The sequence below is a fragment of the Oryzias melastigma genome, linkage group LG1 (assembly GCF_002922805.2).
Source record: "Oryzias melastigma strain HK-1 linkage group LG1, ASM292280v2, whole genome shotgun sequence".
Lineage (NCBI taxonomy): Eukaryota > Metazoa > Chordata > Actinopteri > Beloniformes > Adrianichthyidae > Oryzias > Oryzias melastigma.
Window position 1 is genome coordinate 28,431,395 of NC_050512.1, and position 116,655 is coordinate 28,548,049.

General features: G+C 38.5%; 7 protein-coding genes across 10 annotated transcripts; 3 read left to right on the forward strand and 4 right to left on the reverse strand.

The window, feature by feature from the left end:
• Positions 1 to 28,160: 28,160 nt before the first annotated feature.
• On the forward strand, positions 28,161 to 34,307 carry LOC112157484 (E3 SUMO-protein ligase CBX4). Its single transcript, XM_024290240.2, has 5 exons — positions 28,161 to 28,502; positions 28,581 to 28,624; positions 28,923 to 28,988; positions 29,780 to 29,846; positions 32,621 to 34,307. Exons 1-5 carry the CDS (start codon positions 28,434 to 28,436, stop codon positions 33,920 to 33,922), a joined length of 1,548 nt encoding a protein of 515 aa, XP_024146008.1. The 5' UTR covers positions 28,161 to 28,433; the 3' UTR covers positions 33,923 to 34,307.
• Positions 34,308 to 39,991: 5,684 nt separating this feature from the next.
• cbx8b (chromobox homolog 8b) lies at positions 39,992 to 42,133 on the forward strand. Its single transcript, XM_024290238.2, has 5 exons — positions 39,992 to 40,181; positions 40,293 to 40,336; positions 40,510 to 40,575; positions 40,661 to 40,727; positions 40,893 to 42,133. The coding sequence occupies exons 1-5, from the start codon at positions 40,113 to 40,115 to the stop codon at positions 41,592 to 41,594; spliced, it is 948 nt and encodes a 315-aa protein (XP_024146006.1). The 5' UTR covers positions 39,992 to 40,112; the 3' UTR covers positions 41,595 to 42,133.
• Positions 42,134 to 42,735: 602 nt separating this feature from the next.
• On the reverse strand, positions 42,736 to 55,407 carry lg1h17orf67 (linkage group 1 C17orf67 homolog). Its single transcript, XM_024290040.2, has 5 exons — positions 55,297 to 55,407; positions 47,466 to 47,635; positions 45,424 to 45,524; positions 43,297 to 43,430; positions 42,736 to 42,917 (listed from the first exon to the last, which is right to left on the reverse strand). Exons 2-4 carry the CDS (start codon positions 47,620 to 47,622, stop codon positions 43,314 to 43,316), a joined length of 375 nt encoding a protein of 124 aa, XP_024145808.1. The 5' UTR covers positions 47,623 to 47,635; positions 55,297 to 55,407; the 3' UTR covers positions 42,736 to 42,917; positions 43,297 to 43,313.
• On the forward strand, positions 49,945 to 59,165 carry dgke (diacylglycerol kinase, epsilon). Its single transcript, XM_024290034.2, has 11 exons — positions 49,945 to 50,705; positions 52,518 to 52,677; positions 52,749 to 52,868; positions 52,937 to 53,080; positions 53,153 to 53,310; positions 53,615 to 53,663; positions 53,730 to 53,843; positions 53,936 to 54,007; positions 54,966 to 55,093; positions 55,340 to 55,451; positions 58,141 to 59,165. Exons 1-11 carry the CDS (start codon positions 50,254 to 50,256, stop codon positions 58,360 to 58,362), a joined length of 1,731 nt encoding a protein of 576 aa, XP_024145802.1. The 5' UTR covers positions 49,945 to 50,253; the 3' UTR covers positions 58,363 to 59,165.
• A 2,909-nt stretch (positions 59,166 to 62,074) lies between these two features.
• LOC112157159 (E3 ubiquitin/ISG15 ligase TRIM25) lies at positions 62,075 to 71,496 on the reverse strand. The gene is made up of 8 exons (XM_024289744.2): positions 70,821 to 71,496; positions 68,474 to 68,569; positions 68,172 to 68,405; positions 67,923 to 68,091; positions 67,754 to 67,813; positions 66,391 to 66,576; positions 64,072 to 64,197; positions 62,075 to 62,361 (listed from the first exon to the last, which is right to left on the reverse strand). The coding sequence occupies exons 1-8, from the start codon at positions 71,421 to 71,423 to the stop codon at positions 62,216 to 62,218; spliced, it is 1,620 nt and encodes a 539-aa protein (XP_024145512.1). The 5' UTR covers positions 71,424 to 71,496; the 3' UTR covers positions 62,075 to 62,215.
• A 6,766-nt stretch (positions 71,497 to 78,262) lies between these two features.
• Positions 78,263 to 89,408, reverse strand: LOC112157158 (E3 ubiquitin/ISG15 ligase TRIM25). Of its 2 annotated transcripts, XM_024289742.2 has the most exons (11): positions 89,290 to 89,408; positions 88,403 to 89,030; positions 88,211 to 88,306; positions 85,897 to 86,130; positions 84,128 to 84,296; positions 84,023 to 84,046; positions 83,308 to 83,361; positions 83,175 to 83,234; positions 82,367 to 82,477; positions 80,956 to 81,006; positions 78,263 to 79,096 (listed from the first exon to the last, which is right to left on the reverse strand). In XM_024289742.2, the coding sequence occupies exons 2-11, from the start codon at positions 88,997 to 88,999 to the stop codon at positions 78,567 to 78,569; spliced, it is 1,926 nt and encodes a 641-aa protein (XP_024145510.1). In that variant the 5' UTR covers positions 89,000 to 89,030; positions 89,290 to 89,408; the 3' UTR covers positions 78,263 to 78,566. The 2 variants fall into 2 exon arrangements, with proteins under 2 accessions (XP_024145510.1, XP_024145511.1); XM_024289743.2 differs by lacking the exon at positions 84,023 to 84,046.
• Positions 89,409 to 90,667: 1,259 nt separating this feature from the next.
• rasal3 (RAS protein activator like 3) lies at positions 90,668 to 110,163 on the reverse strand. 3 transcript variants are annotated; one of them, XM_024289537.2, is made up of 19 exons: positions 109,265 to 110,163; positions 104,786 to 104,931; positions 104,635 to 104,713; positions 100,639 to 100,706; positions 100,479 to 100,558; positions 100,019 to 100,145; positions 98,887 to 98,985; positions 98,129 to 98,803; positions 97,915 to 98,059; positions 97,700 to 97,844; positions 97,390 to 97,626; positions 96,761 to 96,962; positions 96,538 to 96,629; positions 96,354 to 96,467; positions 94,901 to 95,090; positions 93,839 to 93,949; positions 93,569 to 93,759; positions 91,908 to 91,992; positions 90,668 to 91,594 (listed from the first exon to the last, which is right to left on the reverse strand). In XM_024289537.2, exons 1-19 carry the CDS (start codon positions 109,875 to 109,877, stop codon positions 91,484 to 91,486), a joined length of 3,510 nt encoding a protein of 1,169 aa, XP_024145305.1. In that variant the 5' UTR covers positions 109,878 to 110,163; the 3' UTR covers positions 90,668 to 91,483. The 3 variants fall into 3 exon arrangements, with proteins under 3 accessions (XP_024145305.1, XP_024145306.1, XP_024145308.1); XM_024289538.2 differs by having other exon boundaries at positions 90,671 to 91,594; positions 104,786 to 104,928; positions 109,265 to 110,162; XM_024289540.2 differs by lacking the exons at positions 104,635 to 104,713; positions 104,786 to 104,931; positions 109,265 to 110,163 and adding an exon at positions 104,246 to 104,580 and having other exon boundaries at positions 90,688 to 91,594.
• Positions 110,164 to 116,655: the final 6,492 nt, after the last annotated feature.

Genomic DNA, 116,655 nt, shown 5'->3' on the forward strand with positions numbered 1-116,655 from the left:
ATCGTATCATCAGAAGCTGCTTTTCTCCGCCTCATAATCCGCTGGAATGACATGATTCGCCCAAACAACAGAGAAGTTCTGTAGCTCAAAAGAATGTAAACACTGAAGCTAAAACTTCTGTTTGGTTGCAGTCGTTTAAAATCCGCAGAATGTCTCTTGATGTTTCCAGGTTCTGGATCTTGCCTTCAAATCTTCCTCTGTTGATCAGGAGCGACTAGAAGTTTGTTTTTTCCCTCTTAAATCTGTCCTTCTTATCAATTTAGGCCTCAAACAGGCAAAGGTTGCAAGTGAAGCTTGGCAGGCATAGCAACAGTAACCAGGGAGGAGGGCCTGGTGAGGAGGAGATACAATTCTTCCTCCTCCGGTTGGGTGAAGGGCAGAGAGAGGGTGCAGCAGCAAAGTGGCTCAATCGACCGGCTCACCGTGGCAACCTGCAGAATTCCTCCGCCTCCCTCCGTTCGCCATTCCTCCTCTCCTCCGTCTATCTCTCCCATCCCCCACTCCGGCAGCTCCAGGGAAGCAGGGGGGGGGGATGCTGCCGCACGGCACCGAGAGTCGAGGAGCGGGAAAGAAACGAGATAAAGATCCTCCCTCTCCCTGCACTCGTTGACAATGACAATGGGAGATTCATTTCAGCGCAATGAGCCAGAAAACGCCGAGCCAACGCCGCCATTTATTCAGGACGACACTCAGTCACCAACAAACCACACTCACATCCATCACCGGGGGAGGCTCAGCCCAGGACCAGAAAAATCACCACGTTTCTACTCCACAAAGAGCATTCCGGCTAATTCTTGTGTTTATGTTTCCTGTAGGACTCCACTTCCTGCTTTTTTTACATTTTTATTTATGGACTTAGAAGGTTTATGCACAATCCAGGTTTTTAACCTGACTTAAATTAGAGGAAAATAAAAGTCAACTTACATAAATGAATATGATTTGAATACAATTTTGTACTTCACTTTAAATGGGGATGATTCAGCAAAAAACACATTTTCATTTTTGCAGAAAAAGTCATGTTTGTGCAATTATTCTCTATTTGTTTGCTTGTTTGAGTTGTCCATTTGAAATTTTATAGTTAGACTGTATGCAAACAAGTGTTTAAAGATCAGAGATGTCACTATTGACATGAATATTAATACCCTCTCCTTCCGTATTCCAAATAAAAAGCACCCACGGGTTGGAACAAGGCCAAAGTCCCATTGACTTCCATTGAGAAATACACACTTATTTCTCAGTCTTTTTTTTTTCATAATAATCTTTCTTGCTCTGAAGCTTTCCTGTTTTTAATCATATTTTTTTTTAATATATTTTGTCTTTATTGCCAGTTATTCAAGGTATAAACTGACCAATCAGATGCTTCAGTGAAAGCATGTGGCTCCCGCTGGCCCCGCCTCCAACGTTTGATTGACAGATTCCTTCGAACAAGCCGGAACAAACTCACTCATGATTGGTTGACAGTACTTCCTGTAAAAAGGTGACTCAAGACCAACTCTGACTAATCGCTGTCAAAGGGTCCCAGGTGGTTCCAATATGGCGGTAGTCGTACCAGGAAGTGACGGTGAAGGCTCTGGACTGATTTCATGAGGGCCGAAGGTAATGCATTCCCTATGGGGGATCTCAATGGTTGCTATGTCCAGTTCTCATTAAACGGTATGAGTTTACCTAATATTTTAGCAACATGCTAATGTTTTTAGCTAATTTGTTATTTACTGGGGTTTTTTAAGGCTAATTTAGAGTTTAGCTTCTATTTTAGCAACAAGCTAACGTTTTCGACTAATTTGTTATCTACTGAGGTTTTTTAGACTAATTTGGAAGTTAGCTAATATTTTAGCAACATGCTAACGGCGTTGGCAAATTTGTTATCTACTAGGGTTTTTTTAAGGCTAAGTTAGAGTTTAGCTAATATTTTAGCAACAGGCTAACGTTTTTGACTAATTTGTTATCTACTGAGGTTTTTTTAGACTAATTTGGAGTTTAGCTAATATTTTAGCAACATGCTATCAACTTGGGCTAATTTGTTATCTACTGAATCCACCAGAATTGCACTAATTTCTTAAACATTTGAAGAGTTACAGTTAGAAGAATATAGAAAAGCATGTAAAATATCGACCATTTATGTCACAGTTTCACTCCCCCCATGCAGAAAGTATGGACTCTTTTGAAAAGTCCATTTGCTAAATGCTTATTTTATGTTTTTCATAATCATTTGTTGTGATAGAATGTCATAAATGACATTATTGCTTGGAGAATCGTGCCCCGGCACATTAGTGTTCACACCAAATCTGTTTTGGGCTAGAGTCCACTAAACTTGAGGCCATATATATATATTTATATATATTTAATTATCACAAACCATACTTTTCTACACAAAAATGGACAGTTCCTCTTGTAATCCAGTGTTGTATATGAAAATGCTTTGTATGAATTCTGGTTGTGCTCACTCGCCTCTTGGCTTTGGTACATGGTGCTCTAAAGTGTGTCAAAGGCCACACCACTCAATGCATTTTTAGAGCATTATGGGTAACGTAGGCAGGAACTTGACTAAGTGGCATGTGCTGTTCCTCAATATGACAAACTGAAAAAGTATTGTTTTGTATTTTATGTGTTATAACTAAACAACAATGAGACTGCGTGTGGCATAAATTTTGCTGAGAAAACTTCCCATTAACCCCTCTGCCTCTAACCCCTCTAGGAATTCTGGGTAGTGTAGTCATGATACGTCATATTTCGTTTCACTCGATGCGCCCATTTTCGAGTGGTCAAAACAATACAGTAACTATGAAACATTATTCAGTTTGATCCAAACATTTTGTGGACTGCTTGCTTTGATTTTTAGCCCACTCTGTCAGATCTGTGGTTGGATGTTCACAACTGACCTAAAAAGTCAACGTCTTTTCAAGAGGTTTAAATATATCCCCAAAAAAGTTTGCCACAAAAATAACAGGAAGTTTCTATTTTGTTTTGTGCAAATTTTATATTTATAACAAGTAAAACAGAAAAATTGGTCAGTCATTTGTTTGGAAACCTTTATTTTTCTTCTTTTTGTACTTTTTGCATGTTAAAGTGAAACACACCTTTTAAAACAATTTGGTGCTCTTATATCTCTAGATTGGATAAAAACCTTATTTTTTTTGTTGGATAGATATTTTATTTTATTTTGTGAAAAAAAAAACATTACAGCAGTGTGAAGATAAAAAGATGCAGGTTTTATCCATCCATCTTCATTAAAATGGATAAAAGTTTTCACATATTAAATATTCACACACATCAAACAACACGATGATGCATTGTGATGCGTTTTTAAAAGACCAGCATCTCCGTTCCAACACAAAACAAATATATTTTGTCAGCACAGTTCAGTGAAATTTAAAAACTCACACAGTGCAATACTGATGTGGGCAACCCGTCACCATGGCAACAGTCTAGGCCTCAAAGCCTTTCAGTCAGCCCTTGAAAATTACAATGTTGCTGGCAGTAAGTGTCACATTACTTATCCTTCTCCAAGTAGGAGATCTTGTAATTGCCTGCATTTGATATTCATATCCCGGCTCCCAGACCTTCTCCACAAATAATCAAAAACACCATTTCATTTCCTCCAATCAGCCCCAGGTCATGTGCTGACGACGAGATGGAAAACACAGCATGTCGTTAAGCTACCACCTAATCAGCATTAGCCAGTAATCCCCCCCCTTGGTCTTCCCACAGCCCCCCTATCGCCGCGCAGCATCGCTGCCGCCCCAGAGATGGATGGTACAGTCCTAATCACCCCCTGCAGTGCTCTGTCAGAGCGTCTGCAGGCCGCTCTTAACATTTACGCCACACCAGTGTGCACGCACAATAAACACGGGGCAATAAGTGAGAAAATCTGCCGCTATCTGCCCCTGCCCACCACCACTCCTCTCGCTGTCACCTCGGATGGAGTCAGTGACTGTATCCTGAGGCTCCAGCTCGATGGCGCTCCTCACACCCTGCTGCTATCTCTTCTGCTTCCAGCAGAGGAGGAGGCTGCCAGAGGAGGACCGCTGTGATATCAGCATCCTCTTATAAGGCCAGATCCCTCTCAGGCGACTCAAATCTGCACAGAAGCTGCGGATGGTTTCTCCTGCAACACATTTTTAGGCGTTCCAGTAAGTGTGGAGCGATCATTCCTCAGATCAGAACTAAATGATTTGGGATCAATAATTCAGCGCGATGCAGAAAAGCTCCTCCTCAGGAGAGACGAAGCACGGCCTTCTCTGAACCAGTCAGAAGTGTTAATTCTCTCCATAAGCTCTGCAAACCGATTCCAGATGTGGCTTGTTAGAACATGTTCCAACTTATTTTCTACCAAATTAAAAAGCATTTACAGCAGATTTATTTCAGTTCTCATTTGTGTCCTGTGATCTGTAAGTTCACTTCAGCGCACGTCGTCACTGTAGTGCACACGTGTCAAAGTCGAGGCCCGGGGGCCGGATCCGGCCCTCCAGATCATTTTATTTTTATTGTTATTAGTGACCCGATGTTATCTTGCGCTTATTTCTAACTGGTATCATTTTGACAAAATATATTTTTATGGAGAGTAAAATATTGAAAGTTATTTAAGGTTTAAGTTGATTTATTCTGGAATAATATTCCTACCTTTTTATTATTCATAATTATGTTAAAAAGTTAAGGTTTTAAGGTTTAAAAATTGACATTCTGCTAGCTTTTTAGGACTATTTTGGCATTCACTAAGATTTTTTAGGCTATTTGGGAGTTTAGCTAATATTTCAGCTACATGATGACAGTTTTTTTTTTGCTAATATAGGCTTTTCTTCAGTTTTTCAGGCTATTTGAGGTATAGCTATTTTTTCAGCTACATGTTAGCTGTATTAACTAGCGTATTTTTTTTAGCTTTTAAGGCTAATTTTGCATTTAGCTAACATTTTAGCTGACTATCAGCTTAAGTGATTTCAGCTTTCAACTTCACCGTTTTTAAATATCAGCTTCAGCTTTTTTAGCTATTAATTTAAGCATCTTCAGCTATCAGCTTCAGCTTTTTCAGCTGTCAGCTTTTGCATTTTCAGCTATCAACTTTCACGTTTTCAGCTATCAATTTCAGCATTTTTCAGATTTTAATTTGAGCATCTTCAGCTATCAGCTTCAGCTTTTTCAGCCATCAGCTTTCGTGTTTTTAGCTATTAATTTCAGCATTTTTCAGCTATTAATTTAAGCATTTTCAGCTATCTGCTTTCACATTTTCAGCTATCAATTTCAGCATTTTTCAGCTATTATTTAAGCATCTTCAGCTATCAGCTTCAGCGTTTTCAGCTGTCAGCTTTCGTGTTTTCAGCTATCAGCTTTCACGTTTTCACCTTCCAATTTCAGCATTTTTCAGCTATTAATTTGAGCATCTTCAGCTATCAGCTTTAGCTATTTCAGCTGTCAGCTTTCACGTTTTCAGCTATCAGCTTTCACGTTTTCAGATATTAATTTCAGCATTTTTCAGCTATTAATTTGAGCATCTTCAGCTATCAGCTTCAGCGTTTTCAGCCGTCAGCTTCCGTGTTTTTAGCTATCAGCTTTCACGTTTTCAGCTATCAATTTCAGCATTTTTCAGCTATTATTTAAGCATCTTCAGCTATCAGCTTCACGTTTTCAGTTGTCAGCTTTTGCGTTTTCAGCTATCAGCTTCCAATTGTAGCCTCTTTAGCTATCAGCACTAGCATCTTCAGCGGCCAAATTCAGCTTTCAGCATTCACACTAGCATTATCGCAGGTAATGCTATATATCTAGTTCATAGTTATGTTAAAAAGTTACGTTCGGCCCACGACCTAAGGTGTGCGGTTAAGTTTGACACCCCTGATTTAAATATCTTGAGGAACGAGTTCATGATCCAAAACAGTTTAGTTTTTCCGTCTTTAAAGACTGCAGTATCTTCTCAGTTGTGAAATGGCTGCTTTAGGCTTCAACTGGACACTTTCTGCTGTTTCACAGTAAACATGAAGCTCAACCCACAAACCAGAAATGTTTAAATTGTGTACTGCGATCAGATATCCCGCCGGCGGGGACGGCTTCTCACGACTGTTGATAATTGTTGCTGCTTTTGGCCAAAAAACATTCAGAGTTTGAAGCGTTTGATCTACAGCCGTTTGAGAAGAACTGCTCCATCGTTCTTACATAACTTCCTGTCCTGCTGCTTTTTCAACATTTTTTCTCCAATAACTATGTGCTCTAAGCAAAAAAAAATTAAAAAAATTCCTAAGATGTCATTTCTCTCTTATCTTTGTTAAAATTGTTGTGATGAAGTGAACTCTGTGACTGTTCCTCATTCTAACTATTTAATGTATTCAGAAAATGATGAATATCTTGATGAGCTGGTCTGCTCCAGTATCTTCACTTCCAGAATGATGGGCTCTGATGGCTTCAAGGTTTAGACATTTTTTTCAGTTGCAGATTTTCAATGCTTTTAGAATGCTACAGAAGGAGCGTGACGGTCTTCAGACTTTTCTTTAATTTGTCAGGTTTTACTAAAAAAGGCGAAAGAAACAAAAAAAATGTAACAATTGAACAAAACAGTCAGTAAACTAAACTTAAATAAATATTCTCAAAATTATCATTTTTGTCCCACTCTTTTTGCCTTTCTTCTCTTTTTCTGTCGCTTTTCTCATTTTGGACTTTATTTATTGTATGACTGCTTAGTAAACATGTTTTCATCTTAATAGTAATTTTCAAAAAAATTTGGAGTTTACCTAATATTTTTTACCTTTTTATACCTCGTGTTTTTGGCTCATTTTTATCTACAGATTTTTTTAATGCTAATTTGGAGTTTACTTAACATTTTAGCTACATGCTAACATTTTTGGCTAATTTGCTATCTGCTAAGGTTTTTATAGACTAGTTTATTTTCTACTTTAGCAACAGGCTAATATTCTTTGACTAAATAAGTTTACTGAGGAATTTTAGGCTATTTTGAAGTTTAGCTAGTATTTAAGCAACGAGCTAGCTTTTTTAGCTAAATTGGCATCTACTAAGGTTTTTTGAGCTAATTTGGAGTTTAGTTCATATTTGAGCAACACAAAAATTATTTTTGCAAAATTGGCATCTATTAGGGATTTTTAAGCAATTTTAGTACAAAATATTAAGAAATTTATGTTAACTTTAGCGCTCTTTCATAGTTCTATAATGAAATTTCTAATGTTTTAGCAAATAACATTTTGTAAATAGCTTTAGCATTTTCAGCAAATCCCTTCAGTATTTAAAGTAAATTGAGTCACTATTTTCAGCAAAAAGCTTTAGCAACTGCTTTCAGGAACAAAACCATTCACACTTTCTAGTTATTCCTTATTAATCTTCCGTACTTTTTTTTTTTAAATTATTTTTCTTTAAAGCTCAATTACACTTTCAGCAATTTCTGCAATCTTGGTATCAAAACTTTCAGCTTGTTAAGGACATTCCTGCTTGTACTTTTGTATTTCGTGCATTTTACATTTTTTAGGATTTTACACAATTTATGCGATTTTTCAGCCCCATTGAAAATAAATGGGAATGTTTATAAATTTCTGCAAATTCTGAAATTTCTGCAATCAAAACATTCAACATGTTCAGGACATTCATGCTTGTATTACTTATGCATTTTTGGAAATTTGACGCACATTTTGCGTTTTTTTTTTCTCTCACATAATACTTTAAATATAAAATAATTTCTGCAAATAATGCAAGTTTAATATCAAAATGTTCAGCATGTTCAGGACATTCAGTCTTATGCATTTAGTATTTATACCTTTAATACATTTTAAATTTGATTGCAATTTTCCGACTTTTTCACTGATTTTTTCCAACCTTTGTGTACTTTGAAACATATGCAGTATTTGTATCAAAATGTTCAGAACCTTCAGGACATCCCTGCTATTACTTTTGGTGTTCATAATTTTTCGCAATTTTTGAAATTATTCGCAACTTTTCACGTTATTCTTCAAATATTTGTCGCTTTCTGGAAATTATGCAAGTTTGGCATCAAAACGTTCAGCACGTTCAGGACATTTTACAGGAACTAAAGTTAGCTGTTTCAGCATTTTCAGGAAACAGCTTGAGCATCCTCAGTGACCACATTCAGCAGAAAACCTTCACATTAGCATTATCACAGGTAATCCAGCTTTTCTAGTCTGCTAATTGAGTTCTTTTGATTCTTCATTTTTGTTTTGTCTTTCAGCACAGGAGTTTTGTTGTTGCTTGTTTAGATTTATTATGTTCGAAGATGTTTTTCATTATTTTCTTTTCTTGCATCAACAATATCACGATGAAAATCATTTTCCCTGATTTTTTTTTTTTTTTAAATGGGCGTAAAAATGATTTTAGATTTTTTTTTGAGTGGCGATCGCCCACATTTACCTAATGGTAAATCCGCCCCGTGGTTATTGGGTCTTTTATTTCTTACGTTGTTCGAAATGTTTCTGCTAAATCCACAATCTAAAGTCTTTTTCCCTCTTATTTCTTTGATTTTTCAGCTAATTTTTTACCATTTTTACAATCTGAGTGTTTGGCTTCCACTGGGTCTACTCTTGCCTCTTTTTTTTTCTTCTCTTAGTGGCCCCTGCAGACGTATAATTTCTTTCTTGTGTTGTTCGGTAATAATTTCTTGACCTTTTCCTTTTCCGTTCCATTTCCAGATGGACTTTTCCGTCTTTGTTTTTGCCGTTTGCTTGTTAGACCACTCAACACTGACCTTTGCAGGTTTAACTGTAGACGACTGAATTAGGGAACACTCCAGGGTTGCACCTGAGCAACACTGTTAACTTAGGAAAATCATTCTAAAAAGAAGCATTTTTTTAAATTATTTTTTTCTTTCATTTTGTTTTTGTTTTTTTTCAATTAGAATGTACTGTACATACAACCTACATAAAGAACAGAATGAAGATTAAGTCTTTTTGTCCCTAACCTATTTTTATTATTTGAAATAATACAAATTGTTTGAAATGTTTACTATTTCAATTTAATTTATTATTTTTTTAAATTATTTTTTATTATTTTAAATGATAAAAAATGATTTGAAAATTTTATTATTTCTTTTTTTTATTTAAAATTTTTATTATTTCAAATAATAAAAATAAATGATTAAATTAGGTGGGCTTCATCAATAAAAACCCAAAATGGCAACAATAATACAACCTGGAACACTATATTTACATCATGATGCACATAAATCATTTTCTGTTTACATTTAAACTTTTTTTCCAGATCATTGTCCAAAAAATACATTTTTTGACCCCATCAGAAGAGATATTCATTTTATTCAGTGTAGTTTTTGTTTTAGGTACTTTAAAGTCGTAATTTCTTCTGCTATTTCCTTCATTTATAACCTAAAAATGTGTTAAGCCAAATGGCAGCATAACATTTGTGGTGTTATACATTACCAGCAGTGTCTCCAAGTACATAAATGTTTGAATTTCAAGTGTCTTGACTTCAGAAATCGTTCCAAGGATTTTTTTTATTTTTTTTTGCAAAACTATTAAAGGTTTGAATCATAAGAATTACCCCAGACTACCAGAGAATATGAAAAATACTGTAACAGTAATAGAAAACATGCCTTTCTTGGTAATTTAACAAATATTTCACTTTGTTGAAAATTTTAAGATTTTTACTTACAATAATCCCCCAAATCTAAACTCTTTCTATATTAACACCCTTCTACATTCATTTAATATTTGAAAAAGATGTTTTTATTACTGAACAACATAAACTTTGGTTTGTTTAAATTGAGAATTTGTTTCTATTCAACCATTTATAAAGTAAATAAATTCTTATTTGACTGTAGAAACGAATACACTCGAGTTTTTCCAGTACAAAAATAACGGTGTTGTCTCCAAACAGAGCAAATTCCAACATTTTTGACATGTCACAAAGATAATTAATAAAAATAAAAAAAATGGGTCCCAGTATGGAGCCTTGTGGAACACCATAATGTATTTTTTTGGCGTTTTTGATAAATGTCCTGAATATTCCACATGCTGCTGATGATAATCTCAGTAAATAATCATCCATCATAATGCAACACCTCCAATACCACAAGATTGGAACTTGTCCAACAAAATATTTTAAAAAATGCTACAGGAACATGTTAAAAACATGATTTTCATTGGAGGAAATTAACCTGACGGTTCAGTATTTATGTTCTTTAATTTACTGTAACTTTTTAACTATTAATACGATCATTCCAGTAGATTCTGAAGGAGAAAAGCGGCTCGACGAGCCGCTTTTCTCCTTCAGAATCTACTGGAATGATCGTATTAATGGTTGAAAGTCACAGTATGATAAAGATTTTGTGGTTAAGCGTCACCAGCTGTTGAAGGGTTAAACATATTTGTAGCTAGAAGAAATATATTTTTAGGCATTTTATCAGAAAAGCCAAATTTATTGACCGAATGTGATGATGAAAACGGACTTCAGAGCAGCTCCGTCTGTCCTACAGCCGCGTTTTAACGAAAATGTGAGAAGGCATCGGTTTGGAAAAAGTGGCCAGGACACGCTGCCAGGCTTTTTCTGTCATGACCCCCCCTCACCCCAACATAGGGCAGTGTCATTTCCGATTAGCCAGATAGCCGAGTATATATCCCAGCATCTGCTTATGTCACCACGTGTATCATATTCAGACGCTGGACATTCTCCTTGCAGCCTCTTAGTGTTTGTCCGTATCCGTTCTTTGTATTATTATTATTATTATTTTTTTAATGCAAACGTGCTCACACCTTCGTGACCTGTTGACCGGGTCACTCAAAGAGCCCACCCCTCCCGTCTTCGACTCTCCTCCAGCCTCCCTACCACCCGCTGAAACCCCCACATGCTGTCAGATCTGACACTTGCAGCTCCGCAGACAAAGACACGGCGCTCCATCAAACCCGACCACGAGGGAGGCCAAATCCAAGTTCACCGGCCTCCCTCCTGCTGAAATTTACAACCCCCCTCCCATGAAAATCCTGTTTTTTTGAGTTTTTAACATGTCTGTGTGGCGTTTTTATTATGAACGAGAACTAATGTACTAAGGAATCATTTGGTTTTTGTATTTCCGAGTATTTCTTCTTAGTTGAGTTTACTCGAACAGAGAACAGAAACAGATTACCTTAATCTATTTTTACATAGATATAAAACTAGACAAGTTTAGTTCAATCAACTTAAAACAGTGAGTTAATAAATGTGTTAATAGGAAATGATGCAAGTAAAGTTTACTTAATGAAATATGTAGTCATAATTTATACTTTGTTTTCCAAAAAGTGTTGATAAAAGTCAGATTTCTCAACTGGATTCTGGAGTCCTGCATGCCAAACCTGTACTAAGTTATCCAGCTCAGAAAGTTAAAGCCGCAAAACATGCAAAAATCCTTAATTTTGATCATTTGATCAACGATCTACTTCTCAACGTTTAGTGGCAACGTCCTTATGAGCTCTGACTGTTATAATACCTTAAAAAACATTTTTTAAAACAGGAAAATAAAGTCCTATGAAAGCGGAAATGATTTCCGAACAACTACTGTGATGATGGACAATATTTAGACACGGTTTGGTCAAAATTTGCCTAAAATCCCAAAGGAGAAAATATATTTACACTATGTTTACACAAGTAATGCTTAGTTAGTTATTGGCCATTTTTGGCCAACAACCAGCACTTCCAAACTGGGAAAAAATAGGATTTAAAATCAACTTTTATAAGTAATGACTTTGATGCAAATGCAAAAAAATTGTAAGGAGAAGCACCAAAACGTTGCTATTTAACAAAGAATTAGAGCAGAAAAAAAAATGTATAATGTAATTCTTAACTTCTTAAGGTACGTAGCTGACTCTCGGGGGGAAAATCCTCCTTGTTTTTCTTTTTTTTCGACATTCAGAAAATGGCAAACCAGTTTCCACACAGAGACACAGATCTATCATAATCAGACGAGGGATCAGGGGCGGAGCTACTCAGCTCAGCTCCAAAAGCCACACCCCCTCAGAGGAGATTTTGGAAACGAGGCTTCAGATCAGCATGAAAAAGGACTTTTTAAAACATTTAGGTTGTGGAATTTTGGTTAAAAACTTCATAATCCTAATTAAAACACTACTGGGAACGTTTTTTTAAATAAACAAATTGTCATAAAAACATTTTTGATAAAATCCTGACTTTGGTGTTAATATGTTCTTGTTGCATTTTTGTCATAATAGAGGACATATATAAAAAGAAAATTAGATTAAAGCTTCCTTTCTCAGTATTTCTTCATGCAAATTCTAGTAAGTCTTCTAGTTGTTACGTAAAATCTACAGTATAATCGTTGCGCTTTAAGCTCCCTGCTCTGCTTCATTCTGATGCATCCAAATATTTGATTTGAATTAGGACATTGCATATCAATTAATGTCTTATCTAGAAGATAAATATGCAAGAATTAGCTCAGTAGCTAAATGACATCTGTTGACCTAAGGCAGGTAAAGACAAAATCAACATACAGACATAGCAAACAAACAGTGCAAACAAAGAGGTATGGAGCTTATGCAACATATAACAGCACAGTGTAGACAACTACAAGACGTGAACATTTACATTAAAAAAGGTTTCTAACAAAAAAGGCAAGTGGACCGAGCCACTGGACTATCTGGGGGAGGGATTTGTCAGGAGCACAAACGAGGACCTCCGTTTTAGCTTCATCCAACTCTTATCCGAATCCAGACACCTGTGTAAAATCTGTATTTTAAAAACATCCTGAGGTTTACAGACACATAAAGCTGAACATCATCAGCATAAAAATGGTAAGAAACGTCATTAAAATAGCTTAAAATAGGCTGCAAAGGCAGCAGATATAAAATGAACAATAGAGGTCCCAAAATAGAGCCTTGTGGAACGCCAGAAGAGAGAGAGGCAGACGAGGACTTCAACTTAGAAATACTAGAATACAAACTCTCATTCTGCCAGGATTTAGAATTACATTCACAACAACTCATTTTCTGTGTGACTCGTCTTCATACAATCGGTAAACACAGACTTGTATTGATACTTTTGCTCTTCTAGAGGCTTCTGACTGTGTTACACGTATTGTTTCACAAGTAGGAGAGTCCGGAGTTGGTTGTCACATTGATGTAATGTTTACAGGATGGTGAAATCAGCGAAAACAGCGGAAAATAGGAAAATACCGGATGCACTTCTGCACAATAAATACTAAAATAAAATGATTTTTCACCCAAAAAATTATATTTTGTATGAAGACTAAATAAAAAATAATAAAAACTTCAAAATGTTCACTTTTTGTGTTGTTACAATTGAACATAAGCATGACTATAATGTGTTTTTTGTGTGTGAAAAACAAGCAGGTTGTGATCATATAATTGTTCAAACATTACAGTTGCTCTGGCACAAACATTTAAAGAAACATATTTTTAAAAATCACTCTCTGGAAAGAATGTTTTAGTTTTTTTGGTGAGGTCATTTAAAATTGCATATTTATAAAGTTATGAATAAAGGGGAAAACAACCACTTGAGCAAATTTTCAACAAATTTAGTTGAAAATTATTATTGAAAACCATCACAACTTTATTACAACATTTAGTAAAAACAGACGCAACTTTCAGCTTTTTATGAAAAATTGTCACAAGATTGTGGAGGGACTGAACCTCAATACAGACTCCTCATAATTCTCAGAATTTTTGTCAAGGAAAAAGTGTTCCTGGGCTCAAAAAAGGTTGAAAAACAGGTTTTTTGATTTTTCCTAAAAACTAAAGTCCATTGGGAACGCTTCTACAACAGAACAAAAGATGATCGGAGTGGGACTTTAAGCCGACCAGACGGTCGTGCTATCAGTTAGTCATGGAGGAAAGACTGCCTACATGTTGACTGTGTGACATTCAAGGGTTCACTAAAGGCCGGGGCTTTCCTGCGTGCCGTTCAAACCCAGGCTCGGTCCGTGTCATTTTCCGTTCGGAATCAATTAAGTAGACTTTTGAGGAATGAGTCACCGGGCGCTGTGGTCAGTTGTTGTCGCAGCTACCTGCCTTTGACGCACACACCCAAAGAGACACCCGTCCTCATGAATTACACGTCTGGATGAGAGTGTGAGTCACTGCGATGCCGGGGCACATCTTTCCTGTTCTCCCTCTCGTGATGAAGGCAGCCTGCATCATTGACGTCAGCAGGAGGAAGCCTCCGTGGAGCCTCCAGAGGGACTCATTCCACCCATGAGTCACCTATTAACCACCACGTCATCACAAGGCCGATTAAAAAACGTCAATATTAGGACGGGAAGTCTCTTTTTCTGGAGACTCACCTCACGCTCTGCTGCATCCTTCTGAGCGGCGCTCAAAGGAGGAAGACATTCAGGACCTCATGACTCCCTGGAGCTGACTGTCACTCTGGCAGGGTAAAGACATTTGTTCCCCGCCAACACGCTTTGGGAAATCAGCAGCTCTGAAGATTAAATTTGGCTTTCGTGACCTCTGCAAAGACAAATTTGTCGAGACGTGAGTTCATTACACCACCGCCGTTTCATCAGTGGAATGTGGAAGAGTGAGACGTCCCTGCAGATGATTAAAAACTGTTTTGTGGCGCTTCTAAGGGCGTTCTCCGAGATACCTCACTGCATTTTAGAACTGACAGAAATTAGTATTCTAACCTAATCATGGCTTCAGTCCATGTTCTCCACCTCTGAGTCATAAAAACAGATTCCATGCAGGGTGTGACCTGACGTGCTCCCTCTATGAAAATCTGCACTTTAGCTCCAATAAAAGAACTTTAACTCTTTAGCACCTGAGATCACAGACCTACAGTAACTTCTCTACTGTTTACACAAATAATGAGATTGTTACGAATTCTGAAGCAGAAAAAATAAAGCAACACTTCACTGTAGTGCTGTCAGAAACGATTATTTTAATAGTCGACTAAAAACCAATTATTTTATCCTGGTCATCCACAAACTGGATATAAAGCACTCATCTTAACCATCTTTAAACTAACTAAAAACTATATATATATAGGATTACCTGCGATAATGCTAGTGTAAAGGCTGTTAGCTGATTCTGGCTGCCAAAGATGCTAGTGACGACGGCTGAAGATGCTGAAATTGATAACTAGAAACGCTGAAGTTGATAGCTGAAAATGCTGATGCTGATAGCCAGCTAAAATATTAGTTAAATGCCAAAATAGCCTAAAAACAAAAAAAAAAGTTAGCCAAAATAGTTAGCATGTAGCTGAAATATTAGCTAAATCCCAAAACAGCCGAAAAACTTTAAAAAAGGGCTTAAGTTAGCCAAAATAGCTACTGTGCAGATGAAATGTTAGCTAGACTCCAAATTAGTCTAAAGAAACTGAAAAAAATCTTAAATTAGCCAAACAGCTAGCATGTAGCTGAAATATTAGCTAAATTCCAAAATAGCCTTAAAAACTTAATAAATGCCAACAGTCCAAAAAGCTATCAGAATGCAATTATAACTTTCAACTTTACTACATTCTGACTCCATTTAAAATAAAGTAACGACTAATCGACTATTTATTAATCATCGACAATTTTAATAGTCGATTAGTCGTTGATTAGTTGGCTAATCATGGCAGCCCTTCTTTACTGCTTTTCTAAGCTTCAAATGTATCGACTGTATAAGCAAACTGGACTGAGTGACCCCTCCCCCCTCAGGTTCCAGACAGGAAGTACCTTCTGGCTTCAAAAAGCCAAAATCCCACAGACTTCTATAGAGAAAAAAACAGCTGTTACGCATTTATTAGAATAAAAGTTCTTGTTATGATAACTTTTTGAACATGTTTTTGCTAATCCTATTTTTTTTTTTCATATTTCTTTCTTTATCGAAAGTTAATAAAGCTATTAAATGGCCAATCAGATGCCTCAATAAAAGTAGGTGGAGTCTCCTGGCTCCCACCTCCAACGTGTGATTGACAGATTCTCCTGATCCACTTTTAAGTGAACTTCCAACAAGTTTATTCCTGATTGGCGGCGGTCGTTGCCATGGAAACATGACTCAGACCGAGTCGGACCAATCATTTGGCTCCAACATGGCAACCCCTGTATTGCAAGAAAATGTCGACTGACTCGGCTTTATTTCATTGGAGCCGAGAGTAAGGTATTTTCTATGGGTGACATCACACCTCCTTGTTCCAGTTCTATATATACAGTCAATAGTCAAAATCCATTGGATTTAATATGTAAACTGTTGAAGAGATATGTTAATTCAAAGAATATTAACACAAGCGCTAAAGCTTCAGTGTTAGAGGGTGTACATGGAAGCAACATGGAGTTTGGAAAAATAACTTTGGTGAGTACCAAATTTCAGTTCCTCTAGTGACCACTAGGGCACCAAAAGTGAGTCAGTTTCCATTCCTGTAATTGGAACCAAAGACAGTTGAAAAACTGGTGTTAACCTTTAACACCAGAGCTATTAATAGCAACAGGAAACAACACACGCTCTTTGAACGACAATAACTATTGAAGCGTTAAAGCTCTTTGACACACTGAATCTTTGAGCGTTCATGCGGTCAACGTGGATCAGCTGATTCTGACATGGAAAAAGGGTTTTTTTGTATTGACTTGGCAACACATGAAGGTAAAGTTTAGCACGTTGGCAAAAAGCTGCTTTTCTCTGTGACAGAATCAGCTGATTTACATCATTTGAGTAAACACTTCACTGCTAGACAGTGTTGCATGTTAGTGAGAGGCTGCTTTTCTCCACTTCTGAATCCACTGGAACTCCATTAACGGTTGAAGAATTTGGGTCGTCAAAAAAAGGGTTAATCATTTACACAGCCAACTATCGGTAATTGTGTCAATTCTTAGTAAATATTCACACGATAGTGATTCTTTCAGCAATTTCAGCAATCTTGGTATCAAAACATTCAACTTGTTCAGGACATTACTGCTTGTATTTTTGGTTTTTGAAAAATTGAGCAAAATGTGACTCATAAAAAACGAATGAGAAAGTCTTCAAATTTCAAAATTTTAAGTAGATTGGCAACAAACCTTTAAATATAGCTATTCACGGGCTGTGTTTTAATCTTTAAAGTAAATTTTAAAAAAATTGGAGTTTAGCTAATATTTTAGCAACATGAAAACATCCATCCATCCATCTTCCAGACCGCTTCTTCCCTTACGGGGTCGCGGGGGTGCCGGAGCCTATCCCGGCTGCTGATGGGCGAAGGCGGGGTACACCCTGGACAGGTCGCCAGTCTGTCGCAGGGCCTCAATCACACACACATTCACTCTCACATTCACACCTAGGGACAATTTAGAGTCACCAATGAACCTATGAAGCATGTTTTTGGACGGTGGGAGGAAGCTGGAGTCCCCGGTGAAAACCCACGCATGCACGGGGAGAACATGCAAACTCCACACAGAAAGGTCCCAGCCGGGATTCGAACCGGGGCCTTCTCACTGTGAGGCAAGAGCGCTAACCACTGCGCCACCGTGCAGCCCACATGAAAACATTTTTAACTAATTTAGTTTACTGAGGAATTTTAGGCTATTTTGGAGTTTGGCTAGTATTTAAGCAACAAGCTAGCTTTGTTATCTGAGGTTTTTTTGGCTAATTTGTAGTTTAGCTCATATTTAAGCCACATGCTAATGTTTTTGGCTAACTTGTTATCTACTAAGGTTTTTTATAGGCTAATTTAGAGTTTAGCTTCTATTTTAGCAACATGCTAACATTTTTGACTAATTTAGTTTACTGATGAATTTTAGGCTATTTTGGAGTTTAGCTCATATTTAAGCAACACACTAAATGTTGTTATGCTTTTAGGCCAATTTGGTGTCAACTGAGGTTTTTTTATGCTAATTTTGAGTTTAGCTAACATTTTAACAACATGCGTTTAGGCTAGTTTTTTTATCTACTATTTTTTTCCTTTAGGCCAATTTAGTGTTTAGCTTCTATTTTAGCAACAAGCTAACGTTTTTACTAATTTAGTTTATTGAGAATTCAAGGCTATTTAGGAGTTTAGCTAGAATTTAAGAAATGTGCTAACTTGTTGGCTAATTTGGTATCTACTGAGGTTTTTTTATGCTAATTTTGAGCGTAACAACGTGCTAACGCTTGTGGCTGATTTGTTATCAACCAGTTTTCTTTTTGGCTAATTTAGTGTTTAGCATCTACTTTAGCAACAGGCTAACGTTTTTGACTAATTTAGTTTACTGAGGAATTTGAGGCTATTTTGGAGTTTAGCTAGTATTTAAGCAACGTGCTAGCTTTTTCGGCTAATTTGACATCTGCTGAGGTCTTTTGCTCTAATTTGGAGTTTAGTTCATATTTGATCAACACACTAATTACTTTTGCAAGATTTACATCTATTAGGGATTTTTTAAGCAATTTTAGTAGAAAATGTAAAAAAAAAATTGAGGTCAACTTTAGCGCTTTTTCATAGTTTAGCTAATATTTAAGCAACGAGCTAGCTTTGTTGTCTGGGATTTTTTTGGGCTAATTTGTAGTTTAGCTCATATTTAAGCAACACACAAAATATTTTTGCAACATTTTCATGTATTAGTGATTTTTAAGCAATTTTACTATATTTTTTCAGAAATTTACAAGAGAATCTGGCTACAGAGAAAAAATATGGCGCCCGAAAATTAATACCCGGAAGTCCCTCCCCCTGCCGGAGCCGGCCGCAACAAATATATCGTTTTAAGCTTTCTGCCTTTTTTTCTTTTATCAAGCCTTTTTGACGTTTTTCATCTCTGTGACACTCCATCACAAAAACAGCTGATTCACGGAGAAAAAAAAACGACCTTTCGCCGCTCCGATCAGCTGATTTAGGGAGAAAAAAAACAGTTACAGTTTATTCACATTCAACGGCGTAAAAGCTGATAGTTCTGAAAAGGATTTAAAATATAATTTTGAAAGGGTTTTCTAAAGTTTAGGTAATTTCCCCTTATAAAATTACGATTTCCGCTTCCGGCTACAGATTTATCCTGACGCTGTCTTGCGTGTGACCAGAAGCCCCTCGAAATTTAGGTCAACCAGCGCTCTTTCATAGTTCTTTAATTCAATTCGTTTAGCAAATTTAACATTTTGCAAATAGCTTTAGCATTTTCAGCAAATCCCTTTAGTATTTAAAGTACTCGTCACATTTTCAGATTAAAGCACTCACACTAGCATTATCGCAGGTAATGGAACTTTTCTAGTTCCAATAGATTCAGAATCTGTTGGACTTTCGTTTATTGTGGAAACAGTCAAAGATGTTTAAAGAACGTGGAGCACAAAAGCTGAAGTTCTGGAGTTTACGGGTTTACAGACAAAAACATTTTCAGAGCCTTAAAAAACTGATGCTACATTCTCGGCTCATATTTGTCCGGTTTGAACCTTCCATCCGTCCCAGTCATACACTCGCGTATCATGCTGTAAATTACATTTTAAAAGGTTAATAAAAGGAACTTACAGGCAATATTTAATAGAGAGTGAGTAAGGTTACACCCATCTGTCCGTCTTCCAACATTTACGAAATATTCATACGTGTTTAGTCATTTTCCTCCATAAAAACATTTGCAAACTTTCCAGGTTTTATTATATCTTAGATATCATTAGCCTAACAGGCACAGGAACACACACAACTGTTAAATTTCATATAAACCTACTGATTTCCTCATTTGTGCAGAGAGATTACCTGTTTGACTTCTTAAAGGAGGAAACTCAATTCCGTTCAATATTAGACAGGATGACATCAGTGATTGTATCACCAGGAAGTCAGAGTTTGTTTAATTTTTGTTTAACTGTTTAACTTTGACTTGTCTGCAAAGTTTACATGCAGAAGTGTGTTGTTTGTGGAGTAAAGTCATATTTATCAGCTTCGTTTGTTTAATTTCTTGCCGAAAGCTTCACCTCCTTCACAGGGAAGTCCGTCCGTCTCCAGACATGAAGAGAGCTTCAGGTGTCAGGCGGGAGGCGGGGCTACACACCTGTTCAAGTAAGAACTTTGATTCCTGACTGAGAAATTAATGAAAGAAAGACAAATGTTTCATGTCTTCTAAAAAAATCAGGCCCCACTGATCTGAAACTGTCCTTGTGATCATATTTTAGAGGAAATACAACAAAATATTTTACATTTGTATCTGAGGAATGGAATAGATTTAGAAAATGAATTTTTTAGTGATATGAACCAGTAACATCAGTAAGCTGTGATTAGTCAGTCGGAATCTACGTTTCTATGGCAACCAATCTCACCAATCAGGAGGGAGTTTGTTGGAAGTCTACTCCACTTGAAAGCGGACTACACAACATCTGTCAAGCGTTTTGATTGTTGGACGCGAGGGAAAAAACAGGCTCCACCTACTTTTATAGTGGCATCTGATTGGCCAGTTTAAACCTTGGATATTTGAATATTGTGAAAAAAAAGGTTATTCTGACAAATAGAACTTTTTCTCGATAGAAGTCATTGGGATTTTAGCTTCTTGGAGCCAGCAAGTACTTCCTGTTTGGAACGTGAGGGGGAGGGGTCACTCACTCCAGTTCTTATTTGCAGTCAATGCTTCTGACTGATCCATTTGTAAACAGAAGTCATGATTAGAATCAGGTGCCTTCTTTTCTAAGAAAGATTTTTACTTTTTTCATTTGTCAGAAGATATAAATACACATTTTACTGAGTTCCTTACAGTAAACTAAAGCAGACTTTAACGGTTCTTCCTAAATGAACAGCTGATCCACAGATGTACTGAGAAGAACAAATATTATTTTTAGAGACTCACTCCATTAAAAATGCTGTTTTTGGGTGTTTTTATTATGATTTTGCAGCAAGTTTCTGATGATGGAGGATATTTATAAAGAAAATTAAGATTTCTAAGTATTTCTTTATTCATGTTATTGTAAATCTGAAGCAGACAAAAACATACAATGCAGTATAAAATCTACAATTTGCGGGTCACAAGCTCCCTGCTCAGCTCCATTCCAATGCAGATCCATGAACGTCTTTGCACCAATATTGCTCGCTATTTTTGTTGCACCAAAAATGTGAGGTTGGGGTTGTGAGGGGCCGTAAGCTAGTGTGAGAGATTGTAAGTAAGGGGATGATGGGAAATGAAGGAAGGCTCTGTTCCGACAATCCCGCTCTGTAGAAACTTTGTCCTAGAAAACGACGCAGGTTCTTTTATTTTGGCTAAAAATGCATAATCATAATTTTCAAAAAACCCTTGAAAATTGAGTCTCAATCATCTTTTAAGGTCACATGTCAGACCATTTGGGTCTGTTTGAACATCAGTAAATAATCAAAAAATTCCCCTGAGAGTTGTTGTAAACTTATCCAACTTTGTAGGACTTGATGGAAATGTAACAATCATACTTAGTTCTCTGTGCTTCTGTTTGGTGCAGTGTGATTCACGTGTTGTTTCTCTTACCGACTCCTCTCTGGGGGAACGGGAGAGATTTCAGATTCCAGCTGGATCGTCTGTGCTCCTGTTCTTGGTCGTGGACCACGTCTCTGGCTCGTCTTGGATGTAGACCCCGCCCCCACCTGTCCCCCAGCCCTATATGGGTGAACTCTATTCAAATCTGTAGAACCACCACCCAGAACTCAAAGGTTTTAGTCTCAAAATGAAATAGAACCGTTTTTTTTCTTTATTTTTTTAAAGAATGAGAGTGAGAACGAATAGAGGGAGGAAACTGTTAGAACGACTTATCGGGTTAATGGGAAACAAAAATAAAAAAATATTACTGTAGGAATAAATGGAACGAATCTGGGAGGAGTCGAGTTGCAAAACTAGTTTATATAATTAGATGTTTGCTCTGCTGATTTATGGGGCTCATTGAAAGATGTCCGCCTGTTTATTGCTACGGCTGCACAAAGTTAACAGACGGACTCCTGACTGAGGGAAAATAACTGAAAACAGATCCTCCATCATCAAGTTAGATGAAAAATTCTTACATTTTTCTTCGAAATTCAAAAAAGTCATCTTATTGTATATTATTTAATGTGTAAAAAAGTCACTTCAACAAAGAAAAAGAAAGAATCCGATTGACCTTTGAGGTGTTTGACCTCAGGAGTCTAAAAATCAAATGATGTGAAATAAAGGAAACTGGTGTAAAACAAATCAGAGCCATTATTTAAAAAAATGTTTTATGTACAAACATATTAAAATGATTGCAGTGAATGATCTGTAAAACTGTGTTGTGTCCTTGCGTTAAATGTGAAGTGTCCTTTCACATTAAAAGCTTCTGAATGTGTCTTTTCAGCTTCAGTCAGAAAACACGACTTTTATTAACCTTTTTTAATATCCAAACACTTCTGCTCCAAAAGATTAATTGAAAGCAAAGACATACATGTTTTCTTTCATGTCTGGAAATATTTAAACCCGTCTTATAGTGGAGTCTAAAGGTTTTTACTAATTCAACTCCATCTCAAGACGTTTAAAGAGAAAGTTTGATCAAAAAGAGGGTTTAATTTTTACAATTTCTTGCCCTAAAGGACAGGATTTGTAAATATCCTTAAACAGCAGACAAAACTGCGCATGTCTGGAAATGTTCCCCTCCAACTATTAAGAAATAAATGGATTTCAGGCTGATTTACTGTCATCCATCCCTCCTGGATTGGCCTCATTTGACCTGCAACATTTGAATCCACAAACTCCCGCAGTTTTTGCTCATAAATGTGTTCTAAGGACTGAAAGGCTGCTCGTTTTACCTCTAACCTGGGTTCATTTGATCACAGATGAGAAGCTTCGACAAACTCTTGTCTCGTCCGACAAGTTTCCACGCTCCGATGAGATGCTTGTGAAAGGAGGAGGCGCGCGCGTTTCAGGGTGGCTGAACAAGAGTAACAAGTGGAGAATTCGTGAGAAAAATATTTACTCACTTGAGCGACTTTGGGGGAGATAAAGTTTTTGATTGGTGCGCTTTTGGGCGTGAGCGCGCGCGAGTTTCAGGAGAATTTAGAAAATTAATTAGAAGCTGAGAAACCGGACCAGTTGGTCGGGCTCTTTATGAATATTTATTTATGATTTTCGACGGAAAGAATTTTCCTGGAGGCGAACCGGCCGCTGCGCACTCCGCTGACTGCGCGCGTTTAAAGCGGACCGTGCGCGCGCGCGGGGGTTCGTCCCCCTCCCTCCCAGCTCAGGTAAATAACCTGTGCACGTGCGGCGTCACATTCCACACGTGCCTGCTTTCCCTCGTCGTGTGAGCGCGTGTCACGCCAGATCACATGCGCGTGCATCGAGCCATCATCCTGACCTCCTCATCCTCCCGAATTTCTGCGTGACGCAGATGAATTTGAAGCTGCGCACGCGCCAGAACAGCTGTGCGCGAGCGGTTTTCTGCTCGCTCCTAGAACAAATAAGAATGATGGATGCCGTGCGTGAGGATTTCAGCTTGTCTGTGGAGCAGGGGGGCCGCGGAGGTCCGCGCGCGGTCACTTCATGTGACATTTCCCGCTGATTTGCGCTCTTTACCTTATAAGGAAAGACAGTCGTGCCTCTCTGCAATAGGCCGAGCCGCGGGAGCTCTGCGTTAACCCTTTCTCTGCTGTATTTTATTTGGTCCGCTCTGGAGAACCGCGCAAACGACCATTTTCAACAAACACGCACACGTTTGCGCGTGAACTGAAGCTGTAAAAATAAACTCCAAAACTGTTTAAGCATCCGGGTAAAGATATGATGCATATTTGGTTCTCCGACTGTTTTGGACCGGGTTGGTTCTGGTTTAGGAGGAGTGCGCATTTTGGCCTTCCCATCGGTACCAGCTGCTTGGCGCGCGTCATGGAACCGAACCAGCTTCCTTGGATTCGGTTTGACGCGCCGCTGGAGTCTTGGAGCGGCGTGGATGCAGTCGCTTTGTGTGACCTTGACTCGGACGTGGAGGTCAGCGTGCTGCGCGCGCGGCAGAGAAGGCCTCTGCGGGGGCGGTGATCCATCAATGTCACTCCGGCCCTGGCCTTGGGTGGCGGCCGGGCCCGCTCCTCGCCCTCATGCAGGGGGAGGGGGCCGTGTTGTTACCCTCAGCTGAACAGTGAACTCATATTTAGAGCGTCTGCCTCCTAAAATAGCCCACATTCGATGGGTCTGCGCGTGCTGAGCGGATTAAACCGAACCGCAGTCTGTGGATGTGACGCAACGGCGCGCGGGATTAACCTGCAGGCCTGCCAAGCCGCTAAACACGGGCTAGTGGGGGCTCATTCGTGCTGACACGGTCTGAAATCAAACAAATCAGCATTATAAGCAGCGGTTGTCCGGCTTCACGTCCATCCACGCGAGCGAGGGATGCTGCGTTCAGGGACTCCGTTAAACTCGGATTTCGCAGTTCTTCGTTGACAGGATTGAGAAGTGATATAAAAACGGCGCTGCTTTGCGCATGAGCAGTTTTATGGTATAGAGAGCTCCTAATAATATGGATAGATCGGTTAAGTCCTGCAGAGTTAAAAATGGTTTCACCGCCTCAGATGGAAGAATTTCTGCTTCACCACAGAAGAGATGTGGCGGTCAATCTTAAAATCACTAAAACCCAAATTTGTGACAGAGTAGAGGGGTCACATCGGTTGCTAGTGACTTACCTCAGTTTTCTTCTCATTAAAACTCAAGATTTCATGTAGGCATGACATTACCTGTTTAAGGGAGGAGCCATTCTTGTTAATTGGGAGGTAAATCTGGCTATTGTCAGCATAAAAATGAAAGGACACTCTGTAGACCCCAGGGGAAGAAGATAAAGGGAAAACAGAAGGGGTCCTAAAGTTGAGCCCTGTGGGACCCCAAAGGACAGTAGAGCAGTGTCTGAGGTAAATTTAGAAAGACTCACGCTCACGGTTCGGTCTGCCAGGTATTTAAACCAGGCCACCAACCACCACCACATTTTGGAGCCTTGACAGCAGGATTTCATGATCTTCTGTGCCAAAAGCAGCAGATAAATCAAGTAAAACAAGGATCAAGTTTTACCGTTTGGTTTTTAGTTGTTTTATGCTTATATTTTATCTATTAATGTACAGCGCTTTGTAGCAGTTTGGCTGTGTTAAAGCGCTTTATAAATAAAGTTGATTTGTTTTTATTTTAAAATTGACATTTAAAATATAGAAGATTATCGGAACTGACAGCAGCAAAAACTAACAAAACTATTTAAGTATCAAACAATCAGATCAGGGAGGAGCTACATTTATTTAATCCCACTGTGTTTTATTTAACTATTTTTTGCATAGATATTATAATTCGGTTATCAATTTAGAGTTATTTTATACTATAATTTAATTTGCATTAGTTTCACAGTGATCCAATTACAATTTTCAATAATCACCAAAGCAAAGCTGTTGTTATAATGTTTGCAGATGATATGATGATCTCTTTAAAGTCGTTGTTTGACTGAAATGAATGGTGAGAAAGTCATGTTCCTATAGCCGTGTGCATAGATAAGAACAAGAAGTTTAAAAATACTTGAACTCCTAAAGTTATTTTGTATACTCTGAAGTAGGTTAGACGATATTTACTATACATTTGAATAGGCGATCACTACAAGATTATCGTAATATATCCAAAGATTGTATTGGAACAAATTTTCACTTTTTTAAGAGTATGACTCAGAAAAAAAAACTCCACCTGAATATTAATATGTCTCTTGTTGTAATAAAATGGTAAAATTCACATTATTTAATTAATTATCATATTATTAAGCACTGCAACTGTATACTGATACTGGCAGCAATATGACCCAAAGTTTTGATTCAGTTCCCAAAACTAAGTAGTCCATGTCTCATAACAACTAAAACCGTGAGGCCGACAGAGAGATGAGGGATATTTTCCATCACATTCATTTTGACAAGATGATGTAACAGTTTTATATCAGTTTTAAATATAGGGTCAAAGGTCACCTGTCAAAATGAGTGTGATGGAGAGTATATTCCTTATCTCTCTGCTGAGGTAACATTAAAATACAAGCTGGTTCTCGCAAGATTTTGTTGTTTTTGTTGCAGTGTGGAGGTTCTCAAAGAGCTCAGTGTAAGTCGCTCATAAATAATTAAATCAATATCGTCTTGTCAGCATTTTAAAGGCTTAAAAGGCTGATAGTTCTGAAGAGTTTTTCAAATAACATTTTTTAAAAATGGTTTCCTAAAGTTTGGGAAATTTCCACAACCGACTAGAGATTTTTTCTGCCGCCATCTTGCATGTGACCAGAGGCCCCTCAACTCAACAAAGATAGTGCCAGATGAAGACATGATGCCTGTAGCTTCTCAGTGATGGAAACTCGTAAAGATCTCCACACTGTTCTTGAGCTGTTTGGTTTGGAGGACTCTAAAAGTCTGTTCGTTTATTTAGTCTATGACTTCCTCCACTTTGTCATAAATGGTAAATGGTGTATATTTGTAGGTTCTCTGAAGATCCAAAACAGACTCCTCATACAGTCACAGACCCATTCATCCATCCACACACATTCACACACTGATGGCGGCTCAGTGAACCAGGATTCAATGGGATTCAGTGTCTTGCCCAAGGACACATCAACACACGGGCCTGTTCTACCTTTGCACCCCGGCCTCCCTCTAAACCTCAGAGTCTAAAGCCATTGTTGATTGATGGCGGAAAACTGAGGAAATTTCTCGTTTGTTCTTGAGGCGATCGCAGAACCCTGCTGAAAAACGTTGAGCTTCTGACAGAAGTTCGTTCTTTCTCAAATGTTTACACAAGGCGGGTGCTTGTTTACGCAATCACTTTATGCACATGTGAACATAGAAGCTGCTTGGGGGAATGAACACCTTTGCCAAGACGCCATGTTCATATATCTACCTGTAACATTTCATAGATATAGGAGTTTATTCTTGTATTAGAACTAGGGCTACCACGATTAGTCGACTAATCGACGACTTAACTATTAAAATAGTCGACGACTAATTTAATAGTCGATTAATCGTTACTTTATATTAAATGGAGTCAAAGTAAAGTTGAAAGTTATAATGGCATTCTGCTAGCTTTTTGGACTATTTTAGCATTTATTAAGGTTTTTTGGGGTATTTTTGGGGGTTTAATTAATATTTCAGCGACATGCTATTTTTTGGCAAATTTAGGATTTTTTCAGTTTTTTTAGGCTAAATTCAGTTACGTGCTAGCTATTTTGGTGAGAAGCTGAAGGGATAGAATACGTATTTGGCCTTGATGTCATATAATTCCAACTGGGTACAAACCAGAAATATTAATTTTCAAACGATTGAGACTCCCGGGAGGCCATCACACGTCATTACCACATCTGAGTCCCTGATTGGTCAAAGTTCCACCTGGTTTAACTTTCAAAGGCTGCATGTTTTGTACTTAGAGCCCAAAAATGGTTGTAGAATATTGCATAGCAACACCTAAATATGAGAGTTTGAACGGGAATAGCCTAAAACGCAAATATAGACATGTTTACATGTATTTACATAGACTTTTCATTGGAAGTGGCTGCTTAAACTCATGTTACCAAGGCCAGTGTAACTTCATAGAGATTATTACGTGCAAATATTTAAGTAGATTAAGTTGCAAACTGACTGGTTTTGTTGTCCATAAGCGTATAATGGGTTTGAAAATTCTGAGTTTTAAAGTCCCGCTCCAATCATCTCCTGATCTCTTTTTAAAGCATTCCCATGGTCTTTTAACTATGATCATTCAGTTTTTCTTTATCAAAAGAAAAAAAACTTGACATTTTTAAAGACATAGTTCCTGTAGAGCGGCAAAGTTGATCAGAAATTCACCTGAGTTGGCACAGAGTAAGCCTGCTCTCATTTCCCATCATCCCTTTGTTTACAGTCTCCCACAAGCTCACTGCCCCTCACAACCCCAAGCTAATGAAGACATACATGGATCTATTTGTCTGCAAGTGGATGCATTGAAATGAGGCGGAGCCGAGAACATGTGGTCCAAACTGAAACGTCCTCCAGGAGAAGCAGAACAATGTTTACAATGTTAATAATCTGAACATTTTTGTTAGAACTTCTCCTTTTGAGAAACCATGTAACACTGTATGCAATTTAGTAAATTATTGTATTTCTAAACAAACATGTCCAAATGTGTAAACTGTGTAAATTCAAAATTGAATTGAATTAAAGGATTTTGAGAATCAAATCGTTTTTGGAAATGATAATCGATACTCAGCCCACTAATTTGAGCTTAAATGTCTTTATATGTCCTTCATTATTGGAAAAGTGGTACAAGAACGTGTTAAAAATACAGTTTTCATCGGAGTGGGTCTATACGTCTAAGTGCAGCAACTGGAATTCCCTTTGAAAGTCGTGATTCCGTTTTCTCTGACAGCCTTGAAAGCAGCACGAGAGCCAGCCCCGCCCCCGAGACCTCCCCCTTCGTACGACGTCACACCGACGGTTATTTGCATGAAGTGTTTTCTGGCTGCAGCTCCAACTCGCTTTGCTGAGCGACTCCGTCAAAAGGGGAGCAGCGAGAGGAGCAGCGGGGACGTCGCGAGGTGGAGGGCTCGAGTTTCTGCAGCGGAGGAGGAGGAGGAGGCAGAACGGAGGACACGACGGGAGCCGAGCTGGAGTAACAGATAAATACAAATAAATAAATACACACAGGGGAGGAAAAAATGGAGCTACCCGCCGCGGGAGAGCACGTCTTTGCGGTGGAGAGCATCGAGAAGAAGCGCAGCAGGAAGGTCGGTCACACTCACTGACATCTCCTGCCCGCGTGCGCCCCAGCACGCGCCTTCCAGTAACGCGTTTGTCTTCCGCAGGGGAGGGTCGAGTACCTGGTCAAGTGGAGAGGATGGTCCCCGAGGTGAGTCCTGGTGACACTCGCAACACGCGTGCGCGAGGGAATGTCAGCATTGTTGTGGGCGCGCGCGCGCTCTCGCTCGCTCGCTCTGTGTGGCGCGTGCTCGCTCTCGGTGTGATGGATGCGGTTTTACGATGTTTGCGATTCTGCCGAGCTGCCAATTCAAGGAGGACACGTCTATAATTGGAGGTTGTGTGTCGGGGGGGTGGAAGCTGCCCCCCACTCCCTCCTTAATGCGCCACATGAAAGTTTCATTTTGGGGGGGTAAACCATGTCATCATTGCTTCTTCTCTGTGCACAGATACAACACATGGGAACCAGAGGAAAACATCCTGGATCCAAGGCTGCTGGATGCTTTCCAGGACCGGTAAGATCAACATCCCTGCATTTAAAAAAAAAAAAACATTTTAAGTTTTTAGCCACCACGTTTGCAAAGGAGACTTCCTTTCCAGCAGAAACTTTCTGCAGATCATGTGACGGGGCAGATTGGTGTCAGATTCTGCTCCCGAGCTCAGTCGTGACGTAATGGAAGCGCCAGAGGACAACAAACAGGCGAAATGACCGGTGACGAAGTCTGGAAACAAAAACAGGGCTTTGGTTACCTGGTGACAGCTGGGACGGCCCCCCCCAGCCCCTCATCCAGGTTATAGAAGCTGAACCGCTGCGAGTTCTGGGGTAATTGCTGCAGGGCGGCGTAATTGAATTTCTCAAATGTGTTTAAACTGTCACTGGTTTTTCTCGAGACCCCCACCGGCACCACCTTTAAGCTGCAGGTCGCTGCAAAAACACCAGCAAACTCTCTGTTTCTGTTTTCGCAATTATCTCTGTCCCTCTCTGAGGGGAGGGGGGGGGTTTATTGAAACTAATTGCGAGTCTCCCCGGGGGGAGCCGAATCGTCTGAACGCCGAGCTATGAAAATACACCGAGTCGTCACTGTAATTAGATGTGAGGGGAGGCGGGCAGGTGGGGGGAGGAGTCTGACATCAGTGCTGTCTGTCCGCGGTGTTGAGTTACCGCCTCAGAGGAAACTCGGGGAGGGTGGCAGCCTCCGACTCATTTTCAGCTGCTGTGAAGGATTGGGGGGGTGTGGAGAGGATGCAACAGGAAGTGTGTTGCCATAGTGCCACTCTGATTCGCTGCTGTCTTCCTCTCCTGCAGGGAACGTCAGGAGCAGCTGATGGGATACCGCAAGAGGGGCCCCAAACCCAAACACCTCCTGCTGCAGGTGAGGGATTGGCGAAAACTCCGGGATAATCCAGGGGAGACGGTCGGGGTTGTGTAACTTTCAGATAAATTGTTGCATCAATCAAGGGCTTAAAAGGCAGAGCCCCCCATCCCCCCACCTGTGACATCACCCACAGAAAATGTCTTACCTGCGGTTTCAATGAAATGAACTCAATTCAGGGGCCATTTTTCCGCCATGTTGGAACCAGATGATATTAATTGGCTTTAAGCTTAATTTTGACCAATAAATGGTATTTTGGCTTTCTGGGACCAGCAGGTACTTCCTGTTTGGATCCTGAAGGGGGGGGGGTTACTGTGTCCAGTTATCATAGACAGTCAATGGTCTCAAGTTTTTAAGTCCATTCTCTACGTACAGTCATTGAACACACACTAGAAGCTCAACCAGCTGGACTTTTGACTGATTGACTTGAAGCTTAATTTTGACCAATCAGAGACTCAGATTTGGTAGTGATGTAGCATTCTTCTGTTTCAAAAGAACTGAATAATTCCAAGTTTTTGCCCATCTGGAATTATAGGAATAGAGCTGTGAAAGACAAAACCTGGAGCAAGATTTGCACCACTTTGACATTTCACACTTCAGTTGTAGGTGGTGGACAAGTGCTAGTAAACAGTAGAAAAGCAAAGTCTCGTTATGAGGCGAAGGTTCAAATCCCACTTCTGACACCAAGTATGTTGTGAGTTCCTCCAGGAATGTCAGGAATGTCAGATTTCTTCTTTTATTAAAGGAGAAAGAGCACATCAATTGCTCGCCCAGGCCACATCATCAGAAAACAGCTCCAACAAAGATGTCCTGCATCACTTCCTTTTGTACACAGAATGACCCTCCTAGTGGGCGGTCCAATCAATCATCACTTCCTGTTGCAACAGTTTTTCAATGACTTTCACAAATAATACTTAAACAAAAACATTTCCTCAGACCAATTCAATAACATCATCTGTTGGATATAGGAATTACACGTTCCACCTTAAAAATAAAACACAAAGATAGTGTCCGGTGGGTCATGTGACCGGCAGGATTGGACGCCAACTTCCTGTAAACGAATAAAACAGAAGACACTAATGATGATCGACTATATGTAAATGTATGGATTAAGTGTTGGCATCCTGCAGAGAAACAGGGATAGAGAGGAACGCAGGTACATTAATAGAATGGTGTGTTTACGTTTGTGTGAGTGCAGCGATCAGCTGACGATGCTGCACCGTCACAAAGCCCCTCCTTGCTTGTCTGGTGTGAACTTGGGCTGCCAAAAATGATTATTTTAATAGTCAACTAATTATTGATTACTTTTATGATTAGTCAACTAATCGGGTCGTGTGCAACAGTGGATGTGAAACACACGTCTTAACCATCATTAATGTTAAACTAATTAAAAATAAAGACAATGAAGATGATAGTTTATTACACTAGAAAGTACTCGCTGAAGATGCTGAATCTTTTTTTCGAAGATGGACTTTAATTGCTGAAGAGATGTACTGAAAATGCTAAAGCTATTTGCAAAAATGTTAAATTTGCTAAAAGGCTGTAAATGACAATAAGGAACTATGAAAAAGCGCTGAATTTGACCTAAATTTCTTAACATTTTGTAGTAAAATTGCTTAAAAATCCCTAATACATGCCAATTTTGCAAAAATATTTTGTGTGTTGTTTAAATATGAGCTGAACTCCTAATTAGCCCAAAAAATCTTAGTTTATTAAATGTCAAATTACCCAAAAAAGCTAGCACATTTCTTAAATACAAGCTAAACTCCAAAATTCCTCAGTAAGCAAAATGCTAGCCTGTTGCTAAAATCGAAGCCAAACATTAAATCAGTCAAAAGAAAAAAAATAGTAGATAACAAATTTGCCAAAAACATTGGCATGTTGCTTAAATATTAGCTTAACTCCAAATTAGCATTAAAAAAACCTCAGTAGATAACAAATTAGCCAAAAAAACTAGCACATCACTTTAATTCTAGCTAACTCCAAAATAGCCTCAAACTCCTCGGTAAACTAAATTAGTAAAAACGTTAGCTTGTTGCTAAAATATAAGCTAGACCCTAAATTAGCCAAAAAAACAGTAAACAACAAATTAGCCAAAAATGTTAACATGTTACTAAAATATTAACTAAACTCAAAATTAGCATAAACAAACCTCAGTAGAGGCCAAATTAGCCAAAAATCTAGCACATTGCTTAAATAGTAGCTAAACTCCAAAATAGCCTCAAATTCATCAGTAAACTAAATTAGTAAAAACGTTAGCTTGTTGCTAAGATAGAAGCTAAACTCTAAATTATCCTATAAAACCTCAGTAGATAACAATTTAGCCAAAAACGTTAGCATGTTGCTAAAATGTTAGCTAACTTCCATTTTTTTTTAATTACTATAAAAGATGAAAACAAAACCCGTGAATATAACTAACCTACTTACATTTTTGAAATTTGACTTTTCATTCATTTCCTAAGGGGCATATTTTGCTTAATATTTTAAAAACTATAGAATTTATGAATACTAAAAATACAAGCAGTAATATCCTTAACAAGCTGAACGTTTTGATACCAAGACAGTTGAAATAACTGAAAGTGTGATTAAGTTTTTACGTGCCAAAAAAGAAGCAGGAGAATCACTATAGTATTAAAGCATGCTTGACCAATCGTGGCAGCCCTAGAGTGAACACCAATCGCCTTCACGAAACGGCGTATAGCGTGTTCTCTTCTTATACCTGGAGAGCATCCATCGTCCAAATGTCTGATCTCTCCCTGTTCTCCTCTTCGCAGGTCCCGTCTTTTGCCAGGAGGTCCAACGTCCTGGCGGACCTTCATGAGGCGTCCCTGGAGGACGACGGTCGTCAGAAGTCCGGCCCCATCCAGACGCTCCTCCCCCCGGCGCAGCAGCAGTACCAGCTCAACAGCAAGAAGCACCACCACCAGTACCAGCCGCTGTGCCGGGAGGCAGAGCAGCAGACCAACGGCAAGAAGTTCTACTACCAGCTCAACAGCAAGAAGCACCACCACTACCAGCCGGACCTGAAGATCCACGAGCCGGTGTTCGCCAAGCCGCTGGAGGTCAAAGCTCCAGAGCTGACCAGCAAGGGGTACAACCTGCCCCCCGTGCTGCAGCAGAAGTGGGTCCGGGACAAAGACTCTGGCTGTCTGACCAAAGTGAAGGATATAACCATGGAGCTGAAGAAACTTCCCGCCGACCTCAACGGACACAAGGAGTCGGAAAAGGTGAAGTCGAAGGACGAGTCTTCGCCAAACGGCGGCGGCAAGCTGAAGATCGTCAAGAACAAAAACAAGAACGGCCGCATCGTCATCGTCATGAGCAAGTACATGGAGAACGGCATGCAGACGGCGAAGATCAAAAACGGGGACTGTGAGGGGGCCGGGAAGCCGGCGGAGGGGCTGGAGGGGGGGATGGAGAAGCACCTGGAGAAGATGAAGCTCGTCAAGAAGCTGGGCCTCATGAACGGGTTCCCAAAACAGCCCAAAGACAAACCCGTGGTCCTCTGCTCGGGATTCAAACCACAGAGCCCCAAAGAAAAGGAGCCGTCTGCTCAAATCCAGCTCGCCCTGACGGAGCAGGATAAGCCTGATGGGGTCAGAGGTCAGGAGGAGCTTCCACGGGATCATCCTTTACAACTGACAGGCAAGCCTAATCTGCTCGCCCTGCCTGTGGAAGGGACAGCCCCCTCCTCGCCGCTGGACACGAGGGGAAGCTGTCACCTAAAGCGACACCTCTCCGACGCCGATAAGGACGACCACAGCTCCGCCAAGCGCTTCCTCACCTGCCGGAGCATCAGCACTCCCTGCGCCGCCTCTTCCCCGGACCGGACCTACGCAGACCAGGAGGAACCCATCGACTTGAGGATCGTCAAGTCCAGGCCTTCGGCCGACGGCCGGACAGAAACTCCGACTCAACCCGACTCCACTCCGGAGAAGGCCGAGTCGGAGCCTGAGCACGAACCCAAAAAGGAGGACGCGTTCCCGTCGTTCCAGCCGTTCCTGGGGAATATAATCATCACGGACATCACGGCCAACTGCCTGACCGTCACGTTCAAGGAATACGTCACGACATAGCAGAGAATATCTCTATATTTGTATTCTTCAATGCTTGAATGTACAAATAAACTCTTGATGTTTTCAGTTTTGTACAGTTCAGATTTTCATATTTCTACCTAAAAGTTCCTCCTGTACTTCATCTTTAAACTTTAAAGAAAGTTGCACTTAACTTTTTGTAAATAAAAGGAGGAAGCTTCCTGTGAGTGAGCATGTTTAGGAGGATGTTGGATAAGCAGTAAAATGTTTTCACGAAAGATTTGTTGATTGCTGCTGTCCTCCTCTCTGTGGTTCAGGAAAGTGTAAAGTTCACCACGTCGGCTGCAATAGATGCTTAATGTCCTAAAGGCTTCGCGTCTGTTACGAAAGCGAACCCTTTTGCAACATTAAAACGCTTGGCAAATGACTTGTCGACGTGCTTCTTACCTCTGAGAAAGGAGATCTGGCAGAAATGCTGAGCATCTAAAAAGGAAGAGGCCAGCTCCCATAATAATCTGTTGAAAGGTTGTCATGACGGCGCCGGCTAATTCTGTCCTTTGCTCTATTTGTGGTTCAAGAAAGGAGCCGGTGACTCTTGAATGCTAAATCATTAGCTTACTGTAACTTTTCAACCGTTAACACAAATATTCCAGCAGATTTTGAAGGAGAAAAGCGGAATATCTGCTGGAATATTCGTGTTACACAGAATCTACTACGGCAAGCCACAAGCTCCATTCTGATGCATCCACTTTCCTCAAAACTGACGCACCAGTAAGGTTAGGTTGGGGTACTTCCACTAAAGCATTTTACGGCTGTAAAGGAGGCAGAACTGTCAGGAATGTTACTCGTTTTTTATTGTATTTCTTTGGCAGTGAACAAGTACGGAGTAGTTTTTGTGCCCAAAGTCTCAGTTTGAGATCAACATTTTTTAAATTGCAAACAGAGTAAAATATTATCATAAAATGTTGTAATATCCACATGAAAATATGCAATATTTGCTTTCAAAGCTTTATTTTTGCTTTCAAAAACTATTTTTGCGTTTGAAAAAAAATTCCAAAAATTTCCAAAAATTATTTGGTTTCAAAAATATTTTTGTGTTTGCAAACTGTTCTTTTGCTTTAAATAATGTTTGTGTTTGCAAATTTTTATTTTGCTTTTAAGTATATTTTTGCGTTTGCAAACTTTTATTTGCATTAAAAAAATATTTTTGCTTTAACAAACTTATTTTGCTTTAAATAATGTTTGTGTTTGCAAACTTTTTTTGCTTTCAAAAAATATTTTTGCGTTTGCAATTTTTTTTGCTCTCAAAAATATTTTGGCGTTTGCAAACTTTTATTAGCGTTAAAAAAATATTTTTGCGTTTGCAAACTTTTATTAACGTTAAAAAAATATTTTTGGGTTTGCAAACTTTTTGCTTTCAAAAATATTTTTGCAATTGCATTTTTTTTTGCTTTCAAAAATATTTTTGCGTTTGCAAACTTTTATTTGAGTTGAAAAAAATATTTTTGCATTTGCAAACTTCTTTTGCTTTAAATACTGTCAGTGTTTGAAAACTGTTTTTGCTTTCAAAAAATATTTTTGCGTTTGCAAACTTTTTGCTTTAAAAAATGTTGCATTTGCAGCTAAAATGTTTTTATGAGTTGTGCCTCATCTTGCTATTATTTTTGAAAGCAAAAAAATATTAAATATTTACATTTGCAAATCATGAGGTTTTATTCTTAACAATTTTACATTTTAGTTGCAATTTAAATTTTTGATATCAAAACTGTCCCTTTTGCTTGGTGGCACAAAAATGACTCCATAAACTAGAAGGTTTACAATAGGAGGGGTCAGTTGGTTGGGTGTACGGACTGACACGCAGGAAACCTGAGTATGATTCTCATTCTGCACATGGAGCTTCATCCAGCGTGGGTCAGCAAGACCCTTCACGGCACGGCCCAACGGTGGGGATGTACCAATAAATCTGGGTCTCCCTGTGCCTGAAAATATAGGGTTACTGCCAAACAATCTGTCTGAATTAGTGAAAGCTACTTTGCTGTGGCGACCCTTGACGGGAGCAACAACAATCTCCAAAAAACGGTAATTACTGGAGCAAATAAAAGTAAAATTGCTTAACTGTTGCCAAGTTGGCCACAAAAAGGAAGTGATGTAGCGTTCCCGTATGCAGGGATTGATCAGGAAGGTGTTACAGATCGAGTAAGAGCATTTGCTAAGTCCGAATTCCCTTCCTAATCTCTAACTACTAAAAAATTGGATTTTAAAGTTCCCTTTTGAGAATTTTTTTTATTTAAAAAAAACGTTTTAGTAGTGTTTTAATTATAAGTATGAAGTTTTTAGCCAAAATTCCCCAACCTAAATGTCTCAAAAATCAATTTTTCATGTTGATCTGGAGCCTCGTTTCTAAAATCTCCTCTGAGGGGGCGTGGCTTTTGGAGCTGAGCTGAGTAGCTCCGCCCCTGATTCTCCCTGTCTGATTATGATAGCTCTGTGTGTCACTAGCTTAAATCTTCACCGCTGCTACATAAAAATGTCCATCAATATGTGTAATGTCCAGCTGTATGGTTCTGATCCGGATGTCAGCTGGGACGAGGAAAAAAATCCTGATTCTTTCTCCTTCCAGTTCACCAAAGACTCTTTTAGCTAATTCTCCAATGTTTATTGACTGTGATCAATACATTCAATCATTGGTTTCTCAGAGTTCTTGATAAAATAATCAAAGCTAACATCAAAATGCTCTTTCATTGATTTACAATCCTTTCCAACTGCGGTCAAATGAGCCGCCGTTCACATTTCCGTGGTCACATCAAGAAGCTCCGTGGAGTCTGGTGGAGATTTTCCAGCGTTCTCAGTCCTGCTACCGTAAGTATTGGATGAAACTCACACCAAAAATCCAGTGATGCTGATTTGACCACAGAAATGTGTACGGCGGCTCATTTGACTGCAGTCAATGTGAAGATACCATCTTCTCTTCTCTAGAACCTTTAGACACACTAGGAACAGATGAGGGTTTAGTGCATGTGCAGCAGAGCTGTTGATGGAAACAGGATCATTCACTCAAACAGAGTCTGTTGGATGCACACTTTTCACAAGGACTTCTGGGAATTTTATAGTGCACTTGATTTTAGAATTGTAGATTCGGACAGTATAAAAAATGGTGAACGCTCTATATAGTGAGTAAGAAGTATTGGATACAGCCATGGACTGTCGTGGGAGATGGATGATGGGAATGGCGGCTCACCAGTTCCGCCCACAACTTAGAGGTGAATTTCTAATGAACTCCCACTAACCTGTGGAAACTATATCCTTGAAAACAACTGTTTTTTTGGGCTAACCTAATCATAATTAAAAGACCAGTTCGAACGCTTTTACAAATGATAATCAGAGTGGTTCTTTAGTTTTGGTTCTTGAAGGTTCCGTGGAGAGGCTGGGCCTCGCAGCTGGTCCTGTCAGGTGTTTGAGATCCTTTTGACCTGCTTGTTCTGCTTCATTGACCTGGCGCTGCTGAATGCTTTCCCGCTTCCACCGACCATGCTTTCTGCGCAATAAAATGGAGGCGCGCGCGCGCTCTCCCGACAGCTTTCAGGCCTGATTGTAGCCTGCATGCGCGAGGATTTTTGCGCAGCGCTACTTGGTTATTAAATAAAGATGTAGAACTCCACGTTTTCTTGACTGTTGGTCACAGATTTTGTCACATTAGAGGTGAAATTGGTAAATATGTGGAGTCTGTGGGGAGCAAAAATGTCAAAATTTCCAACAAAATAAAATCTGGATTTCAAGCAGGTTTCAGTGATAAAGCTGTGGTGGTATTTTTTTTTTATTTAAGGTGTGGAAAACATGACACAAAATAGCTTTTATGTGAGTGTTTTTATGAGGCCTTCACGGAAATGTTCACATGGAGAGCGCGCGCACCCACTAGGCCTCATGAGGCGCGAGCATCAATTCTGGAAGTTTTGCATTAAAGGTCTGCGAGGTCGGTTGCTGGCACGCGGATACGCGTGTTTTCCAATCACCTCTGGGTGGATTGTTGCAGCCAAACGAGAAGAGCTCGACCGTGACGCTCTGCAGCCACGTCTGTTGAGAGATCATTTGCTGAATGCGCGCGTGCCGGATGACTCATCAGACGCATGATGCCATGACTGCGAAAACTGGTTTATTAGAAAATCATGTTTGACCAGATTTGGAACAAGGAGGGAATCCAAAAACCGCAGGTTTATGTGGATCGTGAACGCCACATCTGGAGAGTAAAAATGGATCGGACGCAAATCCATCCATCCAACCATCCATCCATCCTTCCACTCGCTTTCCATTTGTTTCCGATGTCGCTGTGTTTTCCGTAGAACCGAGTCGGTGCTTTGAACCGGCTCTACCGTTTGCGCCGCCGTGTCTTGCCCGGATACAAGCCGACCAATGGCGGCGGAACGCGGCGGCGGTGCTGCACTGCAGACGCGCCGAGACCAATCGCATCCAGCGGCGGAGCTGCGCTCGTGCAGCTCCTGTTTCTGATCCAAATTATGCTCACGCGCGCAAAACCGCCCAAATACAAAAATAAAACCACAAACGCCAAACATTTCCTTATGGAATCACTATATGAGACCGCAGGATTCGTGCGTAAAATTGAAGCGCCGGATGAGAGAAATCTGCTCTTTGTGTTTGAAATAATGGATCAATGTCAACTGAATTTGCCACTTATCGAGGTGTTGTGTAATTATAACCTGAGAAAACATTTTTTTCTAAATTAATCCACTCAAACTAGGGAAGAAAAGCAGAAAAAATGCGCTTCCTGTGAAATTTTCTGTTTAATAAAAGATCTTCAAGAGAACTCTGCTGCAAATTCACTGCATGAAATCAGTTGATTTATAATTGATATAAAAACGCATTTTGGTGTCAATTTAAACATTTCCCCTGGAGATTAAATATTTTGTTTTTACTTTTAAATCTATAAACTCATTTTTCATAAATCGAGGACATCAGAGATGTTTTATATAATGAGGGGAAAAGCGGATTTAATTTGATTTAAAAGTGGGGGATTTTTGTGGGTAAATTAAAATGCTTTTATTATTTGTGTTGCGCATTATTTTTGTGCAAAAGTCTGATTCCTGTTTCTGCGAAATAATAATTAAAACATTTTTCTTGATCCTGCACGCGAGGTAGCTTTTGGAAAACTATTTATTTTATTTTTTGTAAATTAATAATAATAAAAGCGAACGAAAATAAATGAATCTATTTGTTGTTATTTTTTGTAAATATTATTTTCCAAAATATTATTTTTTTCTCGTTTCATTTATTTGTCTGGATTGTGCGCCACGCACGTGACAATGAATGAAGCACAAAACAAAATATTCTAATAATGTTATTATTATTACGATAAAAAGATTTTAAGATTTTATTTTCGAGAAAATTATTACATTTTAAAAGCTAAATATTTAGACATTTGCTTGCATGAAACTATTTTAAATTTTTGCTTTATTTAGCTGTGTCATTTATTTTATGACTGTTATGAAGCTTCGCCGCCGTTTTCTTTTTAAATCTTGTTTTTTGTTGCTTTTGTTTTGAAAATTCTGCGTCGTTGAGTTCCGCTTGAATAAAAGAAAATTAGTGTTTCGTCTAAATGTGGATCATTAATGTATTTTTTTAACGATTTCCCTTTGAAAGCGGCTTTTTGGGGGCGCAACTTAAAAAAGACGTGTTTAGCCATTGATAATTTTATTTTTATTTAAAGTATTAAAAATATCTAAATTCCCCAGAAATATTACAATTGTATTTTTGAATTTAAGTATTTATTTTTACTTGTTTTACAGCGTTGATGCGTGCATTGTATGCATTATAATTCATAAATACGCAGTTATTATTAATATTATATTTTATGAAAATCTCTTTCTTGTCCACACACGCGTGAATTTTTATCTAAATCACATAATTTCGCGGAAAAAACACCCACTCTGTGCGGAAATAAAAAGAAATAAATATCCGTACTTTACATGCGTAAGCCCCTCCCCAACCTGGCAACCCAATATCACGTAGCAACGGCTCGTCCAATGGGCGTTCTCCTCGAGGTTCCACCGACTGCCGTTTCTAGGCAACACTGTAAAACTGCGCTGACGTCCATTCTGTTGGTGGAGTATTATGGTCTGTCGGGAATTCAGAATGGCTGGGACGGGTAAAGGGGAGGGGAGGGGGGATATCTGCTCAGCTAGCGCGCAGCGAGCTAACGGTAGGTAGCACTGGAGTAAACATGGAGCTGTCCGCCGTCGGGGAGAGGGTGTTCGCCGCCGAGTCGATCATTAAACGCCGAATAAGGAAGGTAGACGGCCGCCAACACGCCTCCATGATGTCCGGGTGATTTTAACCGTGTCACTGCTGTGTTTCCCAGCGAGCTAACGAAGTGGTTTTCTCTGTTTCTGGTGGTATTCAGGGTCGCATCGAATATCTCGTCAAATGGAAAGGATGGTCTCCCAAGTAAGTCCGACCGCGACACTTTGAACCCCGCACTGTCTCGCTGTTCGCTCGGCGAGGCATCGAGGGGAAAGAAGCGGCAGAACGCGGAGGTTTTTTTTTTTTTTTTAGCTCGCGGGCTAACGCCGCGCGCCGTCTGCTCGGCTCGCCTGACTCCTTCACGCTCTGCTCCGCAGGTACAGCACTTGGGAGCCGGAGGAGAATATTTTGGACTCCCGCTTGTTCGCCGCCTTTGAACAGAGGTGACGCGCGCGTGGGCCGAACGTGTCGTGAGAAGTGTGCACTTTGCTCCCGTGGCGCTTGAACATGATGGTGTGTTTCCCGCAGGGAGCGAGAACGGGAGCTGTACGGGCCCAAAAAGAGAGGACCGAAACCCAAAACGTTTCTGCTCAAGGTGAGTCAAGCGAATCCTTGTTTTTTCCACGTGTTCTCCATCATGTGAGCACGTGTCAGAGCTATATTTAGTGTGTTTTGGTTGTGTGTAATCAGTCCTTCAGCTCATGATTAAATCTGTCACCTCCTGGTTTTATAAAGCCACAAACACTGTTTTTGTTTTCAGGCGCATGCTAAAGACAAAACCAGATCCTATGACTTCAGGAGCGAGGCGGTTCGGGGGATCCACTTCCCGACTCCAGAACCGGTCGTCACCCCAAGAGCCCGGGAAGGCCTGAGAGCCGTGGTTCCTACCATCTTCCCACCGAGCGCCGTCAACCGAGGCGAAAGCGTCTGCTTGCCCTCACTTCAGCAGAACAGCTCGGTTGGGTTCATCCACACGCCCAAAAAGAGGGGGCCCAAACCCCGCTTCAGTGACCCTGAGAGGAGGCCGGAGGACCAGTCCAGCCAAGGGTCGCACAAATTCACCAAGATCCACGGTGGGGAGGTCAGACATTCGGAGAACCACAGTCACGGCTACAAACACCACCACCACCACTCGCAGAGCCATGGCACTTTCAGCGGGAGCTTCCACAAACACCCCCACAGAACCAACCCAGACACGCACAGGACTAAGAACAGCTCCGGTTACTTGGCCCCCGCTCACTTCAAGCACCACTCCACGGCGCCGCCTCCTCCCATGGAAAAGCCTTACTTTTTGGACAGGCCCTCGCCGACCCGGCTGGACGACGACTTCGACGAAGTGACGTGGAGGCCGAGTCTGAACAACGTTGAAAAGGTCCTGGTGACGGACGTGACCTCCAACTTCCTGACGGTCACCATCAAGGAGAGCAGCACGTCCAAGGGCTTCTTCAAGGAGAAAAGATGATGCGCCGCGAGTCGTGCCTGAACTCCAGATGATGCGCCGAGTCATGCCTGAACTCCACTCTCCCTGTTGCTGCAGCGTTTTCAGTTTTGAAGCGACCTTTTGTATGTGACGTGTAAATAGCGTGTATATTTTAAAGTGGAACATCTATTTAATGTATTGACCAAATGAAGTCCATTTCATCTGTGAACTCGAGTCACATCTGTACAGCTGCTGAATATTATCTCACAACTATAACTAACTAGAATGTATTTTTTCCCCAAAATAATATCTTGTGCTCAAAGCATCGTCAACAAGCAAAGCTTGCATTTTTTTTATAGTTCAAATTAGGTCCTGTTTACTTCAAAAGGACAAAAAAAATCTACTCAAGCACTTTGAATTTAAGAGTATTAAAATATATGAAGTTTGTTCTGGAATTTTGTGCTCAATAACATAAATTAGTTTTTCCCCTGTCTTTCCTCATTAACTTTATATTTTACATTTTCATAGAAATTTGATGTAACAGGAAAAGATGCAACTTTTCAATAAATTGGAAATTCTCAGTTTTGTTTTCTTTATATTTAATTGCTTTCTGTTTGGCTCCTTTTTTTTCTGTGTGAAATAAATCTGGTGAACGTTGGTTCCTGTCGGCACGTGCGCAAGGCCTCGCGGGTTGATCCAGTTTGGGTTCTGAGCGGAGCTGCTCAGTGAGGCCGCTTTAAAAAAACAAAAAGACATAAGAGGCCTCCGCCGCTCCGTTTTTATATTGTTTACTTAAAAACAAAATTTAAAAAAATAAATAAATGCTGTTTAAAGCTCAAACTCAGCTTTCAAATCAGCGCCGATTTCACATGTGTTTCTGGCGCGTGGACGCAAAGCCTCGTAAGTTTTGTTGTCACGTGCCATTCCCGCGTGCGCAAAAAGCCGCGTGCCGCTCGACTTTATTTATTTATTTTTTTTTTACCTCTATTCTACTGGAACGTTTTTAAGCCTTTCAGGGCATTCTATGAATAAAAATATTTTTTATTTTTACAAATATATATTTTTACTTTATTTAGTTTTAAACAAATAACATATAAATGTTTGTGTTCGACTAAAACAAACCTAAAAAAAAAGAGTGAATAAACAACTTAAAAATAAACGCAATAAAAACACAAGTCAGTCATGCAGTTTTGCGATTTTATTGCGACCAATTTTATTTATTTAATGCACATCTACAAGGGAAAACGGTCAAAGGACTTCTAATACAGCCAAATAAGTGTTATGAAGTTGACTTTAAAGCAATAAAAAGAAAAAAAAAACGTTTTCACTGCTGAGTCCAGACGCTGGTCACTCGTTGGGTTTTTTCTGTGGGGAAAGAAAAGATTAAAAAAGCTCTTTAAATGTGTTTATAATTAACCTGGACGTTGCAGAACAAATGGTTCACAAACCAAAAATACATGTCAATTATTCAGAGAAAAACACTCAAGTGGGCCAAGAGTTTGTTGGTGAATGCTTCTCAGATTTCAGATTTTAAAAATGATTAAAATCCCTCAATTTTTATCTGTTTTATTTTCTAAAATCACAAGCAGGGATTTTTACTCTCAAATGTTCTTGAAGATTTAAACATTATATGTATTTTTTTATTAAGTTGAGTTCATAATCTCAGAGGAAGTTTGGAAACAAATGACCTAAAGTTTTCTGGATGGATGTGATGGATGATTATTTCTGTTCTGCAGCAATTTACCATCATCCTCGTCCTCCTCAGACTGGGTGTCCATAGTTCCTGTCGCAGCGTGGGGGGCAGTGAGGATTCAGCCAGTACTCCAGGTTGGTCTCCTGGGCCCTCTGGTCCAGAGCCTGCATGTGCAGCAGATGCTCCTGCAGGGATCAGAAGCATCAGAGCAATTTACAGCAAACTGAGTCATCCTATTAGACAAGGGGTGTCAAACTCAATCACACAGGGGGCCAAAATCCAAAACACACTTTAGGTCACGGGCCGAACAGGATAAACATTTATTGAATACTCTAAAACAAGATTTTTAAAACTTTAAAACCGTAACTTTTTAACATAATTATGAACTAGATATATAGGTACTTGCGATAATGCAATAGTGAATGCTGTAAGGTCAATTTGGCTACTGAGGATGCTAGTGCTGATAGCTGAAGATGCTGAAATTGATAGCTAAAAATGCTGAAGCTGAAAACGGTAAAGTTAATAGCTGAAAACGCTGAAGGTGATAGCCAGCTAAAATATTAGCTAAATGCCAAATTAGTCCTAAAAAACAACAAAAAAACCGTAGGTTAGTTAAAACAGCTAGCATGTAGCTGAAAAAATGGCTAAACTTAAAAATATCCCAAAAATTGAAAAAAGCCTAAATTAACCAAAACAGCTAGCGAGTAAATATTAGCCTAACTCCAAAGAAGCCTTAAAAAAGTCTAAATTAGCCAAAAAAGCTAGCATGTAGCTGACATATTAGCTAAACTCCAAAATATCCTAAAGAAACTAAATTAACCCAAACAACTAGCATGTAGCGGAAATATTAGTTAAACTCAAAATGGATTAAAAACATTGGAAAAGAAACTGCAAAATTAGCCAAAACGGCTAGCATGTAGCTGGAAAGTTAGCTAAATTCAAAAATAGCTTAAAGAAATCTTAGTAAATGCCAAAATATTCTAAAAAGCTAGCAGAATGCACCATTTTAAAACTTTAACATACATATGAATAATGAAAAGGCAGGAATATTATTCAATCAACTTCAGCCTTAAATAACTTTCAATTTTTTACTCTTCATAAAATATATTTTGTCAATATTATACAAGTTAGAAATAGGCGCAAGATAACATCAGGACTTAGACACGTGTAAATAGACTGACAGAAACTTCCAGAATTAGAGCTTCTGGACGTTTGTGCCACTTTGTCAAAGCAGAACATGATTTAAATGTTTTGAGGAAGCAGAATAAAACATCAAAAGGAAACATGAATCTAACATACAGGCCTATTTCCCCCTCATCACTCAAACTGAGAAATCGTGGTTTTGATTACTTTTGAATTACAAACTTTTTATAACGACTCATATCTTGTTTTATGCGCACATTCATGAGACCACCATGTCCCTGCATGAACCAAAATGTCATAAAAACCCCCATTACACATCAAAGTATTCTGTCCTGTAGTTCACCCTCCGTCCACTAGGGGCAGTAGAAGGGCATTTCCAGCTATTTCAAAATGGCTGCTTCCATAAATGATTAAAAACACTTCTGGCAGGAAAAGTTTTGCTAATTTTCACAACTGTATGGTGAGATTAACTCATAAATTATTAATTTTTTTAGACTTACTGGGTTAAAAGAATGTTACACAATGTTAAAAAACTTTTTTTCCTGAACATTTAGACCAACATTTTTGTAAACAATCATTTACCCAATGCCACAATTTATATATAATTTAAAAAGTTGTATTTCAAAAAAATATTTGTGTGTTGTCAAAAGGGTTTTAAAGCATCTAAATTCCAATAAATTAGAATTTAAAGATTTACTGTAACTTTTCAACTGTTAACATGATCATTCCAGCAGATTTTGAAGGAGAAAAGCGTCGCTTTTCTCCTTCAAAATCTGCTGGAATGATCATGTTAATGGTTGAAATGTTATTGTAAATTAAAGACTTGGTGTCACTGGCGACACCTCAGGTGTTAAAGGGTTAAACCTTTTCTTTATTCATTATATATTTTTGTCAGTGTATACACGTGACAGGCTCTCCATCATTCCTCCATAAATCAAACACACCAGAATTGATGTCTTTATTGCATCCACTCCTATAAAAACACAAAAACAGCCTCATGTTCTTCCATCACCGCCCCGCCCTGACGGCGCTCACCCTCATGGGCTCATCGGGGTGGCCGGCCTTCATGGGCCGCTCCTGCCTCTTGCTGCGCAGCAGCTGCTTAGCAAAGCTCTCCTTGATGACGGGGTTCGCATCTGGAATGAAATGCGATTAACATGTTCAGTTCATAGAAAGAGAATCCAGCAAAGAGGAAGAGTGATGTCACTTCCTGTTTGTAGAGTGGATGAATTCAGATGGCGAATTTGACCTCTGGTTTCTATTTTTATGCATCTTATTACTTAATCTTCCCTCTAAAAAATGTGTCAAAGTCAAGGCCTAGAGGCTAGATCGGGCCCTCCAGATGTTTTTATTTTATTGTTATTAGTTATTTTTAAAATTATTTTACTAATAATTTAGCTGGCTATCAGCTTCAGCGTTGTCAGCTATCAATTTCAGCATCTTCAGCTGTCAGCACTATCATCTTCAGCTGCCAAATTCAGCTTACAGAATTCGCACTAGCATTATTGCAGGTAATGCTATATATCTAGTTCATAATTATGTTAAAAAGTTACAGTTTTAATTTTTTTAAATTTAGTCTTAGAGTGTTCAATAAATGTTTATCCTGTTCGGCCCGCGACCTAAGGTGTGTTTTGGATTTTGTCCCCTTTTGCGATTGTCTTTGACACCCCTGCTCTAAAAATTGGATTTACCCAAATCCCTAGGGGCGTCCAGGTAATAAATTAAGGGGGGGGGCTAGTCTAGGTGCGCGGACAGTTTGGCGTAGCGTATCCCTCCGAGCAGGGCCGGCCCTGTGCATAGGCGACTTAGGCGGCCGCCTAGGGTGGGGCTCTGAATTGCAATGATTATATATATATATATTTTTTTTCTAAAGAGTTTGAGGCACCACTCATTTGATGTAAACACTTAAAAAAGTAATAATTAAAAACATAAATAAAATAACAAAAAAGTTTAATGTATTCAATAATTCTGCAGTGCAGTGCCCCTCCCTTCCTGTTGCTGCTACTGTCCTTGCTGGGTTAGGGGAAAGAGAGGAGCGCCACTTAGTGCTATAAAACTTTAAGGATGAAAAAAGGAAGAGGAGGAAACACAAACTCAATTTAGAGGATCATCTTTTTCACTCATATAAAATTGCAGGTAAATTCCCTCCCCCTAAATTTGGTCAAAAACACAAATTTAATTGGGAATGTAGTGTTTTTTTGGGAGGTTTAAATTTCAGATTCTTCAGGGGCGCAGTGAAGTGCAAAATAAAGCTTCAAAAATGCATACATGAAATAAAATGAATATACTTTTTAAAAATCAAATAAATTTTTTTAAAATCATCTCGCTTTTTTATTTCTTTTGGATTTTTGTGGGCCATCCCATTTGAAGGCGCATTTCCCCCCTGCCCATCCCTATATCCGGCCCTGGTTTCTGGTTGGTTAGCTGTCTCTGGTCTGTTTAACTGGTGTGGATGTGAAATTGCTCAACAGCAGCCCTTCTGGAGCCCCCGCAAGGTCTCTGCAGAGCAAGAGGAGGTTCTGTCCCCCACCCCTCTGAAAACCCAGGCCTGTGTGAGGAGGTAACAGAGCGCCCATTCATCCTCGCCCATCCCCGGGGAGCCATGACACGTGACTCGGGGAACACTGAGAGTAAAGCCAGGAGAGGCCAGATCTCCAGCTGCTGGACTCACAGCAACGTGGCAACAACATTCACCAAAATTATGCAACAATCTTGAGGAATATGAAGGAACTTTTACATTTTTATTAAGCAGTCATTGCCAAAAGTGAAAAGTCCTGGAGAACTAAATGAGTTAGTGGTGCAGCAATACGATCCAAACAGTACATAATGTTAACCTTTTAACACCTGAGGCGTTGCTGGTGACGCAAAATCTTTAACGTACTGTAACTTTTCAACCGTTTGCACGATCAATATAATTCCAGTAGATTTTAAAGAAGAAAAGCGGCGCGAGCCGCTTTTCTTCTTTAAAATCTACTGGAATTATGTTGATCGTATTAACAATTAAAAAATTACGGTAAATCAAAGAACACTGGAGTTCCAATGTTAAAGGGTTAGTGTGATGGTTGTTTGTGTCCTACCTGTCTGAAGGGTCAGCACGACCAAGCAGAGCAGAAACACCAGCAGCTTCTTCATCTTGGTGATTTTCCTCTCTGAGCCCCCAATGCTCTCAGAAGGGGTGAAGGGGAAACATTTCTCCTCCTCTTCCAGCTTCCTCTCCTCTCCACAGACTGTCATGTATGGAGTCTTGCTTCAGAGCAGGAGTGTCAAACTCAATCGCACAAGGGGACAAAATCCGAAACACACCTCACGGGCTGAACAGGATAAACATTTGTTGAACACTCTAAAATTAAATTTTTAAAACTTTAAAGTTGTAACTTTTTAACATAATTATGAACTACATATATAGCATTACCTGCAATAATGCTAATGGGAATGCTGCAAGCTAAATCTGGCCGCTGAAGATGCTAGTGCCAATAGCTGAAAATGCTGAAGTTAATAGCTGAAAACATTGAAACTGATAGCTGAAAACGTTGAAGTTAAAAGCTGAAAACACTGTAGCTAATAGCTGAAAACACTGAAGTTAATAGCTGAAACTGATAGCTGAAAACGAACAAGTTAATAGCTGAAAACAATGAAACTAATAGTGGAAAACGCTGAAGTTAATAGCTGAAACTGATAGCTGAAAACGCTGAAGTTAATAGGTGAAAACACTGAAGTTAGTAGCTGAAACTGATAGCTGAAAACGAACAAGATAATAGCTGAAAACACTGAAACTAATAGCTGAAAACGCTGAAGTTAATAACTGAAACTGATAGCTGAAAACAAACAAGATAATAGCTGAAAATGCTGAAGTCACAGCTGAAAACACTGAAGTTAGTAGCTGACAACACCGAAGCTGATAGCTAAAAACGCTGAAGTTAATAGCTAAAAACACTGAGGCTAATGGCTGAAAGTGCTAAAGCTGACAGCTGAAAACATTGAAGCTGGTATCACTGAAGCTATTAGCTGAAAATGCTGAAGCTCATAGCCAGCTAAAATATTACCTAAATCCCGAATTAGCCTAAAATTCTAAAAAAAAATAAAAAATAAAAACTGTTAGACAAAAAAAGCTAACATGTAGCTAAAAATATGGTATACTTCAATAAAGCTTAAAAAAACTGAAAAAAACCTAAATTAGTTCAAACAGCTAGGGTGTAGCTGAAATATCAATTAAACTCCAAGACAGCTCCAAGACTACAGATGGAAAATAGCCTTCTTGGCTAACTCTGGCTTTTTTAAAACCATGTTTAATTTTTAATCATGTGTTTTGTTTTAAATTGCATTGTCCCCTTTCTAAAAAAAAAAAATAAACTAAATAAATAGCCTAAAAAGCAAAGCAAATAAAAAATCCTAAATGAGCGAAAACACCTAGCATTCAGTTGAAATATTAGCTAAACTCCAAATTTGACTAAAGAAAAATGGGAAAAAGTCTAAATTGGCCCAAAACAGCCAACCTATAGCGGAAGTTTTAGCTAAACATAAAGAGCCTAGAAAAAATCTATATGCCAAAATAGCCCAAAAAGCTAGCAGAACGCTAATTTATTAAACTTTAAAACTATAACTTTTTCACGTATATGAATAATAAAGAGGCAGGAATATTTTTCCAGAATAAATCAACTTAAACCTTAAATAACTTTCAATATTTTACTCTCCATAAAAATATACTTTGTCAAAATTATACAATTTAAAAGTAAGCACAAGATAACATCTTGCCATTACTAACAATGAAAATTAAATGATCTGGAGGGCCGGATCTGACCCCCAAGCTTTGACTTTGACACATGTTTTAGAGCAACTATTTTAAACAAATTTTAGCCAACAATTACACTTAAATGCACATTCAAATTTTAAATACATATTTTTTTTACTTATCAAAACAGTTTTCATGGGAAAAGGTTGGAGCAGTATGTTTATAAAGGTGTCCGCTAGGTGGCAGCACAAACACACTTTCAGGCTCGTGTGACAAATATCTTTTTTTTTTTTTTTTTACAAGAACAGACTTTTTGTTCAAAAGGTTTCAATTATGCATACACAAATTTAATATTTAAACTTAATTTTAATGGAGTAACCATCATTTTTCTTCATTTCACTTAAAATCACTTAAAACATTGCTTTCATTGGAAAGTGGAAAGAAAATATTTTCAATTTTTATATTCGAGTTGGTAATAAAGCAGTTTTATTAACAGGTTTATCTAGCAACCAGGCTGTACAAACATGTATTACTTTAGTTTAAAATTAGTTTTTATTTTTTAATGTGAGTTAAATGCCAGATGAATTGCTTCATGTGGTGCTTACTGATTTAATTTCAGGTGTGAATAAAAAAAAGATATTTTACTTTATCAGCTCTAATTTATTGCAGATTTTAAATATATTTTATTATTATTTTGATGCTTTTTCTTTGAAGTTCCTCGGTTGGAACACAGTGCGCATGCTCCCTCTGAGAGTGAACCATCTTGACGTGTAAAAACTCTTTGCACAGGCTAAGCTAGCGGTGCGTGTTTGTTTTTTCTCGCGTTATTTTTCGTGAAGAGGAGAAACGGGATTTGCGTTCTTGGTTGTGACATAATGCGCATGCTCCATCTGAGAGATATCCATCTTGACGTGTAAAGACTCTTTGCAGAGGCTAAGCTAGCGGTGCGCATCTGTTTATATCTGGCGTCATTTTTCCGTTTTGAGCCGTTTCGATGTGCCGCTCCTCTCATGGCGGAACCTCGTCAGCGTCCGTGAACATGACCGTCCCGAACAAACGCGGCGTTCCTTCCCGCCAGCCGCTTCCGTCCACACCGCCCTCTTCTTCGGTTTCCGCCGCCTGAAAGCCCGCCAGAGATGAGCTCAGACGGGGCAGAGGCGCAGGGCGACTGCGGCTCCCGGCAGGAGTGGACGCTTCTGCTCTGGACCTCCCTGGCCGTCGTGGTTCCGGTCGCCTTCACGCTGTGGTGCAGCGCGCAGCGCTCCAAGCGGAAAACCTCCATGAATGAGTTCTTTCGGAAGAGCAAACACGGCTGGCACTACACGGACCTGTTCAACAAGCCCACCTACTGCTGCGTCTGCGCCCAGCACATCCTGCACGGCGCCCACTGCGACTGCTGCGGCGTCTGCGTGGACGAGCAGTGCCTGCGCGGGGCGGACCGCAGCCTGCCGTGCAAGGAGATCATGGCCCCGTGTGGCCCCGGAGGGACCGCGGAGCACCGCTGGGTGCGGGGGAACGTGCCGCTGGCCAGCTACTGCGCGGTGTGTAAGCAGCAGTGCGGGACGCAGCCGAAGCTCTGCGACCACAGGTGAGGGAGGCGTTCAGGTAGATGAGGAGGACGTTTTAGCACATAGGTGATAAAAACACAAACAGCCAAATGTAATAACATGCATTTTAATTTTCAATTAGGCACGATTTGGTCTTAATATATATGTTAATTGTTTAAATGCTGCTACGGCTGCTATGATTAGTCGATTAATCGACGACTAATCGACTATTAAAATAGCAGGCAGCTAATTTATTAGTTGATTAGTCGTCATGTTACTTTATATTATATGGAGTCAGAGTGTAGTAAAATTGAAAGTTATAACATTTTGCTACCTTTTTGGACTAAGGTTTCCTTGGCTATTTTGGAGTTTAGCTAATATTTCTGCTGCATGCTAGCTGTTTTGGTTAATTTAGGCTATTTATTTATTTTTTTAGGCTGATTTGGAGATAGGCTAATATTTACACGCTATATGATATGTTTTGGCTTACTTATTATTATTTTTATTTTTGTTCTTTTAGGCTATTTGGATTTTTTGCTAATTTTCAGATGCATGTTAAGTATTTTGGCTAATTTAGGATTCTGTTTAAGGTTTTTTAGGCTAATTTGGCATTAAGCTAATATTTTAGCTGGCTATCAGCTTCAGCGTTTTCAGCCATTAGCTGTGGCGTTTGCAGCTATTAGCCTTAGTGATTTCAGCTATCAATTTCAGCATCTTCAGCTATTAGCACTAGCATCTTCAGCGGTCAAATTCAGCTAACAACATTCACACTAGCATTATTGTAGCTAATGCTATATATCTAGTTTTTAGTTGGTTTAAAGCTAATGATGGTTAAGATGTGTGCTTTACATCCAGTTCGCACATGACCCGATTAGTTAACTAATCTGAAAAAATAATCTGGGATTAGTTGACTATCAAAATAATCGTTTGTGGCAGCACTAATTGCTGCACAGGTCAGATGTGATGTATTTGCCCATGTGCTGTACCAGCAAAACCCCAAACCACCACTCCTCCACCACCATGCTTGACAATTGCCATTGGCTGCCAATTATTTTTGTTGTTCTTGTTTCACACTAAAGATTCATTTTCAAAGATTCCATTCATTGCTGCTATTTTTTTTTCACACATTTATTTTTTGCTTATTTTTACTTTGTTTTTAATTTATTTTTGCTGCTTTTAAATATGGCTGATTTTTTAAAATAATTTGTTAAAAACATTTTAAAATCTTGCTTAATTTTCTTTTTTTTACGTATTATGGCTATTTTTTTACTGATACTAATTCATTCTAATTTATGTATTTTTTCCATGTATTTATATTTTTATGTAAATTTTAATTTGTATCTTTTTATTTTGGCTGCTTCAATGCTTCTATTCAAAATGGAAAATTAAAAAAAAGTCTAAAAGATTAGAAAAAAATGTTTTCTTCGGTTCTCAAAAGTTAAGAAAATAGTGTTTTTTGTTTGTTTGTTTGTTTTTTAGGATCTGGCAACTTTTTTGAAAGGAAAAACACTAGATACCGTTGTTAGTTGTGTGTTTTAGCTCCTGTGTTAGGACAGCAGATGAAGACGGAGATTAGTGACATCTTTCTATTAAAATAAAACATTAACATCTTGATAATTTTCTTATTTTTAAAGTTCAGTAGGGGATTTTTTAAATTTTGTTCCATTGTGGAACTCAAACAGTAACCGATATTGAGCACTAGACACTCGCCTACTATCCAGTTATGGAACAAGAAGCAGTAAGGAAGCATGGGTGCTGATCTCATCCTGTTACGTTGCCTTGATAAAAGGTTTCAGAAAAAACCCCCTCAGGTGTTCGCGCTCCTGACCTCCTGACCTCCTCCTCCTCCTCAGGTGTGTGTGGTGTCAGACCACAGTTCACGACGACTGCATGGACAGCCTTTCCGCTGCCGACGTTTGCGACTTGGGTGAATTCCACAGCCTCATCATCCCCCCCCACTACCTCTACCAGGTCAACAAGCTGCGCCGCCGCCACCCGGACGAGTACATCAAGGTGAGTCCGGAGCGGGACGTGCAGCTGCTCCGCGGCGTTCTTAAACTGCTGCTAAAACGCTGTCTGTGCAGCTGGGCTCCACCTGCGGCGGAGGCTGGACGCCCATCCTGGTTTTGGCCAACACGCGCAGCGGCAACAACATGGGGGGGGCCCTGTTGGGGGAGTTTCGAACCCTCCTCAACCCCGTTCAGGTCAGCTTCACCATCTGAGTCCAGAGCTTCCCGTCTCTCTGTTCGGCTCAGGTTCCTTCTGTTCTCAGGTGTTCGACCTCTCCGTGCTGCCTCCAACCAAAGCCCTGCAGCTGTGCACCCTCATGCCCCCCGGCAGGGTGCGGGTTCTAGTGTGCGGAGGGGACGGCACCGTGGGCTGGGTTCTCGACGCCATCGATGCCATGAAGCTGAAGGTGAAACGGAGAGAGATCTTCCTTCACTGGCCTCACATTTCCATGGATTGACCTTTCCTGGTTTGTTGTCAGGGTCAAGACCAGTTTATCCCCAGAGTGACCATTCTCCCTCTGGGAACCGGGAACGACCTCTCAAACACGCTGGGGTGGGGGGCCGGGTATGCCGGGGAGATTCCTGTGGAGCAGGTCCTCCGCAACATCCTGGATGCGGAAGTGGTCCGAATGGACAGGTGGGGTGTGAGGCTGTTTTCCTGTTTCTGACGGATCCGTTTCACGTCAAAGAAGAATCATTTTAATCTGCTGATGATACTTTTATAAATATCAGAATATTATGTTTCACTATGTTTACTTGACCGTTGAAGCTACTACACAGAAGTGCTCTGTTTGTGTGTTAAATGACAGAAGAAAGTAAATTAAATAAAAAAATAGGAGAAATCCTTTATTTAATCCTTAGAAACCCTTACTCAAATTCTGCTTGAATTTTTTTCTGCTGCTCTAAACTGATGTCGATAATCTCGGATGTTTTTCTCTTAGGTGGAAAGTTCAGGTGGCTTCAAAGGGAGTCTATTTTCGTAAACCAAAGGTTCGTCTCCTCTGTTGGTGTTTGTGTTTTCTGTTTCTGAGCTGACCCGTTGTGCGTCCTCTCAAGGTTCTGTCCATGAATAACTACTTCTCCGTGGGCCCCGACGCTCTGATGGCGCTGAACTTCCACGCCCACCGGGAAAAAACGCCCTCCTTCTTCTCCAGCCGCATCATCAATAAGGTGGGAGTGTTTCATTTGAATTTTCAAACCCCCGACCACGTTTGTTTGTTCTTTTCATCTGAAGATGTTGTTGTTGTTTTCCCTCCTTTCAGGCCGTGTACTTCCTGTATGGCACCAGAGATTGTTTAGTTCAGGAATGTAAAGACCTGGATAAGAGGATTGAGGTACCGGCGGCTACAATCCTGTTGTTTTTTTTTTAGTTTGATATTTGAAGTCAAATTATTTAACAGATTTTTCACCTTTTATCAGTACAATTGTAAATAATGGATGTAGTTTCACAAATGAATAAGAAATACAAAGAATTACACCGATATACGCATCAGGATATTTACCACGGGATACACACCTGACACCGGGATATGTATCGAGAGATGCACACCGGGATACGCACCTGACACCGGGATACTCATCGAGAGATACGCACCGATATACGCATCAGGATATTTACCACGGCATACACACCTGACACCAGGATGCGCATCGTGGGATCGCTAGATTTGTAGTGCGAGACACGCTCTGAGATGCGTAGTGCGGGATATGCCCCGGGTTACATATCGTATTGCTACCCCTATTAGCAAACATCTATACTTCAGTATCATACACTTTAAGCCCCGACCACTAGATGGCTCCACAACGACAGTCTTTCAGCAGCTCTTTCTAGCACCAAGACAACAAGATCTTGCGAGACCAAGCTTATGAGATGTTTATTCCACCTCTTGGTTTTTGTTGTTGCAAAGATCAATGAGACGTGTATAACGTAGTTTTACCTTAGGATCGGTACTGAAACTCTGTGCCGAGTTGGTCCTGGTAGTATCTGAAAAATGTGTTGCTTTGTGATGCATAAAAGAACAAGTGAAGCTTTATTAGCTGAAATTCACCTTTACATAGACTTTTCATTGAAAGTGGCTGCTTTAACGCGTATATCAGAGGCTGGTGTAAACATTCTATAGAACACTGCACTCCGTTCTGAAGTGTGTTAAACGCTTTAGTGGTGAGCACAGACGCCGCCTTCGCTGTACGCTTTAATGCAGAGCAGTCCTGTTAACAGGAAGGTCAATATTCCATCATGTTTTCAGAGCTTTTACTGCAGCCATAAAAAAACTTGTTTTTTTTCTGCAACAGCTGGAGCTGGATGGAGAACGGGTGAAGCTGCCCAGTCTGGAGGGCATCATCGTTTGTAACATCGGCTACTGGGGTGGAGGCTGCAGACTCTGGGAGGGGATGGGTGACGAACCGTGTCCCCCCACTCGGTGAGAGCTGCACATGAAGGCTAAAACTGGGAGTGTTTTTACGTTTACTTTTACTAATCATAGTTTTAAATATTAGAAATCTGTAAGTATTTCAAATATAGATGATAATTAATTTATTATTCAAAAATAATTATGAAAAGATTCAAAAAGGTGGAAAAAAACGGGTCCAGTGCATTGATTCCACCCTTGAGATGTTTGGTTACCGTGGTAACGGGGAGTCAGCAGCAGTGTCGTCTGACCCCGCAGGCTGGATGATGGTTTGCTGGAGGTTGTGGGCGTGTTCGGCTCCTTCCACTGCGCACAGATCCAGGTCAAGCTGGCCAACCCTGTGCGGCTGGGACAGGCGCACACTGTCAGGGTGAGGCGCACACAAACACACACACACACACACACACACACACAGAGCTTCCTGTTTACCTCACTAAGCACCGAAAGACAATGAGGGAATCAGTTTGGATCCGCTAACGGCCAGCATTAGATCTGATTAGAACTGACATAATTTATAGTTTGTTTTTAAAGATTAAATTACTGGATATTTAGCTTTAAAAGGGATATATGAAAGTACCTCGTGTTCAAAAACACAAGTGTCTCTATAGTTCATGGGTCTTTCAACCTTCAACACTTAAGGAGCAATTCACATTTTTTGTATCTTTACCATCAGTCCATCATTACATTTTTTGACAAATAAAACTGAAAAAAAAGCTTTTTTTCAAAAATATCCAGTACTTGATACCTTTTTTTGACAGAGGCTCACTGTCACATGGTTTCCTTGCAAAATAAAAGACCCCCTGTGTCACATAGGATCACCTCACTGCAGTATATGTAATAGTAAGTAGTGTAATGTCAGCAGTGGTTAAAAATGTCCTTTATTTTACCACTTGAGGTGCATCTCTGCCAAAATTTTGTAAATCTCACAAAGTGAACTTAAATTAGAGCTAATTGATTTTTTTTTATCATAGGGCGCATTTAGTTTTCTTGAATTTATTCATAAATAAAAAATCCACCTCATAATTTGGTGCACCTTAAGTATGAATTCTGGTTGTACTTACTAACCTCCACCTGGTTTTCTGTGGTACACGGCGCTCACAAATCTGTCGAAATGTTTTAGTTTGACATTGTTAAACTACGAAGATGAACCGCTTGATTGATTGTTGGAGCATTGTGGGTACTGTAGTCAGGAGCCCCATTACATTGATGTACATTCTGTGTAGCCCAGGGGTTTATCCCCAAAATTGGGCACAAACTGAATGGTGATGGCTAATGGGTTCATTTTGCTGTGAAATTTGGTCAAAAATGTAAACATTTCAGGATTTATTGAAACGATGAGAACATTATTCTGATTAGCACTGGGTGCAAACGTTTTTTTTCTCTTTGAAGCATCATTAATCTCTGAATCAAAAATCATTTTCAGGCGCAACTTTCTGTATTTGTTCAATAATCCATGTTCTAACCAGTTCTCCCAATTTGTCACTTGCTGTTTTCACCAGGAAATAGTCTGCTCCTTTTCTCCACTAGAAAATACTCTGCTCCCCTTTTCTACCAGGAAATAGACAGCTCTCTTTCTTCACCAGAAAATAGTCTGCTCCTTTTTTCCACCAGAAAATGGTATTCTCCCTTTTTTCCACCAGGAAATAGACTGCTCCCTTTCTCCACCTGGAAATAGTTTGTCCCATTTCTCCACCTGGAAATAGCCTGCTCCCTTTCTCCACCTGGAAATAGTCTGCTCCCTTTTACCACCAGAAAATAGTCTGCTCCCTTTCTCTATCCTGCTCCCTTTCTCCACCAGGAAATAGTCTGCTCCTTTTTTCCACCAGAAAATGGTATTCTCCCTTTTTTCCACCAGGAAATAGACTGCTCCCTTTCTCCACCAGGAAATAGTTTGTTACATTTCTCCACCTGGAAATAGTCTGCTCCCTTTCTCTATCCTGCTCTCTTTCTCCACCAGAAAATAGTCTGTTCCCTTTCTCCACTAGATAATACTCTGCTCCCTTTTTTCCACCAGAAAATAGACTGCTCCCTTTCTCCGCCTGGAAATAGTTTGTTCCCTAGCTCCACCTGGAAATAGTCTGCTCCCTTTTTCCACCAGAAAATAGTCTGCTTCCTTTCTCTGTCCTACTCCCTTTCTCCACCAGGAAATAGTTTGTTACATTTCTCTAACTGGAAATGGTCTGGTCCCTTTTTCCACCTGGAAATAGTCTGCTCCCTTTTTCTACCAGAAAATAGTATGCTCTCTTTCTCTTTCCTGCTCCCTTTTTCCACCAGGAAATAGACTGCTCCCTTTCTCCACCAGGAAATACTTTGTTACATTTCTCCAACTGGAAATAGTCTGCTCCCTTTTCCCACCAGGAAATAGACTTCTCCCTTTTCCACCAGAAAATAGTCTGCTCCCTTTCTCCACTAGAAAATACTCTACTCCCTTTTTTCCACCAGGAAATAGACTGCTCCCTTTCTCCACCTGGAAATAGTTTGTTCCATTTCTCCACCTGGAAATAGTCTGCTCCCTTTTTTCCACCAGGAAATAGTATGCTCCCTTTTTCTACCAGAAAATAGTTTCTTCCATTTCTCCACCAGGAAATAGTTTGTTACATTTCTCTACCAGGAAATAGTCTGTTCCCGTTCTCCACTATAAATTACTCTGCTCCCTTTTTGAACGTTAAATCGAACGAGCGTTTCTTGACCATCGCTACACTGGATCACCACCCCCACCACTGTGGGGGGGGCTCGTGAAGCTACCTGATCATCTCTAGCTTTGCAGAGAAAGTGTTTGAGTTGGCCTGGGGGCGGAGCAAACTCTTCCTGGAGGGGGCGGTTCTTACCTTGTGATATCAGCATGTGAGAACCCGCTGGATTTTGTGGGTATGGGAGGGGCTGCTGTTGAGAACGCATGTTTTTACCTCAGGCTGCAGACTCCTCATCCAGGAGATCTTTCATTTTTAGTAACTGTTGGAAGAAGACGTCTAAACAATACTCTGAAATGAAAACTGTCAGGACGCCTCCTGTTCTCACGTTCAGAGGTCCCCCTCCCCCTCTTCTCTTCTTCTCTGCAGCTGGTTCTGAAGAGCTCCACGATGCCCATGCAGGTGGACGGCGAGCCGTGGGCGCAGGGCCCCTGCACCATCACCATCACCCACAAGACCCAGGCGCTGATGCTGTACCACAGCGCCGAGCAGACGGACGACGACGAGGACGAAACCAGCGCCTCGGAGGCGGAGAGCCCCACGCCTCACGACTCGCCCAGACCGCCCTGGTCGCCCGCCAACCGAACTTGACCCCTCGTGATAATCCATTGATCCCTCGTTTGCTTAAGTTCTCCCAGTCTAGGCTGTAGTCTGAGCTCAGGCAGTTTGTAGGATCGGTTTATTTGCACTGACGCCTCGTGCCATACAAGACCTTACTGTGTTCCTGAATCTGGACCTGCGCAGCCATGTCGAAATCAGCAGCACACCCACAGGGACTCAAAGGTTTTATTCTCCAATTTTCTACTAAAAATGTAAAACTATCTTTGATCATCTGACATTCAGTCCTGACGTTCGTCGGCCTGAAGAGTCAAACCTTTTATTTCCAAGTGACTGCAGAGGAGCAGAGCTCCGCCTCCGTCCGTCCAGCCCGTCCTGCTTTTCTACTGACGGCCACCAGGTGGCAGACTCCCGTGTTTGTTTTTCCCGTGCAGAGTTCAGGTTTGTGTTTGCCTGTTTTCTCAGCCTCCTGTCCAATGTCCTGTTGCCCTCGTTTACCCCACAGGTCTGACACTGAATCCGCTTTAATGTAACCGCAAACTGAAGCCATCCGAGAAAAACTGTTCAGAGATGATACGTGTTGTACAGTCAGATTAATTGTGATAGTCAAGAGTATTTATTTCCTGCTTCAGCTTGTGTTTGTGTCGGTCGTTGTACCAAAAAGCTTCACTGTGGTCAGAAACTGGCTCTCATGGCAGTGTTATTATCCCACTGAAGAGCGAAGAACTCCTGCGTTTGGAGAAACAATCATCTGAGAACAGTTTACAATCAGGACTGAAATGAATGTAAAGAAGGCTTTTAATCTGAAGACATTCCCATAAATATTTTCATACAAAGTGTTTGTGTTTTCTTTGGATTGTTTAGGACCTGAAGCAGCTCTGAACCGTGAAAAACTCACAACGATCATCTTTAAATCTGTTGTCGAAGTGTTCCAAGTGGTCTTTTCATTTTAATTAATCAATTTTTTGACAAAATTAAAAAAAAATATTTTGATTTCTTGGACATATTTTCTGCAGAGCGGCAGTAGATTATTAGAAATTCACCTCAGTTGTGGGCGGGACTGTTGGCCGTTTCGCCGTTCACAGAATTCAAAGAACAGAGTTCAAAGAACAGAGTTCATGTTCTTTTTTGGCTAACTTAGCATCTACTGAGGTTTTTCAAGCTAATTGGGGCTTTAGCTAATATTTTAGCATTAGCTGTTTTGGTTAGTTTGACATTTACTTTTTCAGCTTTTCTTCTCCAGCTTTATAATGAACTTCAGCTTATTCTGCTAAATGTTATGCAGTTAAGCAATTAAAGCAACCACGTTCTGCAATCAAACGTATTTCTGCAGGAAATGTAACTTTTCTGGTGAAGAATTTGTTTGCGAGTTGAATAAAAAATAAGTAACTTTACTTAAAGTTTTGAGTAGTAAACAACTTATTCAATTGGAGAAAGAGTAATTTAATTACAATTTCATCCACAAACTAAAGTAATCAATTACTCTTAAAAGTAATTCACCCAAAACTGTGGACAAACATCCAATCAGTGATGTCCCAGATGTCTATCTTCTGGTCTTCTTTTTTTTACATTTCATTTGGAATTCAGAAAATTACTTTTGTTTTTGTATTTTTTTTTAAGCAACCAGAAAATGTTTGGATTGGATGATGTTTGTTCATTTTAATCCTGAAGTGATACTGAACATGCTCCATGATTAATCATAAAACTTTTATTAGTATGCGGACACTGAAAAAGCATTTGAAAAAATTAAAAAGTAATGTACCAAAGTTCTTAACTTTACAGTTTATTGTGTTTGTTTTATCATTTCATTTCGAATTCTGGAATTTATTTTATGAAATGTTTAATTTATTTTAATAATCGATTAAAAAAACATTTAACTACTTAATCGCAAACTGGTAATAATCACAATTAGTTTTTTTTAGTTACAGTGTTTCCCAAAAACATATTTTCTGCAAATAATCACAAAAATCACACACAAAACTACATTCAGAACATTTATTTTTAATTAATGCAATCAATGAAAAAATATATCAGATGAATCAGACTTTTCAGTTGTTTATTAAACACAATGTTTTACTAGATATTTTATGACGATACGCAACTTTTGAACCAAAACAGGCCAGAAAGAAAATTTTTCCTTCATTTTTATTGCCTAAAATGTTTACATTTATCAAGTGTTAATGCAGAAATGTAATTTGTGTGTAAAACACATCAACAGTTAGATAAGCAGAACTCTACAGACTTTTCTGTCTGCAGGATTACTCCAAGAAAGCAAAGATGTTGACATGCAGCCATAAGAAATGCATCAAGACACCTAAAAAAATAAAAAATAAAATCAAAGTTCTGATCTCTGCTCTGTATTACTGCGCAGGCCGCTTTAAAAAAACTAAACTTTATTTAGAGGTGACCCTTCTCTCTGAACTGATGCTTTATTTAACGATCAGCATTTATAAAGCTTTCCTCTGCTGCAATGCTTGTTGCGTTACCGTGACAACACGCCAAACCACAGATCCAATAGTCCCCTTTTTGTGAAATTGTGATCTAAACTGAAAAAAATAAGATTAAAGTACTGAAAATGTATTTCTTTTGCAAATAGCCATAAGTGAGGAAGTGTTTTAATGTGGATGTCGGCACCGCTGAGGCGAAACGAAGGACTAAAGCTCTGATTAGGTTAATGGATTTTAATGCATTTTTTTAATTAATAATCGTGTGTTAGAGTGTTAACATCCACAGCACTAGTTTAACGTTTTTCATTATCTGATTTGCTTGTTTGTCGTTGTGATCTTAAGTCGAGTGATTTGGACTTCAGGGCCACCGTAGAAAGATTTTAAAACCGACACCAGACGGTCGTGAAGATACAATTCAGTCTTCTTCCTCTTTAATTCTAACAATTCCAGCAGTTAAAAGTGTTAAAGAGCACGATAAAATGTAAAAAAAACAGATGCTGTGGAAACTGTAAACCTGAAGTGTCAGTGAACATTAGATCTAGTTTAGTTCACCTTCCAAATCTAAAGAGACAATCGGGTCACAAAGTCTGACTTCACCCTTTAGAAAATTAAGACTGATTTGGATTCAGGTTTTTTTTTTGTGAGTACAAACAAGTTACAGTTTTTTCGTAAATAAAAGACAAAAAAAAGTGGGTTTTTTTTCTAAATATTATTTTAACGTTTTATGGAGGTTCACATAACTTCCTTTCAAAATAAAAGACATCCTTTGGCACATAAGATCATCTCAACACACCAAATATAGTATTATAATGTCAGTAGTGATTAAAAAAAACTTTATTTTACAGTTTGTGGTGCAAATTTGCAAGAAATTTTCAAATGAAATTTTATTTAATTAGTGCATTTTTTCACACTTAAAATCCTTTGATTTGATCAAAAATAGAAAATCCGCCTTAAAATTTGGTGCTCCTTAAAAATAAATTCAGGTTGACCTGACCTCCAATTGATTTTCAGTCATGATCAGCGCTCACAAGTCTGTCAAAATGTTTCAATACGACTTGTCAAACTACAAATGAACCATTTTAGTTAGAGAATTATGGGTAATGTAGTCAAAGAGCCTTGCAGAGTGAAAGGTTCCTTCTACTTTACTGCTTACTTGTTTTGAACTTTACTTATTTAAATTAAAAACATTATTTTCCCTAAACTAAAATGCCACAATGGAAGGACAAACATGTTGACCTGCAGCCTCAGGTTGAGAGTTTAGAAGAAGTTTGACATGAAAGGAAAAACTGTAACATAAGTGGCTGGAAGAAGAAATGTGAAGATACTTTTTATTTTAGACAAGCAAAAAAAAAAATTAAAATTACAAGTGCAACATTATATTTTGAGATCAGATGACTTAAACATCTGAAGTGAGCAGAAGCGGAATGTTTACTGTTCTTCTACTTGTTCCTCTTAGGATGGTGCTGTTGTCCCGGCGGTTTGGCTGAAGGAGGACGGCCGCCGGGTTTGCCTTCTTTGGTGGATCTCGGTCCTGCAGCAGCGGGTTTCTGACCTCCTGAAGCACTGGGGGGTTTTCGACCCTCTCCTGCAGGGAAACAGTCACTTCAGCTGTGTGTTGCTCTAAAGATATTACAAAGAGTACTCCCTAAAGGGTAACCAAACCCTAAATCAACTATTTTTTGGCTTTTAACCTCTATAAATGGGGTTTCATTGCCAATTTTTTGACAAATTAAAATAAAATTGCTTAATTCTTAAAATTATAGTCAATAACCATCAGTGTCCTACAGGTTGAATCAAGTATTACATTTGAATTTCATGATTGGTCAAACCATTTAAGTCCCACGCCATGATCTGCAGCTCCAGTAATGAGAACAGTCCTGTTCCCCAAGCCCCTCCCCCCCCTCTGAGTTGATTTTCAATTATCAGCTGTGGGAGGAGTCAGCCTCCAACTTCCCTGTTTGGTTACCCTTTAAAGCAGGGGTGTGAAACTCAATCTCACAGGGGTCCAAAATCCAAAACACACTGTAGGTCGCGGGCCGAACAGGATAAACAGTTTGAACTGTAAACTTAACATAAATATGAACTAGATATATAGCATTACCTGCGATAATGCTAGTGTGAATGCTGTAAACTGAATTTGGTAACTGAAGACGCTAGTGCTGATAGCTAAAAACGCTGAAACTAATACTCTGAAGCTGATAGCCAGTTAAAATATTAGCTAAATGACAAATTAGCCTAAAAAGCTAAAAAAAAAAAACTTAGGTTAGCAAAAAAAAGCTAGCATGTAGCTGAAAAAAATAGCTAAACTCCAAAACAACCTAAAAAAAAAACAAAAAACAAGTCTAAGTTAGCCAAGACAGCTAGCGTGTAGCTGAAATATTAGCTAAACTCAAAAACAGCCTAAAAATTAAAACAAACAAAAAATATGAAAAAAAAACTTAATTAGCCAAAGCAGCTAGCATGTAGATACAATGTTAGCTAAACTAAAAAAAAAATCAAACAATTTTGCTGAATGTCAAAATAGTCCAAAAAAACTATCAGAATGCCAATTTTTAAAACTTCAAAATCGTATCTTTTTAACATAATAATGAATAATAAAAAGGCTGCATTATAATTCCAGAATAAATCAACTTAAACCTTAAATAACTTAATATTTAATTTCCATAAAAATATATTTTGTCCAAATAATACAGGTTAGAAATAAGCGCAAGATAACATCGGGCCATTAATAACAAAAAAATAAAATCTGGAGGGCCGGATGGAATTACCCAGAGGGCCGTTACCGGCCCCCGGGCCTCGACTCAATGAAAACTGTGTTTTTAACATGTTCTTGGTGCACTTTTTTGATGGAAAAGATTTGTAAAGGAATGTAAGTATAAAGTTGCATCTTTGAGTGTTCAAATATTCAACTCAGAGGCAAATTAATGAACTGTTACAGACAACTCTGGTTGACCTTTAAAATAGAAGATCGGCTGTTGGACTTTCATATGATATTCTACAGAAATTAAAAGATAAAATGTTAAACTGGGAGTTCCCCAAGGCTATGTTCTGGGTCCTCGACGTTTACATTCTTTTGCTCATGCTGGCATAAATTTCTACTTTAAGAAACCAGGAACTTTTCCACAGTGAAGATGACACATTAATTCAACTTTATCAGGCGGTTTCAGTGATTCAATGTGAAGATCCTGTTTTAAAATCAGAAGTGATGACTTTTGTTGAGTTAAATTTAAAAAAAAAACTGTTGCTGTTTATTCAGTTCAGATTTTCTTTTTAACCCAAACACAGCAGGACTTACCTTTATTTTGGGGAGTCTGGCTCCGGTCTCCTCCACTGTTTTGATGAGCTTTTTGAGCAGGCTTGTGGGGGCCTTTCGTGTCCTTCTTTCCTGATGAAGGTTTCTTAAACTTTTGTCCATGAAAGTCTGAAAGTGAGGAAAAATACTTGAGTAAGAGCTTTTTTTCTTCAAATCCCTCTTTGATTTCCATCCATTTTCAAAGCGTTCCCAGAGTTCTTTTAATGTTGATTAAACCATTTTAAGCCAAAATAAAAATAAGTCATTTTCGAGGACGGTTTCGGTTGAGTGACAGTTGGACATTTCACATAAGCACATCTGAGAACTTAAAAAATGATCAAAGCGTGGGTTTTTAGACCTGAAAGAGGCGTATCTTGTACCCAAACACTATTTATTCCAGGTGGAGGCAGTTTAATTTTCTTGAGTACAAGAGCAACTGTGGAGGTTTTAATTGTTTGCCTAACTTTCTGGAGACCAAATTTGTGAAAAATCAAAAGTTCGGTATGAAACTGGATTTGTTCTGAGGCTGTTTTTTATTGAACCAGCGAGTGTCATTAGTGGCCAGGAGTCTACAATCTACAAATCTGTTTACTTCAGACAACAGGAGGAGTATGGAGCTATATTGGGGCCAATATAATTTGAAACCCAAATAAAACAAATCGAAAAAAATATTGCTGGATGGCCAAAAAAAAAAAAAAGTAAAATGTCCAAAACTTTTTGCTATTCTAAAATAAACCTGATTATTTTCAGCTTCAAATGTTCAATTTTTTAGGTTTCAAAACTCAAAATTTTAATTTCATAACTTTTTTTTCAGTTTCTGTTTTTTTTTCACTCTTTTTTTCATTTTTGAATCTGAAAATTTCAGTTTCAAAGTTTTTGGCCCCTTTGTGGCGCGTTGGAGCGGGGCTAACACGAAGGACCAATCAAAATCAATAAGGGTGGTAACTTCAGTCTGAGAACTGTGATAATTATGGTCAGAAAATGGCGCCCAAACGTGCCCCAACTTTTGAAAATACTATTTTCAGATTTGGGAAAAAAAAAAAAAAAAAAAAGAATTTTTTTTGGTTTTGTTTAAACTTGGTTTTGAAACTTAAAAAAAAATGAACATTTCAAGCAGTAAATTAAGTTAATTTTAGAATAGCAAAAAGTTTGGAAATTTAACTTTTTTCTTTAGACAAACAACAATATTTTTTCAAGTTGTTTTATTTAGGTTCCAAATAATTTTGGCCCCAATTTAGCTCCATAGCGAAGGAACTAAAATGAACCAGTTCAAAGCCACAGAACCAGATTACAAATCCTAAATCATAAAAACACCATGTTGCACTATAATTTAAAAAATATAATGTAAAAGGATGTAAACATTAAAAAAAAGAAATGGAAGCTTTGAAAAATAAGGTGCCGTTTAAAATTTAAATTTCAAGCTCTGATATTGCTGACCATTTTGGTTAGGCGGGGGGTGTGAGGGGCTGTAAGCTAGTGGGAGAGCGCCTAAACAAAGGGATGATGGGATATTAGCTGAGAAAAATGCATTTTTTTCCATTATCTGAGTCGGTGAGACCAAAACTTTTGTCTTAAGTGAAAAATAGTTCCTTGTATCAGACGCCGACCTCATTAGAGAGATCAGGAATATACTTTCCATTAAACTCATTTTGACAGGTGACCTTTGACCCTATATACCCTTTATATATTAAATTGTTACGTCATCTTGAGGGGCGGGGCATCTGTCAAAACTAGTTTGATGGTTGGTGTAGGGTCAAAGGTCACCTGTCAAAATGAGTTTGATGGAAAGTATATTCTATTCTCTCTCATTTGATTTATTCTTGTTTTAATCAGATAAATGAAGGACAGAGGCTGCATAATTCATTAAAAGTTTAATAAACTATCATCTTAATTGTCTTCATTTTTAGTTGGTTTAAAGCTAATGATGGTTAAGACTTTACATTCACTTTGCGCATGACCAGATTAGTCGACTAATCGGTAAAAATAATCAGTGATTAGACGACTAATAAAATAATTGTTTGTGGCAGCCCTAAAAAATAATAAAAAATTAAATATTTTGTCCTCTGTGAACTTCAGTGAGACTTGGAGCAACAATGTTTTGAGAAAAGGTCACGAATGGAGCCAAAGTGAGGCATTCCACACCACCAATTGGTTGAACTAGATGTTTTTTTGAGAATCAAATGGTCAATTTGATCCTTTAGTTTACCAAGAGTCATCATTTGTGTTGACCAACTTGGATTTTAGAAGAAAAACACAATTCCCAGCAGTGTAATGGGGATAGAATCATGAGAGAAGACGCCGGAGCGTCTGTCTTTTACTCACTCTGACGCCCCGGTGAAAAGCCAGAAGAACCGAACTGATTGTAATGCATTTTATTCCACGACTGCTGAGGCTGCATGTAGACGGGGACTGGAACCTGCTGGTAAATGGTGTGGACGGTCGGAGGCGCAGGGGTGTTGAGGCTGGGAAAACCTCCTTCCTTCGGAGGCTGCTCTGGTGCCGAATGGCCTTTAAAAGGAAACGAGTAAACATGGATCACTTGAAGCAAGAAGTTCAGCTTTTACCTCAGAACATTCAGGTTGAACTAATTACTAGGTCTCCAGATCCACATGTGGCTCTTTGGTCAAACATAAAATAAGTCAGGGAGACTGCTGACCCAGACATGTCGATGCCCCTAATCAAAACTACCGAAAAACAAATAAACAAAGCCCGCAAACTAAGACTACCAACCACAAACTAAAATAACAAAACCCAGCAGTGTAAGACTGCTGAGGATAAAGAGGGGAATAAGAACAAAAAAATAAATGAATAAAAGAAAAATAAATTAGTATTTTTTTTAAGTAAGTTAGCATTTATGTAATTCAGATTAATTAAATGTACAAATTGATGTCTGATGGATGATAAACTATGTAGGTTTTTACATCCCGTTGACCTGAAGACGTCTCGTTTGCTCAACTCTGCCTCCAGAATCAACAGATTTTATATGCAAAACAAAACTTTGGTAAAAAATATAATCTTTTATGAGTTATGCTGCACAGGTTACTAACTGCCCAGAGCTCCATTGAGATGACCTGGCTTTGCACAGAGCATCTTTTACCTTGAAAATAACTTATTTGAGCTTCTGTCATATATATATATATTTTTTTTTATATCACATTTTGAGAGATGCTATTTTCTTTTTATGATTTTGCTTTTGTTCGTGCCAAAAATAGTCATAATTCATGTTTATTATTTTAAAAAAAAGAAGGTCATGAATGAAAAATCCAAATTTCTTAAAGGCTAAAGTAAGACTATGTGGTTCCTTCTAGGTTTTGATCTGTAGAAAACAAACCCAAATGGGTCTTTTAGGATTAAAGGTTGCTGACCCCAATACTTAAATGAAACTTGAAAGTTAAAAAGCAAATCTGATCAACAATCCGTGTTTAGCTAGTGAACGAGAACATCACTTCTAAAGCTACGTTCACACCACCCTCAGCGAGGGTGTTAAAGGGTTAACTTGCAACATGCGTTTAAAGGGTGAGACGTTTGTACTTCATTTCTGATTTGATTGGTTTATTTCAAGAATTGACATTTTTTTAATGAAAAAAATGTTAGTGCTTTTCCTGAGACCATGTTCAGATAATAATTTTCAATAATAGATTGAGTTGCAAAATGCAGGAAGAACCTTCTTTAAACAGAGACATACCCGATGGTTCATCCTCGGTACTTTCAGGTTCGGATTCAGACCCGGAGGATTCGGCATCACCTGGAAAACAAATGGATTCTGCCATCGTTCCGCTCACTCACACATTTATACTCGAACAGGGGCGAGAAAAGCCAAAGATCGATCCTAAAAACGAAAGTCCTTCAGTTACCAGATGTGAGGAGTGGTGGTCGGGCCTCGAAGGGCTGTGAAAGGATCTCCATCAGACTCGCCTTCAGGTCAGCAGCAAAGCTGTGAGCTGCCGTCACTCTTTCAGAGTCCAGGTTGATCCGAGGCGCATAGGGGTCAAACTTTATGACCTTTGGAAGTTCAAAGGAGGCCTGTAAAGACATATAAGATATTCATTAGTATTGGGGTTTTTTCATTCCATTTTACAGTTTCGTTCCAGGATGGTCTCCACCTGCAGAAAGGCTGTGGTCTGCGCCCGGCCCATCAGCTCGTTGATGCCCTCCCTAGCCGTCCTCATCTTCTCGTTGTTCTCTGAAAACCTCTTGGCGAAGTGCTGAAGCTTCTCCTGACCCTTCTCCAGCTCGCAGTCCAGCTCGTGCAGGGCAGCGCGCTCGTCTTGAGCCAGCATGTCCTTCAGCTGCTGATACGCAGCCGACATCGCCGTCTTCCTGCTGTTCGCAGCATCCTAGAACAGAGGAACGGCTGGAGATGACGGACCGTCCACGTCTGCTGCTAGCACAGTGACGAGGTTACCTTAAGCTTGCTCTGCATGTCATTTATCTGGAAGACAACGTGATCTGTCCTCTCGATCTTCTCGTTCAGCAAACTCAGCTTTGCTCGGAAATCATTCTGCAGAAACAAAAAAAAGGACTGAGATGAAACCCATCACCACGTTTCAAGTAATAGTCGACTAATTTAATAGTCGATTTGTCGTTTCTTTATATTATATTGATTGTAGTAAAGTTGAGCAATGTTGTGAGCGTTCAGCACCAAAAAAATGAAAAAATTGCTTTTTTATATTTGAGTCAGTGAGACCAAAAGTTGTTAAAAATAGTTCCTTGTTTGAGATGCCGGTCTAATTGTGTGATTGCTTAGTAAGTATTCACTCGGTCACGTTCAAGCAGAGATCATCTCCACCCGGGCCGGACATCCCCATGAAAAAACAAACACCCACCTCACCTCATTCACCACTGAAAAGAGCTTTCACACCTGCATCTCTGTTTGATCTGATTCCACTTCAGCTCCAGAATACAAACCAAAGACACAACCGGTATGGACTAAATGAATTTATGGACTATAAGAATTTGTTGTTTTATGTTGATTGCTTTGCTTGTTAGTCCTGAGTTAAACCTAAGAGTATTTTGACATTTGTTTGACATGCTGAGTTGGCTGAAATGTTTGATTGAGATATCAACTTCCTTCTTTAAAGGTCTTCAACCTATCATTTATCAATCATCAATCTGCCAAAATAAACAGAAAGAAAAGCAAAATGGTTGAACGACTGAGTTGATTCCACGTCCTTTGGAAAACAAAGCCTATCGAGTCAGGCAGGAGCTGGAGGAGACCAAAAGACTCGACACACACCATAGTGATTCTCCTTTCCGTACGTTTTTTGGCACGTAAAACTCAATCACACTTCCAGAAATTTTGCTATCGAAACAGTCAGCTTGTTTAGGAAATTACTGCTCGTTTTTTTTGGATTCATAAACTTTAAAGTTTTTTAAATATTGAGCAAAATATTCCCCATAGGAAATGAATGAGAACGTCTTCAAATTTAAATATTTTAACTAGATTAGCAACAAGTCTTTAAGTATTTTCATGGGCTATGTTTTCATCTTTTATAGGAATTTAAAAAAAACTAACCTTACTTAATATTTTAGCAACATGCTAACGGTTTTAGGCTAAATTGTCATCTACTGAAGTTTTTATAGACTAATTTTGAGTTTGGCTTCTATTTTAAAACAAGCTAAGCTAACATTTTAGACTAATTTAGTTTATTGAAAAATGTTAGGATATTTTGGAGTTTAGATAGTATTTAAGAAATGTACTAGCTTTTTTTTTGGCTAATTTGGAATCTACTGTGTTTTTTAAGGTAATTTGGAATTTAGCAAAAAAAATGCAATATGGTAAAGTTTTGGCTAATTTGTTATCTACTGAGGATTTTATAAGCTAATTTAGAATTTAGCTTCTATTTTTGCTACAAGCTAATATTTTTGACTAATTTAGCTTACTGAGGATTTCTAGGCTATTTTGGAGTTTAGCTAATATTTAAACGACGATCTAGTTTTTTTTGGCTTCTTTGGAATCTACTAAGATTTTTTGGGTGAATTTAGAGTTTAACTCGTATTAAAGCAACACACAAAATATTTGTTTACTAAATTGGTTTGTATTACGGATTTTTAAGCAATTTTACTACAGTTTTTTACAGAAATGTAGGTAAACTTCAGTGCTTTTTATATGAAATTAAATTTTTAATGAAATTTCCAATCTAGCAAATTTAATATTTTGCAAGTAGCTTTTGCATTTTCAGTAAATCCCTTCAGCAATTAAAGTCAATAGCATCACCATTTTGAGCAAAAAGCTTCAGTATATTCAGTGACTACTTTCAGCAAAAAACATTCACACTAGCATTATTGCAGGTAATGCAACTTTTCTAGTTTGATTTAAGTCTCGTTTTAATGCCAGAAACTAATGAAGGACAGCTAATGGTGGTTAAGATGTGTGTTTTACATCCACTTTGTGCATGACCAAATTAGTCGACTAATTAGGAAAAAATAATCGATTCCATTAAAAGGTTCTTTTTTGTACCCAATAAAATTTTACAACGCATATTTTTCACATTTTCAATCTGGTTTTTCATTGACTTTGACCTCAGAAGTCTTTTCACAGCTTTATTGTAAAGTTTTATTGTTTAAAGTTCTCCTTATGGGAGTTGTCGGTGTGAAAGGCGCCCCCTATTGGTTAAAGGAGATCTTAGCTGAAAAGACATTTTAAAAAGTTTGTTTTTTATACAGTATATATAGTTGTTACATATTTGAGCCGTTTCATCACATTTAGTCCAATAGAGGCAGACAGAGTGGAGGTGTGGAGAAAGACTTGCCTCCTTCAGGCTCCTCTGCTCCTCCGGAGAGGAGAAGGAGCAGGACTTGTGGAGCTGCTGGAGGCAGGAGCTGCAGATCAGACGCTGGTGCTCCGTGCAGAAATGCTCCATCAGCTTGTGGTGTTCGGAGCAGATGTGTTCGGATAAATCCCCCACAGGCTCGATCAGCTGGTGGACGCGGAAGGTGGGGTTCTCCCGGTGAGGCCGCAGGTGCTCCTCGCAGTAGGAGGCCATGCAGGTGAGGCAGGTCTTGGAGGCCTCCGCCTGCATGCAGGTGTCGCAGAGCACCACATGCTTCTCCTCGGGTTTGCTCGGCTCCTCAGCTTTGGTCTCCTTCTCGGTCGGGATGGTCGATGACTTCTGCTTGAAGGCCTCCACCACGGTGCTGAGGACCGTGTTCTTCTTCAGCTCTGGCCTGATGGGGAACATGGTCCGACATTGAGGGCAGCTGTAGCTGCAGTCCTCCCAGGAGGCGAGCAGGCAGTCCTGGCAGAAGTTGTGTCCGCAGGGGATGGTGACCGGACAGTCGAAGGGGCTCAAGCAGATGCTGCAGGTCAGCTCCTCCTCCAGAGAACACAGAGGAGACTCGACCTCTTCCGCCATCGTTAAAACAGCTGCTGCTCCGAGCGAAGACGATGACGCACTTCACGAGGGAGAAACGAAACCTAACTGCCTGTTTGGTATGGAGGTCTTAAAGAGTCAAAATGAAAAAAATATATACACCATTAAATAATGAAATAAATGTGTCATTAATTATTTAAAATAGCCATTAAATGAGTAAAAGTTGAAATAAATAAACGTTTAAATTTATATGGCATTAAAATATCAGAATAGCAATTAAAAAGCACATTTAAATTTTTAATGAAATACTTAATTATTTCATGGCCAATTACACGTCCAAAGAGAAAAATTGAAATAAATATATTTAATACAAAAAAATTAAATAAATGTGTCATTAATTATTAAAATAAATATTACATGAATAAAAGTGGATATCAATAAATACATGTTTAAAAATATATGGCATTTAAATATCGAAATAACCATTAAAAAGCACATTTAAATATTTCATGATAAATTTAATTGTTTCATGACCCAGTGAGGGCTGGAAGAGACATATTTCAACAAATAACTAATAATTAAATACATTTACCATTAATTATCTAAAATTGGAATTAAATAAAAGTGTCATTAAATGTCAATATTAAATTAATTTATTTTAGAAACATTTATTTATTTCATGATTTTATTAAACATTTCATGGTCTGGGCAACGGGCACACCATTTAATTAAATCTGTCAAACTCAGTGGGCGGGCCTAACTCACATTATATGGGCGTGTCTAACTCAGATCCTTCAGAGAATCTGAGAGCTGCTCTTCTGTTTCATGAAACTCTGGAGGTTTTAAGGTTTTGTCTGGAACCTGACACACATACACGCTCTAAACATTGTTTTGGTGAACTGTAGAACTTTAGTGAGGGTCGCTTGTTCGTAGCTCCTTCTCGTTCCACGTCCGCAGGAAAACCACAGTGATGCTGTTTCTTCACAGAGGTTCGGGGCTTGTCCTGCCTGGTAGCAGGAGTCACTTATCACCCCTGAAGTGTTTCATAAATAATCATTAAATAAATAAATATTTCTTAAATAATTTAAAATCTCATTTTAATTAAATATTGACACATTTAATTACACTTTTATTTATTAAATGCCAATTTTAAATAATTAATGACACATTTATTTAATTATTTCATATTAAATATATTTATTTCAATTTTTCTCTTTAAGCCCATACTGAGTCATGAAATAATTAAATATGCTACAAAAAATTAAATGTACTTTTTAATGGTTATTTTAATATTTTAATGTCATATATGTTTAAACATTTAAAGATTTTCACTTTTAGTTTTTTAATGCCAATTTTAAATAATGACATTTATTTATTTAAAATTAAATATATGTATTTAAATTCTCTCTTCCAGCCCATACTGGGCCATGAAATTATTAACTATATCATGAAATATTTAAATGTGCTTTTTAATGGCTATTTTAATAGTTTAATGACATATTTAAATATTTATTGATTGATTTCAAGTTTTATTTATTTAATGCCAGTATATATTTTTTTCAAATAATTGAATTGTGTGTATATATATATTTAATTTTGGCTCTATTGGTCCTCCATACTGTAGCAGCACCACTGTGATTTGAATGAAATAAACTTACTTTTGACTAGGGGTGTTGCGGATCACAAAACTCACGGTTCGGATCGTGTCACGGTTTTAGGGTCACGGTTCGGATCACTTTTCGGATCAGTAAAAAGTTTAAAAAAAAAACAACAAAAAAAACACCACCACCAACAACAACAACAACAACAACAACATGAAAGCTAAATTAATTTTTGGAAACGTTTCAAATCATATATTCAAAATGAATATAAAGTACTTCCCTTACACAAAAGTTCAAAACTTTTGCTCACTGAGGCCTATTTATTAAAACAAAAAATCTTTAAAGTTTGAACACAAGCAAAATGCTAAAACTTGTAGTTTCTGAATACATACAAATCTACAAAAACAGAGAAAAGAATGCTTAAAAATAGTTTTGAAAATACCAAATCTATCTGGTGTTCACTTGAAATACAAATGTTCTGATCCCACTCGCCAAATGGGGACATTTAAATATTTAAAATAATAATAATTATCTGTAAAACGTGGCACTGTTGCACCCGCTTTTCCTGGTGATCTTTTTGGCTTGCCATAAAATCATGTCCATTACGGATGTATTCTTTGAATCCAGAAATTGAAACGTGTACTGATGCTTTTATTCAGGTCTTAACATTAAATAAACCTGATATCTATCCATCCGCGTCAAGTTGAGTAAAGTTTGTGACGGAAGCTGCAGGGTTTTTCCTGGCTTAAAATAAGGTGGTGGTGTCTCGTGGGGACTTCAGATTTGTATACCTTAACAAGTTTATTTTATTATTATTATTATGTAACTTTATTGAACATTCTTTCAATTTACATATTTTACTATAGATCACCTCATTATAAAACAGAAATGTAACTAACAAGCCTAATTTTGATACACAATAAAACAACAAATTATTCTAGTTTGAAGCTCCATACAAAAGCTTCAGAAGAAACCCTCAAATTCATGGCCCCGCCCCCTTGTCCGTTTACGAGCACTCTCTCCTTTCCGCGCGGCAATAGACAGACTGTCTCCTTTTTTCTTTTTTCACGGAGGTTCTCCTCTAAATCAGGTGTTTAAACTCCTGATTTTAAAGCGTGTCTTCTCTCCCTTAAACTCTGTGGGTCTGACGGTAACAAACAGCTGTGGAAGAATAGTCCAGTCGGACCGAACCATTTTCAATTAAGAGGAAGGGGGGTCCACAGACGATGTTTCCAAAACAAAATATATAATTATTGTTACCTTGACATTAAAATCAAAATATTTGCGATTATATATTGGTTATTGGTTTACTGAAATTATTTTTTCTGTTGTATCATTTTGTCATCATTCGGGTCTCCGTGGACTCTCTCTCAGTCTGGGCTCCTAGAATCAGCCACATCCCCCCTTTTCCAGGAGCTGGTGGCGGCCGACACCAAATTCTCTATGCAGGAAAAGCGCTGAAAGCTCCGCCCACACGCAGCGGGAGATTCAGGAACAGACTTTAAGAAATAACCGTGAAGCTGTTACTTCAGCGCTGGTCAAAACAAAGAGGATTTACAGGAATTTGACAGAATTTCATTGATGTGAACGGACAATGATTAAAATTATGAGAGCCCAAGGTGTGTGCGCTCGCTGGGGGTGGGGGTCGGAGTGGTCCGCGGTACACACGTGTCCGAACCGTGTCCCGAACCGTGGCTTCTGATCCGTACGGACCACGGATAATCCGTGATCCGCAACACCCCTACTTTTGACTGTTAAAAAAACACTATGTCCGACTTCCCAACATAATCCCTAACTATTAAAAAAATAATAATAAAAAAAATAGTGTGGTACCATATAGTGCCCTGGATTTCAAACGTACTTCAGACACAATGGTCACTACTTTTCTTTTGTTTTTCTAAAGTGTTGAGTTGTACAAACAGTATGAATTCATAGTCATTATCACATTGACTTGTAATTGTGAATATTTAGAATACAAGTATGGTACACCATTTGTCAAAAACTAAATCATTCATAAGTTCTGCACTTTTAATACCCATAAAAACAATTTTTTGTCTCCAAACATCTTTATTTTCATGAGAAAAACCAAAGTGCTTTACAGAGTCAGATCAAAATTTGGTTCATGATTTAAAACAATGTTGAAATACAATATTTAAGCCAAACTTGGCACTTAAATATAAGATCAACAGAAAAAAAGTTAGAAGTTTCTTTACACCAGCTGATTAAAAAGACTAAAAGTTGATATTTCAGGTATAAATCAACAACTGAACAATAAATCATTGACTGAACACCAGTAGCAATTTCAGAAATTAATCAGTGGATAAATAAGAAGAAAAAAATCACAACTATTTAATCCTGAGAATAATCCTGATATTAAATGAATAGGAAGTGAAAATTTAAGATTAAATCCTAATTTTTATCAAAATGATTGTACTATAGACCAGGGGTCTGCAACCTGGAGCTCTGGAGCCACAAGTGGCTCTTTTAGCTCCCCGTTGGGGCTTTCTGGTTAAAAAAAATGTTTTTGCTTTCAAAAGTAAATGTAAAGCAACAAGTAAGTGGTAAAGTACACAAAAATAGAAAAGAAATCTATTACTCTGTGAGGCTCTTGACCATGGTAGCTGTAAAGCTCCAACAAGCGGTTTGAGTTTAACTAAGTCGGACTCAAACATTTGACTGTTTTTTTTTTTTTTTTTTTTTTAAATCAAGTTGTGGTCAGTAAGTACAACCAGAATCCACAGTTTTGGACAAATTCAAGGATTTTAAGTGAACCACATTGTTAGAAAAATACGGTAAAACGGTTCATTTCTAATTTAATTGTAGTTAATTGGATTTACAAATTCCTGCCCGAGATCCACCACAATAGCTAAAATAAACTTTTCTTTAAATCGCTGCTGACATTACACTTCCCATCATTACATTTTCTGCACTGAGGTGTGGTAAAGGATATATTTTATTTTGAAAGGACTTCAGCTGAACCTCTGTCGAAAATTACCAACAGTTCAAAATTTTGAAAAAAAAGGCTATTTACTCTTTATGTTTTATATCTGCCAAAAATCAATATTTACTCTGTAGTTATCATAATAGCAAAAATTCAATATTAGTTTAATATTTAGTTTTCTAAATGGTGATTTAACACTTTATGGCTCCTACTGGGTTGTAGTTGGTGAGAAATTGACTCAAATGGCTCTTTAAGTGTTGAAGGTTGCAGACCCCTGCTATAGACTCTTTTTTTAAAATAAACAACTGTATTTAAATCAAACAATGACAGACAAATAAACACATTTTCACCCTAAAATTGTACTTTGGGTGAGACGACAGATCCCGCTGAGGCGATTAAAGTAGTGAACCTCACCTCCACAAAACACCAACCCTCATTAAACTCCACATTCACAAACTTCCCTCCACCCTGCAGACGATCAGATTAATGTGCCGAGCATAGAAAACACTGACCGATGCTTTCTATGGGCCACGAAGGAGCCCAGGTTCAGATGAGCCTCTGAACTGTTGCTCCGTCACTCATCACTTTAGTTCTTCACTCAGAACTTGTAAAATGATGGAGTGGAAACGCCCCCGCCGGAACAGAAGTTATAAGATTCAGATTCCAACCAGGAGCACAAAGAACTGACGGAAGTCAGTAAAATCTGACATTTCCCTGATGAGCTTCGACCTCCAAAAACACCAAATGCTGTTCATTTGAAGTTGCTGTTCGTGGCAGAACTGAATCCCACCTTTTTCCCTTTAGACCAGGGGTCTCAAAGTCAGTCGCACAGGGGGCCAAAATCCAAAACACACCTTAAGTCGCGGGCCGAACAGGATAAACATTTATTGAACACTTGAAAACTCATTTTTTTAAACTTTAAAATTGCAACTTTGTATCATAATTATGAACTAGATATATAGCATTACCTGCGATAATGCTAGTGTGAATGCTGGAAGATGAATTTAGCAGCTGAAGCTGAAGATGCTGAAATTCATGGTTTAAATTGCTTAAGCTAATAGCTTAAAACCCAGAAGCTGATACCTAGCTTAAATATTCGCCAAATGCCAAATTAGCCTTAAAAAAAAAAAAAAAAATGGGTAGGACAAAAAAGCTAGCATGTAGCTGAAAAAAATAGCTCAACTCACAAAACAGCCTAAAAAAAAAAAATCCTAAATCAGCCAAAAGAGCTAACATTTAGCTGAAATATTAGCTAAACTCCAAAATAGACATAAAAAAATCTTAGTAAATTCCAAAATAGTCCAAAAAGCTAGCAGAATGCCAATTTTAAAACTTTAAAACCATAACTTTTTAACACAATTATGAATAATAAACATTATTCCAGAATAAATCAACTTAAACCTTAAATAACTGTCAATATTTTACTCTCCATAGAAATATATTTTGTCAAAATTATACAAGTTAGAAATAAGCGCAAGATAACGTCGGGCCATTAATAACAATAAATGAAAATGATCTGGAGGGCCGGATCCGGCCCCCGGGCCTTGACTTTGACACGCGCTTTAGACACTCATTTGTTTTGAACAGCACAATATGATGTTAAGCCACTAGCGTCAGGCGCTGAGAGGCTTCTGACGTGTCAGAAAGAGAGTCTAAAGTCTAAGGTGGAAACAGAGTCGTCTACCTGACAAATGTATGTCTGAGAAGAAGAGAACCTGGATCCAGTTCTGCCATCGTCCACATCCTGCTCATTCTATCAGCTGAGTTCTGACTTTACCTGATAGCATGAGCACGCATGTTCCACTTATGCCTCATGTGCATTTCAAAAACAAAATATAAATGTTTATCTTTGTCTGGAAATGCTTCTCTATGTTTCAGAATCACACGTGCGTTCTAGAGGCGGAGGAAACCGCATTTTCTACCATTGAAGCAGATGAGTCAGCTTCCATATTTAAATACACCAACAGAGAAGATTAATCATTTTTAAAGGCCAGAACCTCCTAGAACTTGTCTTATTCTCAGATAGGACAGAAGTTCTGTTGGTTAGACGATTGAAGAGAGGACCGCTAAGGAACCTCCATCACCGCCACCCCAAGATTCTTTCAAACTGGTGCAAAACTTTTATAGAAGAAGAGACCAGATGAGTGTTTTTCCACCGACTGATGCAAAGCTGCCGTGTTAATCAGCACCGCTCGCTCTGCTGCCCTTCCTTCCATCCTCTTTAGCTTCATGCATCCCCTCAAAAATTAAATCTTCAAGAGATGCGAAGGTAACAGAGGGGAACAAAGCAACTGGACTTCTGAGGGTTTAAGTCAGAAATCTTCAGATCCCACTCCATACTTGGAATACATTTTAATCTTTTGTCTAATCATCACAATTACTAGTTAGGAATGAAATTACACTCAAAAATACTTTTTATTGCACAAGTTGGGCTGCTCAATTTGGACACAATGGAGATTAAACGTCTGTGTCCAACATCCTTTTTAAGACCTAATAATATTTTTAATTTTCCATCTTAAGACCCAAAAAATCTACCAATAAGCTTCAATTGAATCTTAATTGCTAAACTCTTGATTGGATTTGACTACTCCATCAACGGGGAGGGGGTAAACTGATGAAGTAGGACGTGCAGATGCTGCTTCTTTACTGCAGCTTGCACAGAGTAACGCTGGAGCCGCTTGAGAAAACCCAGAAGGCCGGATAGACGGGCTCCACGCAGGGTAAGGAGAAGGAGTGGAAGGGATACGCCCTGTCCGCCACGTTGTAGAAGGTCGCCCTGCCCTCCTCACAATCCAGCAGCACGCCTACGCGCTTCGGACTCGGATTAGCCAGCACCGTCTCGACGCTGTTGTGCCAGGCCGACAGCTTGACGTTGAACCACTCCACGCACCAGGAGCGGTTATTACGGCCCAGACGACTGGTGGGGCCCTTACGGTCGATGCTGCCGTAGGCCAACCCAAGGCCGATGAAGTTGTTGCAGCTCAGCCGGACCTCCCAGTAGTGGCGACCTCTGATGAAACCTGGGGTGGCGAACACCTGGGAGCAAACCGCAAAGCGTTCTGGGCATTCTGGGTAGTTGGTGGACTCATCTGACACAGACGCTTTGGTGAAGTCTTCGGTGAGGATGATGCGTTTATGGGCTGTTCTTGGATCAAAAGTGAGAGCAAAGCCAACTAAAAAGAAATTAGGAAAAAGACATGATTAATGCAACAAACACGTCATCTGATCCTACACTAGTGCTGCCACAAACTATTATTTTAATAGTCGACTAATCGATTACTTTTTTCCGATTAGTCAACTAATTGGGTCATGGACAAAGTGTATGTGAAACACACAGCTTAACCATCATTAGCTAACTAACACTAGACACATAGCATTACCTGCAATATTGCTAGTGTGAATGCTGTAAGCTGAATTTGGCCGCTGAAGATGCTAGTGCTGATAGCTGAAGATGCTGAAATTGATAGCTGAAAATGTTGAAGCAAATAGCTGAAAATGCTGAAGCTAATAGCCAGCTGAAATATTAGTTAAATGCCAAATTACAGTGAAGAACTGAAAAAAAGCCTAAATTAGCCAAAACACCTAGTATGCAGCTGAAATTTTAGCTAAGCTCCGCTCTGTGGCCTTGTGATAGAGTGTCCGCCCTGAGACTGGAAGGACATACCAAAGACTCTAAATGGGACCCAGTGCCTCCCTGCTTGACACTCAGCACTAAGGAGTTGGACTGGGGGGTTAAACCACCAAATGGTTCCCAAGCGCAGCTGTGTCTGCAGCCATCCAGGGGATGGGTCAAATGTGGAGAAAGAAATTCACACATCTACAGAATGTGTGTGACACCTAATGAATGAGACTTCAACTTCAATAGCCTAAAACACTGAAAAAAAATCCTAAATTAGCCAAAACAGCTAGCATGTAGCTGAAATTTGAGCTAAACTCCAAAATAGCTTAAAACACAGAAACAAAATCCTAAAGTAGCAAAATAGCTAGCATGTAGCTGAAATATTAGCTAAACTCCAAAATAGCCTAAAACACACAAAAAAATTCTAAATTAGCCAAAACGGCTAGCATGTAGGTGAAATATTAGCTAAACTCCCAGTCTAAAAACTGAAAAAAAGCCTAAATTAGCCAAAACGGCTAGCATGTAGCTGAAATATTAGCTAAACTCCAAAATAGCTTAAAACACACAAAAATCCTAAATTAGCCAAAACAGCTAGCATGTAGCTGAAATATTAGCTAAACTCCAAGCCTAAAACACTGAAAAAAAATCCTAAATTAGCCAAAACAGCTAGCATGTAGCTGAAATATTAGCTGAACTCCAAAATAGCCTAAAAAAATTAAAACAAAAACCCAAATTAGCCAAAACGGCTAGCATGTAGCTGAAATATTAGCTAAACTCCCAGTCTAAAAACAAAAAAAAGCATAAATTAGCCAAAATAGCTAGCATGTAGTTGAAATATTAGCTAAACTCCAAAATAGCTTAAAAAAACCTTAATAAATGCCAAAATAGTCCATAAAGTTAGCATTATGCCTTTATAACTTTAAACTTTACTAAACTCTGACCTTAAAATATAAAGTAACAACTAACCAACTAATAAATTTGTCGTTGACCGTTCTAATAGTCAATTAGTCGACTAATCGTGGCAGTCTTATCCTACACAGTTCTACAAGTTGTCCAACTTAAATTAAGAGAGAGAGATCAAGGTGTGGACAGGCGTCTTCATACAGGTACCATAACTTCATACCAGTTCAAACAGGTGACATTAGTACAGGTAACCAGTGGAGGATAGAAAAGCTTCTTAGAGAAGAAAAACCGGTCTAGGAGGGACAGTAATCAGGTTCATTTGCAGGAAACAAATACTCATCCTCTGCATCATCATACATTGAGATTTCCTGGATTCCTTGTAAACATTCTGTCTCTCACAGTTGAAGCATATCTACGATGAACATTGCATACCCCTCTTGAATTCTGAAGTGGGACAACCTGCAGATTTTGTGACACCCAAATAGTTTTTTGACCAAAGGTAAGACTTACATTTCATGAGCTCATTCCTTTTTTCAGCTGAAGCAATGTCTCGGGGAATTTCTGCATTCAAAACAGGAAAAAAAAACACAATTGGTCATCAAGATAGAAGACACACAACAGGAGTTTATATAAAACACAAGTGTTGTTGTAACCACAGCTTCTTGATGCCTTTCAACTCTCAAAACTACATTAGATAATTGTGCTGGAACCATATCGTCTATGCATTCGTTCAGAAATTATTATGGGATGGCCACATGACCTTGGCAAAGTGTGACGATTTTCACGTTTTTCCCACATTACGGGAAAAGAAAACTTTCGTTGGAGCATTTTTCACAAAATCTTACACACATGCTGCCAGCTTAAGTTTACAACATCCCCTAGAGTTTCGTCGACCTTTGACCTGTGGAAGAGGCCGCCATCTTGAATTAAATAGTTAGTGCTGCACAAGCAGTAAGTCGGTTGACTCCTGATCAGAAAAATTCCCACCTTGCCCGCCCATGTGTTGAAGGGTCCTTGGGTAAGACACTGAGCCTCACCTTGACTCTGGTAGAAGGTTGGCGCCGGTGTTCGGCACCGGAGTCACCATCAGAGTGAATGAATCTGTGACTAAAGCGCTTTGGGCCTTCAAGGAAGGTCGTAAAGAGCTATACGAGTATACACCATTCACCATTTTAGTAGTAGTTACAGATAAAAACGAGTCCAATGGGTTTTCATTGATTGTTTCCCAAAGTAATTGGGGGAAAAAAAAATGTTGAAATTAGAAGTTGTAGATTTCGAATGGCGTGCACATGGCGAGCTCATAAAAGTGGAGGACTCCAATTACTCGCTCATTTTTAAAACAAAATATTGTGAAAATTTTATGTATGGATCCCTGGCTGGAGATGAGAAAAAATATACAACTCAGAATATGAACATATTAGGAAATGTGGGCGTGGTTTGCAAATAACCTTTGTTGCTAAGGAAATCCAAAAGTTTACTTTTGCCGAATATTCTGAAAGAAACATGGATCTGTTCGATATCACCAGGCGATGAAAACATAAAATGGTTGCTATGGAGATAAAACCAGCAGAAATGCTGCAATTTGAAAAAAGGGGTTTTTACATCAATCTGTTACATGCAGCTCTGACTAGCCTGGATCAAATGTGGGCGGAGACTGGAGAAGTTCGGCAAGGCCAGCGCCTGTGGGTCATGCAATGCCACTGTGACTTAATTTTAGAAATAACTGCTGAATGTGTTGGAATTGGCTGAATTGCATTTTAGAAAGAAAGGCTAAAACCTGTAAGTAGCACTGTTTTGTACAGTAAAACCAAAATCAGAAGAGTAATGTAAGCCCATGCTATATCAACGGCTAAAACATGATGCTTTTTTTTAATGAGTTCTGGTTCTGTTCGTGTGGTGATATTGACTTGATGAACTCTACCTGATATTTTCTCCTTGGATTTACTCTTCCCTCTAAACTCCACCAGGTTTTCCATGGATTTGGTCAGCTCATTTTTTAACAAACCGCTTGCATCAGAAGATTTGGTGCCCTCTAGAGGAAAGAATAAATAATATACAAGAAAATAAGTCAAATTTATTACAGAAAATGGTCTGAAGTTTAGAGTCCCACTTCAATCATCTTTTTATATATTTTCAATTTTTTTATACAATGATGGTGCTGCTTTTAGCTAATAATCTGAGTCATATTCTAAGACCTGATTTCATCAGAATAGCAGCAGTTTATTAGAAATTTGCGTCTAGTTAGTTGTGGGCAAAGCAGCCCTGCCCCCTTATCCCTCCCCGTTGATCCAATGTCACAAATACGCTTAAAACAAATAAGATTAAAACAAAGAAAAACCCAGAAATGCAATTCTACGGAGGACTAAATGAGACAATTTGAAATAAATGTATAAACCATTAACTTATGTAATAAACAAATTATTGCAAATGTAATAAATATTAAATTAAATATTTTAATGAAATATATTTAAACATATATTTATTGATTTCAAATTGTACGCATTTAATAAAAATTTTAAATAAATAATGAAACTTTTATTTAATAATTTACTAGTGTGCATATTTATTTCAAATTGTCTCCTTTAGTCCTCCATAATTTTGACCTTAATTTTATTAAAAAAAAAAAAAGAAAATTAAAGTCACCTATCCTTCATTGTTACAATATTCGAAACTCAGTAAATATTCAGAAAAATAATTAATGATAACTTACAAAAAAAAAAAAATCTTACTTGAAGGTTTTTTCTTTGAGGCCACTTTAGACTGAGGATTTTGGATAGGACTTCCAGGTTCTAAAAACAAAACAAAAAAAAACAAGTTATTAATTTATTAATTGATGTTATTTATTTAAACAGACATCCATACCAGATTGCTGGGGTGTTCTTGGGGTCAAAGGTGACCAAGAAGTTGCTCCTGGACCTAAAAAAAATAAATAAAATAAATAAAAAATGCCACAAACCAATGAACTACTATTTAAATGTCCATCAACGGTTAATATATTACTAAAAGCTCCAGGTAATCAAAAAGACATCAGTTCAATTTCAGCTCCTCAAATTTATTCAAAATGCAAGGTTTAAACACAATATTTTCCCTCTTTAGAGCCATTCTGGTCAATTTATAACACAATAAAACTATATACGGTATATACACCATTTTAAAGGTTAAATTGAGCTAAAATGTTCATCTCTTATAGAAGATTTTTGTTTCATCAGATTCTGACTTTTCTGATGCTTTTTTATCAACCATTGATTTACAAACAGCAAAATGAAATGCTCCAAAATATTATTTTATATCTTTAATTTCTGAGCATACAAATATTCTGTTTAAAAATTCTAAAGAAAAGTCAAAAGTTTGAAAGGTTCTGAATCATTTTATCTGATCAGAAAATATTGATTTCAAGAATTTCTAAATCAACATTTAGTGGAAATAACAGACATTTTAAAGGTTAAATTTGAGAATTTGAATACAATTGTAATTTTTTGGTCAAGAAAAAGTAAAACACGAGTTTAATTATGTTAAAGCATAGAGTGAGTGTAAAGGAGAGGTAGACCCTGTCATACTTCCACTTTAAAATACTCACCCGATTCATGAAAGACTTTGGTTACTGTTGATAACAAATTCAAAAGAATTCACAACATTTTCTAGGACTTTAAAAGAAGTCCTTTCATCCTGACTGAATACTGACCCGGTGTGAGCATCTGTATCCTCGCTGATACAGGATGTTCAAACATTTCCGTCAGGTGTTTCTTCAGCACAGCCGGGAAAATCTCTGCTGCCATCACTTTGTTGGAGTCCAAGGTGATCCGAGGCATGTAGGGCTCAAACGTCACAGCTTGGGGGAGCGTGAATGAGGTCTGCAGGAGAGACGGCAGATCATGATGCAGTTCATCTTCATCGCTCGAATCCACCGCGGACATACGGATATGCAACATCACTGATGTCAAAAAGAGACTTTTAAAGAAAACGGCGTCTGTGATGCCCCAAAAACATCCTTTATCTGGATTTCCTCAAACCAGCGTTGAAGAAAGAGGTTGTAGATTCTATGATGATACTTTAGATTAATTTCATCCTTGATATATGAATTTATTCCCAACTTTGTTAAAAAAAAAATATATATATATATATATATATCACTCCTATTTAGGCTTTCAGATGCTAAATTAAGTTAAGTTTGGAGCAGAAGCCGTTTGATTGATCCTAATTTGCTGGTAAATATATTTTCCAGAGTACAAGTCAAAGTTTTTTGTTTTTTTTTCTCCATAGTTTAGCCTCCGGTGCAACTTATACTCAGGAATGACTAGTTAGTAAATTTTTTAAACATTAAAAGGCTCATATATTCATTATTTCCCCTTTCAACAACCGGTTGCCCTTTAGCGGTTGTTTCAGCTAACAACCACTAGAAGGCGCTGTGTGCATCAGTATTTGCTACAGACAGTACCAGAAGAAGAAGTGTCGCCTGAAACAAGAATGAAGAAGAATCTGATTGTTTTGCTTTTAAACTTAGATATTCTCGTTATTTTTAATAAAAAAAATAGTTTTTTTTAGCACCCTTGTACTAATCTGGAACAGAAAATCATCAAACTTCGTTACAGAGAGATGGAAGAACAGGTAAAAGCGCCATCATGTAGACACAGTTCCTGCAGTATAGAAGATAAAGATCAATATAAGAAAAAAAAGACTGAAAGATCTCATGAACCAGAAATGATAACCAATGATTTTGTTGAACTTTTTAAAATAAAGAAACAAAATCTCTCAATATCATCCGTGTCTTCTTTGCATTATAAATAACAGTCAATGTTTCCAAGTAGCGATGAGGCAAAAACGCATAGCGTTAAAGGCGGTGCAAGTATAGTTCTTTGGGGGGGAATGGTGCAGTTTTCTTTTTTTATACATCTTAAAGTTATAAAATAGGGAAAATTGTTAAAATTGAACAAATCTGTTTTCCCCTCAACTCTGCATCCTGCAAAGGATGTCTACATATTGTACATGGATCATCTAAAAATCCTATAAAAAGCAAACAAAATGAAAATAAAATAAAACATGCAATTAAAAGATAAATATATGACATTAAAACTTCAATAATCCAAACGATTTTACTAAAATTGTATTTAAATGTGTTGGATGTGAATCATATACTTTTTCCCTTTTTCTTTTTTATTACTTGAAAACAAAATTGAAAAGTTAAAACATCAACACTTATTGAGACTAGATTTTTAAGATTTCACCAAAGTTAAATTTGAGCTAAGAAGAATTAAAACCCATCAAATTAATGAAAAAGAAAAAACTGAAAATGTAATTGATGGGAAAAAATTAAACAAAAGCAGCTATAAAGCTTTTTTCAGAAAAAAGGGATTTGAAATCCTAAATTTTGCATAAATGAAAAGCTTCTTGTGTGGCTCCACTCTGCACTAGTAATCTAGTCCTGGTGAGCAGACGAGTCAGCAGCCGTCCTACCTGCAGAAAGGTGTGTGTTTGAGACTGCCCCAGCAGACGGCAGATGTCCTCTTTGGCTTTCTTCATGTTTTCAACATTTTCAGAGAACTTCTTCATCAGAGTTCGGATTTTCATCTGACCGCTCTCCACCTCTCGGTCCAGCGCGTTGGAGGCCTCGTTCTCCTCTCGAGTCAGCATGTCCCTCACCTGCTGATACTCGACCGCCAGAGTCTTCTTCCTGCTGGTGGCGGAGTCCTGGAGGAGGGAGAGCATGGCGGTTTACAGAAACTGATGTGTACTCCACCGCTAGGAATGCACAGAATATTCTGCAACCGAATATTTTCAGCAAATAAAATAAAAAATAAAAAAAAAAGTCACATTGTATGGAGAGAAAATAGACTCAGGATTTGTTTGTGCGTAACTCATTAAACACATTTTGTGTGTACTTGCCATTGAATATTCACATGTAAAAAATTTTTAAAAATGCAATTTACACATGCACAACTTTAAATCACAGCAGCATAAAACTACGTATACAAATCTTTAAAAAGTACACACCAATCGCCTGATACACACACAAAACCACATTTACATAGAAATCAGATGCAAGACTCTTCATGTCTCAGTTTTGTGTGTAAATTATGCTTTTAAATACTGATAGAATGCTGGATCATCTGAGTTTTCTTGTCAGCAGCCTTGAACTGAAGAATATCTGATGAAAACTTGACATTTTTTCCACTTTTGTAAATCAGATATGCCCGGATAATTAATTTTAAAGTCTAAGTATGTGCAAACATTACGCACTAAATCTATTGTACGAGTTAAAAATCAATAATTTTCCACACACAAATCTAAAAGTACACACCAACAGGAAGACATAAACTAAGAATTACAGACACAAGTCTTGCGAGTCTATTTTCTCTCCATACTTTCAGCCTTTGCTGTGAGCGAGTTAAAGTAAAGCTGATTAATGTCTAGTTAATCAACACGATGACAGTAGTGCAGAGATAGTCTAAAGTGATTCAGAGTGACAAAATACCTTCAACTGCAGCAAATGTGGAACAAAATTATCAAGACAATGGATCATCTGCAAAAAGTTTTAGCAGCTGTATGGAGCCAATATAGTCTCACCTGATTTGTGCATGAGTAATTCTTGATTTGTAACTTGATGACGGAGCATTTAAATGCATCATTTACACATGAAACGTGAAGAGTCTTACATCTGATTTGTGTAAAAATGCTATTTATATGCGCATGTACATCATCTGATTGGTGTGTACTTTTTAAAGAGTTGTATGTGTAGTTAATATTAAGCTTTAAAGGGTAACCAAACTCTAAAATAACTTATTTTTGTCTGTTGACCTTTATAAATGGGGTTTTTAATGTTTGATAAATTAAAATAAAATGGTTTAATTCATGAAAATATAGTCAAAAAACACATGTGTGCTGCCCCCTATAGGTTGAATTGAGGTATTACAGTAGAATTTTGTGATTGGTCAAACCAGGTAAGCTTCAGAAGTCTTACGTCATGATCTGCAGCCCCAGTAATGATAACAGTCCTGCCCCCAAGCCCCGCCCCTCTGACGGGATTTTCAAATTTCGGCTGTGGGTGGAGTCAGACTCCAACTTCCCCGTTTGTTTAATCTGTAAAGTTTTGCATGTTTAAACTGCAATTATTAGTATTTTGCAATTTTCATACATGTGAATACACAACTGTACACACAGTTATGCACAAAATGTATTTTATGCTACGTATCAAAAATTACACACACAAATCTAAAGTTACACACCAACATGCGGACACAAGTTGCAAATCGAGTCTTACGCTAACACAAATGGGTTGAGACTATTTGAGCTCCATACTGCTCTGCGTTAACGTGACATTTAAAAAGCCTAACACCTCGTATTCGCATCATGAATACGAGAGAAATACTGAAAGAAAAGCTAGCGTCACTTTGAAAAGACCAAAAAAAAAAAAAAAAAAAAAAAAAATCTCAAAAAGTAAAGCCAAATAATCACAAAGAAGGTAATTGACTACATGGCTTTAGATATCTAACATGGAGACATTGGCTTTCAGAGGACTTTGAACCTTGTTACACAGAACAGAGCGGGGGCAATTTCTCAGATGTGAGCTTGGCTGAGATGTAAACATTTACTTTAATAGAAAAAAAAGACTAAAATGTATTGAAGGATATATATATGAAATATTTAAACAACAATAGTAAAAATCTCAACATCCACATTTGATGTTCAGTAACTGTTCTGTATTCTATCCACTGTTTTAATTTTCATTCAGCTTAATTTCTGTGAATCCCTCTATAACGTACTGCGTTACCTTCAGCTTGACCTGCATGATCTTCACTTGTGAGAGGACCGTCTCGTTCTTTATGATCTTTGCGTCCAGCAGCTCCAACTTGCTCTTCAGGTCAGACTGCAGACAGAGAATGAACATTTGATGAAGTTTTTGGCATTGAAAAGTGTGGACGAGCACAACCATTTGCTAGAAGTGTACTATGGAGAGGGCTACCTCCTTCAGGCTCCTCTGCTCCTCCGGAGAGGAGAAGGAGCAGCCTTTGTGGGCCTGCTGGAGGCAGGAGCTGCAGATCAGACGGTCGTGGTTTACGCAGTAGAGCTCCATCAGCTTGGAGTGGTCGGGGCAGATGTGTTCAATCAAGTTTCCAATTGGTTCGTTCAGCTGGTGGACGCGGAAGATGGGGTTCTCCCGGTGAGGCCGCAGGTGCTCCTCGCAGTAGGAGGCCATGCAGGTGAGGCAGGTCTTGGAGGCCTCCGCCTCCATGCAGGCGTCGCAGAGCACCACATGCTTCTCCTCGGGTTTGCTCGGCTCTTCAGCTTTGGTCTCCTTCTCGGTCGGGATGGTCGATGACTTCTGCTTGAAGGCCTCCACCACGGTGCTGAGGACCGTGTTCTTCTTCAGCTCTGGCCTGATGGAGAAGATGGTCCGACACTGAGGGCAGCTGTAGGTGCAGTCCTCCCAGGTGGCGAGCAGGCAGTCCTGGCAGAAGTTGTGTCCGCAGGGGATGGTGACCGGACAGTCGAAGGGGCTCAAGCAGATGCTGCAGCTCAGCTCATCCTCCAAACCGGATAGGGGAAACTTCTCTGCCATCAGGAAGACTGCTGCAGGAGTTGCGACAGATCTGCGACAGAAAACGAAACTTAACTCAGAGGTAAACCAGCAGGATTTAACTCGATCTAAAATTGAAATTAATTCATAAAACACATTTAATCTCGTTGATCTGACACAAAATAATCAAATATTAGATACTTTTTTACATAAATAACATTTATTTTGAAAAGTAAACAGCGACTTTTTACTTTCGACTTTAAAGCCACCAAAATAAAAGCATTTAATATCCATAAACATGTATAAAAATGAAAACAGAAGGAAGACGTTACCTTTTGTCGTCGAAGAATGATCAGAAGGAACACTAAAAGCGCCTTCCAGTCGGGTTCGTTTTCTGGACCTTATGACCTGACCCCGGACTACGTCATCGAAGGTGTGTCGCGAACAGTTCCGCATCTGCGCGCGCACCTAAAACAGCTTTCAAAACAAGAGCTCGCCGGTGCGGGAGCTGATGGGAAATCTTTTTCCTATAAAAAAATACCACTACAATCACTTTTCAAAACTGTCTGAACGTAAAAGAAGCACGAAGAAGCCTTTCAATCTCAGATGAAGAAAATGAAGACATTTATGGATCTATTTGTCAGCAGGTGGACGGAGGTTACCAAAAATAAGTATAATTCAAGTGTGTTTAAAATATACTTAAGTATAAAAATGTAAATACCAAATATACTTAAAAATATACTTCAAGGTTACTAACAAGAATACTTATTGATAGTAAATTGGCCCACTTTTAAAAAGTATACTTAAAGTAAACTTTCAAGTGTACTAGGCCTACTATTTTACTGGCAATAGTTTACTCTAAGTTTATTACAAGTAACATTTACTAGTAGTTTACTTTAAGTTTATAAAAGTTTTAACCTTTATGTTTATGACATTTGAGACTTTACCCAGGGACTCTTCATCTTCAGTAAATATCAGTAAAACATTCAGGACGGGGAATACACTTTTGAAAGCCACAATAATTGACAAATATTTTAGTCCTGTTCGTATGGATTTGGCAAAGGTGTAATGCAGTTAACCCCTATCTTAATGCATTTCATTTGCATCATAACAGGCCAAATTGCACTTAAGTTTCCAGTCTTTTTAGCCTCATTTATGAAAGTACTCTTTAAATTTATTTGTGAATCTTTACATAAAGGGCGGTAGGTTTAAACAGTTCCTCAATCAAAACACAATGAGCTTTGATACATGGACAATACCCAGGGTAAATTGCCGAAATAATCTTATTTGTCACCGACCTAAAGTATTTTCTTAAACAGGATTAAAAGTGGAGTAGATGTTTTCTTTGGATATTTTCAGAATATTAAATATGTATTTGATACACTTATTGGTAGACGTTTATTACTTTGAAATAAAAGCTAACTTTAAAACCTACATTAGATGTATTTCAAAGTCTTCTTTCATAAACTTACAATAAACTAGTAGTAAACCAGAAAGTTTACTTTTTCATAAATTAAAAGTGGGCCAATTTAGTACCAAGAAGTATACTTGCTATTAAACTTCTAGTATACTTTTTTTAAAATACACTTGGTATTTACTTCTTTATATTTAAGTATACTTTTAAACATTTCCTTAAAATATACTTTTTTTTTGGTATGGGGGAGCTTGAAGCCCATTAAATTCTGTTTTCAATGTCACAAATATTCTTTTTCAAGCAGAATGTTTTCATCTGCTCCTGATTTACATCAATTTAAATAACTAAATACTCAGAAATGAAATTTAAACATGATATCCTTTTATTTATGTCCTCCATCATCTGAAAGAAACTACAAGAACTCGTTAAAAAGTAAAGAAATCCACATTTATAGAAGTGTGTGTTTGAAATTTCCTGAAAAAAAATGCATTCCGGTTCTTTTGTTCACAGCAAACGACAAAATACAATTTATTTATTTATTTATTTTATTTTGAAAGGTTTTCCAAGTAAACCACATTTGAAACTGGTGTACAAAAGCAAAACAGATGAGACAAATCCTGCATGTAGCATGTCGTTCCTGCAGTTTTGAATCCTTGCACGTTTCAAGTGCATTATGGGAAATATTGACAACAGATGACACATACAGGTTTAAAAAAAATCAAATTTTGGTCGGTCAAAAATAAAACACGAAACATAATTCTCCTGTGATGCTTACAACTAAATCTTATTTTTATCTTCACCTGCTTTAGCCTTATTTTCAACTTAAATGGGTATTTTATTTGACTTTTTTTCTTTATCACCAAGTTAAAAAACAAGCTTGAACTTTTCTCAACGTATTTTTACATAAAATATACTGGGTTTCTAAAACTGGAGAGTAGATATTCTCCTCCTACGTGAAACAGAAAGTCACAGCTGCCTGTAAATGTGCTTCCGAAAAGCATCTTATATACAAATACCAGAAAGTAAAAGCAGAATTCGGTGGATTTCTTTGTTGTTTTCCATTTAAAGATCAAACAAGTGGATGCTGACGAGCCTCATCTCTCTGATCAGATTTAGCTGCTGTTGATGTGTTGTTTTTCTGGGGGCTGAGTGTTATTCTGGCCGCTTTTGTAGGCCTCTGTCAGCTGCTGCAGGTCCATCATCAGGCCTGCAAACTGCTCCTCCTGTGCAACAACAAAAAAAAACACAAAAATGTGTTTTAAAAGAAAAGTCCTCAACAAGTTTAAATCTGTAAAAATGTGGTTTTATTGGGTTGTGGTTGGAATCGAACCTGCACAGACCATTTGTAGGTCATATATCTCTGGTTTGAGATTGGCCTTACTGGCTGGGTTTTCACTACAAACTGTCACGTGCAGCATGCCCGTAGAAAAACGTGCATGACACTACAGTCTCAACAGTTTGTGTGTGCCATCTGTCTGTCCCAAAGAGGTTTTTCAGCCACAGGCTACAGAAATCGTCTCTTCTTTGTTTTCTTACCAGCACATTCATTCTCTCAGCTGCTGCAACAGCAACACTTAGCTTCCTCTCATCCTCTTCTCTTTCCTCCTCAATCACCCCCAACCTGGAACAGACCAGAACAGGAAAAAGTTTTAAAAACTTTCTGAAAACCTGAAAAAAAACTGAATACTTCCCCAACATGAAAAGTTCAAAACGATTTCCTTTATACGTGTGACTGTTTGGAGTGCAGTGATATGTGATGGTACTCATTAACCTCCGTCTTGTGTTTGGGTCGGCACTGACCCATTTTTTGTTTTAAAAGCATAAAAATTCTAAAGCAATAAGTAGTCTATCTCTGCAAGGATTTTTGAATTTGTCACTTTTATCTCAACAAAACTGTTGTTGTTTGTTTACCGTTCTGAATAAATAATCTTTGTTCTGACTTATTCAGCTTTCTATCAAATCATAACTTTTACCCTTTAAATGATTATTTACCTATTTTGCCTTTTAAAATGACTAAGCCATTTTGCTCTACTTCATTTTTAAATTTAAAATTTACATTTTTGTAACTTTATTATGAATTAATATTTATGTTTTGTAACTGTAAAAAAAGTCCTTGTCCTTTTCCCAAAGCTACTGTTTATGGGTTAAAACTGACCTACGCTGTAAATGATACTATTGGCAATAGTATTGATGAGTAAAAATAAACTTTCTAAATGTACCCTTTATGTGATTTCATATTGTGATGATTCACAGATAATAAGTGGTTGGCAAATACTAATAAATAAAATATATAAAATAATGATTACAAATATTTTTTCTTCAGGTTTGCGATTAATTACACTGTAAAAAGTGAAACAAAACAAAAGTTCTTTAATTTGCTACATTAAAAATATAGTTTTTATCAAATTAAAATTTTAAGCTGAATAAACTATCAACTCAAAATTTTAATTTGAAGAAAACTAATAATTTTAAATTGAACAAATTACAGAAATTTGTTAATTGATACAATGTTTCACTTTTTATAGTGTAGTTACATTTTTTTCATTGATTCCGGCCATAAAATACAATAAACAAATTCATAAAGATGTATTCCACTGTCTACAAGTAATATAGAAATCTTTAATGTATCAATGTGATTTTTTTAGGTAGCGTTTAGCATTTCTTTTTATCATTAAAATTGATGTATGTGTTAAAAAACAAAAAAGTCCAAAAGGCCCAAACCAAAAATACTTAAAGTTATTGTTTCATGGATAAGGAGGCATAACAAGACAATCAATGGATGAGAAAAAAAGGATTTTATTTTATAGCCGATTTAACCTTTCAACTCCCTACTCAACCAAATGGTGAAAACATAAATTCAAAAGTATTGATTGTGTGTATTATTCCCCAAAGTACGGAGCAAAAATAAAGAAAAAAATCTGGACAACTGCTATGTATTTTTAGGCACTTTTTTTCATTTTGTCTCTTTAGGGGCTCCGTACTAAGGCAACAAGCAGCAAAAAAAACCTTTTTTTTGGTTATTTTTTTTTGTTTGTTTTTGGGTAGTTAAGAGGTTAAGATGGAGGTCAAAACAGACCCATTACCAAAAGGCTTGGTAACAGGTTAATCCCGAAATGAAGAAATATTTTTTTCTACCAACGATAATCTGTTCTCATTTTCATTGCAAATCTGTAAAAATAAAAGTGTTGAACGCTCACCTGAAGGTGGCGCTGGCCAGCTGTTCTTCTTTTACTGCCAGCAGGTTCCTCAGCTCTTGGACTTCAGCTTGCAACACTGCAGTCTGGTCCTGGCTCTGGATGATGAAGTCCTCCAGGCGCTTCGCCATGTCCAGCTCCCGCTCTGTCACCTGTTCGATTCCCAGACGCAGCTCCGACAGCTCCTGAGCATGCTGGTTTACATTACAGGCACAAGTCAGGAGGAGATCATGGCAGAATTCAGTGACTTTGGGGCCTGGCGCTGCGGTCTACCTTATCCAGTAAATTTAACTGCTCGTTCTCTGCCTTCATCTCCCTCGACTCCCCGTTGGGATTGACTATAATCCAGGGAACCGGTGCTGGCAGACGCTTGACAGTTCCACTCTGAGGAGAAGCCAAGAATTTACAGAACAATCAAGCAACACTTTGTCATTCTCTTCGAGCACGTGTGTCAAGGTCAAGGCCCGGGGGCCGGATCTGGCCCTCCAGGTAATTATATTCGGCCCTCCAGATCATTTTATTTTATTGTTATTAATGGCCTCATGTTAACTTGCATGTATTTTTAATTTGTATTATTTTTACAAAATATATTTTTATGGAGAGTAAAGTACTGAAATATATTTCAGGTTTAAGTTGATTTATTCTGGAATAATATTGCTGATTTTTTATTATTTATGTTAAAAAGTAACAGTTGTAAAGTTTTAAAATTTGGCATTCTGGTAGATTTTTTGGACTATTTTGGCAAATACTAAGATTTTTTAGGCCATTTTGGAGTTCAGCTAATATTTCAGCTAAATGCTAGCTGTTTCGGCTAATTTAAGCCTCTTAAAACATGTTTTTAGGTTGTTTTGGAGTTAGGCTAATATTTACACATTAGCTATTTTGGCTAATTTAGGCTTTTTTCTGTTTTGTTTTTGGCTATCTTGAAGTTTAGCTTTTTTCAGCTACATGTTAGCTGTTTTGGCTAACCTAACCTTCTTTATCTTTGTTTTATTTTAGACTAATTTCGCATCTAGCTAATATTTTAGTTGGCTATCAGCTTCAGCGTTTTCAGCTGTTGGCTTCAGCATTTTTAGCTATCAATTTCAGCATCTTCAGCGGCCAAATTCAGCTTACAGCATTCACACTTATCACAAGTAATGCTATAAATCTAGTTCATAATTATGTTAAAAAGCTACATTTTAAAAGTTTTAAAAATGTAGTTTTAGAGTGTTCAGTAAATGTTTATCCTGTTCGGCCCACGACCTAAGGTGCGTTTTGGATTTTGGCCCCGTGTGAGATTGAGTTTGACACCCCTGTCTTAAACCATGCAGACTTTCTCAAATCCGTCCTCACAGGATGTGGTGGTGAGATGCTCGGATGGTTGGCCTCTTGCGGTTGGTCGGCCTCTGCCGGTGGCTCTTGCTGGGGTGACTGCAGTGTTTCAGAGCTTATCTGCCTCTTCAGGGGCTGTTTTTGGTGCATGGGACGTCTGTGTGGAGCACTCTGAGTTCTCTTGACAGGTTTTCTCTGTTGGGCTGTCATCCTGGAACCACAGAGGAATGGACAATATTAGAACTGCACGCACTCTCCGAGGGGCAAAATTCTTTATGAATATTGGCAAATGTTGACAAATATTTCAATGAAATGAAGTCTTACAAAACCAGTGTTTTAAAGCGTAAAAAAAACCCATAAAAAATTATTCTTTAAAGACCCACTCCAATGAAAATCATGTTTTTGTGTGTTTTTAACATCTCCTCGTGGTATTTTTCTGATGATGAAGTACATGAATAAACAAAATTCAACTTAAAATGCATTTCTGGATATTTCTTTATTCAAATTGCTGTGAATCACAAAAGAAAGTCAGTTGGAAAAAGAGATTATTTGTGGCAAAGAAAAATGCTGGGCGGGCCACAAGCTCCCTGCTCTGAGCTCCCAGCAAAGGGGAGGGGAACGGGGGATGGGGTTGCCCCATGCCCACAACTCAAAGGTGAATTTTTTGTGAACTACTGCTGTGCTCCAGAAACTATGTCCTAGGAAACAACAGTTTTTATTCTTTATTTTGGGGGCAACAAATGACATAATCATGAGTAAAAGATCACTTGGAACGTATTTACAATTGATCAAAAGATGTTTAGATTGAAGCCTAAAGCAATTCACAAAAGAGAAACTTTTGTGGGCAAATTGATTTTAAAAAGCCAGTTAAAACAATAAATTAATCATGTTTTCATAATATTATTAGTTTTGTATAGAACAATATTTAACCCTTGCATAATATATGGATGGATGGAAGGAATACTTCTTTTCTCATTTACCATGCCTTTCAGACTCTCCATTTCCCTTTGTTTTGATATTTTTGTTTGGACCAGCAAACTAATCATTCCTTTTTTTTTTTTTTTTTTTCTCTTTACGGGACTCAGTTCTTAAATAAAACCGTGTTCCTCATCTTCTTGTCCAGTTCCATGTGTTATGGTCCATGTTTGTGTCTTCCCCCTAGACTGAGGCTTGTCCGCTTATAGGGACCGTAACAATACACCATTAAATAAATCTGTCATTGATTGTTTAAAATCGCCATTAATAAACAAAAGTGACAATCAATAATGTTTAAATATATGTGGCAGGCATGGCGGAGTTGTTCAGAAGCATCGCTCTTTTCTCCTATAAGTGCAACTTGTACTCCAGTGCGACTTGTATCTTTTTTTTTTTTCTTCATGCAAAAACACTCAGAAGTGACTCATAGTCCAAATAAAATGGCAAAGCTCTCACATGTTGGACCTTCCCAGATAAATTGAAAAAATGCACATCATACCTGTCTTTAAGCCCTTCGGAATCCAGAGGCAGCTTCTGTATGGAGGACTGGTGAGGGCTGTACTTGCCCAAGTCTTTAGGAGGAACATAATCTGGTTTTGACTGTTCAGGATGGCTGTGAACAGCAAAAGTGGATCATTCAACTTTCATTGTGTGATAGGACGCAAGAAGTTGCCCCTAAATACCTGCTGATGACAATCCGAGTCGCCTCAGGACCAAGTGAGTCTGTGATGTGGTTGAGAATTGACGGGAGAGGATTCAGCTTTTTAATTGTTTCCTAACCAAAGAACAGGTTACATGTTAGGTGCCATCTTATATCAAGGTGATTAGTGTTGCTCACAAACTATGGAAAGTTTCTGAATTCTCCTTTGAAGAAACCCCTTGAACTGATTGCTAGATTGGTCTTACCAAGTCTTTTGTGTGGATGATGTCCACTAGGAGGCCGTGGAGCACAGCCAGACGTAAGGGCAGATCCACATAGCCGTCGAAAGATGTCATCTGGATTTCTGTGTCTTGATTGGACACCGTTTGCAAAAAAGCCCTCATTCCATCCCAATGCTGCTCCAAGAATTCGTTCATGAAAAGCATGTACTCTTCCTTCTCTCCAAATCTAGTACAGAAGAAAATAATGCATTCATGTCAGAATTTTAAGTAAACTCAAAGTCATTTGAGTAAACTAAGACTTGTCATTTGGTGGTTTAACCCCCCAGTCCAACCCGTTAATGGTGAGTGTCAAGCAGGGAGGTACTGGGTCCCATTTTTAGAGTCTTTGGTATGACTTGGCCTGGATTTGAACCCACGACCTTCCAGATTCAGTTTGGACACTCCATCAAAGGCCACAAGAGCTTTAAAGTCACAGTCCCTTGACTCATGCACACACACACATTCAAACATTGATGGCAGTTCCACTCCCTTACACTGGCACCAACCTATAACCACCACAGACACATAGGCAGGCAGGGCAAGAACCGAACCTGCAATCTTGACCCCTGTACTTCTGCCCCACGACTGCCCCGCAAAAATAAGAAGCTACTCACAATGTGAAGTTGGCCAGGTTCTGGATGACTTTGGCAGTTAATGTCAGGGTGCGTAGAGTGTGTGGCTCTGGATAGGGTTGTATCAGACCAAAAAGGGAAGGACTCAGAACCGCAGGACACAGGAAGCGAAGGAAGAGCGAAGCAGAGATGAGGCGCTGGCCAATCTCTCCCCTGCCCTTGTCCTCACAAAGCTCCATCCAACTGGAGAAGATCCTGTTTAACTCTTCCGGAAAAGGTCTGTGCACAAAACTGGTGTCAGTTGTTGGCGTTGCAAAACCTTCAGTCTCTGCAAAGAGTTGTCTTTTCTCACCCGTGGATCTCAATGATCTTCTTCATCACCTCCTCACAGGCTGATCTCAGGTGTCTCTGGTTGTTTGACAGGTCGGCTGCAGGGCATTTACGTGGGTCGACTTCACAGTTCTCCACCGAGGTGTAAAGTCGAGTGATGAAGTCTCCTACAGCAACAAGAGATATTTAGTAAAAAACAAAAAAACAAAAATTGACGTTATCATTTTATTAGCCTACCTAGTGTGTCTATAAGGTACTTCTGGCCAACCAGCTTCATGTATTCATCTATGGCTTTAGTTGCTAGTGTGTTCTCTCTGAAGATCAGTGCTTCCTTCTCTCCAAGTCGTTCCACCTCTGCGCTGCCCAGGTCAATAAGGAATTCCTGAAGAATGGAGATGTTCATGATAAATCTTAAAACAGGATTTTCTCACATGTTCTGTTCATTCCCTACCTTGGCCTTGCCAATACTTTGGAGTACATGAACCAGAGCTCCTGCCAGCTCTTCCTTCTCCTTTACATTCAGAAGTGGCTCCAAGTTTTTGCACATTTCGACATAATCCACCGTCACATACTCTGCAAACTCTTTGTACTTTTCCATTGGCAGCACTTTCAAATTCTGGAAGCGGGCCTTGATGCGCAGAGAGGCCTGTGGCCCCAGCAGCTCTTTGGTCGTTGCTGTACCTGAAGCTTTGTATGGAACAATGGGGTGCCATTTCTCCTGGTAGGTCCTCCCCTGAACATCAGCAATAGATATCGCCACACTACCCAGTGGGTGCAGGTTTGACTCATCCTTGGAATGTCGCTTTTTCTTTGGGTCGTCCTCTCGGAAAAGGTGAAGGCTGATTTGGGAGATGGAGGGCAGGTTGTCAAGCTCGAAGAGTTCCCCCCAGAAGAGTTGACACCCTCCAGCCCCACTTCCGCTAGCCCCTGGCCCTGCTGAGGACTTGGCAGAGGCGTCCCCCGGCATGCTGGATCGATTAGCTGCCTTGCCGACAGTGCGACTGCTGGTGCGAGCGAACAGGGTCCCGTCCAGGTGTACCTCGCAGTAGTAACGCTGCTTTGGGGGCAGATCCTTGGCTTCGTTTACCCACAAACTCAGGGAGTTCTCAGTGCGCTCAATGTTATCCTGTTATAGGAAAAAAGTCCATACTTTAATTGGCTTTTGGAAACTGTGAAAAGCTTCAGAAAAGAAAAGGGGCTGAGGATTACCTTGTTGGGCTGAGCCGCCCTTCTTAGGTCCTCAATCCAGCGGTCACGCTCAGCCGCCGAGGAGCAGCCAAAGCAGTGGGTGTTCTCTGAACTGATCACCTTTACCACAAAAAAATCCCTGCATGATTGTCAAAATACATAGGATATAAACTAGTATAACTGCTTTTTCATAGTTGAAGTTTCACTCTGATTGTCTTTTGAACTATTCTAAAAGTGTTCCCGGTGGTGCCAAAAAAAAAAAAAAATTCTAGGACATAATTTCTGCAGAGCGACAGTATTTCATTAAGAGTTGAAGGTGGGACCTTTGGAACAGACCACACCCCCATTCCCCTCCCAGTTGGTGAGAGCTGAAATAAGGAGATTGTGGCTTCAGCTCCTTTTAAAAACCCATTTTTTTGTCCGCTCAATTCACAATGAGTACAGAAAAACTCAGAAATGCAATGTTAAAATTAATTTTCTATGCAAATGCTCTTCATCATCAGAGAAAGGTAGAAAAAAACATCTCTAAAAACACCAAAAACACAACTTTCCTTGGAGTGGGTCTTTAATGACCTGTCCCAAAATATTACACTAAAAATACTATATCAAAGAATTCAAGACAATTCAATTTTTGTTAGAATTAATAAAAATGAATTATGAATGATATGATCAATTATGATGTTGGATGATTTGTTAAGTTTTTGTTCTCAACAATGTCAGTTTAAGATATAGAAATGTTGAGTGTTCAGAAAAAAAACCTTTTTTACCCACTGTCTCAAATTTGATACACATTTTTTTAACATTGTCTAACTGCACTTAAAAGAATTGCTTATCAAAAACCGTTTAAGACAAGTAGTCACTAAAAAGAAGGAAGAGTCATTCTAACCATAAAGCTTTGAAAATTTGTAAAATGTTTCCAGCCAGAAATGTTTTTGAGATTTCAGGAAGCAGCAGGAAAAGCCCTTCTATTGCCCCTAGTGGAAGGATAATGAACTACAAGGCAGAACAAATGGACCAAGTTCCATACAATGAGTTTTTAAGGAAAATTTAGATGTCAGAAATGCACATATGAAATATTATATCAATGTTTATATGCAAAGTCCTGGATTTGAAGACACTTTGGAGTCTGGGTTAAAATGTTCCTAAAGATTACCTCAAAGCAGTACTTCTCCCCTAAAATGGAACCATGGACGGGCCTGATGACCATGCTGGTGTCGGAGCTCAGATCCAAACTTCCCATTGCGCCCACAGGGATAGAAACAGACTCCCGAGAACCATATCTGTGAAGGAATTAGAAGAAAAAATCAAAAAGAAAAATAATTAGACAATGATTTTAGTTTCAATAACTATAATTTATTAAATAGTGACAGTATTTTCTGGACTATTCATTCAAATTGTGAAAGTTCTTAAAAGAAGATGTAATATCAAAGATTATAGATTATATTACAAGAGAAAAATAAAAAAAAATAATCTAAGGTTGCAACAGACTTCATCTTTTTTTTGATTGTCAGACCTGGTCCTAAACATGTGAAACATGGTAAGCATGTTAACCGGATCATCTAAAAATCTGTCCCATGATTCTTCTTCCTCAAAAACAACACCCTGAGCTTTACCGGCTTCCTTTGAGTCCTGGTGGGATCAGCTGGGTGGTGCTGTGCCTTTTGACCTTATCCAGGCGCCGTTTGATCATACCCTGGGGTAAAAAGAGAGAATGAGTGCAGCCTCATGCTGTGTCAATAGGAAACGTGACGTCAGCGGGCGCACCAGACTCACCTTCACTCCACCATCCTGGCTCTTTGGCCGACTGCTGCCTGAGGGGCCCGCATGGTCGGGGCTGCATTCTGAAGGGGCAAATGAAACATGAGTTTGTGTCAACCATAGTCGCAGAGAAAAAACGCTTCTGTTGGTCGGAACTGTATTTTGTGGTTTACTTTTTTGTAATTGTTCCCCTGCAAAGTATTCTAATTCATTCATTCAACCCTGCTAGCTTTGCCGGCCCCTAGGTGTGGCACTCAACTGCTCTGCCAATCCCTGGGCACGGCACTCGATTGCTCTGCTGGCCCCTGGGCATGGCACTCGACTGCTCTGCTGGCCCCTGGGCATGGCACTCGACTGCTCTGCTGGCCCCTGGGCATGGCACTCGATTGCTCTGCTGGCCCCTGGGCGGGGTACTCGACTTCTCTGCTGGCCCCTGGGCGGGGTACTCGACTTCTCTGCTGGCCCCTGGGCGTGCTACTCGACTGCTCTGCCGGCCCCTGGGCGCGGCACTCGATTGCTCTGGCGGACGATCTAGGATTGTGAGCCATCTCACTGAGTGCCCACTAAAGGCAATGTGGGCAAACATAGGTGGGGCCACTATGGAAACTGTACCAAACCCAACTGGGCCCCATATTCTCTGCCCACTTTTAAACCATATGGGGCCCACTTAGCCTTGCTGGTGGGGATTAATTTAAACTCCTAAATTCTAGATAAATGTTCACTTTTTTTTGCATTGTGGAAAACAGGTTTTTATTTATAAGTCAGACTTTAAGGCCAGGGTGGGAAATCTATGGGGGGTGGGGAGGAGATGGGGTGGCCGGTTATCCTTTTTAATCTTGCTCCTGACAGGTTTTTATACTAAATAGATTTTTTAAAAATACTTTTAAACTATCTTACACCTTGTTATTAACACACTGATAAATGCACTGTTACATTAACCTATATTAATTTGGGCCTCGAGGCCTGGAGTTGCCTACCCCTGTTCTAGGCTTTAACCCTTTCAGAGTCAAATGTCTTTTGGCGGTGCTCCTAAAAGGTTCAGAATCATAATAATGAAAGCTTGTCTGGTTGTTGCCTGACTACATTTTTTTTTTGCTGCATTTGGTGTCATATAAATGACCCAGAAGCTGTTTAAAGAGCTTCTTCAAGAGAAAAAAAAAGACTAACACATCCATTGAAATCAAGTTAAAAGTAAAAAAAAGGATTTGAGAAAGGGAAATATTCTTAAGTCCATCTCTGATCATCGTTTGATTTAATGTAAAACTGTCCCTTATGGTCTTTTATTTAAGATTATGGCGTTTTTAGCAAAACAAAAAAACTGTTGATTTTTAAGGTATAATTTCTGCATATCGGCAGTAATTCATTAGAAATATGTATCAGAGTTATGGACGAGGAGAGCACTCCCCCCCCCTCCTCTCCTCCCCCATTGCTGAAAGCTCTCTGTTTACACAATCACATTAGCTTGCAACAAAAACAGCAAGCAATATTGCCGCTATCCAGGGAAGCAATTTGGATCTTAATTTTCTCTATAAATCATCAGAAAAATGGCTTAAGAGGTTAATACAGTAAAAGTACAAAGTTTGGATGGGTTACGCTTTAAAACGAGGATCTCTTTGCGATGTTAATAAATGCATAAATAAACATTAATGATATAATATAATGCACAAGTGGCTAACACTTTATTTAATAGTTAATGCATGCTTAATTATGCATGAACTAACACAAATAAAGGGGCTCTTATAAAGTGTTACCGATAAATGTAGATGGGGAACATCAAAGGCAGCCAAAAGCAGCTTCCTGTTGATCTGAGAGCCCCGATAAGTATCTGATAAGTATTTACCTCCCACATCATGAATACATTTAAAGGGCCTATATCATGCAAAATAAACGTTTTGAGCTTTTAAGTCTATTATAATGTTCATTCCTCACAATAAACAACCCTTGAGTGGTATTTTGATTTTCCGAGCACTCCTCTAAAAACCTGCGCTCTGAGCACCAGCCCCTCCCAACCCACGAAAACAAGCAGGTTTTCACGAGCTGACATCACAAAATGAGAACAGCCCCTTCCAGGAGGAGTCTGCACTGCCAGCACCACCCCAGGCAAACACAAACACACTTTGGGGTGGATCCTGAACGCATCTGAGAATGGCGCAGGTCTGCCCATGTGGGCCGTAACAGACGGAAAGGTGCGCGTGTCTCCATGAAAATGATCCTCATGAAAGCGAAGAGGATTTTAGATACAGAAATTGATGTAGAGAAAAGAAACGCTCCCAGCCGGTGCTAATCAGAGCATCATACAATGTTCTCATCATTTCAGTAAATCCTGAAATGTTCATCTGTTGTTAATTTCTTCATTTTGTTACCCAATTTCACAGCAACGTGAACCCATTAGCCATCATCCATATTTGAAAAAAAATGGGATGTTTGTTAAAACGTTGTCAAAGTTCTGTCTCTTTCTCTGGTCACCATTTGGAGCCATCTCCAGAGTGCTGACTGCATTACATCTCCCAGCAACCCCAGCGCACAGTCACTGGATGCCGCTCAGCTGTCTCTCAATTGCCAATCACCCACAGGACACTTAAGCACTGCACAGAACCTCACTCTGTGCAAAGTATTGTTTGTGCCACCCTGCCTGCATTACCAAGCGTTTCTATCTGGACCTGATCTTCTGTTTCTGACCATTCTTCTTCTCTAATTTCCTGCCGCCTGCCCTGACCCTCACCTGGACTCTGACATATCTATGGTCTCTTTATGGATGCTCCCATGACTAATCTGCCTGTCTGACTCTGATTTAGCTTTGTGGACATATAGTTGTGCTTCATTCCTGTCTGAACTAATAAACCTGCTGCATGTGTAACCAGCTGTCTGCTCATTTGCGACAGACACGCTGCCGAGTCCCGATCTAGGATGATGTCGTGAAAAGGAGGACACCCACAAAGAGTAAAATGCGGAGCCTCAGAGATCGAGTTGTCTTACTTCTGGATAGGAAAATAGTTCACAAAAATTACTCATATTTCATAAATTATTTGTTCTTTAGTGTTCCAAAGGTAATACATGATCATGTATATGGATGTAGTTTACTCAGAAAAGCTTGATATAGGCCTTTAAGCTATCAGTCGTCACTTGAAATCCACTGTATTAAGACTTTGGAGCAGTTCTGGTTAAAAAAATCATAATAACAGCAGAATAAGTTGCAACCTTCTGGTTTGTTTTTGGAAGAGAAAAGAGTGCAGTTCTGTATTGAAAATTACGGATGTAATGTCACATTCTGTCCCTTTCGTCAACACTGTAAAACAGTTAACATTTTAACTTAAAATAAAAAAATAATACATTCATTTTCTAAACTTATATTTTTACCTTTAAAAGAGAGATTTCACAAAGTGTTTCTATTGGTAGATGTGCTTTTTTTAAGCAACACAGGATGTGGGTTTTTTTTCTGCTAAAGTGAGGAAGCTTCTGCAATACATTAGTTTAAACTTTAGAAATAATTTCCTTCTTTAGTAAGTTTACTCAAAGATTGGAGGACGAAATGAAATGTAAGTGTCCTTTATTTACCGGTAGCAGGAAAGCTTCTTGTTGGAAGTTTAGAAGTTAAAGTCGGGAAGTGCTCCTCCATGCTTACCCAAAGACCCACCACACACGATCCAGCGCCTGAACCCCATCCTTTGGTGCAGAAGCGTCCAATACTCCAGTTATTTCAGCTTCTCTGATATTTTTGGTTGACAGACCAGACAGTGGAGTCACTGCTGGATCGTGGTTTTGGCAGAGCAGCCTTTTAGCATCCAGGCAAACTGAATGCGAATCATGATGTGACCTACCCACCCTGTGATTCTGCCTCTCTACTAAGACACCCCACCACGATGCTATCTTCTCCAGAAAACACGCAGAGGAAGTAATTTGACAGTCACGCTCACAAACAAACATTCAGCTATTTCCTCTTTGATAGGCTTGAAGCAAGCTCTGATGACGCTCTCGCTTTGCATCACAGCAGTCTGAAGAAATGAACTGAACCTGAGTCGATGTCCACCAGGTTCTGCATGCTGGGGTTGGACAAGCAGCTGCTGACTCGGTTCCGGATCCATGTCGTCGGCTAGGAGGGACACAGAGACTCAAGAGCAAGTCGGTTCAAACATTGAAGTCAAAGGGGGCTGAGCGCTGGTACCTCGTCCTCTTGAGAGATGAGAATCTGTCCATCCTCCAGGATGCAGTTGCAGATGTCCCACAGGGGGACCTCCTGGGGGGGCGCCCATTGTTGCCTGGGAAGTTCAGTGGAGGCCTCTGATGTTGGGTCAACCTCCTGCAGATCTGCTAAGGCAGGGGTGTCAAACTCAATCACACAAGGGGCCAAAATCCAAAACACACTTTAGGTCGCGGGCAGAACAGGATAAACATTTATTATTGAACACTCTAAAAATACATTTTTAAAGCTTTAAAACTGTAACTTTTTAATATAACTATGAACTAGAGTGAATTTGGCTGCTAAAAAATCCTGAAATTGATAGCTAAAAACGCTGAAGCTGATAGCTACAAATGCTGAAATTGATAGCTGCCATCGCCTAAGCTGATAGCCAAGGAAAATATTAGCTAAATGTCAAATTAGCCTAAAAAACAAAACAAAAAAAAACAAACAAACAAAAAAAACTAAGGTTAGCCAAAACAGCTAGCATGTAGCTGAAAAATAGCTAAACTTTAAAATAGTCTAAAAAGCTGAAAAAGCCTAAATTAGCCTAAACAACTAGCGTGTAAATATTAGCCTAATTCCAAAATAGCCTGAAAAACCTTTTAAAAAGCCTAAAATAGCTAAAACAGCTAGCATGTAGCTGAAATAATAGTTGAACTCCAAAACAGCCTAAAAAACAGAACAAAAAAAAAAACTAAAAAACTTAGGTTAGCCAAAACAGCTAGCATGTAGCTGAAAGAATAGCAAACTTCAAAGTAGCCTAAAAAACTGTAAAAAAGCCTAAATTAGCCAAAACAGCTAGCAAGTAGCTGAAATATTGGCTAGATTCCAAAATAGTCCAAAAACCTATTTGAATGACAATTTTAAAAACTTTAAAACCATAGCTTTTAACATAATTATGAATAATAAAAAGGCATAAATATTATTCCAGAATAAATCAACTTAAACTTTAATTAATGTTCAATATTTTACTCTCCTTAAAAATATATTTAGTCAAAATTATACAAGTTAGAAACCAGTGCAAGATAACATTGGGCCATTAAAACAATAAAATAAAATGATCTGGAGGGCCAGATTCGGCCCCTGGGCCTTGACTTTAACACCTGACAGAATGAACAGGAAAAGGGAAGTGGTGGTATAATGAGCTGAATAGTAAAAGATAAATTACTATAAAACATGTTTCAGACTCAAGTTGTGATTTTGTTGTTTCGAATCAACCCATAACTGCGGGCGCATGCTGGTTTATGTTTCATTTATTGTAATTACGGCATGAAGACACTTATCTCACACCGCATTTGGTCACTCCCATTTACCGATCTTATCTGTTTTGACACGCTGAGTTGAGTTTCCTGCAGTTTATCTGAAACTACCCATAATTCCTCACTCGCTGCCAACTGAATCTAAAATGTTAACTATTTTCGCTTCTGGGGTTTGAGAGTTTGTTAGATACAATTATCAACCTAAAGTCAAACCGTGAAGAGGAGCGGAACAAAGTCCTCTAGACTGAGAAGCTGCTCACGTGCACATCAGGAGAATCTAACTGAAATAGGAGGACTGAAAGAGAATTGAGTCACGCTTTTTCACGTCGAGCGTTTGCAGTTACAGACTTCCACTACAGGCCCTCACCACATCCTGTACATAACAGCTTCCTTTATCTATCATTTGATAGGATGGTGTGCACTATCATCATTCTTTATTTCTGGATTTATTTGTCCAAAGAGCTGAAGTTTAGCAGTTTTCAGATGAGGGAGGAGGAAAAGTCAGCCTATCCCCCAAGACCCACCATGATCATCTTTTGATCTATTTTCAAAGCGCTACTAGTAGACTTTTAATTATAATTATGATGTTTTCAGCCAAAATAAAAAAAAAAAAACTGAGTCATTTTCTAGGACATAGTTTCTGCAGAGTGGCTGGAGTTCATAAGCAGCTACGTCTCGTTTTACCCTCCTCATTGCTCTCTCTTCTATCTATACAGTGTATGGAGAAAACTGGACTGCCCCTCCCATTCCAATTCAAGTTATAAACTGGCCAATCAGATGCCTCAATAAGCAATGCCCGCAGGCCTCAAACATTTATTTGATTTTCGTACCAATCATCTAGTCCCAAAATGGCGAAAAATTAAACAATTATTTGCAATGTTAATATTTTTGAGTCTTTAATTACAGTTTTATTTCTTTTTAGTGAATTCACCAAAACATTGACAATTAGGCTACTTCTGCTTTTGAAACATTAGATCTTATGTTAATGATCTTTTGTTTGCAGTTTTTGTTGGTTCTTCTCTTTCACTGCAGATGCATGGCCCGGTTGGTTAAGCGTAGGACTGACACGCGGGAAATGCCAGTTTGATTTCCACTGTGCTCAATGAGCTTCAACCAGCGTGGATGAAGGGTCTGGTTCAGGGGTCTGCAACTTTTGCCAGTAAAAGAGACATTTGGGCCTGTTTGGTACTGATCAAATCCTAATAGGAGCCGCAAAGCCTTTTTTTTTTTTTACCCTTTTAGGAAAATTTTATAATTTGCATTGTTGTTTTTTTATATTAAATTTGAATTATATTTATTTTTGGTAATAAACAAATACATAAATATTAAGATAAATGGGAATTTCCTCAAAGTGTTAAGTCATTTTTATACTTTTCCAGAAGCTCATATGTATTTATTTCAAAATAAAAGACTTCCTGTCCCAAACAGGATCATTTAAGTGAAGCAAATGTATTTGTAAACAATACGAGACAAAAAATACATTTTCTCTTGTTTACTTTAGGTTTACTTTGGTGAGCCGTCATCCTCTTTTCTACTCACTACTTCTGTTAACTGGAGCATAAACATGAAACATGATTGTTTAATGATCCAGTAGAGAAAGTATATTTAGAATACACAAAAGTTATCAACGCTTACTTTTAAAAATTAATTTTATTTTATTTTTCTTTAGCTAGAGAGCCAATGTGGAGGATAAAAGAGCTGCATGTGGCTCTGGAGCCTCAGGTTGCAGACCACTGATCTGTCCTGAGCCAAGGCGCTAATGCCTGACTAAGCAGCCACAAGGGGGCCTAAGTTTGGGTCTCAGCCCAGATAGAATACAGTTGGGGTATCAAACTCAATCGCAGAGGGGGACAAAATCCAAAAAATATCTTAGCTCGTGGGCCAAACAAAAAAAAAAACATTTATTAAACACACCAAAACTACATCATTAAAATGTTGAAAATGTAACTTTTTAACTTAACTATGAATAAAAACAGGCAGGAATATTCCAGAATAAATCAAATAACTTTCAATGTTTTACTCTCCATAAAAGTTCCTTTTGTCAAAATTAAACAAAATAGCATTGGGACATTAATAACAATAGAATAAAATGATCAAGAGGGCCGGATAAAGATTTTGTGTTTAAGCGTCACCAGCGACGCCTCAGGTGTTAAAGGGTTAACTAGCCCACGTTTTGGTGCAGAAATGGAGGCTTTGTGACCTTTATTGCTTTTTACTGAGCTGGAACTTTTTACTGTTTTGCCTCCTGATTGCAGGTTTGTTCACTGCATGATTTTGGTGAGCAAAATCTCACAAACACCTCCACACCACATGTGTCAAAGTCAAGTTATTTAAGGTTTAAATTGATTTATTCTGGAATAATATTCCAGCCTTTTTATATTTCATAATTATGTTAAATAGTTATGGTTTTAAAGTTTTAAAAATTGGCACTTTGCTAGCTTTTTGGACTATTTTGGCATTTACTAAAAAAATGTTGTTTATTTTGAAGATTAGCTAATATTTACTAGCTGTTTTGGCTAATTTATGCTTTTCTTTTTAAGTTTTTTTTGTTTTTTTTTTTAGATAGCTAATATTTCAGCTACATTCTAGCTCATTTGGCTAATTTAGGCTATACTTCTAAAGTTTTTTTAGGTTGTTTTGGAGTTAGGCTAATATTTACATGCTAGCTGTTTTGGCTAATTTAGGCTTTTTTTCATTTTTTTAGGATATTTCGAAGTTTAGCTATTTTTTTCAGCTACATGCTAGCTGTTTTGGCTCACCGAAGTTTTTTTTGTCTTTTTTTTAAGGCTAATTTGGCATTTAGCTAATATTTTAGCTGGGTATCAGCTTCAGTGTATTCAGTTTTCAGCTTCAGTTTTTTTTAGCTATCAATTTCAGCATCTTTAGCAGCCAAATTCAGCTTACAGTATTCACACTAGCATTATCGCTGGTAATGCTATATATCTAGTTCATAATTATGTTTAAAAGTTACAGTTTTAAAGTGTTTAATAAATGTTTATCCTGTTTGCGACCTAGGTTTTGGATTTTGGTGCGATTGAGTCTGACACCCCTGCTCTACACCATATGCGATTGAACATCCTGACTTGTGAGAATAGGAAATGACAGTTTAACCTCAGAAACTGAACAGTTTCATGTAGATTTATTGTGAAAACCCTAAGTTGACCGGTGAAGCCAGCTCTCAGCAGCAGGTTGAAGCTGTTACCTGGTAGTAATGTCGGCGTGCTGCTGCGAGTCTGCAGCTTGGGCCTCTTCAGCTTCTGGGTTACGTTCCACAGGTACTTCTTGAAGAGCGCCCCTCCGCTTCCTTTCTGCGAGGGGTCAGCGCATGAGGCCTCAGAGGAAGCTGCAGCTGCAGCAGCAGAAGAAGATGATGATGAGGAGGAAGCTGCCTGAGTTGAGCTGCTCAGAGCTGCGAAAAGTGACCCCGCAGGCTCAGACACGGCTCGTCTGAAGGGGTTCTTCCTTGCTGCCCCTTTCTCCGGCTTGGCTCCATCTGCACTTTTGCCCCCGGAGGAGCTTTTGTCCGCAGCCGTGTCCTCGCTCAGGGCTTTGCGCCAGTTTTGCATCTTGGCCCATTTGTTGCTGGTGGCCTTCTGGTATTTCTCCGTTGCAGGTGTGGAGGAAGCGGCGTCTCCATCTCCTTCTTCTTTGAGGTCGCTCCCTGCCCCCTTGGTGTGCCACTTGTACGTGTTGAGGGGGTCAGAGGTTTCAGATGTCTGCGGCGTCTCAACTGCAGGCTCCTTCTCTATCAACCCTTGATCCTTTGATTGTGGCAAAGCTGCAGGCTCTGAACCTTTCTCCTCGGTGGTCCCCATTGCAGATGTGAAGCTCGCTGGAATCCTTCTCAGTTCAAGGTTCCATTAACTCCTGTTTGGTCTGATTCACAGGCTCCTATGGAGAGCGTTGTTTGTGCCAGTGCAGGCAGAGAAGTCCTCTCTGGTTCTATCTCTCTGCTTCGCTCATTTCCTGTCTTGCAAAAAACGTTATCCGGCAACAACATGCTAGTAGCTGCTCTGTCTGTGGTTGCATGTAGTCAACAGCAATCGCTCACAGTGTGAACTTCCTCTCTAAGCATCAATATCAAGTTAATAAAGTTAATCTTTTTTGCAGAAATCTGCATGTTTCTGTGAGATTTCATTGAATACTTCCCTTCCTTGCTCTCATCATGTTCTGCTTTTAGGTCAAAGCATCTTTATGTAAAGGCAGGAAACTGAAACCAGAGATGTAAATGAGGTTCCAGCTCTCGCCAGTTTTTTTGCACTTAAAAAGCAATGAAGAAAAATAGGTGTTTACGTTTACAAAACTCACTTTCTGTTTTAAAAAGTTGTCTGCTGAGAGCATGTTTGCTCTTTTAGCTGCTCAGAACTTTTTCCAGTCAGTAAGTCTGAACTTCCTGCTCACATCGGCTCGTCAGAGGCTGAAAACCACTTCCTGCTCTCGGTTCGAACACACCTGCAGCGAGTTTCTGCTTCCGTGGGGTGAATCGTTTCCTGAGGGCAACACAGAACGCCGTGCGGCTGTGGTTGGACACTTGTTTCTGTGCCATCTGCTTTCCTTTGTTCTACAGATGTTGCCACTTTTAAAGTCCCACTCCGATCATCTTTTGATCTGTTTTCAAAGCGTTCCCAGTGGTCTTTTCATTATGATTGTACGGTTTTTAGCCAAAATTAAACAAAAAATGTGATTTTCTAGGACATAGTTTCTGCAGAGCGCCAGGAATTCACTAGAAATTTGCTCTTGAGTTGAGGACGAGGAGTCAGCCTGCCCTCATTTCCCATCATCCCTTTGTTTAAATGCTCTCCTGCTAGCTTACACACACAACCTAACATTAGAGCAACAAAAATGGCGAGCAAAATTGGAGCCATTCATCCGTAAAGCGTAGATCCAGATTCCAGCTCAGATGAAGAAAACAAAGACGTTCATGGATCTATTTGTCTACAAGCAGATGCACCAGAAAGGACCGGAGAAGAAAGCTTTATTTTATAAATCACAAACAGAATGTTTTTCTTTTTATTTCTGCTCCTGATTCACCTTAATTTGCAAACAGAACAGAATTTTAATCTTAATTTTCTTCATACATATCATCAATTATAGGAAAATTGCCACAAGAATATATTAAAAAAAACACCAAAACACATTTTTTAAGTGGGTCTTTACTGAAATTTCTGGATTTATACATTTATATCGTCATTTATTCCCACTTCAGTTCCGTCGTTGGTTAATTTTGCACAGAAATTTTAAAATTTTCAGGTGAAAATCATGTAAATAAGATGGGAAATTAAAACAAAAAATTTCAGAAAGCCAGGATTTTTAAAACTATTTGAATAAAAAAAATGTTGAGTTTGATTTAATCATTTCTTTCTTTTCAAGCACAAAATTGAATAATTAAATAAATATGCTAAACAGAAACTGATGAAGTGATCAATAAAGGAGAAAAAGGAAGAAAGAAGAAAAATGTTGTTGATTCCCATAAACACAAAATAATTAGATAAATAAAACAAAAGGCATCAATGTACCAAAACATCATCATAAAGTCATGATTTTCCATACATCGTTCCATTAGGCTTCTCAAAGCAAAACCAGTAAAATAAAAAATAAAAATAAAAACATAATAAAACAAAATAGAGAAAAATACATTTTCCAGATACCAAAAATTAATATAATATTAATTATAGGTTAATAGTCTTAATCATTTACAGGGGAACACCTCTAGTACTGCAATTTATTTCTGCATTTTGCCCATATGATTTGTTTGTAAGGGTATTTGTTTTGAAACAAATCAGTTCCAGATATTTGATCTGCACACAGAGAAATTAATTCTGCTATTGATTTGTGCTAATGGTATTTTAAAGATAAGTTGCTCTTCATTTATGAGGATTTTCTTTGATCATAAATAACTTCTGCATATTGTCTGGTAATAGGAAATCGAATTTTTTATACAGTACTTTATTAGTCCGACAATGTATTCAATCCAGTAATTCTAATATTTTAGATTGCATAAAATGATGACTAGCATGTTTTAAATACTCTGCTTTTAGTTCACTGTAAAATAGTTGCTGTAGATTTTACAGTCATTTACTGGAAGCTTGATGCCAATAATTATTGTAAAGCATTTCACAGCTTTACTACTGTAAAATCCAATACATAGGAATTTCTGTGTCCTGTATTTCATTTTACATTATTAAATTTGTAAAATGAATCCCAGTACACAGATTCTTTACTGTATTTCATTGTACAGTTATATTCCTCTAAAAGGAAATCCAGTAGTTACTGGCATCCAGCTGCCAGTAGTTAGTACAGTAATTTTACTGTGCCTCCTTTTATAATAAGATTACTGTATTTTCATTTCCAGTTTATTTACTGTAAAGTAAATATATTTAATAAAAATATAATCTGGTTCACTTACAATTTCTCCAGCTGTTTTGAGGCATTTTCACCTCTTTACTTAACTCATTCCAACTGTAGCCAAGGCCGTGTTCACCCTGATTGAGTTCTTAGATCAATGCAACACCAGACAGAGACATACAATCAATTATTCTACGTAACTGAACAGTTTCAGTTAAATGAATAGATTCACAGAGATTAATGTACAAACTCTAACAAAGGTTTTCACTGGAGCTTGAACTGACCTCTTTCTGTGAGGCGTTAGTGCTAACCACTGCACCACCATGTCAACACAGGTTCAATGTACCTATAATTTCAATGGTAGTGAAATTTTTAGCAGTTAGTGTTTAGTTTTTTTTTAGTCTAATTCTTAAAATAAAAGTCTTACAATAATGTTACAGTAAATTCCAACAATTTGTTGCCTTTTACAGTAAATTTCCAGTTCATTGATGTTTACAGTAAAATACTGTAAAGTCCTTGTACAGTATTTTACTGTTGACACTGCAGTGAAATACTACCCAGTTTACGGAGATCTGTTACAGTGTGTGATCCAAACGGTTCATTTTTGTAATATGTATAATGAATGTAATGATAATTATTCCCTCAAACCTCATTACTGTAGGTGAGGTAAGGGAGTACTAAGGAGCTGTATAAAGTACATAGTAATTTATTGTCCAGGAATTTTTTAAACTTTGTTTATTATTGAAATTATTTAGGAGATTTTCGTTTTTATGTGTCTCGTGTGTTTTTTCCTTGATGGTTTACTGTCAATTATTAATCCTAAAAATGTGTTTTCTTGTATAATTTCTACTGGAAAACCATTTATTTTTTTAAAAAACGTTCCTTGTGTTTACCAAATATCACACATTTAGTTTTATTTAATTTAATGATAATTTGTTGCTTTCCAGTCATTTTTTAAAATATTTGGTTCTTTATTTATAATCTCAATAAGATTAGAAAATGTGTCATTACCACAGAAAGTATTTGTGTCTTCTGCAAACAAAATAAATTTAGTTGCTTTAAATATGTCATTAATGAGCGAGATAAATAGTTGTGGTTCTAATACAGAGCTCTGAGGCACACCACATGTAATTTCAAGATTACTTGAAGTATATTGACAAATGTTCACATTGATAACTTTTTATTCACTTCCATGCTTGTCCTTTTGTTCCATGTCGTTCTAATTTACTAACTATGTTTCATATCTTGTTATATTTGTGACTTTTTTGTAAAAAAAAATGCTGGTGTATTCATAAAATCCCTCTTTAATAATTATTTTTAAAGATCATTTCTATAAAACGCACATTGGCTGTAAGGGGATTTTATAGTTGTTTCTCCATAACTCAATATCCCATTGAGGTAGTTGGATAAAAAGTATGGGTATAATGGTTTATTTATGCTTTCTAAAATATTGGGTATTTGGAATTATATCAAATAATGTTAAATTTTAGACACACTTATGGTTACGCAGGAGTCTTCATTCTCTTATCTCCTAAGCTGACAGTTTTCCACTTTTAAAATTTTTTATTAATATTTCATCAGTAAAGCTTTTTTGGTTTCATCATACAATCTATTAGATTATTAGTGAACTGTGACTGCATCTGATATAATAGATCGCCGTGAACATTTCAGGCAGGACAGAGATGCAAATGGGGAAATGCTTCCATCCTGGAGTTCCAAACCACAAATGCAAATCTGTTCCAGCAGCGTCAAAGTTTTCCAGAGTCGGGGAAACCTCTGTGGCGAGTCGGAAGCTTTACGTGGCAGAAACTTTAGAGCAGCATTGAGGAAAAGGACAGGGGAAACAACATAAACCAAATAATGTAAAGTTGTTTGTGTCAACTTTACTTATGACACAATTTTAGAGAAAAAAAAGATTTGGAGTTACATGAAGTTTCACCACGAAAATTGTCTTTTTCAAAAAATTAATGCTTGGGTATTAGTTGTAGAGCTTTTTTTAATAATGAATATGTTTTAAGATAAATTTGAATATATTATGACATTTATAAAGTAGCTAATATTACAAAGGAATTCACAAATGGGCCGTAATATCAATAAACCCCAGGACAACATTCCATTTCATATTCAAAGCTAACCAAGTATTGGGTAAGTTAGTCTGTTCTGAACCATTCAAAAAACAAAACAAGTGTTTAATAGTAAACAGAAACCGGGAGAAGAAAAGGATTGTGGTTGATACACAGCTTAGGACATTGATCCACAAGTAGAACAGGTTTTTCCAAATTTCAACAGCACTTTTCCTCTGAAAACATTGTTTTTCAAGTCTTAATTGAGTTATAAAAACTTATATTACAAAAACATGTAAAACAAAAATAAATAGATACAAATAAACCCTGCTTTATAAAATGCCAGTTGCACTTTTACACGTGGAAGTTATGGAGTTTCCGAAAAAAATGTAAATAAATCTTGCTTGTCGTTTCCTATCCTACCATTAGGGGTCACTGCTGAGCCATAAAAAATCTAGATTTTTCTACAGACTCATTTAGGAGCAAATTCCCCTTTAAAACTTGTTTAAACTCCTGAAAATAATTATTTATGGGGGTATTAAAGGTGGAAATAGATGAATAGAGTTAAAAATCATATTTAATGCATTTTATATTTAATTTATAGAATAATAAGCCAGGTAGGAGAGACATAAGCAACAGAAAACAACTGAGAAGTTCATTTTTTAAATTTGGTTTGTACTAAGATCTATTTTCATTTGGTTTGTACTAAGTAGCTCACTCATTTTGAGTGAGCAAAATTCCTTACATGCTGGTGATCAGCGTTGGTACCTGTATATTAAAAGAACCCTCTCCGTTTACACTTGAAGGTTTGGCATCTCTCCCACATTCATGAGAGGATTCATGAAGTACATAAAAGCCTGAAGGAATGAGAGAGCTGAAAGATGTCGATTTTTTTTAGCTGCTCATACTAAATCTAATATAAAGAAGGTTAATCTATAAAATGTATTTCTAGTCCGTTATAAGTCAAACATTTTACAGTTTTTTTGACATATGGAGGAAAAACTGAATATTTCTGTCTGTCGGAGTACTGTTAAGACAGAAAATACACAAACAAATAAATGATTTAGGTTGTTGTAGTGGTTCTTATTCAAGTCCAAACATTATCTTAAATGGAAATGCTTTATTAGAACCTGTTTTTGTCAAATACCATTGAAGCTGCATGCAGATTGTGAAGAAAACTGATTATTTGTGCGTTAAGGGTTTCTCTACTGACGTATCCAGCTATGTAATGTGTTCATTCAAGATTCTGCTGCTTAATATTGGGTTCTTACACGTTAATCTTTTTAATCCCCAACAGAGGCTCCGAATCGGAACAAACTGAATGATCCTGCACTCATAGTTTGGCTTTACACTGCAGTGAAATCATCAATAACTGCTAACGTTTGTTTGCCAGCCATACACACACAGCTGGTAGGATAAATACCCCCATTTGACAGATGACGTGTGTGATTTACGTCATACACAAGAAGTCTTATCACGGAAATGACTTTTGAGAAGCCAATTCTATTGGCTCATCGATCAGTCCAGTGACATTTATTCCTTTAATCAAGGTTAATTCTTACAGTATATATATATTTTTGGTGTAGTATCAGATTACTCCATTAAAGAGATGAAAGAGCAGACATCTACCATGTTGTAGAGTTTGCACAGGCTGTGTATTTATATCTCTATTTGAAAGAACAGCTCTCAGCTCGGCCCCTGAATGTTTTTTTTATGCATGAAGTAATGCTGAAACCACACACAGCTGCTCAAGAAGCATTTAGCCAAGAGTCCAATTACTTGTGCAAGAGGATGTGCTCACATTGCAGCAGAATTTTGAAACATCCTCATCCCAAACAGAATTTTCTCTCAGCTCTTCTTCTTTTTTCAGCATTTAGGGACACAACTCTTAAAGCATGATGATCAGTTTCATAATAAATCCCCTATGTCAAGGGTCGAACTCAATCGCACAAGGGGAGCAAAATCCAAACCACACCTCAGGAAAAACATTTATTCTAAAGTTTTAAAAATTTTAAAGCTTAACTTTTTAAGATAATAGGTATATAGCATTACCTGCAATAAAGCTAGTGGGAATGCTGCAAGCTGAATTTGTCTGCTGAAGACGCTGAAATGGAGCTAAAAATGCTGAAGCTGAAATCACTGAAGCTGATAGCTAAAAACGCTGAAGCTGATAGCCAGCTAAAAT

Coding starts and splice junctions, on each gene's coding strand:
- lg1h17orf67 (XM_024290040.2), bottom strand. CDS start 47,622: ATGACAGTCTGTGGAGAGGAGAGGAAGCTGGAAGAGGAGGAGAAATGT. Junction 45,525..47,465: donor CGTGCTGACCCTTCAGACAG/GTAGGACACAAA, acceptor ATTTCATTCCAG/ATGCGAACCCCGTCATCAAG. Junction 43,431..45,423: donor ACCCCGATGAGCCCATGAGG/GTGAGCGCCGTC, acceptor TGATCCCTGCAG/GAGCATCTGCTGCACATGCA.
- LOC112157484 (XM_024290240.2), top strand. CDS start 28,434: ATGGAGCTACCCGCCGCGGGAGAGCACGTCTTTGCGGTGGAGAGCATC. Junction 28,625..28,922: donor TGGAGAGGATGGTCCCCGAG/GTGAGTCCTGGT, acceptor CTCTGTGCACAG/ATACAACACATGGGAACCAG. Junction 29,847..32,620: donor CCAAACACCTCCTGCTGCAG/GTGAGGGATTGG, acceptor TCCTCTTCGCAG/GTCCCGTCTTTTGCCAGGAG.
- rasal3 (XM_024289537.2), bottom strand. CDS start 109,877: ATGGGGACCACCGAGGAGAAAGGTTCAGAGCCTGCAGCTTTGCCACAA. Junction 96,963..97,389: donor AACCTGGCCAACTTCACATT/GTGAGTAGCTTC, acceptor CTTCTGTACTAG/ATTTGGAGAGAAGGAAGAGT. Junction 91,595..91,907: donor CTGAGAGAATGAATGTGCTG/GTAAGAAAACAA, acceptor GTTGTTGCACAG/GAGGAGCAGTTTGCAGGCCT.
- LOC112157158 (XM_024289742.2), bottom strand. CDS start 88,999: ATGGCAGAGAAGTTTCCCCTATCCGGTTTGGAGGATGAGCTGAGCTGC. Junction 83,362..84,022: donor CAAAGTCTTTCATGAATCGG/GTGAGTATTTTA, acceptor TATTTTTTTTAG/GTCCAGGAGCAACTTCTTGG. Junction 83,235..83,307: donor AAGAACACCCCAGCAATCTG/GTATGGATGTCT, acceptor TTTTGTTTTTAG/AACCTGGAAGTCCTATCCAA.
- dgke (XM_024290034.2), top strand. CDS start 50,254: ATGAGCTCAGACGGGGCAGAGGCGCAGGGCGACTGCGGCTCCCGGCAG. Junction 54,008..54,965: donor ACCTGGATAAGAGGATTGAG/GTACCGGCGGCT, acceptor TTTCTGCAACAG/CTGGAGCTGGATGGAGAACG. Junction 55,094..55,339: donor GAACCGTGTCCCCCCACTCG/GTGAGAGCTGCA, acceptor CTGACCCCGCAG/GCTGGATGATGGTTTGCTGG.
- LOC112157159 (XM_024289744.2), bottom strand. CDS start 71,423: ATGGCGGAAGAGGTCGAGTCTCCTCTGTGTTCTCTGGAGGAGGAGCTG. Junction 68,092..68,171: donor AGACCACAGCCTTTCTGCAG/GTGGAGACCATC, acceptor ATGTCTTTACAG/GCCTCCTTTGAACTTCCAAA. Junction 62,362..64,071: donor CCAGACTCCCCAAAATAAAG/GTAAGTCCTGCT, acceptor GTTTCCCTGCAG/GAGAGGGTCGAAAACCCCCC.
- cbx8b (XM_024290238.2), top strand. CDS start 40,113: ATGGAGCTGTCCGCCGTCGGGGAGAGGGTGTTCGCCGCCGAGTCGATC. Junction 40,182..40,292: donor TTAAACGCCGAATAAGGAAG/GTAGACGGCCGC, acceptor GGTGGTATTCAG/GGTCGCATCGAATATCTCGT. Junction 40,337..40,509: donor TGGAAAGGATGGTCTCCCAA/GTAAGTCCGACC, acceptor TCTGCTCCGCAG/GTACAGCACTTGGGAGCCGG.